The sequence below is a fragment of the Pimephales promelas genome, chromosome 17, assembly GCF_988280905.1.
Source record: "Pimephales promelas chromosome 17, fPimPro1.hap1.1, whole genome shotgun sequence".
NCBI lineage: Eukaryota > Metazoa > Chordata > Actinopteri > Cypriniformes > Leuciscidae > Pimephales > Pimephales promelas.
In genome coordinates this window covers 22,448,462-22,592,640 of record NC_142785.1, presented here as the reverse complement: position 1 = coordinate 22,592,640, position 144,179 = coordinate 22,448,462, and the positions used below count along the sequence as shown (strand labels likewise).

At 37.9% G+C, this 144,179-nt stretch overlaps 3 protein-coding genes across 6 annotated transcripts; 1 reads left to right on the top strand and 2 right to left on the bottom strand.

Annotated features, from left to right (window-relative positions):
• Nucleotides 1-36,139: 36,139 nt before the first annotated feature.
• On the bottom strand, nt 36,140-77,624 carry spata20 (spermatogenesis associated 20). Its single transcript, XM_039664877.2, has 16 exons — nt 77,131-77,624; nt 75,857-75,994; nt 75,611-75,675; nt 75,378-75,532; nt 75,146-75,289; nt 73,060-73,261; nt 72,749-72,879; nt 72,544-72,648; nt 72,200-72,274; nt 71,440-71,652; nt 70,755-70,947; nt 69,572-69,740; nt 61,264-61,472; nt 58,457-58,656; nt 56,402-56,482; nt 36,140-36,816 (listed from the first exon to the last, which is right to left on the bottom strand). Exons 1-16 carry the CDS (start codon nt 77,340-77,342, stop codon nt 36,646-36,648), a joined length of 2,463 nt encoding a protein of 820 aa, XP_039520811.2. The 5' UTR covers nt 77,343-77,624; the 3' UTR covers nt 36,140-36,645.
• A 119-nt stretch (nt 77,625-77,743) lies between these two features.
• Nucleotides 77,744-86,759, top strand: dhx8 (DEAH-box helicase 8). 2 transcript variants are annotated; one of them, XM_039664876.2, is made up of 23 exons: nt 77,744-77,902; nt 78,271-78,356; nt 78,457-78,523; nt 78,772-78,863; nt 79,064-79,170; nt 79,281-79,628; nt 79,777-79,921; nt 80,133-80,336; nt 80,441-80,528; nt 80,642-80,739; nt 80,823-80,970; nt 81,770-81,951; nt 82,531-82,725; nt 82,829-83,014; nt 83,130-83,340; nt 83,428-83,609; nt 83,714-83,854; nt 83,943-84,098; nt 84,846-84,983; nt 85,101-85,229; nt 85,372-85,568; nt 85,888-86,067; nt 86,165-86,759. In XM_039664876.2, the coding sequence occupies exons 1-23, from the start codon at nt 77,794-77,796 to the stop codon at nt 86,382-86,384; spliced, it is 3,609 nt and encodes a 1,202-aa protein (XP_039520810.2). In that variant the 5' UTR covers nt 77,744-77,793; the 3' UTR covers nt 86,385-86,759. The 2 variants fall into 2 exon arrangements, with proteins under 2 accessions (XP_039520810.2, XP_088978311.1); XM_089122185.1 differs by having other exon boundaries at nt 79,266-79,628.
• A 7,131-nt stretch (nt 86,760-93,890) lies between these two features.
• Nucleotides 93,891-121,160, bottom strand: etv4 (ETS variant transcription factor 4). 3 transcript variants are annotated; one of them, XM_089122183.1, is made up of 12 exons: nt 120,974-121,160; nt 120,314-120,404; nt 120,055-120,102; nt 114,529-114,582; nt 103,604-103,730; nt 102,504-102,713; nt 101,770-102,056; nt 98,743-98,811; nt 98,120-98,167; nt 96,241-96,413; nt 95,312-95,413; nt 93,891-94,453 (listed from the first exon to the last, which is right to left on the bottom strand). In XM_089122183.1, the coding sequence occupies exons 1-12, from the start codon at nt 121,028-121,030 to the stop codon at nt 94,226-94,228; spliced, it is 1,494 nt and encodes a 497-aa protein (XP_088978309.1). In that variant the 5' UTR covers nt 121,031-121,160; the 3' UTR covers nt 93,891-94,225. The 3 variants fall into 3 exon arrangements, with proteins under 3 accessions (XP_088978309.1, XP_039520807.2, XP_039520809.2); XM_039664873.2 differs by having other exon boundaries at nt 103,604-103,733; nt 120,974-121,159; XM_039664875.2 differs by lacking the exon at nt 120,974-121,160 and adding an exon at nt 120,772-120,927 and having other exon boundaries at nt 103,604-103,733.
• Nucleotides 121,161-144,179: the final 23,019 nt, after the last annotated feature.

The window sequence follows — 144,179 nt, the reverse complement described above, 5'->3', positions numbered from 1 at the left end:
TATTGTGCCTTTAAAAGTCAACTTGGACCAAAATTGACCCTATTTATCAAAACAAAAAACCTGCTCTTCCAATGAAACTATTTTTCTTTTCTAATGACATCACCAAGGCCATGTAGGCTATTGGACAAATAAAAAAAACAATCAGATATCTACTGTATCTAGGCATTGTTGGCTGTTTGATATGTAATGCCCACTATTCATAATCTAATCAAATCGAAATATATAAAAATCTAGTCCTTTCCTAACCCTTTTCCACATTGAAAAAACAACTGTATTCACTGGAATGTGTCACATATCAGTTTAAGTACAATGTGTTGCAAGCGGCAACTCTTACTGCTTTTAAAAAAAAGCCAGAATTGAAGACTCTTAAACCTTGACAGAATGTCCACCTCTAAACGTCCTCCTTCTTGAAAGAAACATTAGCGGCACTGAATAGAGTAAACAAACCTGACACTTAAAGAAACACTCTTTTACTGCCCTCAGCAAACTTGCACAGGGGTTTGACTCGTCCTACACAAGCAATCAAACTAAGTAAGTACAGAGATGAACCCAGGAAGAAGCATAAAGAAAGGAGGAGATGCTGTCCCACTTTCATAAGCCAATGATAAATGGCGTTGTCGCTTCACTTTTGCTGAATGCAGAAATTCCCAACATCTGCGGGTGACTGAGAATCGTAGGGTATAGCCAGGGCTCACCGGCTTGTACATCTTCCCTGATGATGGTGTATGTCAGAGCTCATGAAAGCAAAGTGTGAAGATCCCTAATCCCAGCAGCCTACTTAGAGAACCAAAGTGCTTCTCCATACATACTCCATTATGTCAGACAGAAATGGCTCGCCCAGGACAGCCAACATATGTCTTCATTATTTAAAAAATAATTACAGGTGACCAAAGGACCCTAGACAATAATGCACCAGGGAAAAGCACAATAATAAATGACATTAACTAAGATACACAGCTTCCCTAAGTATACAGAAATTCTTTATTTATACAGATGAATTATACAAGAAGGGGCACTGCTGGTGTAGAGAAGCTCTTTTGTAGCAAGATTGATATTGTACATTCAGCGAGATGGGAGGGTTTAAGAAACTTTAAATGAAACAGGCAGATGTTGTAAACATTCAGACCATTCGGAGCTTTCAGGGACACAAGATGGAGACGTGGTATAAAATCTAAACATAAAAGTCAAACACAATGTCAGTAGTCCCTTTGTGTTGCTGTCACTTGCACACACTAACATACACAGACGTTCCTCTGCTAGATAAGAGTTCTAGAGTTTTGGCCCCGAGCTAAAAAAAAACGCTAGCTTCTCCCCTCAATATGAAAAAGCTGAGATGGATTTTTTTACAGATGCCCCTTTCTATCAAAAAACATTATATCTCTTAACTGTGACTTTGCAATTGTTAGATATAAAGCAAAATTGTGAGAGATAAAGAGGGCGGCTCACATGACATTGCAGCAAAAGCAAACAACAACGATTCAACAATTCCCGATGAACAGTGAGGTCCCGCCCTACTTTTTTTTTTTTCGAGAAACCATTTCACTCAGATATACTTCATCATAGAGAATAAAAGACTATAGAAACTTCCATTTTATGCTGACTTTAAGGTGGATTGGCCATCAGCATCAGATTTCAGACAATATTCCCTGTGTAAACAGAATAACATGCCTTCACATTGTTTTAAGGTTATGACTTTCCGAACGCATTCCATTCATAACATTCAATAAATAGCTGGCGTCAAGTATCTGTTTATTAAATATTTTGATTACTTTGACTATCTTTTCAGCTACCAATAAGAATGCAGTTTTATTAGTTTCATTGAACACATTTTATGTCCATTCAACACATTTAACATTTTAAATTTAAGATACATTTTTTTTAAAATCACTAAAAAAAAAAAAAAAAGAAGAAGGGGGAAAGAGCACATCCAAGGCATGATCCCGCATAGATTACCAATCAGCAATGAGAAGTGCTTGTTGTTTTGAAACAATCTATTTTAAAGTCAATTATCCATACAAATTACTATAGGAAACTGCTGTGCATTTATTCATCCTTCTCTCTAAAACATGTATCTCCTCCCGAGTGCTTTAATCTGTTCTTCCTCAGAGTGAAATTTATGCTGAGGCATCTGCTGCCACAACCTTTATTGTCACTGCTCCCATTCAATAAATGGGAGCGAGAAACATGCAAAGCTTCACATCTTCCATTGCACTAGGGTTCTGGCACACTGAACTGTGTGCACACACTCATCGATGTGAACTAAAATCTCTCCATCATGGGCCTGCAAAAACATTACATAAAGTTGCAAGTTAATAAAGCATGAATAGAAGTGTGCCGCTTTGGTTTGTTTGTATTTTACCTGCAAAAATCTAATTAAGGCTCGCATGATTCTGGATAAACCGAGAATCAAATTTTTGTTCTTGTTTCAAACAGATCATGATTCAAAACAAAATAACATGTCATTTGCAAGAGGTTCTGACAAATGTTTAATATGAATCAATGAACGATTCAATTATGGTCAACTATGGTAACAATGTAATCGTTATTTGAAGCATCATTTTAAAAGGTGATTTAGTCTATTTTGACTGTTTTGAGTTTTTCTGTAATAATATGAGAACAGAAATAATAAAACTGTGGTGAACTGACTGTGTTTGTAAAGCTGTTTCATACCTATAAATGACAACTGCTCTCTCAGGTGTGTTTGAATCGAGATCGCAACCTTTTAACGAATAGTCATGCAGGTCTAGGCTCTCTCCATCAAAAACCCTAACTTCACGGAGAAGACACATGCACCTGACTTCCTGTCAGACTGGATAATAGTGTTTTGAGGTGTGTCTGTGAGGCATTGTCTTCACCTGTCATCATCTCACAGTCTCATAGGTCACATTAGCACCTGTCCGTGCTCTTCCTCGCAGAGTATCTGCCCTAATGTGTCACAAAAGCAAATGGAGCCAAAGACAAGTGTGCCATTCATTGGGAAAAGCCATTCTGCATAGATCTCAAAGTAGAGATACACATCATGAATTTCAGTCTATGACTTTTTTTTTTTTTTTTGTTGAAAATCAAGGTTTAAAAATGAATGAGAGCAAAGTAAAGGGGAGAGCTTCTGAAAAGAAGTCAACCTTTTCTATTTCAGTTTATTATGCACGGTCACTCTTGAGTGTTCAAGTGATAACAGGATTGTATGTAGCTGAAGACCCTCTGAGTGGTGTCAGAGTCACCCAATCATGAAACTCTGAAAGAAGAGTCATCTACATGCACTCAAAGTTCCAAAAGTTTTCAATTTCACTTTTGACGTAGACCTTTCAAAGCACAACAACAACAAAAAACGGCAAGTTATTTGCATGACAATTATCTTTGCAGTGGCAGTTCCAACTTTGCACCAAAGTTTTGTAATTTTCACATAATTTTTCCTATATGTATATACAGTATATATTATACATATGTATAAAGAACAGGTTAGGGTTAGCAAAACTGTAAGGCCGTGTATCCACCAAAGCGTTTTTCCATACGCCTGGCGAATGTTTTCAATTTTTGAACGCCATGAGTGTAACAAAGCGCTGAATGGTTTTTTTCACGCTGAAGCGCTGAGCGTTTTTACTGGTTTCTGAGAGTTAAAGAATGTTCAACAATATGCTGATTTCTAATATCTTATTAGTATTAATGCTGAAAACAGTTCAGCATTGAAATAGAGAGTAAATAGAACAGTCAAGAAAGTTCAAAAGAAAAGCATTTATTTAAAATAAATTAATTGTTTACTTTGATCAAATTTAATTGACATTGAATGGTATAGAAAATACATAAATAAGCATTCAATGAACTGTGTTAATTTATTTCACAGCTTACATGTGGATACAACCTTATAGTGAAAAAAAAAATGAACAAAGGAAAGGAAAAAATCCTTTTGGCTCACCAAAATCAAGCAACTAAAAACTGAAACAAAGAACAAGCAGAATACTGTTTAATGTAGGCTTTAAATGCAATAAAAGTCCTGAGAGTGAAACAATCCAGAACTATACGTGGACATTATTTGTACAGATTGCTCAAGCCAAAATTCTTTCCTGGTGTTTTGTCAAGCTGAGATTGTCAATAGAGATGTCAGGCTGATTGACAGCACAATGAAAACTAAAGGCATGGGCGGGCTTACACACCTCAACTACACTCTGTGAGGGAAACCATGGCAACCAACACACAGAGGAAAGAAATCATGAAAGGTAGAAAAAAAGCAAAGAGACAAGAGAGAGAGTAAAAAGAGGAAAGAGGGGGTAATAAAACCAGAGGTAAGAAGCGGCTTAAAAAATGGAAAATAGATCTCCATGACAACTCTTACTGTGGAACATAAGGGCATAGGTTTTAAAAACTCTGTAAAAACAAGAGAGAGGGAGGTAGAGGAAATTGAGCAAGAACTGATTGAGTATGATGTTTAGTTAATATACACACAGTTTCTATATTGGCTTCATTGTCACTGACCATCTAAGCAGTTTTTGAAGCCCAAAATCTTGTATCCATTGTACAGTAGTTGCAGTCTCAGAGTCTCAAATGGCACGCCCATAGAGCGCCCACGGATGGTTCACCGATTGCCTCATGCATATTGCACAAAACTGAAAAGCACTTGTGAAAATTGCAAGCTCCAATCAGACTGCCCTACTGCAACGCTACTTCAACGAATTGGGGTGCATAGGTTTCAATCAGGCTGCCAGGAAACAAAAATATATTGAGAAAGTTACTGTGCTGATATTGTGAGGGCTATAATTTTTGTCCACCATCAGATTTTTTTCAATTTTAAAAAAAAGGACGCAGTTTGGATGCAAATCATAACGACCAACATTACAAGATTTCTTATAGGCGCCCTTTACTGTATGCAGCCGGACCGATCAGAGTTGCTTAAATCATGAATATGGGTAGGGTAAGAGAAAGAAAAGAGAAAAAGAGGGAAGAGCGGGAATTCTAGGCAGCTGATGCATAGTAATTGGCTGTCGTTCAGGGGGACATTCTCTTCTGAAAGCTATAGGACCTTTTGTGAGCACTTATCATTACATAAATGACTTCCCATTAGGTCGAATGGCTTCACTGGCAGAGTGGGGGTAGATCTGGAGATCAGGAAAATAATCAAATAAAATAAAAAATAAAATAAAAACATTTAAAATTAAAGAATCAGTTCTCTCCTCCATATCTGCTTCATCCTGCTAAAAAAATGTAAACGCCATATCTCTAATACAATGTCTAAAGATGATGCCAATAGCACAATCTACTGCCATTGTGTGTCTAGACCTCCTAGAGGGAACTGGTTGTTAGCTAAATAATTCACAGACGTGCTTTGTGTAAGCAAGCATTTGCGAAAGAAGCTACTAAAGTGGAGACAGGTGATGGGATTATGGTTTACCATGATTTTGTCCATGATTATTAGGAGCAGTCCTCCAGTGAGCCATCATTATTCTGGAAAGCCCATGGCCCTCCCAACCACTAAACAAAATGAGCAGAGCGATTAAGCTGTGGTAATCAACACTAAAAAGAATATGATTTATTTAGCGAGTCATCTTAAACTCTAGACACTTGAAAAGCTGCTCAGCCATCCATTTGTCTTTGTGGGATTTATATGGTTGGAGAAGGAGTGTGTCACATGGGCTGAATCTGAATTGCAGATATCTGTTATGTGCATGGTGTAACCTTCTTGTACTGTGAGGCATGTGAGGTAGCTACGACTAATTAATCAAATTGATTCTCAATTCATCAAGTTGAGAAAATAATGGATAACTAATTTGATCAATAGCATCTGAAATAGCCAATCATTATTCCCTATACTCCATTAATTTAGTCCACCCAATGAGTGAATGAAAAATAGTGAACGAACTTTGACACAGAATTTAATTTAGTGAAACGTATAGTTGATAAAGTGTAATTCCTGCTAACGCTGCTGCGGTATGGATGGAAGGAGACAAGAGGCCATTTTTTTAATGGATGTCAAAGGAGGGGAGGCTTCAATACACTAAAGAACCCTCTTTTGTGAGGAAATTGCTTATCATTTAATGAATCGACAGCCTATCGGCTAATCTTCAACACGCTTTCTCTTAAACGCATCAAGGCACACATGATCCAAGTATCCGTTACACTTTTTACAATGGTGGAGTCACAGACCCTCTTATCTCCCAATAATAAAACTAGCTAGTAGCCTACACTCATGAGTACACTCGATGATGTCCACTATGGTTTTAGACATCAGAACAAATGGCTATCCCCTAAAATAGTGAACTATATCAGTGTATAGTTGGGCGATTTCAGACACAGCCCTATAGAGAAAGCTCTTTACCATCCCATCCTTTAGCATGAACTTCGATTGCACTGACAATTTTTTTTCTCTCTACAATTATCAATATAAATTAAATATAAATGTTATCACAATTTATATAAAAAAATCTACACATAATGTTATGGAAAAGACACATTATTTTCTTTGTTTTCAATCAGTTTTCAGGTAGTAACCCAACAGCTTAACCCATTAGCTTAGCATAGTGCTATTTGGTTATACTGTAAAAGTCACTTTTGGTTTGATAGAACAAGATTGTACTGGGGTGACTTGCCCTACAAGATTTGAGTTATGCGCACGAAGGGGGGCGTATGGTACGACCGTTTGACGCACTTACTGTCAAATGATTCTAGGTGGTCTTGGAAATGATTGGATGGAGTTTTTCAGAGTCCATCCAGTTTCACAGATGATTAAATTGCTTAATTTTGATTTCAGTGCTCAGCGGCTGTAAGTGGTCTAGGAATAGGATTTCAAGTAATTTTGAAAAATTGCATACCCCACCTTTAAATTTAGTAAAACTTTTATATCTTTATTTGGCAGAAATTGCAAGAGTATAAGGCTATTCATTATTCTGTTGTTTAAAAAGAAAAGGCAGAATATGTGGTTACTTTTGAATGACCGTCAATGACGGTCAAAACATGCCTTTTTCTAGAATCACAGTGTAGTTATGGAATGTGCCAGACAAATTGTGTGATTACCAAAGTTTGGCAAATATTATAAAATATCCCATATTAGGCTGCAACTGATTTTATAACCTTACTTCTTGCTCACTATGTATCATTACTGCCAGTGTCCCGGCTCTCTTCCAGGTCAGCATATCCACCATGCAGTGAGGACAACTCCGAGGCGGGAGCCCCCCTGGGGTGTTCCCCGGACACAGACCGCCCGAGTGACTGCGCAGCACTCCGATGATTACACTCCACAGGACAAGATAAATGATGTGGTGTGAGCGTGTCTGAGGCCAAGGCACTCATTTGCTTCCCATGAGACCGTGTGTGTACAACAATCCAAGACTGTGGCCTTTTTCCATCTCCTCTGACAGGCTGTTTGCTTGTTTCAAAGAGCACTCCCAATACATGCATGATTTAGCACGCAAAATATTGACGATGTCACTGTACATCTCAGTAGCTGTAACATCTAAAGGCCTTGATGTTATGGATGATTCACAAGGACAAGGATGCAAGAGGACACATATCAACTTAATATCATAAGGACAGGTTGGGTTTGATGGTAAAAGTAAAATATGTTACCCTCTGAAGGCTCTGTTGTACCTCACCCACCCACAACACAACTGACACAAATCAAGAGGAACTCATCAAAACACACAATCACATAAGCATTGACTTGTTCCACCCATTCACACTCACAACCAACGGACTTTTACTAATTCCTCGGTCAATAATTTAGGGAATACTTAGTCAATACTTATACTCCTACATTTTCAAACCCAGCCGTCTTCTGTTTGTCAATGCAGTGATTCTATGTGACAACTTGTAACTGTTGCAAAATTTTAGCGAAATGTGAAATTTACGAATTTTGTGAAATTCAAATTTAAATTTGCCCAGCAATGTGACCGCACTTTTACATATCTTTCATGTTATTTATCCTCTATACTTGGTGCACAGGGTTCACAAATACCACTAGGAATGCGATTATTAAATATTTTTCTGAGCCGTCAGATATTATTGATATGAACTGAAAAAAGGGGACAGTTGTGGTTGTGTATTTTCACCATGGTAAATACAGTACCGAACATTATTGAATAAAACTAAACTATTAAGTGTGTGTGTGTGAGAGAGCGAGAGAGAGAGAGAGACTAAAAAAACAAAATTACTATAAAGAAAATTAAAGAAAACATAAAAAATAAAAGCTAATTCAAAATATACTATAAATTTTATAGTATATAAATAATAAATGCATTAAATATTTTATTGTGATGGTATATAATATGGTCTTTGAACAAATAACTGCGCTGAAATGTAAATTAATAATAACATAATATAACTCTTCATTGACAATTGTCTTTTTTTTGAAAAATAATCAATTATAATAATTCAACTAAGGCAATTAAGGAATTATTTTAATCTGCAGGATGTTTTTAATTCTCATTTGTTTGTTTTTTTCAATACAGTATTCTATACTGTACAATATCTGCTTTTACATTAAAAGAGGACTTTAGGACCTGGAGGACTCCAGTGTATTGCTGTTTGCATTTAAATTAAAAGCAGATTTCTCTTTTTTCTTTTTTTTTCTCTTTTTGTCTTCTGAGAGAGGGAGGGAGCAAGTGGGAGATGTGGAGGGTGTCTGGAACTGTTTTTGTAGCCACATCTTGTAGGAAATCCTGAACAAAAAAATGTTAACAAGAGACAAGAAAACCACGAGGTCTGTGTCTCCCCCACTCCCCCTGACTCAGTGTGACAGCAACACGTACACACAAGACAGCTCTATCAGGAAAAGCACACACAGACAATATCTATCCACTGTATCTCCTGCTTAATGTAAAGACCTGAACATTAAAATGCACTCCCAGAGGTCCAAAACAACTCCAACTAACAAGAAGTGAGGAAAGGTGCGTCGAAAAATGTAACCATATAAAAAGTCAAACATTTTGTGGGGGAAGCCTGACTGCGATGCCTAATCTAGGCCAGATTACAGACGGCCTTGATCATTTTCTGCGTGCGAGGCCTTAAGAGAAAGATGATTGCTTAAGATTATCCTTAAACAAAACGCAACTGATCAAAACCAAAAGGTGGAAAAATACGAACCGAATAAACAATAGAACTTAATTACGAGTGAAAACAAGCTGTTCTGAAATCCCAACCAAAGACGTTGAACAGCAAGCAGTCTGGTTCTTTGTGACAGCCACATGGAGACAACAGGCCACCTCTGTTTGTGGCCAGTTTGTCTTGTCATAATTGCCAAATCTACAGGACTAACATCCTCCCGTTCGCAGCGGTAAAAGGTTAAAGTTCCACTTTTATAGTTCTCCCTCTGTCGCTTGCATTACTGCGCTGTTCTGTTCAGGTGATGGCATGACATTCTAACGTAACGTAGTAGCTCCCGAATTTGCTCGGCTTATTTGTTGCCGGTGTGGACAGCATCACCTACAGCTATTAGGCTATAATGGTTTGGAAGCTGTAAATGTCACTGTGGCTTTTCATCAACTACAGGAAGCAGCAGCAGCGGGAAATGCGAGACACTGAGAGTTCCCTCAGATAAGTCTTATTGTTAGCGACGGCTAGGGCAAGATGAATCCCAATAAAAGCCAATGAAGCTTTACACTGTAATTACTGTACAACGCTGGAATTCCGGGAAGGTTTCCCCAGGCTTCCGCCCCCTTCACTCACTTTTCAGGTGTTGGCAGCATTATGGCGAGAGAGGATTCTTCTTAACCAAGTCACATCAGCTTGACTGGACTTTTTGGGTCAAATGTGAATTAAACATATAAGCATTATGTTTTTAAATCTATCACAAGGAAGAACATCAAAATGTGGCCGTAACTTTATGCCAGCTTTATATAATAACTCTGTCTAATTTAAAGAGATATTAATAACCTAAGAGGTTTTATCTCCCGTAAAAAAATCTCTCTTTTCTTTGCACAGACACTGGGTTGAGCATCGTGACTGAGACTGTGATGACACGGGGTGGGTCGAGGGGCCTCTAAGTGTGGTCATGAGGAGAGGACGCTCCAGATAAGTGTGCAGGTCAGTCCTGGGGTCTATCAATGCCACCTGCGATACACCCCTCCAGCCAAGCATGTCCAAAAAAGGGAATTGTCAAGGCCAGTCAGACATCCCAGACGGGAACAACAAAAGCAACCAGGCATGCCTCCCCTCCTGACAAGTCGCATAAAGGGCAAATACCCTTAGACAAGTAAAACTGGACTGTGTTTATCAATTTTAATGAAAATCCCAATCAGAAACTACGGGTAGAAAAATTTGATTTATAATATCTTTACTGACATATTCATGGCCGTCATGGGATTACTTTTCATTTATAAGTATTTAAAATACTTGCGGTGTCAGTTTTTTCACCTTGGTAATCTATTTCCAAATTGCGGCCAGTAAAAATGCTGAGTGGCTAGTAACAGTAGTCAGAGAGGCTGGTGAGCAAAGAAATTAATGTCAAGGGGTGTTTACACTACCTGGACGGGGCAGAAAAAGGAAGCTACCAACGGCTGCAACCAAATCTCTGAAAAGGCAGGTTCAGAAAAACCCTTGAGTGACTGCAAAAGACTTGGTGGCAACAGGCTCTGAGGTTTCCGCTTGGTGCGTACTAAACGTATGCAGTTTCTATGCCACAACGCCAAGATTTATGCCACTAATGACCCAAAAGCACAAGAAAAGTCAGCTCCAATTTGCTCAAAATCATAAGCCACAGAAGTTTGGGGATGGTGTTCGGTGGAGCGATGTAACAAAACTGGAACTTTTCAACCCTATGGATCAGCGGTATGTCTGGAGGAAGAAGAATAAAGCATATGCTCGAGTTAAGCGTGGTGCTGGCTCGGTGATGCTCTGGGGCTGCTTTGAATCCTCACTGGAAATCTGCAGCGTATGGAAGACAAGATGGATTCTTTTTTTTTGTATGTCAGGAAATCCTACAAGAAAACATCATGCTGTCAGCGAGGAAGCTGAAGCTTGGATCCCAATGCATCGGATCCCAAGCATACCTCAAATTCCACCAAGGCTTATTTGCAGAAGTAGTCCTGGAAGATTCTACAGTGGCCATTACAGTCACCTGACTTGAACCCCATAGAAAATCTCTGGTGGGATTTGAAGGCGACGTCTGCAGCACGCAAACCCAACAATATTACTCAACTGGAGGCCATTGCCAATGAGTAATGGGCTAAAATTCCACAGAAACATTGCCAGAAGCTGGTGTTTGGTTATACATCTCAGTAGGTCATAACAGCAAAAGAGTGTTCTACTAAGTAAGTACTAATGATGGTTTCCATGTGTGGTTGTGTGTACACCTATAAATAATACATACTTTTATGTTAGATGTGATTAATCGATTTGACAGCACTAACATACGGTAACACATACCGTATCCAAACACAAAGCTATAGAAAACACTTAAAGCTAAAATCAATCATTTTAAAAGTGAATTTAGGCATTAACATTGTGATGTACAGTATGAAAAATTAATTGTTATGAAATTTGAAACAATGTTATTGAATTATTAGTGGTCTCGATTACCTTTGTTGTCATCTAATGCTCACTTACAGCTAATGTAAATGTGAACATGTGACATAAGCATGCAAATAAAAAATATACAAAAAAATCGACAAAAAATAAATATAATAATCAGCCAATAACTAATGGTACCACTATATTGTGCATCCCTAATTTAATTCAAAATACCCCCCAAAATAGGCATTTATACATGGGTTGTTTAATGTATAAATATGAATTTCCAGAAAAATAATTGCTCATACTGTAATACAAGATTTTGGACATACCACCCACCCCTACAAAACAAACATGTGACTACTCCACTCTATCAAACATGCCTCTCTAGTGAAAAAAAACCCCACTGAACTGAAGGAAAATGTTCGCCCCCTTGACCAAGAATATTTAAGCCCATGTTGAATAATATTGGTCTATAACCAAATGTCCCTCAAAAAAGATCACCATTTTTTATGACAAATGAAGCAACATAAATAAATATAATGTGCTAGGTTTAGCTGGCAGAGGATGGGGGATGTGTGAGAGGGAAAGGAAAGGCTAGATCTAACTGGTAATAAGACTAAAGGAAAGTAAACAAGTGGTAGAGGTAATGAGCTTCAGAGGCCGTATGGGAATTCGGTTAGGTGGGCCAACATACATCTTACCCCTACTTTCCCCAGTTTCCCTCTCTCTCTCTCTTTCTCCCTCCCCCACCTCTTCTGCCTCATGCCATTCCCCTCAACTTCTCCAGTCTCCTCCAATTCTCTAATGAGAAAAAGCTGGTAGGAAAATCCTGGACTGATTCCTATATAAACTTACAGACATCTCACGGAACAGCCCAGGGAGAAAGAGAGAGGTAGAGAGAGTGTTGAGAGGTTGAAGATTGGCAGAGGGCGGCCAAGCAAGAACAGTGACAAAATGTAATAGAAGAAAAATATACACACACACGCTCAAAGGAGAACACAAAAGACAGAGAGCTTTCCAAGAGTCTGACATTTCGATAATAATGGGTGTTTGTCAAACAACCAATTCAGCTTGATTCATTCGTTCTCTTGTCTTTTTTTCCTAGTGTGAATTCAGCTCAAATTTACGGACAATTATGATGAGTAAATATTCCAAATGAAGCCGTTGGGTATATTGATTGAGGAGGAAACTGCCCACTAAGAAACTCTCCAGGGTAAACAAGTCTATACACATGCATATTCTTTTTGGACACACTATGCAAAAATACACTATTTCACCATCTATCGTATCAAGTTACATCCATTTTTATATAGCAAAAAGTATTTACCAAATTCAAACTACCAGAAATTTATTATCAAGACTACCAGAGTAACACAAACACTTCTCAGGAATAAACCAGAAGGTCTTACACATGATTTAATGAATCAGAAATGACAATTTAGCTTATAAACGCATAAAATAACACACAAAAGGGCACTGATTTCTCGGAGACGCACAACCAAAACAAACCATCATTCTCCTTCACCACATACAGTAAAAAAGAGAAAATCGGTTTTATTTTCAATGGATCTGACTTTAAGGACATTTATGAGATCAAATATCTAACTTTATATTCATATGGAAAGCTAATTTTCAAGTATATTAAAAAAAATAAATAAATAGGCACCATTTGTTTGGGCAAACACAAGTGTTCCTATATTAGGCTATTAGATATACAGTAGCACAGCATACTGCACCAGCTGCTCTCAACTGATAGTTAGATATGTAATAGAGGACTAATTTAAAGGACAGACTGGTCTGGCTGTAATTATAACTTCGCTTTTTGTTCAAATATAGGGCTTATAGATGTCTGACTTTGACAGGACCCTGTAATGAGCCACTGTACATTAATTCAGACTTGGCATATATGGGATTCAGCCTGAAATGTGTTAGGGGGGAAGCAAGGCCTTGAAAAAAGAAAAGATGGAATTATGAAATATTGAGCACGAAGTAATGACCATTTTCTGCATGGCAAAATTGGCTTTATCCCTCCAGCTTAAGCTGCTTTTTATGTTTATGTTCAGTTTATGGTTGTCAAATGAAGGAATCGAGGGCTAAATTGTGATTAATTGACAATAGTTAGTGCAATGATTGCCTCCATGAGTCAAAAGCTGTCTTCATAAATCAACAGTATGAGCATTTGGCAACAAAAACACCAATTATAGCAGGAGTAACAATGCATAAGAAACAGAGTGCTGCCAAGCCAAGCACATTGGCAATTTTATAAAAGTACATAACAGACAGTAGCAGGACGTGCCAGTAACACAAACTGTTTTGAAAAAAAATGAGAGTAGCTCTCAGGATGGGATCATTTTCTAATGAACAGCTTTTTTGCATGCTCTCTTTCACAACCTAAATCATAAATACCTGATGTACAGTAAATCACATATTTGACAATATGCAGGAGTTGTTTGGTAACTAATGAGCAGTCTATTATTTGCTATAACAGGTGAAAAGGATGCACACAAGGCATGTTTTTCCACCCATGTTCCCAGGTCTGGGACTGCTCAGCGGTAGAGAATAGAGTTGCCGTGACACCGTGGAGAGGAAAATTACCATAGAGCTGACGACATTATTTAATTTCAAGATCAACAAAATCTCATATTTCAAAAGCTTTGGTTATATTACAAAAATACATTTTAATATCTCATATACGCTGGTCTGTAAAGCTTTCTCTCATTTTCTGCCTGGAATGTGCTGGGTGCCCAGAGTAACATTTTCTGCTGATTAAGAGCCCACCTCAGGTTCTATTCTTTGCATAACAAAACAAACATGCGGAAGTGCGGAAGGAAGTGCGGAAGGAAATGCGGAAGGAAGGAAGTGTGGAAGGAAGGAAGTGCGGAAGGAAGGAAGGAAGTGCGGAAGGAAGGAAAATTGCAATGAATTAAAATTAAAGCTGAATTAAACCAAAGCTGAACAAAAAATAAAGGTAATCGTGACTTTGATAAAAAGTCAGAATTGTGAGCCCATGTTAACCCAAACTCTAGTGCTAGTGATCTGACCGACAGCTACAAAACTGCAATCTCCCCCATGTCCTGAGAAGATGTCCGCTGTCTGCTCAAGCTGAAGGCTGTTAGTTGATTTTGACACGTCCCAAAGCACACACATTATCACACGCTTATCTACTGACCTTAGTTTTAAGGTCTGGAGATGGTCTGGAGGTGGAAATAGCTATTGTGGGGTGGGTTTTGCAGTTTCATCAAGATAGCAGAGCATGTTGGAGATGGTGTTTTGGCTACATGCAACAAACACTGTGATGTTTAAGTCCAAAAATGAGGTTGTTCAGTGGGTTTTGGAAGACATGCTATCTTAGATGACTTGAGGGCACATTATCTCGTAAGTGAGGGAGGTACTTCTCTTACGCTTTGACAACATGAATAATCTGCATTTTCTTCTGGAATTATTTGCATCAATTAATGCGTTATTTACATTCTTTAGTGCCCCAATGGTTACAGAGTACACCTGAATGCTAGAGGCTGTTAAATACATATCTTTGATGACAGCTCAGCTAGAACTTACTGATCCAAATAACAACTGTAACTGAAAAAGTGGAAATACATGCGGCCGGCAGCTCATCAGTGTATTTAAATAAACAAACTTTAGACTTACCGAAGACTTGGTTTTCCTCCCTAAAGCTGTATCAGTTATCTGAGAAACTCGCTGCACAGATTGCCATAGCACATCTTTCTGTCTATTTTAAACATTGGAATTGGCCATTTCAAAATTGTCTTTTTTTTTATTTAATTATTAGGAAATTAAATACTCATAATACATACAGCACTATTCAGAAGTACCCCAAAGTTTTCAATTTTCTGCAAATTGTGACTGCTTTTTTTCAAAGAAAGTACAAGGTAAAAGATATCTAAATACACTTAAGTTCAGGTATAATGTGAATGCAAAGAAATATTATTCTAATAGAAATTCTTATTTTGTCTTCTTTCTTTTTATGGCACACCATGCTGAACTTAATTGAGCTGATGTATGGTGTAATATTTCAATATAATAAACATTACTTCTGGTGCTTGTATTATAAATTAGTCACATTGTTCCTGCACTTAATTAGATTCAGATCTCTTTTTGCTCAATTCAATTTTGAAACATCTACATTTTACAACATTTTTTGATAGTGATTTAAAGTATAATTTCTGTTTGTTTGCATTTAATTTGTATAATTAATTGCAGTCAAAGAAACTTTTTGAAAACAATACAGTAATCCATAACCGTGAGTGCTCTGCGTTACAATGCTCATTATACACAGACTTTGAAGCATGCAGCACATGCAGACTATATAATGTTTATAATCACTTACAAATTCTATAATTAGATATTTATTATAATTAAATCAGTTTAATAACTGAACTTCACTACACTATTCAGATTTCACTGCAATCAACAGTACAGCCCAACTTTCAAAAGTGAAGTCACCCAAACTCTCTCACACATGCAAACACAGACATAATTAAGTACACGCATGCACACAAACTCTCCCAGAATGTCGACGCTACAGATAACATGATGGTGGTTCCAGAGAAAACCCCATGACGGAAGACAAGTCAAAGGTTCAATAAGCTAGAGTAACACTCAAGGGGAAAAAAAAAGATCTGATGAATGACAGGATACAAACACAGAATGATGAATCACAAAGACTGCGGAATCATTCTCTAATGACAAACAGACGCGCAAGGACGCACAAGAAGAAAACTCCTTCATTACTGGCAAATCAATAATACAAAGAGATTTGATGAACTGATTGAGCGATCAACTGATGCACAAGCCAAATTGCAAATGAGATTGTCAGATGTTGCAACAAGGACAATCAATCCTTTTTAAATTCAAAATAGTTTTACATCCCAAGTGGGAAAAAAAAGTATGAAAATGAGTTTGTCCAAAGACTCTCAAATAGGACAGACAATTTTACATGCCTCCAGTGGGAAGAACAGAAGATCGATCTGAGATACTCTACAAACTATTAAAAAACAGTGACCTTTTTTCTAATGGCCATAGGGATGCATTAAAGGTCATCTATGAACACTATACAGATAAATAATTCTTCCCGCTAATAATGAGTCCCAGAGATCCACGGCACAACAATGATCTAAGAACAGAAATTACCATACGAGGAATCATAACATGAGATTACATGAGCACCGTGAGAGATGACCTGTCTTGACACAAATGTCACATGGGCGCTTTGACTTGTTCAAATGTGGCTGCGTTATAATTACTGAACGTGACCACTGTTTCATAGCTAAATAAAATCAAAATAAACAGCCAGCCTGTACATTGATCTCGACTGGACGGTGAACAGATTGTATATGGGGGACTGAAGCAGGATGCAAGGAGAGGGAATTCCACATCTATTTCTTGACCACAGTTAATAGGATCCCTTCTGGCTCAGTCTTTTCCTAAGCGCATGAGAGCACAGGATCAACGGGAACTCGGTAGAGACAGTGGCATTTAAGAATATGGAAATGCGATGGCAAGAGCTGGCTTTATTTTCTCTGAGGAATACCAGACCATCAGGCCCGGAGAACCACAAGGCCCACTCACACTCAGTGGCACTGTGTTTCATAAGCCTAACTTGCTTTTTAGAGATGTGGGCTCATCTAATGGGGGAAGAGCGTGAGGAGTTTGAGAAACAAGAATGGGGGAAAGATGAGTGTGTTTGATTGGGCAGTCTTTCAGAGCCCACAAGGCTCATCATATTTCCTACCGAAGAAAAACAAAGCATTTGAACCCAGACATCACAATCACATCTAGCCAGCTCGTTCGATCCAAAAGAGCATTCTTTCCTTCGGCGAGGCTGCTGCGAGTCTGTCCAAAACCAAACAGATCACCTACACCCAGAATCAGTTATACTGCAAGTGAACACCTCTGACTCACACTTGCTAACCACATCCCTTGCGCACACACTCAAAATCAGGTCCGTTTTCTTTCCTCCTCTTTCTGCTAAATGACTGGCAGCTAAACAGGGAAGCCTCTTAAGACACTAAATGAAATCATCTCGCTGCTGAGGGAATGAGAGCTTTAACAACACCCTAAAAATTACAGTCATTTGGACTAGATAGATGTGACTAATCTAAACCTTCTTGTTAGGCGCTCTTACTGAAAGGCTAGCAAGGATTGATTGGATTCCCTTAAATACTGTAATTAATCACAAAGTTAAGAAATCAGGAATATGTTGCTATTGACTTCTCAAATTACTCCTAGAGGCTATCTGATCTTCTAGAAAGTAAAAAGCAATAGACGTATTGCCCTGAAGATACAGGCCAAATACAATGTGGGCTGAATTCTAGGCACTGTCAATACAATTTCATGGTAATTCATAACTATTTTACGGTTTGCCAAATTGGTGCCTATAATTGGTATGAATTCGTACAATCTGCTTGGGTCCCATTGGCGGTTAAATTTAGGGGTGGGCTCATAGGTGGACCTCCATGCTTATATTTTTGAACGAATCACACTGTACAAGTTCATACGAAATCAGCACCTCGCAAAATACTTTACGTTTTTCCTTGGCACTGCCATCTGATTAACCGATAGCAATTCTTTGACGTCTACGATTTTGCCTCAAAGAAAGATAGTTGTAAATTCAGATGATATGCAGCCAAAGGCACTTTGTGAGCATGATTCTTATCGCTCTAGAAATTCATGACACCAAGCAAATAACTTAACTCATCAGTGCTAACAAATGAGGTGATGTCAAATTGCCTCAGAGCCATTGTTGACCAGTTAATGGAATCAAATTTCTTTTCTGAGCTTGTAAGTCATACAATGTAAGTCATACATACGCAAACAAAGACAGTTATGAGACTGTTGAGGTAACATTCATGCTTGCCAAGTCTCATAAACTCTGATATTCTGCAGGATTGTGTTGTCTTCCACACCACAAGTTCTGTAATTTGTAGATATCAGGCTAACAGCACAAAGGGGACATCAAAACTTATTTAATATATATATATATATATATATATATATATATATATATATATATATATATATATATATATATATTCTCTTTGTTTGGGGGATGTTTATTCATCTATTTAACTCATTTTCAAAAAGGACAACATGATATAGCCAGAATTATTTATTAATATTGTGTCGAATATGTTGTTGTCAAACCTAAGACAGCGCCCAGCGGCGTTCACCGTAGCGCGTCCTACCTGAACAGGTGAATGCCATCCAGGTGAGGCAAAGTGCATTTGAGTTTGAAAGGATATGGATTGCAAACCATTTTCAGACACCAACTCCTTGGACGCGTGTTCTGCTTCAGATAGAAAAACACAACCGGTGCCAAAGACGGATAGGGCAAGGCTTCCTCGCCGCTAGCGGACACCTCCTCCACCGCTTCTCCGGCTGCGCTCTCCCGCCTTTCACCTCCATCAGCCTCAAGCTCGCTGCGCTCCCCGCCACCGGACAGGTCGTTAAGTCGTATAAAAGTCCTTGGAAGAGAGGAGCTACCCTCTGCTTGCCTCAGCTGATGGTCCTCGGAGATATTTTCTCCATCTTCAGCCATCATTCACCCCCTTGAGGAGAGACAATGCATGAATTAGCTGTACAATAGAAAAGGAATTCAAAATGAAATGCTAAGAAAAAAAATATAAAAATGGTTAAACATCATACACGTCCGTTTATTTTAACCAACATGATTATAAATTAACATTAATAATTAATAACTGTATTTTCTATGTATTATATATTAAGGTCGGTGCATTTAAACAATAGAAAATGGGCAATACTTTTGAGACTATTGGAATTTTACAGGCTGGTATTCAGTAATAATTTATGGAACTGTAGGGGAAGACAATAAGCCATGGTACCAATATGATGGTCCTTTGGTGTCCTCTCATTAAACAAATATAATCTTCTAAATAAAAAAACATAATTTTCATTTTAAATATACACTAATTATGACTTTAAAACTTGGCAGTACATTTTTGATGATTACACACCACATAATGAACAAGCAAATGAGCGTTAAGCTTTAACAATAATTCAGAAATCTATTTTAAATGTTGATTTCTTACCTGTAATTGCTTCTGAAAATATGCCCAAATCGAGCTTACTCATCGCATGATCATTTCTGTTGCAAAAGCAGTCCAAATGATGTTATTGAACAGGATCAGTTGGAGCTCGCAGGCTGAGTTTCCAGGTGGCAGTTACAGCGCAAGCAGGTTTATAGGCATCTCAGTGACTTGGTCATCATGCCTTACAATTTCAACATTGTATTTCGATGACCAACAACCAGATAAAAACAAGACAAGTCCTGCAAAACTGCTTCCCGATCCACAATTGTGCGCTCAGATCGCTTTCTCCGTGAGCGCGCACTTAAAAAGTAATGCAACAAAGGTTAGAATTCAATGTTTTTTCCCTATTAGATAACTGCAAGATATAATGCTCAAAAGTATTCACAAAAGTGACAATTATATATCCTTAGACGATTAGTAAAATCCTTCAGAAATCTTTCTCTAAAGATGCAGGCAGTGATTTTCTGTCTGCATATATGAAAAGGAAAACCTTAAGCTCGTGCTGAAAGGATGCGCAAGAGAGCCCTCTATGCTGAAGACTTGTCCATTATTGCGAAAACACACAATTCTCCTAAGATTCTCCCAGTCGGCAAAACGGTCTATAGCACGAATCCGCTCATGCGAACCAATTCACAGCTGGATTCGGATTCAACTTCCAATACCCGCCCCTTGAAGGCGCGTCCACCTATCAGAGGCGACAATAACTCAGCTTCTCTTTTGATTGCGTTAAAGAAGTGTCAATCTACACTGCACTAACATGTCTGGTGAAACAGCTGGAACCTTATTGTTTACACTGAACCAATAAACCTAGGAAAAGTTTGGGATTGGACCAAAGCTGCTATATGATTCGCCTATGTTTATGATCCAAGGACATTTTTTTTGTCAAGAAACAAAAAGGAAACGACCTTTTTGTGATGAGAACAACCAGTGCATCAGATTGACGCCAAGAACCCCTTCCTAAAATGTAGCTGTGCATGTACAAGACTCATTTATAGCTACAGTGTGTGAGAGGGGAAAAAGGCAGCATTTTTAGAAATGTTTCCCAAAAGTCAAAGCAAATTATTAAAACATTGTCGGGAATATGTTTACTTTGTTTAATGTTGAATTATTCTTCTCATTATGGAGTAGGCTACTGTTAGATGTAGCCTATAAACCACAATAAAAATATGTTAAGCTAATTGAATAGCCTAATCTCGTGATTTCTGTTCAGTCTTTAGGAAGGAATTTTAGACAACAAATTTGAAATTCAAAAATATTTTAGAAAACATATTTAATTAATATTGTGAGTTAACATGTTAACTTTGACAACCCTAAAATTAGCTTCTTTTTTTTTTAAGTTTCTCAAATTTTCAGCACACCCCCTTTGAGGACCCCATGGTGATAATTATTTCTAATTATATATATTACAATGTGAATTTATAACTTATGTTGTTTTTTTCAAAAAAATTTTTTTCTTGAAATTGAGACTTTGCAACTTCTAACACTTTGCACCATTCTCAACTATACAAATACAATAATTTAAATGTTCTCATGTTCTCAGATTTTTAATTTAAAGCATTTCTCGTTAGCTAAAAATAGCTTTTTTAATTGATTTTTCCTTTGAATACAACGGAATTATGACCTTAAATTAACCTTAAAAATCAGTTCAGTGCATTATCTATACTTTTTAAAAATATTTTTTTTATTAAGTTATTTGTACTTGCATAATTGTGTTTGATTCTTTTCTTCTTTTTTTTTTTTTTTTTTTTTCTCCAGAGGTACAAAGCTCAGTGCTTCACAATTATGGGCCATAGTTGTGAAGCACTGAGCTTTGTACCTTTGGAGAAAAAAAAAGTCTATGGTTGCATATTATGAAACACCTTGTAACACAGAGTTAGAATGTGTTTAATCATGTCTGTAAAATATGATCAGCTGTAAAAGACCCACTTTCTGCACAGCGCTGCTCTACTTTACACTTTAAAATGCAATAGCATGTAAGAGTAGATAAACCCCACATTTCTCTTCACTGCCACCTATGGTAAAACAATAAAAACACACACAGAGAGAGGCACACACACAAAAAAAGTAATTGACTACATTGATGCAATACAGTTTTGCCAGCTGCAATAGAAATAAGTTATGGGTTGTAAAACATGGTATAAATAGAAAAGAAACCAATATGTTTACAGCAAAAACATGACTCATGTGGCAGCAGCACTTTCAGAAAATAATTTACACAAATAAGGTCTGCTACCACAAAGGATGATATTAATCTCAAGGTGTCTACTGAAACTAAATTATATTAAAACGTTCATATTGTGTAAAAATATAATCTAAAATATATTTAAGAATAGTAGTCTGTGGGTTCTTTTTATTTTTTGTATCTTCAGGCTTCGCATAAACTGTGTGTTATGAGTTATAATTTTCATAATGTAGAATACAGCACAAAAAAAAAATCATTTAAACCAAGTTACAGAACATGATTAAAATTGACACAGAGAAAATGACAGTCAATAATCTGCTGAATTTAAAATTAAATTGATTAAACACTTTTTTTAGATTACACCATAATGACTATTCACTGGATCTTTTTATTGCACTCCATTCAGGAAAGGTAATTATTTTTATCAATAAATTACAGCATTCAATGTTGAATGTCGTATTTAACCTACATATCTGGAATAGGGTATGCAGTTAAGATGATATAATGTTCATGCTTTAGTGTAGCATTTGAATTTATAGTAGTGAAAGCTTATGAACTCAATTCAAATTCTAATCTTTTCACCTCTTTTTGATTTTTGCAACCTCTACCATGATAGTAAGTCCATGTGTTTTAAGTGTCACAGTTAGATTATGCTTAATGTTGGTTTCATTTTCTATCACTCTGTTTAATCACCAGTTTGTATGCGTTTATTTGTTCTCATTTTCCCGCCATAACCAGTTACCATGGATAGTAATTTAATCATCACATCAGTTCATTGTTTAGTTCATCAGGTGTATTTAAGATAGTCACCTTCTCTTATTCCTTGTCTGCTATTGTTTGTGCATGACACAGTTTTGAGTTGTTGGCTAATGTTCAAATAAAGACTGTCATTATACCTTCTTTCTTTATCTTTGGTCTTAAACTGTGACAAAATATTGGACCTAAAAAGGATTATGACTCAAGCAGAACAGTTTGTCCCTTACCTGTGCGGAGTTTACATTGTTTGAATTTTCACATTAGTCAGATATCTTTCCTGGACAAGAGCACATTTTTACTATCCTGTTCAAGTTCAAGTTCAAAACACTTTATTTGTCCCCAAGGGGCAGTTAGTGAAGCCACATAGAGTAATGTACAAAATATACATAAAAAAGATCCTACATCAAATAAATAACACAATATACACGAAATACACATTAATTGTAATCTACCCTAGTGACCTGCCTGACCTGGAGGAGGAAACATGGGGAGAAATAAAAAAACATTCTTAGCAATAAAAAAAAAAGAGCTTTTCGAAAATCTCTTTTCGAAAAAGCTTTTCGCTCTCCACAGTGGATACATTTGAAAATGTTGTAGAAACGTAGGCATTTAAAAACGATGACATAAGTTTAGTCATGCAACACATATCGGATTCATAGATATTCATGTTTATAACGGTATTGTGCCTGTTATGTGCTATTCACTTTCACACAGTAGCTAAAATGTTACTTTGTACACTCGTCATCACAGTCCTGCAAAGATTCTCTCTGCTGATGCAAAGATTTGCTGTGCTGCGGCAAAACATGTTGTATTTACCACTAACATATCTGACCACCGAGTTGTTTGGCCAATCAAAATTAACTATTTGAGATAGCACTGTAGCCTATAAGCATATTTATCATATCAACAGCCATTAAACGCATTTAATACCAGAGATTGGAATTTTAATATTTCCCATTTACATTACAATTTTGTTGCAATTTATGTTATTCACACTTTGCAGTCACGTGGATACGGGCAACGGACACTGACAAAATGGCGACAAACATTAGCCAGCCAGGTGAATTGCAGCCTTGTGAATTTCCAATACAATTAATAGAGAAAAGATATGTCATGTTCAAATTAAATATCAAGAAAAGATTAACATACTCAGAACGTGTGATCCATACAGCAGCACCCGCTAGATGTTTTTGCTTTGAAGCTGGCAAAGTCTCTACCAGACTTGGAGTTTGATATACATCTTATAGACTAGAATCTGTTAACTTACACCACACAAAAAAAAATAAAGCCTACAAAAGTAGGATAGCTATCTTTTTTTCAAGAGTGGATGGGTTAACAACGCTGTCCGTATAGGAGGTGAAAAACAGGAATAACTTCATAATCAAAGCTTCTTGTTCGTCCAACAAAAGTTGATGATGACCATGGCATGTTTGTCATTTTATTGGGTTTGATGAGTGCGCAGAGGGCTAAAGAGGCCAATCCGAACCCGGAATTTCCCTGTGGCACAGGACAGCCCATTCTCACTCCCAAGGCGTCACTTAACTGACGCCTTGGGAAGCATTTGGACATGCTTCAATATCTGACGCTTTAGGCGCCCTTTAGCGTCAGTTAGATGACGCCCTAGAATCGCATGTACCCTACCCCCACCCCACACCTAAACCTAACCGCGTCCTCTAACAGACGCTTTCCTTTAGCGTCAGTTAGATGACGCCGCAGGATCGCGTCATGTAAGTGACGCTAAAGGGCGCCTAAAACGTCAAATATTGAAGCATGGTCAAAGGTGACGCCTTGGGGTGAGAATGCGTTGCACAGGAAGGACGTCTCACAGAGGATTGTACCATCCTGAACTTTTCCACTCCATGCAGATCGGTCCTGCGCTAGGGATTCCCAGCCTTTCAAGTCGAGTCCAAAACTCTTCAAGGAAACTTTAAGAGTGTCCTTGTAGCACTTTTGGGGGCCACCTTGTTCTCGCTTGCCTTTTTTCAGCTCGCCAAAGAAGACTTGTTTTGGAAGTCTCACGTAAGACAGACATTCTAGTCACGTGACCAGTCCATCTAAGTGGTTCCTTCGAAAGCATGGTGTAGATGCTCTGGGGATATTTGCCTTGCTGAGGACTTTAGTGTCAGGATTTCTGTCTTGCCACTTGATCCTCAGCAGTTTCTTCAGACAGCTCAAGTGGATATGATTCAATTTTTTGGCATGGCACTGGTAGACTGTCCAAGCTTCACACCCATACAGAAGAGTTGGCAAAACAACAGCCCGGTAGACCTTGTCTCCTGCTTTATGCCAGTCCTTTCCCAAACAGAGTCGCGTAGACGTCCAAAGGCTGCACTGGCCTTGACAATCCTGATGTTAACTTCATCCTCTATGTGCACAGCACGAGACAGTGTACCAAGGTAAATAAACTTGTCAACGGCTGAAAGCTTTTGCCCATTCTCAAAGATGGTTGGGTTTCCCAGGAGCAGGTTGGTATAAGACTTTAGTATAATTCAGTCTTGAGCTTAACCTCAGTCACCATCGCGTGACTCCTTGTGCCCAAGCGTGGGGCAGCCTTTATGTAAATCACTGTATGATTTATCAAAGTGGAGCGATAGAAATCACCAGGCAGGAATGTAAATTGGAAGCAGATCAGAGAGGCAGATCAGGCAGGCTGAGCAGATGTTATAGATACAATATAATTTACATCACTCCTCAGCTCTAAGATACATATGTATGATTTGGTGTTATTACACATAACTAAAGCTTGAACAGGACATCTTTCAGGCCTCCCACCTAGTGTTTTTTAAGCTTTTTATTGGCCTGTAGAATCTGTGGGAATGTATGAGAATTATGTAATAGTGACATAATGACTGAGCATTTGAATAAATCTACAATGAAGCAAAGAGGTAATACCAAGTCAGATTTGGTGTTAATTATGTCCATTCCATGTGCATTTTATGGTCAAAACCAACCCTTACAAAGATTATATTACTTTTGATGTGGTTATTTGGGGTTGATGTTTGATAAAAAGATAACTTATTTTTAAGGTACAGAATGCGAACAGCGTATGAGGTGTAGGGAAAAGTGAATAGAAGCCAAAAAAAGTAGAAAAAAAAAGGGATTACTGCTATTTTATAGTCAACCTCATCATGTTGGAGAAAAGACTCACCAGCTGGTGCATTCATGGGGGATCTCTATAGGAGAAGGTAATTATTTCGGCAAGATTCAAAAAATAGGAGGAGTTTACATTTTAATTATAAATTAATGGGGTCCAGACTATCATCTCAGTAATTTTAGCTCCTTAATGATTTATTTTAGTTTTATTTGACTAATTACGCTGTAATCGTTCTTATTTTGATGAACAATTAACTAGTTATTATGATAAACCATTTATCTCTATTTACTGTAACTATTTATCTATTAACCTCTCTCAAAGATACAAATACAATGGTAGTTACACAACTGAAAAGTGACTCAGTTCAGTGAAGCAGCCAGATCTCAATAATGGTTCAGAACAGTGGTTGTGTCGAAAGCTTAGGCAGCTGACTTGTTGCCTCCCTTGCTGTCTTATCAGACAATGACTTTGCAGGCAGCGATTGTACATAAGGTATGTCACCAAACTGACTTCGGACAGACTTCAGTGGTAGCACAATGGTTTAATAATCTACAACAAAATAGAGAATGCTTTGGTGATAACTAGTGATTTTTTTTTTTTTGTTTTACTACAATAGTCATTTCCAATACATTCTCAACCCAAGGCGTCATCTAACTGACAATTTTGACCATGCTTCAACATCCAACACTTTAGGCACCCATTAGCGTCAGATGCAATGATGATACATACAGATACATGATGCAATCCTAGGGCTGACGCTTTACTTTTAGCGTCATCTAGGTTTAGGTCTGGGGTAAGGTTAGGGTTAGACATGAGGGCATTATCGCCCTAGCTTTAGTGTGCCTAAAGCGTTGGATATTGAAGCATGGTCAAAATGCTTCCCAAGGCGTCAGTAAAGTTGGTCAAACAAATTTACATTAACACACAAACTGTCAACCAACCCTAACTTTCAGATGCCATGTTTATTATTTAGCTCAACTATCAAAAAACAGAATGCACAGGATCATGGGATATAATACAGAAGGATACGTCTATGCTGCCTTCAAAAATTGGTCAGATGAATGTCGTAATAGAAAGGATGTGACACGGTCATTGGATTCAGAAGTGCCTTGTTGCCTTCCTACCTAGACATAATGTTTCAGCTTTCAGACTATGATAAAAAATGACATGCTGTCCGAGAGTAGGTAGCCTACTACTGCTACTATTTGAACGTAAGCGACAGAGCGGTCCAAAGTAGAAGGTCTATGCCCCACAGCTTTCCTACTATTCTGATACACACTCGGAAGTATGCCTTTCTTCCCAAAAACAGTAGGCTACATACTTTGAGCTTATAAGTAATAGTAAATGATAATAGTAAATGTAAAAGCTAAACTGTAGCCCTGCATTCAACCCCACACACGTTTTCTGCGAGTTTCCCCTAAAACATATGTATGCCGTCTTATCTACACAGATATGCGATAAAACCCCACTACCCTGCTATCAAACCCTCAGAAATAGGCTCCTTGCAAAAGATGGTAAATGTGTGTTAGGAAGGAAGGACGTATTAGGGAAACAGCTTGATCTATGACCTTATCCCTTACCTTATCACTGAAAGCATATTCATTGCATGTAGGTTGGTATAAAGACAGGGAAGCAGTGATTCGGTCAGAGGAGATATGGAGAGAGGAAGTGTTGTCTCCCAAGTCATTTCAACCATATCTTCAGATCTTCTCTCAAGGACAAACCAACACTCGGGAAGCTGAAATGTGCATGCATTCTGTCACACACTGAACAAGCCCCAATGAGTCATTTCATTTACCAATGACGATAAGAAAGCCTAGATAAAGTTCTCCAAAATAATTCCATCCATATTTGCTCAAAGGGCATCGGCTGGTTTTGATTGCCGCGATATAATGTCCAAGAAAGCACATAAGGAAAGAATGCTGGCCACTTTCATATAATGATTTCATTGAACTAGCATGAGATCATGAAAATGCCTCCAAAGAGTGCTTTGTATTTTTCTTTAAATACCATTTTAAAAATTAAACAGAAAATCATTCACTCTGAGTATGTAAGCCAATTTAGTAAAATACGTGAATTAATTGATATTTGATTCTAATTTAGATCTCACAATTGTGACATTATCCCTCTGTATTCTGTCTTTATATTGTGTATATAATGTATAAAATGACTTAATACACTACCTTTCAAAAACTTGAAACATAAACCCAGCCATGGACTCTCCAATAGCAGTAAACTAGACAAAAGACAATGCTCACATGAGGGCTATATGCACGCAAGGACTAATGACTAACAAGGAACACCAGTGAATATTCAAACAATGAACCAATAGCAAACAAGACCAGATAATCACATGACAAGACAAACCAATGAGAACATAATACATGAAGGAGGCACATGACAGGTTCACATGTGGGAATCACATGGCGAAACACGACCATGATTAAATTTAAAAATAAAAGTCTTTAAAACAAGAGGCTACATGTGTTTTATCTGTATTTTGAATTACCCATTGCATTTTGTTTCAGGAAATGTCTGTAAACTTGAAATACAGAAAATATACATACTTTTTTTTTACAGTGATTTATATACTTTATGTCTTATTTAAAATGTTTATCTCACAATTACTTTTTCAGCAGAAGATGCCTATTTGGAAAATTGTTTTAATTTAATTATATTTGGTGACACCAGCAGTGCAAAAACTGTACACTTTACCTTTAACTCTTGTTTTGAAGTGTGCAGTCACCCATCCTTGACAACAGTACAGCAGCTGTTCCTCATGCAGTTAACCTCCATGACCGTGCGGGTACAGATGGCACTGCCTGTTGACAGTTGCACATCAATATTCTCTCCTAGTTTTGATTAACTCCTCTTTCCTTCTGTCTACATGGGTCCAGAAATGTCAACAAATGTCAAGGAAATGTCAAGGGCTAGTTTTGCCAGGCCACACTTTTGGTTCGAGCACTGGCCTGCTCTCTTGATTCCCGATTTTTCAAAGTGTCCTGGGACCTTTGACAACCGCAAGGATGACAGTAACAGAATGAGCTCATTTGAGTAATCAGAATGTAATGAATAAAAGCATCTTAATTGCAAATAAAAGGCATTTGATTTTGAACCTCATCCTATCAATAAATAGTATAAAGAAAAACATTCTTTCTGGCACTTATGTAAATATTCACAGCAGAGATTTTAACACAAGAAAAAACACGTAAGACCTTTTTTGAAATAAGCTGGTTTAAGCAAGAAATAATTACCCATGAATAGTTCCGGAGCGTCGAGAGCGAGAGAATTCACTAAATATGACGTGAGTAAATAAAGGGGGTCATACTCCACAAGTGCCTTGTGGTCATTTGTTTAGGGAAGAATATGCAAGAGGAAGGCAGAGATACTGCATACGAAAGACTCAATTGATTTTCCTGCCATGTCTGCCTGCTTCACGTAACTAGGCTAACATGATGAACTAGTCCCTCCATTTTCCCACTAGCCCTTGTTGCTCTAGTTAACATGAATCCCACATGCAAAAAAATCTGGTTTAACCCAATAAATCTTACAAGTGTGAGAGATGAGAGATCCTGCCTGGTTATAACTGTGCAAATTTAATGGGGATGTTTTCTTACTGAAGTTCATTCTCTGTATATAAAGTATAATTAATATTATTAATAAATAATATATATTTCATAATCAGCACATAAAAGGGTCTAAAAGGAGCAACACAGAGTAAAATTTAAATAATCAGAGACATGTGGATCATAAATGTATAATCACTGTGTCCATTCCTGAATGATAAACCTGGATTAAACAGACCCAACAACAACATTGGGCCATGGGAATATCGCTGATACAGATACAATTATTTAAAATTTGTGCCAAATTGTGCAACCCTTTGGACGCTCTTTGCATATGTAAAGGATGACGGATATGTTAAAAATATTATCACAATAACATTTTCACTCATTTGTGAAATGTCATTGTTATAGTCAAGATTGGTACTTAAATAATTTAAGGTTGTTTTTCTTCATATCAATCTACATACCCCATAATGACAAAGCAAAACAGGATATGAGATGTAAATAGCGAAGTTTTGGCTGATCAGATATTTCTTTTAATTTTTTTATTAATTCATGTTTATGATGCTCAAAAATTAGTCAGCTATAGAGAAAGTGTTAGCCAAGCAACAGACAAGTGACCAATCGTGAGTGGCCATGTCACTACATCCATTCTACCAGTATGGTTAGCTAACCGTGCTGAGAATTCCGGATCGAGAATGGTTTTTAATTGTGCCGTGCCATACCAGACTCAAGTGGAAACATAATTGGAACAGTTCCTTAACGTTCTTAGAACCGTTTGGCCTGTAGGAGGAAAAGCAGCTTTAGTTAAATCCTGGGATTTTTAGTGATCATATAAAGTCAAGACCGTGGTTAAAAGTCTCATCCGAATTAATGGTTTATAGCACACCTTCAGCTTTTTACTCCTGGCGACTGCATTTAGGCTTAATAAAAGTTGTGCTCATCTGTGAAAATGATCTTGATGGACAAAATGTGAAATTATCACACTCTTTTGTTGATCACAGAGCTTGTTTTTTGCGATAATCCAAAATCCTAGAAAAATCCTATTGGGGTTTTTGTCAAAGGAACCAGTGTGATGCTTTGTTGGCCAATGCTGCCGATTGGCCTACAAAGGGACGTCATACCTGCACCACTTTATTGCTAAGGTTGTCCTTCTGTAAGTTCCGCCTATCTCCACACATGATCTCTGGAGCTCATCCAGAGTAACCATCCGGTTCCTTGTCTCCTCTTATCAAAACCCTTCTCCACTCAGTTTTAGATAGAAGCCTGGTTTTTCCAAACTACTTCCAATTTTAGATTATGGAGGCCACTGCGCTCTTGGCAATCTTCAGTGCCTCAGAAAGTTTTTGTAGCCTTCTCCAGATCTATGCCTTGACACAATCCTGTTTCTGATTTGACCTCATGACTTGATTGTTGCTTTGATACGCATTTTCAGATATTAGACCTTATGTGGGTCTCTTTCCAAATCATGTGCAATCAATGGAATTTGCCACAGATTTACTTTAATCAATATGCAAAAACATCTCAAAGATGATTCAGAGAAATGGGATGATGTACTTGAGCTAAATTTCAAATGTCAAAGCAAAGGGTCTGAATTCTTATCTTATTCTTATACTTATTCTGAATTCTGGGACAGCGTCACCTTGTAGGATTAAATCTTCCTGATCAAGAATACAGACATGTAGTAACCGAAACCAATCAGAAACCAAGCCAGGAACAGTGGAGAGAGTGGCTGCATTTGATTTATGTAATGGTTTGAAGCAGTGGACAGGAAACAGAGGCCACCTCTCCAAACACTGAAGGGATGCGGGATGAAAGTAGACATCTTTTGGCATGAGCTCACTGACCTCACTTGACCACATCAACTCCTTCATGTCTTCCTGTATATCATTATCCAATTGCGAATTTGCGACGCAACAAAAACGCCAGACCTCTCCTTCACCGCCTGCCCCTCTCTGTGTGTACACTACGAAATGTCACGTCTACTGCCACCCGCCATGGCGCGCTGGAGTGAATTTACTGCCTGAACACGGTCCCTTGTGTTTGTGTTCTTCCTCTCTTCCCTGACCTTCTTCGCTGATGAATATGTATGGCCAGGTCCGTTCCTCAACAACAGCTCGTGCGATGGGCACTGGGGCAACGGAGAATACTAAAATCAGATCAATCACTGGCAGTGTCAGTGCTGGACCACATCTACTCGGTCTAGCTGGAAACACTGGAAAGATGAGAAAGTACAGTACATGCCGAAGAATTACACTATCAACCAGGTGATGACACACGGAGCCACATTGTTGCCGCTACGGTAGCATTTTTTTCAATTGGATGGCACATGCTGTTGGTCAGGGAGTGAGAACTGTATGTGAGCATGTGGCAGAAGAATGGCTGATTGTCTCCTCTGGGAAGAGCAGACCAGGGCAGAAATGCTTGACTGTGAAGACAGGCCAGCTAGTTTCAATGCGCTTGCAAAAACGACCTAGAAAATAGAAAGAGAAAACAACCAATCAGCCCGCAAAGGGGAAAAAAATAGAAAATGGTTTTGGAAAAGGCAAATATATAAACTTTTCAAAAGCACTTTTCCTGCTCACTAAAAGTAACAATTTACAATACGGGTGCACTCATGTGCATTAATTCATCCTTAACTAATGCACAGATAATCATGAGTTAATGTATAACTAATGAAGAACTAAACCATTAATTGATGATTACTGCATCAGCAACTAATAAAGAGTCAATATGATTAATAGATTAAGTAATAGATGAATTGCTATTAATTCAATGTGTCATTGTGTATTCATTCCTTAACATATTTTCTTAACTTATAGTGTAAATTAATGTGTTAATTACCACAATTAGTCAAAGCTATGCACTCCAACTTCCAGTTGTCTGCTTTAATTAATCATTAGCTAATGATTTGCAAAGGTATCATTATGCTATGACTTTACTTGATGAGACACATCATTATTAACTAGTCATTTTGTAATTGTAGTAATTTGCACATGAATTTGCACTAACAATGAAGTAATTAATCATGTATTAATGCATATTAGTATACCTGTCATATTACCTGGAAGTTGAAATACAGGGCTTTGGCTCATTCTGGTAATTAACATATTAATTAACGCTATTAGTTAAAAAAATGAGTTATTATGGAATTAATCCACAATTACATATTTAATTAATAACAATTCATGTATGAACTAATACATTAACCTTACAGACTCTTCATTAGTTCCTAATGTGGTAATCATTAATGAATAGCTTAAATAATCATTAGTTACACATTAATTCAGTATTATCTGTGCATTAGTTAAGCATGAGTTAATGTATTGTAAAGTGTTACCAAAGCAATTGGAAAAAACAACTTATAAATAGGTTTCTTAATCACCCTTTCCATTGGTCAGATGATTATGTCCTGCCCACTTTGCCTGAATTAAAAATAAAAAACATAACTGTGATAAACTGAAACTAAAATACATTTTTATTTCTCTAAAAGAACAGAAGTCAAGTCAAGTCACCTTTATTTATATAGTGCTTTATGCTATACAGATTGTTTCAAAGCAGCTTAAAGGAGTAGTTCACTTTTGAAAAAACTTTTGCTGATAATTTACTCACCCCCATGTCATCCAAAATGTCCATGTCTTTCTTTCTTCAGTCGAAAAGAAATTAAGGTTTTTGATGAAAACATTTCCAGCATTTTTCTCCATATAATGCACTTCACTGGGAACCAAATGGTTCAAGGTCCAAAAGACAGTTTCAGTGCAAACTGCAAACTGTTCAAAGGGCTTTAAACGATGAATAAAGGTCTTATCAAGCGAAACGATCGCTCATTTAAAAAAAATAAAATAAAAATAAAGTTTAAGTGCTCTGTTCTGCGATGCACATTCGTGACTCTCCTGTTCGAACTCGTTCATCAAAATGAACAAATAACAACTTATAGTTATGACTAGTCTCCACATTAGCAAGTATAGGACATTTCAGCATAGACAAAAAGTTAACTTTGAAAACTGATGAAGCTGAATTGTCCTCTACAAAAAGTCACCACTAGTTTAAGACTGAAATTCTGAAATCTTATAGAAATGATAAGACATTAATGTTGAAAATGTGTTAATCACTATTGCTCATTTCACAATCATTTTGTGATGTTGTGGTCATACAATGCAAGTATTGAGGAATGGTTGTTTGTGTGAACGTGTAGTTGAAATCAGCAGCACTGAGGTCCATAATCAATCAACTGTGAGCGGCTGGTTCCCCTCTCTGGGGCAGGTATCCTACCAGCCATCAGCCAATAAACCAAGGACTCACACAGAGCAGAATCAATACACACACTCATACACTCAACCGCTGAAGAGCGATTCTGGTCTAGTCTAGGACTCAGAGCCAATGGAAGCTGCTTAAAAAGACCTGTTTTTAAAAGATGGGATTGCTGGAAACAGGAAGACAGGTTGATAAAGAGAGATCATTCACATGAAGTTATGGTTGTCAATAAAAGCATTTGAGATGATGAATTTGTTCTTCACAGACTGTTGTAAATATAACGCATACAGCGTGTCTCACACAAAAATGAAAATCAGGGTTTATATTTTTATGCTAAAATAAAAAAAGATATAAATATTAGATGAAAAAAATAGAAATGATGCCTTGTTGGCAATTAGCTGGAATAAATTACTAAAACTTATAAAATACATTAAACAATTTAAAAAAAAATTATTTAAGTTATATAAAGTAAAATACACTGAACAACTAATAAAATTGACAAAGGCTATAATATAATTCATACTTTGTCATTCTAGTAGGTTCTGTCTAACAGACGACTGGCTCATAGACTGATGGTACGGTGAGCCTCATGTGGTCTTATTACTCAGCTATCTTGTAAAGGTAAGGAAGGTTCAGAGACGCATCTTATGCAGTAATGATGTCCAAAGGGGCTATTCTTTTAAAGTCCCGGCCCTTAAGCTGTACAGCAGATATTCTTTTAAAACTGACTTAAAGTAGAGAGATCTGATTATGAAGGCTCCTCTAATGTGACAGGAACGAAGGTTCTTGCAACAGGGAGCCTGTCACCAAATAGCTGTAAACGAAATACTGATTGCTGGCGGGTCTGCGGACACAACAAACAATGTCCTACCATGATGTTACAAAACTGAGGTTCCATAGGTTTCTGAACAAGCAGACACTATTTCTCCAGTGATCTCTTTATCACCCTGAGCTGGGCAAAGGAATGACAAAAGATGATACGACAGACGAAGAAGGCATGGTTGTACAAACTCCTGACAGGACTCGACATAACTGGAGCAGAGCCCTCTCTTCACCTTTCTCCAGAGCAAAAAAATCTGCACTCGTCTGCAAACAAACACTGGGAAACGCGGCTCCAGGCAAATCTCCAAGAGAGGAATTGGCAGCTAAAATCAGCATGCATTAATGGCAAATATGTCTGCATTAGCTTGCTGTGTTGCTTAGCATGTGTAGGGCAGATTTTCTCCAATTCTTTCACACAAGGAGTTGGATTATGGTGCAGTTTTTGCCTTTATTTCTACTTCCCAGTAATGGTAATCGCAGTGTCACTGCTATACCACCATCTGTACAATGCAGTGCTCATACCGACAACAAAGGAAATATTCAGCACACTGAGACATGAGATTTTGTAAGCTCTGCTTATGGGTTAATTTTGTCTTTTGTCACCCACGGCTGGCAAAGTCGCGTGGGCGGAAGAGGAAGGAGCTGTCGCCGGGAAACAGACGCATCCCTCAACAGCTCAAGAAATCCTACCAAGTTAAATAGTGGTGTTCCCTCGCCACAGTTCTGAACGTCCTTATAATTAGACATATTTGCGTAGCGTGACTGCAATGGCACATTTTTTAAAAATTTTGTACTCCCTCGGTTTGCTTAGCATTGGATGCTTACACTGCACTGATCCCTGTAAGTCTTCCGGTGTCTTGTAAGAACCATTTAGCCCGCAGAGGCCTATCCTCATTGGACCCCTAAGCAATTCCTTTGGCTAAGAACATGTAACCCTTTATTGGGTGTCATTTTTTGTTTTTGTTTTTCACTATTTTTGCCAAATTAGAAATTATGGATTCACTTTGCTGTCTATTTCTTCTAAATCATGAAATATGTTTGTTAATAGCTTAAATTATACATTGCATAATATTACCTAAAAAGCTAAAAATTAAACATCCCTCTTTGTGTTTGCACATCAAACCTGTTGCAACTGCACAAATCGAAAGATTAGAAATGGAAATGTTTAATGCACACAAAAATAAAACTTGCACATAATGTATCTTACATTATTTACACTACCAATCAAAAGTAAACAATGGGGTCAATAAGCTTGAACAGAAATCAATACTTGCATTAAATAGATCAAAAGTTACCATAAAGACTTTTATGTTAAATTAATTATGTCAAATAAATACTGCTTTTTTGAACTTTCTATTCATCAAAGAATTTTGGAGGGGGGAAAGAATCATCAGTTTCCACAAAAATATTAAGCAACACAACGGTTTTCAATATTAATACTAAGAAATATTTCTTGAGCAACAAATCAGCATATTGATGATTTCTGAAGGATCATGTGACACTGAAGGCTGGAATGATGACAGCTATAAATTCAGCTTTGCCATCACAAGAATAAATAAAATTTTAAAATACATTAAAATAGAAAATAATTATTTTAGATTGTAATAATATTTCACAATATTACTGTTTATACTGTTTTTCTTTGTTTTATTTTATCCTTGGTGAGCATAAGAGACTTAAAAACTTACTGACCCCCACATTTCCAGCAGCAGTGTGTATGTACCTAAATAAGCGTTTTGGAAAGTTTTGTTTAGATCAAGTTAAATGAAAAACTATGTGTGAGAATTTTGAGCAGTCTCCAAATTCCCATCTGGACGACATCAGTGGACATCGAAAGATGGCAGAGGTGTGTGTACATTCAAACAATGGTTTCGAATTTTAGGATGCCTGTCACATCCAGTGTGAGACCTTCATAAGTTTGACCCGTAACTATGTTAAAGGAATGCACAGATAAACCAGATCACATAAGGGTTACTCAGTGAGTATTTATTATATTCCACTACTAGAGTCTGAGCTCTAGTATACATTCATTATATGTCTAATTCCACTCTAAATCTAGTGTGTTCAGCAGGATGTTGCTTATCGAGGGCTGATCAGCTGCACTGCATAGAACGGTTGTGAAGAAACATGCTTGATCTTTTAGAAAGAAGGTTTGTCAGAGATCAACTGAGCCCATGAGACAAACCTATGAAAGGTTTAGCCTCAGCGTTCCTCCTCACTTTACAATGTTATTGTATTCCCATCCCTCAAGACTACCGTCTTGCATTAAAGGTCTAGAATGAGGTGGAACATCACAACTCGGGCAACCCCTAAAGGTTTGCCATGCCACTGTATAATGTCTTACAGTGCATTTCATTTATGACAGTTTTTTGATGGCTGTAGCTTGCTACTGGCGTAATAATCTGAAATATATATCGGCCCGACTATGGAAAGGTCCCACAGTGATGTTTGAGTGTGTGACAGCTCTCACTCCAGCAGAAGTCTCCTCAGCTCCTGCGGGCAGGTGACCGGGAGTGCACAGGTGAAGTTCTTACACACATACGCGGTGGCTTTGCCGTCCAGCGAAACCAGGGTGGAGAGAATAGGCAGCTTCTGATTAAGGAAATTCTCTGTGTTACCATCTGCCAACATCAAGACCTGAAAATGTGAAAGGAGGATAAAAAGGGGGGAGGGAAGAAAAACAGAGAGAGAGAGAGAGAGAGAAAGTCATAACTGTCATTGTGATGTCAGTTAGATGGGATGGTGGGAGTGGGAGAGTCATACTTTTACTCTAATGTAAAATTTACTGGACTTAATATATGGACTTAAAGGGCTCCATATGCTTTCTTGGCTAGTAATAACCCCCAATAAAGTACAGGGCAGGGCGATTATAGTGACAGCCCCATAAATGGTTCATTTCTACAGTCTTTGTTTATTGGGGGTTCCAGCAACCCAGAGTCAGCAACTACTAGATGAGATAACCTTGACATGTCCATGGTTACATTCACACCTTCAACTCATCTGCATATAAAATATCTCATTTCATAACCCTTCAACTACTGACACAATTTTACACCCCAGCATGTTGCAGTCAGTGACCACTTAAAAAAAAACCTCAGGAACCCAGAGATGTTTGACAATGAAACAATGTTTGTAATTATCTGAAAATTCTGCAGAAATGCTTTATGAATGAAGTCATAATGTTACAAGAATAAAGCTGTAATGTTTTGAAAGTCATTATGTTTTGAGAAGTATGTTGTAATGTTACAAAAAAAGTGAATGAAGTCATAGAACTGGGAGATTGAAAGGGTGTGAATAAAGTATGAAGAAAGGGTGAAAACTATGTTTAGAATAAAGTGTGTTTCAAACAAAGTCAATGTTTTAAAAATACAGTCAGAATATTATAAGAATTATGGGATTAAAGGTGTTTGAATAAAGTAAAGAAATATTTTTGTAATGTTAGTATGTTCAGAAAATTTGTCAATTTTCTGAGATTGAAGTTGTAATGTTTTGAGAATACAGTCATAATGTTATAAGAATAAAGGACATTAAAGGCATGTGAATGGAGTATAAAAAAATATTTAGAGAAAATCAAATCAATGTTAAGAATAAAGTTTGCTAGTATTGTTTAGTATTAGAACTAATCGCAATATTCGCAATATATTGAGAAAAGTCATAATTATCACAACAGGAATAGGAACAGAACCTTCATCAAACTAATATAAGACATATAGGATTTAACTAACCAAATATCTTGAATCTAATGATGCAAAAAATGTATTTTTGTTAATTTGTACTGTAATCTCAAAGTATTAATACATTAATTTTGTAATGTTAAATCACGAGATTGTTAACTAAAAAGCTATGTGCAACAAAGCTTGTGCCTTAAAGGGACACTCCACCCATCCACCCACTCTCTCATTTTCCCCTGAGACGAGAGAAATCTGCTAATTACATTTTTCACTTCCTCCCACAATGACACAAAAATCGTAATTTTACGTCATTGTAGGAGAAAGTGTAAGACGGGGGGGATTTCTGTAAAGACTACAAGCACAAGTCTCCACCCTTTCAAACCCGCCCATAGGGGGTTGGACCTAATGCGTTAACAGACCTATCACAGATCAGTGCCAGTGCATCTGATTTCATCGGCAGAAATTTTTTGAAAATAAAGACGAAGGTACTGAATACGCAGACGGATGCATTATGGAGGATTGGGATTACACATAGTGTCAGCCATCTTTTTTGGAAGCTAAGCTAGCAGGCTCTTGTTCTGTGGAGAAAGCCGAGTAGTAACTTTAGCGGTTACCATTCTCTTTTTCCCGATCATGTCTGGCCGTCGATGTCCGGGATTCAGCTTTTGCTTTCTGCAGTCGCCATTCATTGTTTACATGCACAGCTTTTGTTTCAATCTAACTGAATTCATTCTGATTGGTGAATCTGAATGTAGTGTTTACATGAATGTTAAAAAAGTGATGTGAAGTGCTACCAGCGGTTGATGTGCGTTTTAACATTGCTAAGAATATTCCCGCTTGTCCATGAGAGATACGAGACCGGTAACTTGCGTCTCACAGGTGTCGCTCATTGGTAATCACGCCACCGGCCTTGCGCCGTTCTCCATACGGCCCTCGCTTGCCCTGCTCGCCACAGTAAACATAATGAATGGCGACTGTAGAACGCAAAAGCAGAATCCCGGACATTTTGGGTGACCTCGAAACACATTTTCGGGGAAACTCACTAGACTAGCCAAGACTTGTTGTTTAACTACTGCGCTGGTAGGCGTGGCCTCCTAGGGCAGCAAAGAAAGTGCATTCTGGGAGTTGTTGTCTTTCATCCACATAAGCCAAAAATAAATTCTCAGTCTAGAAAGCTCCAAGCCCCAAATTACCCATTTTAAATACTAATTCGTCTCTTCAGAGGTGAAATGACCCTTTAATAATGCACTTCCATTGATCCATGCAGACTGTAGCATCACACACCCTCCCGCTCCTTCACCTCTCTCAGAGACTGAAATAACTCAATCAAGGCCATGTCCAGTCAGGGGGGATGACTGGCACAGCAGCAGGGGAGGACACTGTGGCTACACTAGATTCTCTCTCCTTCAACCGTACAATACCACAGCAGGATGGGAGACGGCAAAGAGAGAGCTGCCCACTGGCCAAGAGTTACCAAAGGGGAAAAGATGAAAGAGTAAATCTACTTTTCCTCAGTGAGACGACTTTACTGCCAAGCCTAAAGCTCAGTGAGATCCAAGAGGAGGGAATGGGTGAATGTGACAGAGGTTAAATCTCAGGACAGCTCTCAAGGCTCAGTTTAGAACCAGCTTTTTGGAAGATATTCAGGTGTACCAAGAGCCAGATATTCTCTCTGATTTCTGGTCTTGACACACTCGGTGTGATTTTTGACAGGCATGGTTAACAACTCAACTCTGCGAAACCTGTCCCTGGACTTCTAAGCACGATATATTGTTACTGTCTGTTTGTGAGGATCTTGCCTTTATTGTATCTCAAGGGGCCGAGACAATTCCGCATCATTACTTTCCCGCTAGCAGGTTGGCAAGGCTTTCTGTCATATTTGTCGTGACCTCACGCGGGCTGTCTCCAGACTGACTCGAAGAACTGTGACAGTCCACTGAGGCAACATATAAAAAATGACAAGTAGACACAACATGGACTGAAAAGATGCATGGGGCCTGGGGTTAAGGAAAGGCTGGACTTTCTCGCAGTTCATTAGCGAAGTTTGTCGTAACCACCCGTAAAATTTCTCAGTGTAAAACCCCAACATTTTAGAGCCACATTAACATAAAGAAAAACTATTTAGAGAATAAAGTTGTACTGTGCTGAGAAAAATCTCATAATAGGCCTTTTACAAGAATAAAGTCTCAGAATATAAGGTTTTTAATCTCCTAATTTTACAACTCAACATCTTACATATCTTTATGAGATACTAAAAAAAGCTGTCATTGGTTCTCAATGCATCATAAAATTAAGCTAAGAGAGGACTAATAAATAACATTTTATAGAGTGCCATCGTCCTAAAGTCAATGGGGTTTTTTATGTTTTTTGGTTAAATGCTTGATTTGTGTGGATATTTTCAGGTTTTATAGTATGATATAAGTAAGCAATAAGATACGAGAGGCTGTGCTGTATCGTGAATAAGTAACGGCTCAAGGGCGTAGGCACGAGACGAAGCGGAGTGCCTGCAAACCCTTGAGCCGTTACTTATTCACGATACAGCACTTGCCTCGAGTACTTTATTGCTTTTATAAAACGGTTACCACACAATAAAAATATTAAAGTGAATAGTGCAACTTCAATTAAGTAAAAACACTAATAGTCCCTGACCATGAACAGCAACAATGTTCCATTGTGAAATATGTATGAAAGCTCAAATAAAAACAAGATGAAGAACTGCAGTGTTGAGCAGTGATATATAGAACCATTGGGTGAAGTGGTCATAGCCATGTTTTATCATGAATAAATCATAGCTATTGACCAATCAGAACCAAGGATTGGAACTATCCATTTTATAAAATACATCAGTAATACCCCTGTGATGTTTTAAAACTTTTACTTGTCTTGAAAGGCAGTTGCTAACAAGTGGCTAAATGGGACTACAGAGGTAATCGGGGACATAAAATGTCATCATGGGGAACAGGTAACAGGTAAAAAGAGTAGAAAGCTTAATGTTGGTGACATTGAAGTCATGTGACTGTGGTGTAGTTTGTTTATAGCCTACGTTTGGGTCCTTTTACTTCTGCCGATTATATATTTAGGCTTTAAAATCTATTAAAATTATGTTAATTTGTGAAGATTATCATAATGAACAATTGGTATAAGAATCATTAACTTTTATTGGTCACAGAGCAAATTTTCTGCAATAAATTAAAAGTCAATGGACAAATCATATTGGCTATTTGTCGAACCAGGGGGATTCTGGGTTAGGGTTACTTCTGGGTTAGGTTTTTGCCAAAAAAAAAAAAAAAAAAAAAAAAGCATCATCGCTGCAGCACTCTATACAGAGATTGCACTGTCAAAGATGTAGTGTTTCCAGAAAACTCAGAATAAGTCCACTACCTCTCTGAAAAAAATAACCATGAGAATGGTGCTTGAGGTTGGATTTCCAACTTAAAGGGATAGTTCACCCAAAAATGAAAATTCTGTCAGTAATTACTTACCCTCATGTTGTTCCAATCCCCCCGTAAGACAAATTAGGATATTTTTGATGAAATACGCAAGAACTGAGAAGCTGAAGATGCTCATTTGATGGGAAAGTGTGAACGGTAAGCCATTTACAGTGTTTTGCGGCATTAAGGTACTTTTACGTTTTCTCGTTGGTTTCTCACTATTCTGACATCCAGGGAATGCACATTTTAGAACCATTTTAAACACTACATCCAGACCCATCCACATTATCTTCTCGCGCATGCATCGTGGCGCTCTCGTGAACTCACTCTGAGGCCCACACGGAAGAAAATGAATAGTCTTTTTTTTTTTCATATTCTCGTCACTTGATAAACTTAAGGTTGAGCCACTCTAGTCACTTGGACTATTTTAACAATGTCTTTACTAACTTTTCTAGGCCGGCAGACGCAATTACCTAGCAGCCTATAGGGAGTGAGATAGCTCTCATATTTCATCCAAAATATCTTAATTTATGTTCCAAAGATGAACTTACGGGGTTGGAACAACATATGGGTGAGTAATTACTGCCAGAATTTTCCTTTTTGGATGAACTAACTGCATGAAATCAAAATTGCATTTGTCAATTAGTCACTATTGTGATTTATATCCATGTGAAACGGCTTCTCGGACAAGGAAAAATAAAGGACGGGATTTGATTTTGACCATCAATAATTTTTTGCATCTTTGTCTTAAAAGAGTTTAGTAAATTTAAAGGCTGGAATATAGTACTATTGTACACATTTTTCCCCCGATTTGCAGCCTGGAAAAGTCGACACAAGTTGGTGAAAGTCAGAGCTGATCTGAAGATTTTGGGCAGTAGAAGTTGACCGTTTTCACACAAAATTGCATATATGATGGGCAGAGTCAAATCTTGCTTCAGACTGTGATTACCTCCATGTTTGATATTTTAAGACAATTTAAAAGATCTACTCTTTTAGATGTATTGCACATACTCTGCTAGCAATTCTGAACAAAGTCATTTATCTTGTTTCCAAATCACTTGTCTGAGCCCATAGTCTCACAAATTAGTCTGGCAGTGTTTTTGTCTATCTCTAATTGTTGACTCTACTGGTGTTGTTTGCATTACATCTCAGCTTCTTATGCTTTTCCTACAAAACCTTCCGCACATGAATCTATCTCCCTCTCTGTTTTCTGATTCACAAATTCCCATGAGCTAAGTCATGATTCCATCCCAGCTACCATGCACTGACATCCTTCTTCCAGACTGTCAGCTCCTACCTACTCTCACCTAAACACACACAAAATCAGGCACAAACACTCGCGCACACACACAAACAGTTGATTAGTCTGGGGAATTTCATCAGCTTCTTCTCCTGGCAGGGATGGAGCCTCTCTGGAGAGCTTGAGGCTGTCAGCGCGCACAAGTGGAGCACATAGCCATTAGTCATTTAATTATCTGCCGTAAGTTTATTTCTTGGTTGGAGGAATGGAGCATCATGACCTCACTGATTCCCCTGTCTTCGTCTACACCCCTCAATGGTAAAGGGCACTGTACAGAATGAGTGTGTGTAGTGCAAGGTGTTGTCAGTGGTTCTGTGACGTATTATATGATAAATCATATAATGGGAGTTTTTCATATTTTGATTAAACAAATTGTCATTTAATGTTGGGACTGATCAGCTGAAATATAAAATGCATTAGATGAAAGTGCCTAGATCTAAATGCTTTGCTCAGGATAATTACAGCATATATGAATAGGAAATAATATTTTTGTCCAAACAAAGACACAATAAGAAATACAAATGTGTAAAAGAAAATGCTGGTGTGGACAGGATAAAATGAATGAAAAAAAAAAAAGATTTTAAAATTCTTAATCAGTTTTTATTTAGTACAACTATATAAAAATCTTACAATCATTACAAAAAAATTGCATATAATAATACTGGCATGGACAATATTACTGCACCAATTCTAAATTTCTCCACCGATACCGATATCTGATTATGCAGAATGATATCTGCTGATGATATTGATTTTCATAAGGGGAAGAAAAAAAATAAAATCACTCCCAAGTAATGGTGTAAACTATAAAGAAAAAAGGGGGGGAAATAGAGTACTATGTCGAAGTCAATGGGGTCCATCAACTGTTTGGTTACTGACATTCTTCCAAATATCATCTTTTGTGTTCATCAGAAGAATCCCTTTAACTTCGACAGAATTTCAAAATGAAAGATTTTGTTCACACATACAGTATGAGTTACAGTCTGACACATTTTTCGGCCCCTTTTTGATTGACAGGATATAATCGACCCTGATCATATGGTGTTTTTAAGTTATTCAACAGATCAAAAAGCAATGCAACAAGGATTTCCAGCATGAAAAAAGTGTGAAAAGGACAACCACCTAAGCAGAAAACATTTTCCTCTATTCAATTTCATCTGAGCATGACCTCTGCAGACGCTCCTTCTCTGGTCTGAGTGCTAATGACCCTATGAGGACTTAATGATGTTAAAGGTTGACTATTCCTGAGAGGCTGATGCATAGGTTGGGTCTACACACACATCAAGATCAACTCGCAAGATGGCCAAAGCATCTCTAACCCTGACCCTGTATAGATCCCAATTGGGCAATACGTAGGGCAAAATGAAAATGAAGAATGTTAGCTTGTCCAACTGAAGCCCATTTCTCATTAAGCACTCAGATCTCTCTTGGGTTACTCATTAAAGCTTGTCAGGGATTCATCCGGTGGCAAAGAAACTCTAAAGTGACAATTTCCCATGAGGTGGAGTACCTGCGGAAATACTCTCATAAGGAGGATGAAAGACTTGTCTGACTGTAGTGTTAAGCTAAAAGTCTCTCTCTCTCTCTCTAAGGTTTTTTGAGGGTGCTTTCAGGTAATCAAATCATTAAGTTCTCAACTAAGTTGAGGAAAGTAACAGGAAATTGAAGTATCAGGCATGGTGGGCAATAATACAATTCCCTTTAGAATGACTACATTTAGTTATTACCAAGCCTTTCACCAAGCACTTTCAGAAAAAAAAGATTTGATTTGGAAAACGATATCGAAAAAGTGATTTTCCTCTCTATACTGTTAGAGGAAGTATAAACTAATGCTACCAAATGAATTTGATTTCAATTATTTCTAAAAGAATTTTAATGACTTTTCTCTCCCATTACCTGCTTCAGAGCACCTCGAAACATTAGAAAATGAGAATTGTTTTTGGGTTTTTTTTTTTGTTTGTTTTACGCTGATTAACACAGACAAAGTGCAGTCGATTTAAATAGTATGGACAAAGACACAGCATGTCATCCATTCAGGGTCTATCTATCTCATGGTTGGCCACATCTAAGGCTATTTTAGGCTGATGTAGTGTGTGTTAAATTCAGAGTGTTAAATGCAGAGAGCTAGTGACATTTGACAGCTGCTGAAATGCTGAGCCACGTGGTCTTATATCAGGACAAAAAACAAAGTACTGAACACAGCCCCAAGTTGTGAGTTGAGTTATTTCCAAATAGCCTTAATATTCAATGAGATTTTGAAATCAATCTTGCATGGTTTCCTTTGCTTCAATTTAGAGTAAAAAAGATGTTATCTATGTTAATTTCATCAACAATATCCAATAATGCTTTAGTACAAGGGTTTTCAATCGCTTCATATCAAGAACTACAAAATATAATATAATTGTAACATTTATTCTAAAAATGTACATAAATTATATATTTTTATATAAGATCCAATAATGCTGTGCGCACTTTTGGCAAGCCTACGAGCTCCGCAGCAGACTTCTACCCGACAGTTAAAGCGGAATTACGTCACAAAAATGTGGCCTTGGAGGAAGATTGCAAGGGCTTAAGGTTTCATTTGGGACAGAGTCATTCTACTAATATCAAAAGAAACCGTTTCACAATTTGTATCACTCCACTTGTTTTCGCTGGATCTATACTGGCAGCGTTTCTCACAGAAAGCATCAATGGCGGACGAGCAAACCAACTATAATTTCACAAATAGTGCTGTTATGGTTTCACGGAATGTAATTTTAAGAATTAGTTGTTTAGACCTCAACTACGCAATTTATATATAAACATAGAAATTAGATAGTGGTTAAACATAAATTTGTTCTGGTTATAGTATATAAAACAGGCACTCTTTGGTCTTACTAATCTATTACTAGTTCCAGAGCAAATCAATTTGGCTAAAGGCAAACTAACTACTAACTAGAGCTGCTTTTGACTGAATTCTTTGCTTGTGTTTATTTCCGGTTGTAACGTCTTATACTTTCATGGCTATTGTTGTTTATTTATATACTATTGTTAAATAAATAATATAAAAGTATTTGGTATTGAAAAAGGGTCTGTTAGTGATTGTGAATTCGACTTCAGTAAAAGTTACGACAATAAATGGCGGCAAGAGTCAGTAGCAAAGACTTTTATATTGAAAGAGACTGAAACAAGGCTGAAACAAGGACATTATTTTTACATTAAACAGCTTATAGGATGCAACTGACAAATGCATTGACAAGCGCTGTCATGGGAAATTCCTTTAACAGTTAAAAGGAAAAAGACAAAGATATCGCTTTCCTCAGCGAATATTCAAATTGATTTTTGAAGAATGAACTGAAGAATAAATGCTATATCAGATACAGATAATAGGCTACACTTGCTTAGTCGATCTCTCTCATTATACTCTAATAGGGTCTCCAAACCCAATCAAACAAACCTGGACCAAGCTGTTCAGGGTTACTTGATAATTATAGGTATGTGTGTTGGAACAGGGTTGGAACTGAAGTCTGTAAGATAGTAGCTCTCAAGCTTCAATAAAGCAACTCTGCATTATTTAGTTCTAAAGTGATGTTTAAGCATTAGTAACGAAGGCTTGGGCTCATCTGTTAAACTGTCAACTTGAGATTTGAATCTGTGGCTGAAGGAAGTAGTTTCGCAGAAAAGAAGGTTTTTAAAGACACTTTGTTGTTGTTTCTTATGTTAAAAGCTGCCAAAGGAACAATATAACGATTAATCTCATGATTTCGGACCACTCTGTAGTAAGCAGAATGAAACAATAATCATACTTTTGTTGAAATCACTAAAACCTAACAAAAAATACAACTCTGAGATAATAAATCTTACTCAAATATGTAAGCATTTACATAAAAAACTATAAAATATATAAAAACTCTGTCTAGAGTCAGACTGGTGACCAATCCTCAAATTGACACCATTTTACATGGCACACTCTGAGCAGTAGTTTAATCAACCTTTTATATAAAAGAGATATTACAAGCTATACACCAAGAATTACTTTCAGGAACTGTTCCTAAACACAAAATCAGTGTGACAGATTACGGAGCATGCGTGGGTGTGTTTTAGCATCTCCCCTGAAGAAGAAGATGCACAGTTAGATTTTTCATTAGACATGAGTGATGATGATGATGTGTGACCTGACTTGTGGAATATGAGACAGGGGATTAGCTGACATTAATTATGATTATAAAGACAAGGCAAAGAGAAATCACAGACTCTGAAAATCAGAATTGTGAAGTTTCTCTCATTAATGCTTAGGAACAATGCTGCTTTTTGTGTAACTGCTTCTACAACACAAATCCCAGAGTTTTCTAAGATCTACTATAATCCTCCATTGCGTTGTTTTTGAGTTTCTAAGGCCTTTTTAAATCTTTGCTTTGTACTCTTTCGTTCTTGCTGGGTTGCCTTGGGACCTCTCTGGCTGTTGTCATGTCTCAGCGGCCTTGTTAGGGATTCAAGACCATTTGTCTCAGCAACCAGACGAAGTCGAGAACTCTTCTCGGTCTAAAGGGCCATGCTCTACTGTACTGCCGAAATCCCATCTCTGATGTACACTACAAATATTAGCGCTTAAAAGGTTCCAGTCTCATATGTACTTGTGATTGTATGAAATCCACTTCCCTGGATTATAGTTATAATTAAATGAACTTTTACACGAACAAACATTTTCTTTGTTGGGCAACGGTACACCTGGACAGTGTTAATATGGATGGACTAAATTGATCTCAGAACAGACTGAGCACAAGGAAATCATATGACTGGAGTGAGCAGCTGGTTGCCATCAAAGGATGTAGAGTGGCTGTTGCATTCTACTGTAACAAGCCCCACGAGGATTCACCACCTTTACAATAATCAACACTGGTTTTGGCGTAATTAAAGTATGGATAAATTTATTCCAACAATTTTAATCATGTCTACAGATCGCAACGGCTGGGATTAATTGATTTTCAAGAGTGTTGAATTCAAGAGTCCTCTAGCAAATTTGAATTAAATAAGTAAGAACAGATGAGACTGCAAAAGTAAGAAATTCTTATACAGTGCATTCCCCACAATTAAACCCTGTCCCCCAAAATGAAGGAACAGATGATCCAATAATTGGATTTAAATTAAAAAAGATTTTCTAGTCTGCTTGGCTAATGTTTCATGAAAAATGCATTTTTTGCTACAGTCCTTCCAACACACTCTTGAGCCTCTCTATGTCTGTGTTCATAAACCTTTAATATACTTGGCACCAAATGCTCAATGATGTTGAACATTCCATTATCACATTGAAGGCTCAGCGAGAGGCGATCAGAGGATACCTAATTCTTACGCTGGAACGGGAATAATTCATTTAGTCTAACTCAGTGAAGCGTGTTGTAAGGTCTCGGGTCACTAACAGAGAATTAGTTGTGTCTCTCAGATCACTGCAGGGCCGCACCTGTTCATAAGCCAAATCAGTTTACATAGACTAGCATCAGCCATTAAAAATATCAGAGTTGTGCACCAAGAACAAAAAAAAAAATATATGCCATTTAAATTTCAATCAAATTCTTGAACTTGCTACCTCAATTTAAATATAATTTCTGATGACAGAAAGGTGGTGGGAGAGGGGCAAACCAGTTGTGTAGTCTACGTGATACGCAGGTACAGTATATGCCGTATACCCACTAGAAAATGTCAAGGATTTCCGTATGCCCACTAGGAAATGTCAAAGAATGAAACAGTGCTGGTATATCACCGTATATTCACTACAAAAAAACTAGACTACACCTCTGGGGCAAACATAGAAAATGTAATTTTAAAAAAAAGTCCGTGGGGGAGTTGAAAGAGGGAGGAGCCAGGTGGGAACCAAGGTGGAGGCAGAGGGATGAGGGATCCTGGGGGATGACAGACCAAAGTGGAGTTGAAGGTGCATGGAGCCAAATTGGAACTGGTGGTTTGAAAGGCCGAGGTGAAATCCATGGCTTGCAGGCCTAAGGTGGAGCTATGGGATCAACACAACAAGGTGAGGCTGGAGACTTGGATGCGATGAAGGAGCTTGCCGACAAATAAGACTTGAAGCTGGCCAAAGAAAGAGATTTGGAGCTGGCCGCCAAATGAGACTTAGAGCTGGGTGAGACCAGCGACGGAGACAGGGCTTGAAAATGGGCTGGTGTCAGGGAATCCAGAAGTTCACATGAGAAGTAACAGACTTCAAGGCTCCATAATGGAGGATTTGCTCCATAATGTCCAACTCCACCAGCACTCCCTTAAAGGATGACCACAAATACCAGCTCACACACCGGATCAGACTTGGCAGGCTCTGGTTCTCTGTCCCTGAAGACAGAGAGTGCAGGTTCAGGCTCTGGGATAAACAATGGCTCCGGCTTGAGCTGCTGGACCTGCTCACACACCTGGTCAGACTGTGCTTGCTCTGGCTCTGCAGTGGGCTCAGGCTTTAGGTCCTTGGTTGGCATAGGCACTGGCTCTGGGTTTGTGGCAGGTGTTTGAAGGAGTGGTGAATGACTTGGGAGAAGTTTGGGGGGAGTCACTGGAACGAGGATAGGGCTGACAGGATGATTGATATGGGCTGGGAAGGCTGTGGGTGAGTGACCACTCTGCCAAAAGAGCATAGTCCATGTATTGTACCAGAGTGCAGGTGGTAGCTCCCACTGGCAGCAGTTGGAAAAGATAGTCATCCAGCCGACTTCAGAAACATGTTTTCAAGGTGCCATCACTAAAGGACACCAGGTGGCTGAGCCAACAAGAATGGACCAAGAACTACTACAACTGAGCGCTACAAATACACAGGGTAACTGAAGAATAAATCAAGTCACAGGTGGGAACTGACATGATACGTAATGATACATAACTTATTATATATACGACAGATAGAATGATATGACAGTTAGAACAATAAAACTATAGAATATGAACTGGATATGCACAGTTCAGGACAGAATAGAATGATAGTGTTCAAATAAACTAACCAAACATGTTGGCTAATGCAAAGGGTAATTACTAGTGCACACAAAACACAGCCTCTTTCTGCAGACAGGCAACCCAGACAGTGCAACTTTAAATGATAATAGTGTTTTGATAACCCTTGGTGAGTTCAGGTTAAATCTATCACAGCTATATCTACACAAACACACAAGATGAGCCAGTGTCACATGGACAGTCTTGGGTTAGAGTGGGAAGTGGAACGCAACGCCACTCTAAACGCTCTCGCAATGTAGGAACAGGAAATCTCATCAACTCCACAGTCTCCAGGCCTCAGATTCAATTTCACATTTTTCACACAGGAAAACAGATTGTGCCTTTAATATTTGAAAGTAATATGTATGGATGTGTGTGTGTGTGTGTGTATTTGAGGTACACTGATGCATGACCTTTCCATTGCCAGGATTTATATGACTATAATGAGTGTGAGCAAGCTCTGTTTTCCTTTTGTTTATAAAGAATCCTTAATGCCATGGAGGCAAAGAGCTGGTTCTGGCTGATTCAGTGACTTAAGATGATAGCTCTCATTACGTATAATTCATGTCGTGACTCTGCAGGTGAGAACCATTTATCCCTCTCTAATTGCATGTCTCTCTTGTTACAAATGAAAAAACAGATTAGAAAGAGAGAGATAAATGTAACTTAATTTTCCATATAACTGAAAGCAGACAGGTCAGCTCTCCAACCGCCCTTCAGTCACATGATCGTTCAGAAAGCATTCTAATATGCTGATTTGGTACTCAAGAAATGTCTTATTATTATGAATGTTGAAACTGTGCTGCTTAATATTTGTTTTGTGTACATCGTGATAGATTCTTAAATGATACAATGGTGCTTCTTACTTTTTTTGTAAAAACCATGAAACATTTTTTTCTCAGGATTCTTTGATGAATACAGAGTTCAAACAGCTATTATTTGAAATAGAAATCTTTTTGCAATACCACACAAATTAACTTTACATTTTAATTCACTTTTGATCAATTGAACGCATTGCTAAATAAAATTATGCCCAAAAATTGTGCCCAAATTTTGGAATGCTTCAATGCATGTATATTAATTAATTGGACTACAACTGGCCTTGGTGTTGCTCTAAAAGACAGAGGTGACGTGCAAATTATAATTACGTAAAATAAAGGTACATTTCCAATGTTGTCTAGCTGTTGAGGAGCTATATAGCCAGACAACTGACTACTATATTTGGTTTTGCATTTTAATATAATGCAAAAGGCTAATTCGTTAGTTCAATTACACAAAATCCAGTCAATTACAAATGCACATGCAAATGTACACTCTTAAAAATAAAGGTTATTTATTAATATCTACAGTTCCACGAAGAACCTTTAACATTCATGGAACCTTTCCATTGGAACCCAAAATGTTTCTTCGATGTCATTTTCTGCGAAAACCCTCTTTTTGTTCTGTATATAAAACCAGCACCAACTAGAATAAAGCATCTTGAACCATAGCCGGTCTCTTACCAGAATATGACACGGTAAATCATAGTTTATTCATTTGTCTAAGAATAGTGATACCTCAAGGGATTTACGGCAGGGCTGATGATTTGACTGCAGGTTCAACTCAATAGCGGCAGAGTCATCTATTTTTCAGTATGCCCTTCCAACTTTGCAATCAACGGCCTGATGCTGTCGATCTTTCGATCATGTCCAAGTCAATTAAACAAACATTCAGACCAGGGTATCTGAGGCTTATTCACAGTCAGACAATAAGTGTGTGTGCGTGTGTGAGTGTGAGATAGAGAGAAGGAGAGAAAGTAGTTCCTTTATCAGTCTCTGACGAGATGAAATTCTATGCAGTTTTTTTTTTTTTTTTTTTTAAACTGGCTTCACTTACACTAACTCATTACTTGCAGCCCCTTCTGGTTGTCGTCTTACTGTGCCTAAGAGACGGGGCCAAGTTCTTCTCTCCTTGTATCAATTCCAAGCAATATGTGAGCCCTGTTTAACATGTGAATTGAACACATGAGCACATACGATTGAATTTAAATTGAAAATGAAAACGGGACTGGGCTGCTGTGTTTCCAGAGACTTTACAACTTATGCTCTTTTTGCAGATCCTCTAGCACTAAAATGACAAGTGGGATTGTATTCAGGAACGATATCTGAAAACATGGAGAAAGACAGGGAGCTCTCAGTGATGTGCTTCTTTCCTAGTCTCATTATGATGGATTTGGTTGAGTTCAGATGTTCCTCGAACAATTACGAGTTAACTTAGTTGGCCAAGACAAATCACCCAGATGTTTACTTAAAGTCTTCCTGTGGTGAAAAATTCTATGTGGTGTTTTTAATATGCTTTAAGAAAAAATGTAAATTCATGTCAACACTCGCTTTCTCGAGTATTTTTTCCTTAAAACTGCAGTGAAAAAAATACTGTCTCATAAACGCAATTCGAAATCGCTGGTGTTTCTAACGTCACAAACTACCTTGTAACCAATCACGTCAGTGTGTGATCCTCAACGAGTGGATCTCTGAGCTAGTGTGAGTGAGTGGAGACGTGTAGAACCGCGTATACTAAATGAGGCAAGAATATTTAAGGTATGAAGAATTTTTTTGCGACTAAACTCTTAAATATGGCATTTTAGTGATCGAAGATGAGTTTTATGGGATAAAATGATTAACTACAGGGGGACTTTAAATTCGATGAGACTTTGTGTCACTGATTAATGCACAATAACACACAATGTAAACGCTATAAAATAGGGCAGTAAGCACAAAAATGAAAAACTCTAATTAAACCATAATTTTGCCCTTTCTTCAGTGGAACATACTGAATGAGGCAAAGAATATCATGGCAACTTTTGCAAAACAATAACAGTGAGAAAAAAAAAATCATACAATAGGGTTAGGGTTAGGTTAGGTTAGGGAAATGATCCTAAGTTTATTATCATTATATTGTACACAGTGCCACAATATTCTGTTACACATACACAGTTGGTATGGCCTGAAGGTTCATTTTTGGGTGGACTATGTTTTTAAACTCCCAAAAGTAACCAACAGCTTATGTACTTTATTATGACCAGAGTGGCAGTGACGGATTTTCACACATCACATCAGGAGACACACCCACACACTTCAGTATCTCCTAAATACAGAAAGAGAATAATACTATGACATATTGTGCAGATGGAAACAAGAGATCATAACTAAACTAGCCAAATATTACACCTGGCCATGAAAAAGATACATTATATTTCTTAAACCAAGTAGTCTACTAAGAATTAAACCAAAGGATCAATTTATAAAGTCTTCAGACATGAAACCACCTAGAACGATATACATAATGCAATTAACTTACGAAAATATGACATATTTACGAGAGAATATACGATGGGAAGCAATGTAGAACAGGACTTGATTTTATCGATCTGGACAAGACTTAAATGGTTTAATAATATGAGTATACTGCTAGTATTATCATCCCTGGCTACGCAGATTCCGTTACGTCAGCAGAAAGTTTGTTTCAGGAGCAAAGGATGTTATTAAATTCTAATGAAAGATTATGAAAACCACAAAACACGCACAATAAGAGGGATATTAAAGTGAATAAATCTTTAAATTAAGTCTTTAAATAAAATACAAACCTCTAAGTTATGAACCTAATGAATGAATGCAAAGTGACCTTATATTCCTCACTCACAGAGTCAGTATCATTAAGATTACATAAGTATAGGTATAATGAGAAAGAAGATGAATGTGCCAAGGTGTCTACCCCACCAGGGAGGAACAATGTTAATAAATGATGCACTGTGAGGAGATCAAACTCAGCCTTTGACACAAGATGTGACATGCAAGGTTCACTGATGGAGTGTAAGGTCACATGCTAACAGTGTCAGCTGTCCTCCCAACACCATCCTACAGAGCCACCTACTGTAACAATGGAAATAGAGAGAAACGGAAGGCCACAGTCTGTTTTCCATTCACAACCAACAAACTCATTATTCCAGCCTTAAAAGGTTAGTTCACCCAAAAATGTCAGTAATTACTCACTCTCATGTTGTTCCAATCCCATAAGACTTTCGTTCATCTTCAGGAACACAAATTAAGATATTTTTGATTAAATCTGAGACCTGTCTCAGTCCTTTATAGGCTTCTATAGTAATTTAAACTTGCCGATCTCACAAGTACTATTATTATTTATTTTTATTTTTTTAAAGTGGCGCACAAAAAGTATTCTTGTCATTTGATAAACTTAAGGTTGAGCCACTGTAGTCAATTGGACTATTTTAACTAAGTTTTTATTTACTTTCTGGGCCAGCAAGTTTCAATTACAATAGAAGCCTCTGGAGAAGTGAGACAGCTCTCAGATTAAATCAAAAATATCTTAATTTGTTTTCCGAATTTGAACGAAAGTCATACGGGGTTGGAACAACATGAGGGTGAGTAATTACTGACAGGATTTTAATTTTTGGGTGAACTAACAGGAGGGATTCCTCTCTAGGGGTTTTCACATTCAATAAGGATGTGTAATAAATGAGGTTAGACCCCAGTGTGTCTGCTGTTGTGCTTGCTATTGATACTTCACACTTAAAACCAGTAAGGCCAGGTGTGCTGAGCATGTGTGTGTTTGCTCTTTCTGTCGTCGTGCAAGAGAGCATTCGAGGAAGCACTGGGGAAAAGGGAAGAAAGAGTGCAAATGCTATCCTGAGTTATGACCTTTAGCGAAAGGAAAAAAATCCCCACAATGCCAAGCCTAAGGCTAACATAGAGAAAACTCCAACTATTTACTAATTATTCCAAAATTTAAAACGTAGTGTGGTGGGTATCCATTGTCCAAGCCCTTTGCCTGGAAGTGTGTGTGTGTGTGTGTGTGTGTGTGTGTGTGTGTGTGTGTGTGTGTGTGTGTGTGTGTGTGTGTGTGTCAACATGCATAGGTTAAGAATCTGACAACTTGACCTTTTCCTGGAGATTACTTTAGTGAACTCATTAGCATGACTGTGCTCCGACGCACGCGGCGTTCTGTGTAAACCAATGAACGGGTCATGTACGAGGAAAAATATCTACATACAGGGAAGGGCCACTACAATCTGAAAAAAGGTCAAATGTAAAATAAATCAGTTAGTGTTGCTTCAAATTAATCTAGTATAGATTATGTCTATTATGCAAGTTTAAAAAAGGCCTTTCCATTCACTTCTTCGGTCAAAAGATGTAGAATTACCATATATTTTACAGAGAAAAACAGTAAACAGAAATTGTAATAAGTCCCCGTGTGTGCCACAGTCATCATCTGCACCATCCTGTCTTCACTACACTTCCCAGAATCCCTCGTCTCCACACCTAAACTCACTCCCTCATTCCACACCTGTTCATTGCCTTCATCATCCATGTCACCTGTCCTCACCTCGTTTGTGTTCACTCTGTTCAGTTTGTCCTCTGTTGGTTCTACTTTGTTCATGACTGTGTTTGCGTTACCTCATGTTCTGTGTGCACACTCTACCTGTACCAGTTTGGTGTTATTTAGTAAATGTTGGAATTGGAGCCGTTTTGACTTTGAGTCTTCTTCAACCCACACCGTGACAGTGTAATTATATTTTATTTTGGTTAATTTCTTAGCATTTTTGCTATCAAAAATATACATTTAGAGTATTTGTGTTTGTCACTTAATGTTAAAGTTAAAGCTGCAGTCTGGCGTTTTTCCACTTTGTTGCCATCTCTGTTCAAAATCTGCAATTGCAGTCATTTGTGGAATTATCAACTTTACATGAGTTGTACTTCAACAACACCCTCGACACGGCACAGCGCGGATGAATACAAATTGATTAGTTTAAATATATCAAGTGCTGTGAGAAAAGGCTATAAATCTCCACCTTCAACATCCTCGCACGCAATATAGCTTATACTAGCTGAGACTCCTTCTTTATGCGTACAGATGAGACGTAATGACGCAAAGACATGCTCGAATCTCCCACGGAAATCCACCAGTACCACTGGAATTAAAAACATTGCAAGTTTACCGGTTTGAATCGAGCTACGGAAAGCAGATTGTTTTGAACGCTAGTTATTTATTTCTCATATGTACTTTAGATAATTTGTAACCCCAAAAAAGCTACGGACTGCAGCTTTAATGTTTATTGCATTATTATTGTGATGGATATCAGCATAGTTTGAGGTAAAAACAGAATTCTCATTATTATGAGAATTATTATTATCATATTATTATCATAATATACATCTTGATGACTTAATTTATATAACTTAAGAATTCTCATTATATATATGACTTAATGAGTCATGACAGTATTATTATGGTGAATTTCTGGCAAAAATGATTCATAAATGAGTTTGGAGTTACTTTCGAGTTACTTTACCCAGGCGAAAACACGAAAAGCAGGTTTGACATGAGACATATTGTTTTAAATTAAATGTCACTTGTGAGCATAAAAATAGTATAAATTTCCAATCAAGCTATATATATATATATATATATATAAATATAAATGTATCCCTGTATAATATTTCATAATATATTCACAGTATGATATGTATATACAATCCCCTTTCTCCTCATCTCTGCAACCCACTTGTGAAGGTAAGATTGAGCAATGTGTATTTTAAATGAGTATATTTACTAAAAGTGCATAGTTGAAGAAACACCCAAAAATACTTAATTGCTATTAAATATTTTATATAAGTATATAATATTTTATTTTGTTCAAAATTAAAATGTATATTAATCATTTTACTACGTTTAAAGGTTTATCAAATATATTCCAAAAATATTTATGTTGCTATTGCCTCAAGTCGAATGGACAGATTTAAACTCCCAATTAGTGTGACCTTAACGGTCCTAACAATGCTCTTCTTCAGAGAGTAAAGCACACTTACTTTATGGGGCAGAAATAGGGAGTTGACACAGGAAATCAAACTTGCAGTGTCCTCCGCATCAGGCTGGCCACAGACAACAATCTACGAGAGAGAGAAAAAAGGAGACTGTTATGAAGAACAAAACAACAAACTTGTGAGCAAAAAAGACGTATGAACCACCGAATGAACAAATGAGAAGAGAATGAAAGAGATGAAGAAAGGGTCAGAGCTGCTGGTATGGTGCTGTAATGAGGTGGGCAGGTGTGATGTGGAGCGGGCTGCCCTTAGCTGGACCTTTAGCTTGTTATTCCTCCTATTCTGAGGACTTATCTGCCGCTGGTGAGCTCTGATGGCCATGACACATGTTCACAGTTCTTACAACTGTCCAGGAACAGGAGGAAATTTGGAAAAAGGCCCTGACAGGTAAAACTTTTATCCAGCAGCATCAGTCTAGTTGACATGTGACAGATCTGTTCGCTAACGGTCCTCATAGTGAGGACTGCTGAACAAGCTATAGCAAGGGTCATATTGAGATCCATAAAAAAAGAAGCTTATTAGAGATCAGATACACCCTTCAAAAGTTTGGAAATGCTTTTATTCAGCAAAGATGTCACCAAAAGATTCAATTAAAAATAGAAGAATCCTAAAAATGTCTCGTGGTTTTTACAAAAAAAAATACGCGGCACAACCTTTGTCAATATTGAAGACAATAAGAAATGTTACTTGAGCACCAAATCAGCATTTAGAATGATTTCTGAAGGATCATTTGACACTGAAGACTGGAGTAATGATGCTGAAAATTCAGCTTTGTCATTACAGGAATAAATTACATTGTTAAATATAAAACGGTTATTTTATTGGGGGAAAAAAATACTGTTTTCACTGTATTTTTCATCAAATAAATTAACTTCTTTTAAAAAAACATCCTTTATCAAATAACAGTAATTTATATACAAACAATTTTATATCTAAGCTCTTATAAACATTTGTTAAACATTAAACATGGAAGAAAATATTAATGAATACAAAGAAAGCAACAAATGAAAGGGCTGTAATATCCAGTAATATAAAATGAGAGCATATGCCAAGGACTGAGAAAAATCCTCCAGCATGGCAAAGACACTTAATCTAGTTTATGGTGTTAGCCATAACATTAGCCTAGAGGCTGATGCATTCAGAAGTGACAGTCCCCACAGGAGAGAAGTTCACTTTCAGGTTTTCAAAGCATGAAATGAGAAGGATCTTCAGTGGAAGTGTATTACATTCATTACAACCATGGTTTGTCACCAGCATACTGTATGCTGTGTCTCGCATGCTAGTTTGCTGTTGTCCCAAACAGGTTTATTAAGCAGCAAGACTTTTGTGGTCCACCAGCTACACTGGCTGGTTTTGACACCTTCCTGATCAATAGGGCCCCTAAGCGAGTATCTTCCAGAAGGCTTGGCATGGCCCACACATGCCTAGGGAATTTCAGGATGGCTCCCCAGATGCTGTGATCATTAAACTTGAGTGCACAATTGAAAGCTTCCTGTCAGGCCGTATTACTGTCCGGTACAGTAGCAGCGAAACATTGGACCGCAAGGACATGTGGAGGGTGATGTGGTCAGCTGTATATAACACCGCGGGTGTATCGGTCTAACCTGCAGGACATCTACACCAGATGGAACAGGAAAATCATTGAGAGTACCTTGATCAATGATCTATTCTCAGAGTCATAATTCATTTTCTGGCAAAAAACATTATTCCATGACTGTTTGCTTACTATATTCCTGTAAATAATAATGTTGACAAAATAATAAATAAACATAAATAAGTGTGTGTGTGTGTGATGTATATGATGAGCATACAGTGGAAAACTACAAAAAAAGACTTGACTTTAGACCTGGCCTCGAGAGACTTGAGAATTGAGTCTGAATCTACCTTAGTGACTTGTGAACATGCCTTTTATTATTGTAGTATTATTATATTAACAGTCAAAGAGTTAAAACATTTAATTGCCCTTGCATCAGTTGGACATGATGTGACAAGTGAAACCAGACTTTTAAATTTAATTTTCAGTAGCTTTGGACCAGTTACCTGTTTAAGGGTGTAATGTTGGGCCATGACACTGCGGACCATTTCTGGAAGGGCAATTGGCACTTTAGTCAGTCTATCAGAAAAGGCAATCAGTAATTCCTGAGAGCGCTGTATCCAGTCCTGGCGGCCTGTGAGGTGGGAGAGCCGCAGCAAGTTCATGGCTGAGACCGAGTTTGCACTGGGTTCGGCACCATCCTGATCTAAAAAGAAAAAAAAGACACAATGGAATTCCAGTCAGATAATCAGTCTATCGTGCAAAAAGCCAATATTTTCCAGCACATTGATGTAAAGAATGTACAGTCTGGCTCCTGGAAAAAACGGCATCATAACATTGATGGTTACAATATCAATTTAAGCGGAGCCCATTTATCAGGTTAAGCAGAGCTAAAAGTGCCTGATATAAAGAGTGAAGTGGCTCTAGAGCTGTGAGTTGATTTACTTTATCTGCTCTTTGTTTGTGTGTGTGCTGAGGGAGTGCTGGGAGTGGGTTCCCGGGCCGCGTGTCACAATGTAATGAGTTGATTGCATCTGGGAGCTGAGAGGGACGGAAGCGATGACTGATGAAGAACAGCAATGCTGTCCCAAACAAACACATGCAGATGATATCAGCTAACTCACGCCTTAAAAGACACAAGCCCCACGAGTGGCCATTTACTGCGTGCAAGTCCTGTCAGAATAAACAACCATGAACTGCAACATAAATCTGGGTTTTCGAGTAATGAATTAACAAATTATGGTGAAAGAAAATAAGTATTGATCATAATAAATTGTAATTATGAATGTTGACAGTGTAATTGGTTTCTATGGCCTCTGTGTACTGTTAATGAAGTTTAGTGATAAAGTTTGCCACAAAATACCACTAATCTGTCTAGTTTATAAAGTGACAGGATACTGTGACCAAACTATATTATCTTTCTTGCAGCAAATGGACAGATAAAGCATTAATTGCATCTCTAATGTTGGATTTACTTTTTTCTCCCCAAAATACAATACATTTCAAATGTTTGGGGTCAGATATATATATATATATATCAGATATATATATATATCAGATATATATCTGTATATGTATTTTATCTGTAAATATATCAAATCAAATCAAATACATCAATAATCAAAATCACCAGTAAAGACACTTCTAATTTTACAAAGCATTTATATTTCAAATAAATGCTGTTCTTGTGAACTTTCTATTCATCAAATAATCCACAAGAATATTAAAAAGCATGACTTAAGCACCAAATCAGCATATTAGAATATTTTCTGAAGGATCATGTGACGCTGAAGACTGGCTGCTGAAAATTCAGCTTTATACAGCATATTAAAATAGAAAGTAGTTATTGTAATAACATTTCACAAACATTTACTGCGTTGTTGATAAAATAAATGCAGCCTTGGAGAGCATAAGAGACCTTGAGAATATAAAAAAAAATCTTACCGACCTAAAACTTTAACGGTAATGAAGCTTCTTAAAATGCCTCTGATGTGAAGAGAAAAGCTAAAGAAAATAAGACTATGATTATTATTATGTTCTAAGAACTTCCCAGGAGGACATAGCAAAAGCATTACATGCGGTCTATTTGGAAAACAGGTTTTCCATTAAATACTAAAAAGTTTCACAGCAACAAAAAACTGGGAACACAAAGGACTTGAGCCCAAAATAAAGTAACCAAATAGCTTTATTTAATAAAAAAAAAATAATATTAAAAAACTAGTGGCTACACCGCCTGTGATTCCTTTGAAACAGCGAAGCTGACCGGTTTTGGTTTTGTCTAGTTTGGCCGAGGCGTAAAATTTAGAGTGGCAGATGCTTTGGGAGGCAATCCGTCTTCCACCGACAGAGAGAGGTGAAGGGACTTGGATTTGACACGTGACGGCACCGCACAGCTCCTAATGGTGCCAACTCTGCACGCTTGGCTCACTATATAATGGCCCAGTCGCTCAGAAAAGATGAAAAATCTGCCTTATGTCCATTTTAATTTATCAGAACCAACAACAAAAACATAACAGTTAGCTTTCTCTGCCCTTATCCATATCTCATTGATGTCAGTGCCATTTTCACAGTGCCATCAGTCACAACCCAGGCGCGCTGGTGTGACTATTCGCTCACATCAGCTCATACTTCCAATTCCTGGGGAGAAAATATGGAGCCAAGCCATTCGGGACATTAAGCCCCGGCACTTATAGACTTTGAAAGTGTGTGTGTGGACCTTTTTCTTTATTTGGCTTGTCATAGGAGACAAAAAAAAGAATAAAAAATCACTCTCATACCCCTTCCATAGCAATGTCACGGCAAAGGTGATGAATGGTGCATAGCGTGAAATGAAAGGGATGTGTCTTCAAGGAAACATCAATTGCTTTCACAAAGCAGGCTTTGATGTACTGTATCAGTCTTCTATATAGGTTAAGTTCTACCCAGAAACATGGAGAAGGTTGGAGGATGAGAAGATGGAGTGGAAAACAAATGGAGAGAAAAAGACAGTGTGTTTGGGTGAGAAAAGAGAGACTTTAAAGCATAATGAAAAACAGTGATGGGGTTATGTAAGGAGAGAATCGGGCGGTTTCAGCAGGGTACGACGGACTGAAACAGAGTTACCCAGGCGAGGGTCCATAAGCCTGAAGTGTGGTGGTGCTATCAGCGGTGACAGCACAGCTCTGTGGTGGAGTGATTCAGAATGCAGACTGACAGCTACAGATCTTGATCATCCTTTCCATGACTCATAACTACCCACACATTCCCAGAGCAAAAACCCTAAGAGTCCATGGTCTCTATATGTACAGGGTCTCATCATGATGTCACGCCTCACCTTGTTTGAGAGCCAACAGCAGTGTCGGATCTGAGGGGTCGCTGCAGAAGTAACCGCTGCCCTGGGAGTCCCAGAACAGCTGGTCCTGCCTCAGCTGGAGTTCTTCGGCCCACTGCAGCCAGCGGACCCTTTGCGTGGCCTCAAACAGGTCCAGCAGCCCACAAACCACAAACGCGTAGTCATCCAGGAAGCCTGAAATGGGAGATGCACTGGAGAGAATATTATAGAGAACATTAGTAGGGAAGGTCAAGATCTTTTGTTCTTATACAAATACAAATTCAATTTTTTTGTCAATGTCGGGTTGACCTGCGTAATAATGTCAGGTTAACTTGCGCTGGGTTGATCGACATAACATAAGCTCTATTGACTGCTACTCTGGCATGCTGCCATTTTACCACAGAAATAGTTTAAACTCCAAAAGACTGGAAAACGCATTTACGGTGATGCTCGTACCAATGGGAGCCTCAGAGACACGAGATCATGAGAGTTTACAGCAGGAATTGGAAAATTGTAAACTCTACGGATACCGCATATTCACATTATTTGCTATTTCTTGTGAATGTGCGAGACTTCCGATTCATTAGCTGCTTGGGTTAATGACTAGGAGAATAACAAAGTGCAGACAATGGCGAAGCTACTTGCGCTACAAACCAGTGTGTTTATGATCATAATAAACTAAAGTAAAATTAAAATGCCCCATTACCCCACAAAACATCAGCTCATTAAAGCAGTATAGCAGACTGTTTTTGTACAGCTACAATAGCTGGAAGCAGATTTAACAGGAAGTCTTTCACATTCAACGGAAAAATGGCCACACTCACTCGCACGTAAAAAATAATGTGGATATTAGAAGTGTTATTTTTGCATGATTGAGGTCCTTTTAAATTGGTTTTTGTCCTAGTAATTTTGTAGAGTGTTTTTGTCATTTAAAATACTATTTTTTTTAAATTTGTATATAGTTTTTATTTTATTTTAGTTTTTATTTTTTAATTTTAGTGTAGTTGAACTAAATTCAAATGAGAAATGTTGCCTTAGCTGAAATAAAAGAAAGTTTTTATATTTTATAATTCAGTTAATGTTTATTTTTAAGTATTTTATTTTATGATTTTATGATGAAAGCAATAATATCATGCCATGCTAAGTTGCTAAAACAGTAGTGTTATGGTTATGCAAATGTGACTGTGTGTGTAATATACTTTGATATATTAGTGAAGTGTGTAATTTCTGTTCAACAAGCGACATCATGCGGAATAAAAAAAAAACTCCATGTAATGTAATGTAAAAAATTACATGTAATGTAAATAGCGACATATCTTTTTTTTTTCTGTATTGTGATTTACATTTAAGTGAAATGGATTATTGAAAACCAATTAGGGTGACTGGGAGAGACTCAGTTCTATCACTGGACTGTTGGACTGTTTTTAATGTTCTTCCTTTTCAAAGTGTTTTTTTTTCCCCTTAAACTTGTCTTAATAAAACAAAAAAGCAGAGGCAGTAAAGTATCTGTTTCCTGAAAGTTAATCTGTTTCCTCACTGAAGCGCCGGTGGGAAAAATAGCCATCACACACACTCACAGGTTAATGTTACTGCATGAATTGCATCCTATTTCAGACTATTACAATTGCTTGTGTCCAGATGGTACTCCTGTTCTTATTTCAGAGGGCTTCACATTGATTTGCTGCCAGAACGGGCAATTGCAATCCATGACATGAAATCGGAGGGAAATGATAGAAGCAGTCATTTAGCTGCTCCACTTCTATTATTAAAAGGACAGTTCACCCCCCAAAAATAAATTTTCTTACAATGCAAGTAAAAGTTACACTTGTATTGTATGGAAAAACAGAAGTTTGTTTAATAAACAGGTTTGGAATTACATGAAGGCGAGAAAATTATGTTTTAATTAAATTTTTTGTGTGATCTGTCTCTTTAATCATTGAGTGTGAGAGAAGAGGGTGAGATGCAGATGGTAAAACAGTCAGTAGGTATGACATGCCTTACCAAAATCACTCACTCATTTTTTCATAATTCCCAAAGAGAATCAAAGAGAAGCACAGAGTCCGCCATTTCTATATCCTCGCTGTACAGCTGGAGTTGTACAATGTCTGTGTCAAAGAAGAATTACAAGTGTTGTGTTTTGGGATGTACCAATGCACATAAGAGTCTCCATATACTCTCGCCATCAGTCACTGAGGACATAGTGGTTAAATTTCATTTTCAAAGGATATGTCCTGAATAGAAATTTCTTTTCAACGCAAGATGGGTCAATTCCAACGCTTCGTGCACAAACATCAGATCCAGACAAAGTAAGGATCACACATCACATTTGTGAGTCCTTCCAAATTGCTTTTCTGAAAGAGATTGTTGGCACTATGAACAGCTAATGTTACTAAAGCTACCATTGTATCTGCCTGTTTTCACTGATGCTGCCCTAACGTGCTATAAGAATTAGCGTAAATATGAGTTTCCTAGTAAAGAACTGCACATTTGAAGTGGTCCCCTTGAATGCGATGAGCTAGTAATCACTAATCACGCCTTCAGGTGTGAGAATTATGAAATTTCTGCTAGCAAGTGAATGCACCGGAAAAGTCATGTCATTATTTTTATCCTGTCATGCTCACCGTCTGCGTAATTCATAAACGTGCATTTTTTTTATGCATAGTACAGTCAGATGACTGGACATATAAGGCTAAACCCCACTACTTACAGTTTCTGACATTTTCAGCACGTGAGATTGTCCTGTTTTGTAGTTACCAGTATGCCAGAGAAAAAGAATTGAAGCACCGCCCTCTTCTTGAAAGGGGCTGGGAGCATCAGCTCATTTGCATTTAAAGGGACATTATTTGCATTATTTACTAACTCTCTCTCTCTCTCTCTCTGTACCGGGGCGACTTACAATAACCATGACTGGGTCACAAGCTTTGAGTATGCGCACAAAGGGGGCTCGGTGCAAGGGGAATTGGTGGAGGGGGGTACGGTATGACCGTTTGATTGACGCACTTACAGTCCAATGATTCTAGGTGGTCTTGGAAATGATTGGCTGGAGTTTTTTTTTTTTCGAGTCCTGCCCATTCCACAGATGATTAAATTGCTTAATTTTCCTTTTCAGTGCTTCTAACTCAGTGGCTGTAAGTGGGTTAGGAATAGGATTTAGAATTTTTGATTTTGAAAAAAAAATGGTGAAATCACAAATGCAAAAGCTCTGTGACATGCATAAAAGACATTTAGCAGGAACGTTGGGTTATAAAATCCATTCAAAATTCCTTTTGAGGTGGTGTCACCCGGAAAGATTGCAAAGGTCTTTGAAGTTTAAAATAAATTTGATTCAGATCACATCAACCCTGGTCCTTAGACACTTGAACAAAGGTGACACTGTAGCCAGCTGAGTGCAAGGAAACAGACAGTGACAGGTCTGAAGATATCATAGTGTCGGCAGCAGGATGGACGAGGTGGGTCTAACGCTGGAAACTTAACCTCCACGGTTCTTAGTTTAAACAACTGGCATTCCATGGGATGAAAAATGTCATGAGGTCCCAGTGAGAAGATCAACCTCAACATCTCACCCCTTCCATGTCATTGCCTCAAGCTGTCAGATCTAATGCACTATTCAAATGTCATGTACTATAAGTGCCAGGTGATTTTGGAGAAGAACCTGGTGACTAGGACTAGGTACTAAACAGATACACACACACTTTATGACTTTGACTTTGCAAGACTAAAAGGATCTGCTAGCTCCCAGCAGAGGCTAACTGGAACATGCTAACTAGCCCTTTATTGAACTATGAAGTATGTTTCTACCAAGGTATTCTCGACCCACAGCGGGGTTTATGGGCTCAGAGAAAAATATGACTCCTCTGTTTCAGTTTTTCTTTCTTCCCAGTGAGACAACAAAACAAATAAGCCTGCCAGTCAATTTTTAATGAACAGCTCTCCCTGGATTTTTCCATTCCCTTCTTGTTCATTCTCTGTACTCTCACCAGGTGATACAGTCTCTTCAAAGTGCAGCAAAGCCACATCATAACTTCCACACAAACCTGTCAGGAGACCGAAGTCATAAAAAAAGCCTAACCTCTATCTATCTCAGGAGCCAGAGGGCTTCTTGTTCCAAACTGATAGATCTACTCACAATGAAGTATGATTTTTATACAGCTGAACAAGATTTGGATCGTTTGCCACATTCTTTGGAATAACAGCACAGCCACAGGATGGTTCATGAATAATTCACCTGGCACTACATTTTTACCTGGCCCAAATACTATAGCATATTTCTTCTATTACAACAAAAGGTCCTTAATTCCATTTGAGAACTACAACAGTCAGGTAACCTGTCTCATTCTTATCAAATATTGAAGCCAGATTTTCTCTAAATGTTTTCACAGCATGGCACAGAGCTCTTTAAAGTATTGGTTCACCTTAAAATGAACATTCTGTCATCATTTACTCAGCTTCATGTTGTTCCAAATCCACATGAATTTCTTTCTTTTGCAGAAGACAAAAGGTGAGGCTGTTTTCCATGCTCTTTTCCAAGCAATTACAATGAACAGAGTATAAAGCTATCAAGGTTCAAAAAGCACAATAAAAGTATAAATAAAAGTCCATGTGAATCACACACTATATTCCAAGTCATATGATAGACCTTGTATGAGAAGCAGAGTGGATTTTGAGCCATTATTCATTGAAAATCTTTGACAAGGAGCATTAGGATGGATGTCATGAAATATGTCTGATTTGTGAATGAAACCTTCTTTTGAGTTGAATTGGTCTATTTGGTTCACAAAAGTGGTGTGAATGATTCATTCACAAAGTAAACTGATTTTTGTTGAAGGGTTTACTCACTGACTCAACAGCTCACTGGAGGGGAAGATTATCAGTGAATAATGTAAATTTCAGTCTGCTTCTCACACTGTTACGAATAGATGAATGTACGAATCCGAATGAATTCCAAAAGTATTTTAATACACCAGGAAAATATGCAGGATAAAATCAAAAAGGCAACTACACTTTAGCATAATCAACAAAGAAACACTGAACTGAGAAAAGCAAGGGCTTACAAACAAAAGAAGTAATCCAAGGAAAACAGAACAGGTGTGGATCTAATGAGTAACTATGGAAACTAATAAAGAGCAGAAACACAGGCAGGAAAAGGTAAAACAAAACACAATGATATTAAAGATGGGGTAAGCGATATTTGAAAAACGCTGTTTGAAAGTTAGTCGGCCCAACACAACCAGACACAACAACCAACGTGTAGCCAATCAGCATTAAGGGGGCGTATGACAGTGGAGGAGAGAGAACAAGCAAGAAAGAGATTTGAAGAAAGACTGTAGAAAGAGAGATGGCTGAAAGACATTACAAAAGAGAAAAGCTCAGAGGAATATCACTGGAAAATGAAGGGTTATGATCAAGAAAGAGCTTCAGGGCTCACGTTAATATTAGAAAAGCTTTCTAGTGCTGGTGCGAGCTAAGCGAGAAGGCCTGAAAACAGATGCGGTGGTTGCTATGATTCCGCTCCATACGCGAGTAAAGGCCCGTTCACACCTAAAGGCCTCTTTCTCGACAGAACCATAGCCTTGCATTTGATGGGTTTGAACGTGACCTTCCAAGTATCTGCCCACCTGCGAATATTCTTCAGATCTTTATTTAGGGATGCTGCCATATTGGGACCATTGAGTGTCGTTACTGGGGCATAAATGGTGGAATCATCCAGATATAGAAAAATACTATTGTTGCACTGTTCTACAACATCGTCAATGAAGATGGAGAATAATAGCGGGCCGAGATTAGATCCCTGGGGCACCGAGGCATTGAGTGGTTTAGGTGATGAGGACTGACCAGAGAGCATGACCTGGATGGACCTTCCTTCCATGTAATTCTGTAGCCAAGAATGTTATGGTCCATTTATGCTTTTAGCAGAACGCTTATCCAGAAGGCCGTTGTGCCAAACCTTGTCAAACGCTCCTTTAATGTCTAGTGCAACAACATACACCTCACCTCTGTCTAAGAATTGTAAGGAGGTCTGCTGTGCAGTGGTTCGGTTTAAATCCATACTGTTTATTAGAAATTAAATTATGACGGAAGAGGTAGCCCTGGAGCTGTTTATGAACTGAGGATTCCATCACTTTGCTAAGGACTGAAAGGAGGGATATGGGAAGATAATTTGTTGGATCTGATTTAGAGTCTCTTTTATGTATTGGAATCATTTTGGCGTTTTTCCATTGTTTGGGGAACACGCTATGAGAAAAGAGAATTTGGAAGAGACGACTGATGAGGCTGGCCAATTCCGCTGCACATTCTCTAAGGACTTTTGTTGGTATTTCATCAGGTCCCATTGCCTTTGCTGGATCAATGTTACAAAGAATGTTTCTAATGTCTTTGGGTTTGAAGTGCACATTGGCAAAAGAGGATGTTGGTCGCTGACACTGAGGCAACAAATGTGCAGATGTATTGGGCAAAATACACTTCTCAGCAAAAGTTTGGCAGAAAATGTTAGCCTTTGCACTGGCACTGATGTGGGTGGTACCCTGGTGTTCAATGACCAGGATGTTTGTGAAACTATTTCTGCCTGAAAGTGAATTTACTATGCCCCTCCATTTTTTTAGCTGTTTAGTTGTCTGCAAGTTCATTCCTTAATTTGGTGTAATAATCCCTTTTTGCCCTCTTTTCAGCTTGATTGAAAACTGCTCTTGCCTTGAGGAACTTCCATTTCATAGCCAGGTCTTCAGAGGTCTGTATGTTGTAATAAAGCTTTCTTTTTACCATGGCTAATCTTCTACACTTTGCGTTGAACCAGGGTTTATCCCCAGGCTTTTTGGTGATGGTCTTGTTGGGAACATATAATGTCATGGCGTCTCACAGTATGGATGACATGGGGGTGAGTAAATTATCAGCAAAAGTTTTTTTTTTTTTTAAGTGAAATAATCTTTTAAGCAGACTTAAAAATAACTCTGAAAAACACAAATCTATCATATAATTTCAGAACACTTGGAATATAGCAAATGAGTTGCATGGACCAGTTTAAAATACAGTTAGGGTAATGTTGTGTCTTTTTTTGAAGCTTTTGAAAGCTTTAGCCCCCATTCACTTTACCTCATGGAAAAGTGTGACCAGTAAAATTTTCAGAATTGATAATGGAATCTTGAATGGCATGAGGGTTAGTAAACAAGTGAAGAACAAAGCAAGAAAGAAGTTCCTCTTGAATATGAAAACTATATATCATCTGGCTGGGACACCTGATAAATTATTCTTGGTGCTGAGGGAAATCCTCCAAAGGTGATTAAAAACAAACCGATTTTTACATCTCACTTATACAAACAGATCTGAGCAGAGCTGCAAGAGAGGAAAGATCACATCATATGCTAACTTAAGAAAAGCTAATTAGGTGATTACAGAGGGAATGTTGCTGATTAAGGATTATGCAAAGTGCACAATGAAGCTATTTCTTCCATTATCCCATTGATGAACACTCAAACAAAAAGGTTCAAATGAAGGTGAAAATATAACCAGTTTAGATCAGTGATAAATGGTGTGTGGGTTGACTCATAAAAGTGATCTGCGTGGCTTGAGAAGCGCATTCAGCACTGTGGGATGATCAATGTGCTGACACAGACTGGTAATGAGAGGTACAAATGAGAGGTTACCCCAAGAATGAGGCCAGTGCATGTGTGTGTGTGTGTGTGTGTGTGTGTGTGTGTGTCTGTGGGTGATTTCATACATGAAAAGCTTTGTATTGTGCTGATTCTGGGTCATTCCTACATTTGCAGGATATGTGCCAAGGCAATTAAGACTAGGAAGCAAGACAGACTGTGTGTTAGTTTTCTTGGCCCACTGACTAAAGACACACATAAACTCATCAAAATCAGTGTTATAATTCTTTATAATAATACAAGAAAATGTATTATTTTGAATCAGCTTTTATTTAATATTTTTGTAATTTTGCTTTTGTATTTATTTTAATGTAATATTTTTATTTTAGTTTTAGGCCGTTTTAGAACTTTTTTAATTTTTGTTAGTTGCAAAGGCAACATTTTTAATTTTTAAGTTTACATTTCTAATGTTATATCTAATCTTCAGATTTTTTTAAATTTCACCTTCATTTCAATCCACAAAAACATTTTTTTTTAATAGTTTTAGTTAACAATAACAACCCTGATCATATTATGTAAAAATAAGAATCCTTTATATTTTCCAATGACAGGCCTGAATAAATATTATGTTTGTTTGTTTTTTTTAATAAACTTGTAATTAAAATATAGTATATGTAGTTTAGTAAACAAACAGTACACACAGACAGACAGACAGAAATGTTTCTTACACTTGCTCCACCTCCATGTTATTTCCACGGTAACAGGAATGGAGAATCCTCTGGTTCTCTTCGTCCCATAGGTGTTTTTGGAGAAAATGAGCTGCTCGCTCAGCCCTTTCTAGCAGAGCCTTGTCCCCGAGCACGGCTCCGACACGAGCAAACCCGGACAACATCAGTCCTGACCAAAGAAATGGGAATGGTCAGATTACAAGCTTTGGAAAACCTGACCATGTTACATTTTTTCCTTCAGCAAAAGCACTTTAGATAGGTGGATGGAAACATAGCTACTGTTATGAAGCATTTACATGTTTATTGACCACATGACAGTAGCTTCAAATCACTCCTCCAGCTTTCTTCCGAACAGTTGCAAAATTTTAGATTAGTATTCGGGAAGAGTTCTGCCCCACAGAAACTCTCCACCAACGAGAGCTAAAAACCTTTGATAAAGGTGCAAAAGGTGCCAACCAAGACTGAGGAACTTCGAAAGGAGACACTGAGTCTATGAGATCTAAAGTGCAATGTGTTCAGAGGGGCGAGGATCACTAACAATAGTCCTGTCAGAGCTCTGTGTGCCTGTAGCCCAGACATGTCTCACGGCTCTGCGAGTGGGCCTATCAAGTTTGATTAATGCCAAGGGTTACTCTGCAGGTAGCAATATCCAGTCTGTATGCATTAAGAATGTAATGGAGCGTAGCTCTGGAAGGAACACTTTCATTAAACAATGTCTCAGGCTTTCTTTAATTAAGATATCAGCTCATTAGTCACTATTCTTTGAGCACTTTTGTCAGCTAAAGTTCCAAAGGGGCCTTGGCACCCTGTGAAGGCTTTGATATCCTTTCATTAAAGACAAAGAGGGGAAAGACCACAACCCAGAGGTCCCCTCTGTTGGGCTTTTAAAGGCCTGGCACCACATCTAAGCGCTCCACTCTAACATTATAGTGTAGCTATTAAGGCAAACCCAGATGAAAAAAAAAAAAAAAACATTTACGGAGCTTGTTGAACACTGGACCTTGTTCGCAAAGTGAAATCAATAAAGTGGTACTCATAGCTTCGGGGGATGCAAGCATTGCAAATTTTCTTCATGCCTCAGCTTTTCGTTGATTCTTTTCCCCGTTTCGTGTTTTGGGATTTCAAGCGGTATATTAGTGGATGATACTTGTACATGCTTCCAATCAGAATGCAGGAAACTTACCGTTCCAGGAAGCTAGCATTTTGGTGTCCAGGTGAGGAGGTGGGCGGGCTCTCCGTACCTCAGCCAGCTTGGCCCTGGCAACGGACAGCAGCTCGGACAGTCTGTCCACGCTGATGCCAAAGTGAGCAGCGGTGAGCTCCACTGAGTAACGCACAATTAGCACATTTTGACCCTGGAGCTCTCCATGGGGGTCCTACAAAAACACCAAGAACACAAAGATTAGAAACAAAAAAAAAATCCCTGCTATTGAAAATTAATATATTCAACAGAAGGAAGGATTAGGCTAAGATGGAAGTGATAGGCTAGGACTATGTGAGTGTACTTATATTTACATTGTCTTGATGTCTGTGTCGTTTTCTATAAATATTCAGGTCTATAAGGGACCAAAAAAGCCATTTTAAAGTAGTTGTGTGAGTAAGTGTGCCTCCTCTATTTTAAAACACACCAGCCGCCACTGCAAAAAAAAAAAAAATTCTACACATTTATACAATACTTTAACAGTTGTGAAATAAATGTACAATTTCAAACGAAATTTAGTAGCAACCCACTAGACAGAATTGCGGTTTCGGACACAACTACAGTCTAACGAATCCTTAAACTTTTATTTGCTTCGGTGTGGTAGTCAAGAATCAGTTTAATGGTTAGAAAGGTTCTGTCTCTCATCAAAAACCTCAAATTCCCAAACCTGGGCAGAGTCCACGTTGCCTTGCTCTTTCACACCGTAATGATGCATGAAGATATCCGCCTGTGTTGCGCCTCCTGTGGCGCCTTCCACGATGTCAGGAAGCAGCTCTCTGATCTCTCCTGCTGTCCACACACAAAACGCTCCCTCTCTCTTCTCAGTGGATTCCGCAGTAGGAAAGGAATCTGCATCCTCAGCGCTATAGAAGCCGCCAGACTGCAGAGGGCAGCACAAATCTCAAATCTAATTTGTTTTTTGTTTTTTTGTTGACACTTTTAGGCTGTTTTCAAAGTTGCGTTGTGGTTTCTTGAGGGGATCATTATTTCTTGGCCACAAGTTCTCTAGTTAATACATTTCAAATATGTTATGTACATAATACAGCATACAGTCTACTAGTTGAAAGTATAAAAACAATGGGACAGAATCAAGTTTTTTTGAAATATATGAATATATTTTAAAAACGTGTATATTTTGGGTCAAAGGGAAACATTAACCTCTAATGTAACTCTGACAACCAAACAAAATTAGGTTCACGGTATGCTTTTGTTGGTACGCAATTACTCCATAAATCTTTGAAAAAGATTTGAGGGGGTTTTAATCGAGTGTGTCGTCAAACCATTCATCATCACAAGATGGCTGGCGCCCATTGCTAGAGAACAGAGGAGGGATGACCTCAAAAAGGGCATCGACCTGGGCGCTTTTTCATTGCTTTTCTGGTTCGGTGCTGATTCAGCATGACTGATGCCAAATGAAGAAGACTCACCTTGTCACTGAGGTCTCTGGAGACGTAAAGCAACACGTCAAGAGCCACATCTGCAAATAGGCGTTCCCCAGATACCTGTAGAGATTAACAGCAACAATAACACCACACCCAGCCAATGCCAGATATATCATTGGCTCCTTACTCAACTCTTAAAATCATCTTAACTTAGGCTTTTGATATAGAACAACAAAATAAGTCCTTATTGTGTCTACAGAAGTACAGAACAATGTTTTATTATGGCTTTCTGGACATAACAATTATCTGGAGAGATAAGGGACAGAAAATCTATTAAATATCCAGTATAATCCATAAAAACAGAGTACCCCACACAGACATATTCCCACCTGGTAAGCAGTGATATAGGCCACAGCAAGCTGGCCTTGATCATATAACATCTTTTCAAAGTGAGGAACATGCCAGGAGGAGTCTGTGGAGTATCTGTGAAAGCCCTGAAAGACAGAATTTAATTGCGTTCAGTAAAAGCGAAGAATTGATATTTAACATCATATGTTCCAGGCAGGTTCTGAATACACAATTTGAGCATGTCACCTGTGCCACATGGTCATTAATGCCCCCTAGTGCCATCATTCGGAGAGTGTGAAGGGCCATTCGCAGCGCTTCTGCTCCCACAGAGCTGGCACGATTTACTGCCCAAAATGACATCAGGAACATCAGGTTCACTGGAGAAAAGAAAAGCCCAAGGCCAGTTTTCATTATTAATGTTGATGCGTATTTGTCAGGTAATTAACTCATAAGACAGGTGGTCAACAGGAAGGATATTGTGTTTATTATTGAGAGACTGTAAATATTGTATGAGTTTTGGTGATCAATCCTTTCAATTCATCCCAGTATTTGTTTACCTGGTGAAGGGAACTTCGGTGCCTCTCGAAAACCTCCATATTCTTCCTCATAAGAGTGAGCCAGCTGCTGGTAACATCTGTTGGCAACATCTGGACTGAATGGAAGAGTTTCTCCAGGGCTAGCAGAGATTGCTGTCCCCTTCCTGAGGGCTTCCAGTACTTTCTTTCCACTGGACTCCAGGGTTTCTCTGTTACTCTGCCACTAAAACACATAGTATGAAGGTCCTCAGACATTAGAGCACCATTGTACAAGGGATGTCAAACTTAAACAATATCACTGACTAAGTGCACTCTGTGTAAATATAAATGTGAAAATTTTTAATTTAAACTGTTAAAAAATATTTGTTCATGTTTTTGAAAGAACTCTCTTATGCTCATTAAGTCTGCAATTATTAGATTAAAAATACAGTAAAAAAAAAAAACAAAAAAAAAACAGCAATATTGTGGAATACTATTTCAATGTAAAAAGAAATTTTACTGATCCCTTATTTTAGAAGTCATTACTCCAGTCTTCAGAGTCTTTCGGAAATCATTCTAATATGCTAAACTGGTGCTAAAGAATCATTTCTTATTTTCAATGTTGAAAACATTTTTACTGCTTAATTTTTTTGTAGAGAACGTGATACAATGTTTCCCAGATTATTTGATGAATTAATAAAAATCAATAAAACAGCATTTAAATAAGAATATATTTTTTTGTAACAACTTAAAAGTCTTTACTGTGACTTTTGATCAATTTAATGCACCCTTTCTTTTAGTATTAATGTATTTTAAAAAAAAACAGTATATTTATCTACAGTAAAAGATCAGTAGCATATTATCTGGAAAATGTTTACTTCCTATTAATTTAATCTGTTTAATGCTACTGTTAGACTTATAATCCTAAAGAAAAACAATAAAATAATATTAATAATACTTTTTCTACTATTACTATCATCATTATAATAATTATTATCAATAATATTAATTATCTATGAATTACAGGAGCATCTGTCTGTCCATCTGTGTGTCTGTCAGTTATTCGCATATCTCTTGAATCAGTAGTCCGATGAATTTCAAACTTGACAAGTGTCTTGCTACGGGCACGAGTAAGTCAAGTGCCAAGTTTGACGTTGTTTGGATTATAAATACAAAAGATATCGGTAAATATATCGGTACAAGAAGCACACATTGAAGATGTTTAGAAGGTTTAGATAATGTTTAGTATTAAAAATAAACATTCTGACATTAGAGGGTTGTGGTTTAAAACTAAACACTCTGACATAAACTCTTATCTGTCAACTAAACATTAAGTAAGCTACATTGTTTACTTTCTTAATATTATATTTTATTCACAAGCCTATTCACAAACTGTTTGCTCAAGAGTAGCATTTTTTTTGGAGTTCACTGTGTAGCCTGCTCCCTGAATCGTCATTCATTTGTGGGTGTTAACTGAACCTGTAAGTCAGCTACGCCATTTCCTTCTGAATATTATATTTTGTTCTGGTGTGCTTAACGTTATCGCTGTTTAATAGTAGCCTATGCTATTCACCAACTAAACATATCCAATTCAATGTAGTAGCCTATTCACAAACTGTTTGCTCAAGTATAGCCTGGTCTCAAGGCTAAGTTAATACTGTGTCATGCGCGCTAAAGTTAACCTAATAACTATGTGATGTTGAATATGCTATGTAATCTAATCTAAACTCCTGCTACCTGTACACAGCTACCCAAATACATGTCACCTAATATCACCATTATAAATTGTTAAGCAACCATGTAGTTCAATTTTCCATATTTAATGTAGGTTGTGTCAGTATCAATATTTGCTTTTCTACCATGCACAAATAAAAATGTCACTGTCTACTATTGCTGTGTAATTGTAACAATGAGCACTCAAACACACCAAACCAAGAATTACTAAGCACAGACATTTAGTTATTATTAAAAATAATACTCTGACCCCTTAGCACCCTCTTGTGGCTTCTAGACCAGATAAGATAAGATCAGATTTTAAAAAAAATGAAAATGAACATGAATACAACAATTAATACTGTACATAAACAAAGGAATTTTCAAACAAGGTAATGTCTGTCTCAGTTCTTACTTGTTCTATAATTCTTAAAAGCACAGTTTTCAGTCCAGGTCTTCTTCCGCTGTCTCTGGGTGGAAAGTAAGTGCCACCTAAGAATGGCCTGAGATCTGGTGTAAGCCACACGCTCATTGGCCAGCCACCGCCACCGCTTGTTGCCTGGGCAGAAAGCATTAATTGTATTTCAAACAGCATGACACTTTGTAAGTTACAACAATAATTTTTAAATAACTTTTAAAGTCCAAACCTGCACAAATGTCATGTAAACTTTGTCTACGTCAGGCCTCTCTTCTCTGTCCACCTTTATACACACAAAGTTCTCACTGAGGACTTTTCCAATCTCCTCGTCTTCAAACGATTCCCTCTCCATCACGTGACACCAGTGACAGGTGGAATAACCCACTGTAAACAGTAATAAGAGAGTTTAATAAAACATGGACCAACCAACCAATTTTTTTTTCAAGTATACCATTTTGTTACCTGAAAGAAAAATGGGCTTGTCTTCATTCTTCGCTTTATCAAAGGCTTCTTGTCCCCATGGATACCTATATGAATGAAGAAAGGAGAAAAAATACATAACAGGAAGTTATATTAGGAATACTACAGCTTATATGTATGTTCTTAGGATGCTTCTTCACAGGGTGCCTTTTGTTGATTTCTCCAACAAATAAAAATAATCTAAACTGTGTGTTTTACTGCAAGGCTAAAGATATCACAGGCACTCACCAGTCCACAGGGTTGTGTGCATGTTGTAATAGATAGGAGGACTTCTCTTTACTAAGGCGATTAGTGTATTTTGGGGTGTTTAACCTGTCGAATCCATCACTCCCTGATGCCATGCTGAAGAAAACCACTCCAGAAGACCTAAAACAATGAGAGAATGTAACTGTGGTAAATGAAACTGCCCTGAGTGCCACCACTGACTATATGGCCTTAGTAAACAGAGAGTCAGGAAATAATAAAAAATACAATAAATAAAGGACAGATGAAATCCATACTGCATAAAGCCAGCATTAAAACAGAAGTTGTGATAGTCTTTTATTCCCATTAGTAACATACGGCTACTCGAAAGAAAAATGTAGGGCGGGACTTGATTTTGTCCATTGGAAATTGATAGGTTTGCTATTTCTAAGATCTCATGTGAGTGACAGGTTGTGCCACATGAGAAGAGATGCCACTGCATTAGTGAGGGGAAGTTATTAGGGCATACAAATCTTTAAAAATATATAATAATAATGTGTGCACTGATAAATAATTTCTAATACTGTAATATCCAATCAAACATAGCAATTGTTGGTAGCACTTTATTTACAGGCATGTTCCCCATGCACATACTAGGCTACTTGTTATAGTATTTAACCCTAAACCAAAACTTAACCCCTAAACCTAAACTTAACCCGTGTAGTTATCTTATTTTACTTAGTACTTTCTTAGGCAAGTACACTACTGTAAAATAGTGCAATTGTCCATTTTGATTTCAGTATAAAATGAAATAGCACACATCTGATGAAACAAAGCAAGCTTAAACCAACCTTGCTGTATAATTAATTTCAAATTGAACATTTCTACCCATTTGTTTCCATAAGTGTCATGTCCCAGTCTGGTTTAAGAAAGGTTTTGAGCACTTTTTCCAGGTGGCTGTAACTACTGCAGCTAAAAGCAGATCAAACTAGCAATCCAGAATTAAACAGGGAATGCCAGCTTTTTATTTGTAAACACACTTAGGGAACAGTTACAGTCCAATAGCATACGACTAACACCATGTAAACAAGTGCTGTGTCTCAAATATTAGTAAGCTGCCTATCTAGACAGCATTTTCTACGCACTGAACGTCGGAAAGCTACTATTTTGGGATCAGTGTTTAGAAACGTAGGCATTTAAAGTCTTTGGGCAAGGTCTCTGTGTTAGCAGCAGTGCTAACGACAACGATTAAGCGATTGTGCAAGCACGCATGAAGCACTCAGTCTGGGTTAATGACCGTGTCAGAGGTCAGTGCCTACCTGAAGTTGTCCCAGGACACTCTAGTAACGTTACTGGCAAGAACTGACGTTTGGCTAAACTGGAGAGCTTGTTGTAGTCCAGAACACTGGCTCTTATATAAAGTATGATTATCTTTTCGTTGAAAGGATCCGGTGAAGAGCCTAGCCTGTGCGATGTGTTTGATGGCGGTTGATGATGTAGAAGACCATGCGAAGCCCAATCTCAGCATCATAGATCCGCACCAACCTGACAGCGGTGCGGACTCACTCAGGGAACTGTCAGTGAAATGACCCGAATCTCCTGAAATGCGCCACTAGATGCCGCACTAGGTCTGTTAAAAATACAGTTACACAAGTTTAAGGCTTTCAGATGCTAAGGTCCCCCAAATTTGATCATCATCGTGTGAGGGACCCCACCCTAAAATGTATACATTATTTATTCATTTATATAATAAAAAATACATTTTAATCTTGTTTATTATTGTTATCATTATTATTTATTTTATTTGTTTATATTATTGCGGACCCCTGGATAAAAAAATGCTCCCCACTCACGCCCACTCACAACAATTCCTCATTTGACCGTTAGAGGGCGCCTGTAATGTAACCCGGAATTACAAGTTACTAGACAAGGGGAAGCGTCGCCACTCTCTTCCGGTTATCGAAAAAACAACATTGCTGAAGATGGCAGAGATCGGAGATGATGAGCTTAAAAAACTCGAATATTTGTCTTTGGTGTCTAAAGTTTGTACCGAACTTGACAACCATTTAGGAATCAGCGATAAGGACCTCGGTGAGTTGATAAATTAGACGACACGAGACTGTGTTACGTTTTAGCCAACTTAACTTGTAATGTTAACAAGCTGGTTAGTCTCTTTCTACATCTATAGTCAGTGCTTGTGCGTCATTTAACTGGAATAAACCGTTATAGTTATGTTATTAAATTATATTCAGTTCCCCAGTTATGTTGCACGTTTAGTGTATCTAGAATCGGACCATTAATAATTAAAAGAAAGGCTGGTTACTGTCAGCAACGTGGTCCTATTTATTATGTAGTAGGGCCTGATGTGTATTTGGAAATATAACCGTCTTCCTTACTATGGAGTTATTTGATGTTAAAAGGTAACAATTTTTTTTGTGTGTGTGTGTGTGTGTTTTCAGCTGAGTTTGTAATCAGTCTTGCTGAGAAAAATCCCACCTTTGATGGTTTTAAATCAGTGCTGGTTAAAAATGGAGCCGATTTCACAGTAAGCTTTTTTTGTAATCTCTATCTTTGTTCCTTCTATTTTGTGTCTTGTGGTTTTATTGTTTATGAATACCTAACCCACTCTGTCATCTGTCTTTTAGGATTCACTTGTCAGCAATTTGCTGCGTCTCATTCAAACCATGCGTCCTCCTCCAAAACAATCTAAAGGTACGAATATTCAGGATCTTTTAGTCAATACATAAAACAGAGCTGCTTTTCTCAAACGCATTGTGAGATAAATAATGGTCATAGAGCCAGTGGTTCTACTTTGGCTTGCAATGCTTTTGAGAAATGCAGCCCAGTTCATTTTCAGCCCATTTTCAACTTCATCACATAGTGCCATATTTTCATCTCTCCTCCTGATAATACTTTAATAATGTGTTGTTGTTGGGTTTTTTTTATTTATCATTGTACAGCTTCTTATCCTGAGGCTAAGCCAAAGGGTGAAAAGGACAAGCTGAAAGAGCTCTTTCCAGCTCTTTGCAGACCTGACAATCCTATTCCCAGGGTAATTATTTAAATATATTTAATTTGAAGGAAGCCTTTTATGCTCACCAATGCTGCATTTATTTGATCAGAAATACAGTAAAATGTTATTACAATTTAAAATACCGGTAGCTGCACAAGTCTTCAATGTCAAAATAATGCAAAGTTATAAATAGTAGCCACTTATGTGTCATATCACAAACTATATTTTCTTCTTACTAGTCTATGCTGGATGATGATGACGTGAAAGTTGCTGCTGATGCCATGAAAGAGTTAGAGATGTTTATGCCCAGTGTTAGTGGAACAGAACCTAGCAGCAGTAAACACAGGTGAGGACCTGCTTTAACATAAAATAGATACCACTAAAGTTGATGCTGCAATGATTTCCTCACTTGCATCATATTATCTCGTTTTAACATGTAAGTGTAATCCGTCTTAGATCTGAAACCAGCAGCAAGAAGAAGCGGAGGAGCAGGAGCAGAAGCTGGAGCAGGGATAGAGACAGAGAGAGAGATCGAGACAGGGACAGACGGAGACGACATCGCTCTCGTTCTAGATCTCGCTCTAATGAGAGGGACAGAAGGAAGCGTAGGAGCCGCTGGCACTCTCGCAGCAAGTCCAGGAGTCCCACACGGGGAGACAGAGACAAAGACAAAGGCTCAGACCGATGGAAGGACAAACATGTGGACCGGCCCCCACCGGAGGAACCGTCTGTGGGGGATATCTACAATGGCAAAGTCACCAGTATCATGCAGTTTGGCTGCTTTGTGCAGTTGGAAGGTCTTCGGTATGTTGGAGATCCAATACATTTATTATTAAGGCTACTGAATTTGATGTGGGCATTACAATGTATTCTGTTGTAGGATTAGTTTGTAAATGTAATATTTAGAATTAGCTTTTAAACAATTTTTTTCTCTCATCCTCCTTTCGTAAAGGAAACGTTGGGAAGGCTTGGTCCATATTTCTGAGCTCAGGAGAGAAGGTCGGGTGGCAAATGTGGCAGATGTTGTCAGCAAAGGCCAAAGGGTCAAAATTAAGGTGTTGTCCTTCACTGGATCCAAAACAAGTCTCAGTATGAAGGTGAGTGAGTGTCTTTATGGGCGTCATGAGAGAACAGATCTGTATGGTTTGACGTTCAAAAGTCACCAATTAAACAACCAATAGATCACAACCGGTTAAAATTAAGATTTTTAAAAAGTAAATTTGTGTGTATATATATATATATATATATATATATATATCGTTGTACTTATGTGAACTGATTTTTGTTTGGTTGTCTTGCTTTTGCAAGGATGTTGACCAGGACACTGGTGAAGACCTGAACCCTAACAGGAGGAGAAATATGGGTGGAGACGGTCAGGAAGAGACATCCATGAGAAATCCTGACAGACCCACTAACCTCAACCTGGGCCATGCTCCAGAAGTAGAGGATGACACGTTGGAACGCAAAAGACTGACCAAGATCTCAGATCCGGAGAAATGGGAAATCAAACAGGTGCATGGCCGTCTTTAATGTGAAATTGAATTGATCCACTGTTTTAACATTTGTTTTTCTTTATGATCATATTTTAATCTCCATCTTGATCTGTTTGTTCTTAGATGATTGCTGCCAATGTGTTGTCTAAGGAGGAGTTCCCAGACTTTGATGAAGAGACAGGAATTCTGCCTAAAGTAGATGATGAAGAGGGTATGAGTTGCATTCACCCATCATTTGCCGAGAAATAAAAAAAAAATCCTTTTGGAGCCTATCACAATGAACAGTCACCTTAAACTTTGTCTGTGTTGGGGTTTGTTTGTCAGATGAGGATTTGGAGATTGAGCTGGTAGAAGAGGAGCCTCCATTCCTGCGGGGACACACCAAACAGAGCATGGATATGAGTCCGGTTAAGATTGTCAAGGTAGTTTAAAGCTCATGTACTCTCACTTTGAGTGGATTCACTGAAGTAGATATAACCTGTGACTTTAAATTTGTGTTCGTCAGAACCCGGATGGATCTCTCTCTCAAGCAGCTATGATGCAGAGTGCTCTGGCCAAAGAGCGACGGGAGGTGAAACAGGCCCAGCGGGAGGCTGAAATGGACTCAATCCCTATGGGTCTTAATAAACACTGGGTTGACCCACTGCCCGACGGTAAGACATTCAGACTTATTCCAAGCATCTGAAATAAGAAATGCACTTATGAAAACTGCAATATGCCACTTCAAGCCACGCTTGCAACTTGGATGCAGGCGTACGATGTCCTGCAAATAATTTTTAATGATAAATACTACTTTTAATTAACCTTTTATTGGATTTGTCCATATAGAATATATCAAGTGCACACATATTTAATATTCACAAGTAAAAAATCTGCAGTTCTATTAAAAAACAATGACACAATAAAACTGTAAAATAAAATACAGTTTACATAATTAAATAGAATTAGCACAAATATTCAAAGACTTCATTGTTCACAATCAAACACCTGCAACTCCATGTGTAGCTTTGCAATTTAGTCTTTTATTCATCATATTCTAGATGAATTTTGATTAGAACACACACTACAACTCCCAAACTGCATGGAATTGTAGTAGCAATTGAAGACTAGGCAAGAAAATAATCTGATTACTTGTACAGTGAAGTAGGATTGTATGAGTAAATAAAAGGATGTTTTGTGTTCCATGTCCTCCAGTAGTAAAATAAAAAAAAGAAAACAAAGTTAAAGACACTGATCACTCCAGATAAACGTCCTTCCTATTTGTCCATACTGTGAGTTTGTAGATGGCCATCTGATTTCCTGATGTCTGCTATCAAAGCAGGCTTGCACATAAAAAGCCTATCTCTGCTGCTCATATGTCCTCTGGCCTTATATGAGCTCAAGTCTATTATCATCTTTGTGCATCTATAACAAATGCTTTTTCCTGTCTTCACACGCTCACCATCCATACAGTTGACGGCAGGCAGATAGCTGCCAACATGAGGGGCATAGGTATGATGCCCAACGATATCCCTGAATGGAAAAAACATGCTTTTGGCGGCAACAAGGCCTCTTATGGAAAAAAAACTCAACTTTCTATCCTGGAGCAAAGAGAGAGTCTTCCCATCTACAAGCTGAAAGAGCAGCTCATTCAGGTGTGACTTCATTTAATATGTATATGATCTGATCCGAGTCATTCAATATTCCAGATTTCAGTACTTGTATTTTCCCAGTGCCTGGTACACACTTCAAGTACATTAAAGTTAATGAAATCAGTCCAATGTATACATGGATGTGGAGAGAGTTTCTCATGGCCGGGGGCTCAAATGCAAAAAACCACTACGGAGATACAGATACACTGAGCGGAGCGGATAACCAGTTTAAGATGGTGGCCCCACGGTTTGTCCGTGCCAATAGGCCGTAGTGGTCGATAGGGCATCTAACTATATGATGTCTATGCTTCACACACTCACAATTGAACAACTTCTTTTCCTTTTAATGGCAAAACCAATTAAAGGTGCATACCACCTCCTACTGCACAACACCTGCATGACAGCTGACGTTAACAAAAGGATGTTAGGATAGTGTTTTTTTGGTTTTTTTTAAGGATAGCAAAAAAGCATTTAAAGCTTAATCGCCCCAATACCCATCCGTGAGATCTGCTCTGGGCATTCCTAATGTATATTCATTCTGATATGTATATTTCAGTCTAATAGTGTTCATAAATTTTACAGGCTGTCCATGACAACCAGATTCTGATTGTAATTGGGGAGACGGGCTCAGGAAAGACCACTCAGATCACTCAGTACCTGGCTGAGGCAGGATACACCACACGGGGGAAGATCGGGTGCACACAACCCAGAAGAGTGGCAGCCATGTCTGTGGCTAAAAGAGTGTCGGAGGAGTACGGTTGCTGTTTAGGTCAAGAGGTAGATGCTTTCTTACATTAATTTTCATGATATAGACGACAATGATCTAACATTTCACCATAGCTTTTAAAACGAGACCTAATCTCTTTCTGTGTCTGTGCAGGTTGGCTACACAATCCGTTTTGAGGACTGCACAAGTCCCGAGACTGTGATTAAGTACATGACGGACGGTATGCTGTTAAGAGAGTGTCTGATTGACCCTAATCTGGGCCAGTATGCCATCATTATGCTGGATGAGGCCCATGAGAGAACCATTCACACAGACGTGCTCTTTGGCCTGCTCAAGAAGGTACAGTTCACAAATTGAGGTTTTGTGAAAAGTGATAAACTTGAGGTGCTATTCACTGTTTTACCATCTCTTTATGGTGCATATAGTAATAGTGTCTTGTTCTTGTGTTATTTAGACTGTACAGAAACGAACGGACATGAAGCTCATTGTGACGTCTGCCACGCTGGATGCTGTGAAATTCTCACAGTACTTTTATGAAGCACCTATTTTCACTATCCCTGGTCGTACATATCCAGTGGAGGTTTTGTACACTAAAGAACCTGAGACTGACTATCTGGATGCCAGCCTGATCACAGTCATGCAGATCCACCTCACTGAGCCTCCAGGTAACATTTTGCACTCAGTTGTTCACAGAAAAACCTTTAAATGCATGTGAAATGAGCTTACGATAATGAAAATTATTTACTGTACAGGTGACATCTTGGTGTTCCTGACGGGTCAGGAGGAGATCGACACTGCTTGTGAGATCCTGTACGAACGAATGAAATCTCTCGGTCCTGATGTCCCAGAGCTGATCATCCTCCCAGTCTACTCTGCCCTGCCCAGTGAAATGCAGACCAGGATATTTGACCCAGCACCACCTGGAAGTAGAAAGGTACCATTCAGCCATTTCTCGTCTCTCTGGTCAACTCTCACATGTTAAATCAAATTTACCTGAACATTTTGATCACTGTATACACCTTAACTATTTGTTTTCAGGTGGTCATTGCTACTAACATTGCAGAGACTTCTTTGACAATTGATGGAATCTACTATGTGGTGGATCCAGGTTTTGTCAAGCAGAAGGTTTATAACTCCAAAACTGGCATTGATCAGCTAGTTGTTACTCCCATCTCACAGGTAACATCCATTTCTAATGACCTTGACTACACACAGCATGCATTGTAAGTACACTTTGACTCCTAAACCTCATGCGTGTGGTCCGTAGGCCCAGGCTAAGCAGCGAGCGGGCAGAGCAGGTAGAACAGGCCCTGGCAAGTGCTACAGACTCTACACAGAACGTGCCTACAGAGATGAGATGCTCACCACCAACGTCCCTGAGATTCAGAGAACTAACTTGGCCAGCACTGTACTGTCTCTTAAGGTACAATCTTGTTTTATTTTATTTTTTTAATGTCACATTGTTTTATTTTTAGGAATCCACTAAATATTAAATTCATGACATATTCATATAAAAATCTGGCAGATAAAGATAATTGTATAGCCAATTGTTCTTCTTTTTTTTATTTTTTTTTTATTTAAACAAGAATTGAGAAAAAATATTTTAAATGCTACAATTTAGGCATCATAGAATTATAATGTACAGTATGAAAAAAATGGATTGGGAATTGGAATGGATAATCATTAAGATCATTAAATATTAGTGGGGTTTATTAAGATACCATAGATAAAAGAAAATAACTTTAAGTGAGTGGTAGATGACACAAAAATTATCTAAATGTAAAAAAATTAGCATGCACAGTTAAATAAACGTAAATTGTTTTGGATAAATGCGTCTGGTAAACTTAGTGGATCATAATGTATCCAATATTTACCAATAAATCTCAATTCACACTGCGTCAACTGCCAGATCAACGTCAACAGTCACTAGATTACAGCATGTCACTTCTCAGACATTTTAGCGCCAATGTTCAATATGCATAAAACAAGGTCCGACAGATGGCAACACACTCTGACAAGGGTAACTCACTGATCCGACAAAGTGTCTGTCGCTGTCGGTGCGTTGTGATTTTAACTTAATGCAGGAAAATAATACTTAATACATTATCGGTGCATCTATAATATTTAATTTTAACCATTTTAACATCAAATTTTATTTTTCTTCAATCAGGCAATGGGCATCAATGACCTATTGTCATTTGATTTCATGGATGCTCCACCTATGGAGACACTCATCACAGCCATGGAGCAGCTATACACTCTGGGAGCGTTGGATGATGAAGGTCTCCTCACACGACTCGGTCGTAGAGTAAGTGTGTAAATGTCATCTGTTTAAATTTGGGAATGTGCTCAAAGTTTCGGATGTAGCAGCTCAATTTACATATGCAGAATAAAGTATTGAGTTTCTTGTCACTGTTCCTATCAGATGGCTGAGTTTCCTCTGGAGCCCATGCTTTGTAAGATGTTAATCATGTCCGTCCATCTTGGCTGCAGCGAAGAGATGCTTACCATTGTGTCAATGCTCTCAGTACAGAATGTCTTCTACAGACCAAAGGTACTTCTTTAGCCCACACATGCTACCAGATCTATGATCAAGGTCAAGGAGTGGCCAAGAACAGGCCGTTACATCATTAATTTAAGGTTTAAGTATCCAAGCAAACTGAAGATAATAATCATGATTTTACTCTAAATGTCAGGACAAACAAGCTCTGGCAGACCAGAAGAAGGCTAAGTTTCACCAGCCTGAGGGGGACCACCTGACTCTGTTGGCTGTCTACAACTCCTGGAAGAACAACAAGTTTTCCAACCCCTGGTGCTACGAAAACTTCATCCAGGCGCGCTCTCTCCGCCGTGCACAGGACATCCGCAAACAGATGCTGGGCATCATGGACAGGTGAGGGCCAGAGAATATCTAACGTTATGCAGGCTTACTTGCATTATGCAACACACTGTAAATCACACTATAAAGATACCTATTTGTATTCACCAATATCAACCTATGACCAGCTTTAAAAATAGACTAACATAAACTAAATTGACTAGTCATAGCAGTTATAGCGTTATTGTCATAGTTGTGTTGTGGACTTCCCTATTCACATAGAATTAGATGTTATAGCTGTAGATATAGTTATAGTCCTTGGTATTAATAGGGTTTTACAATCCATAATTATACATATTGTTAATAATTAAACAATATTGCATGTTGTCTTCAGGCACAAGCTGGATGTGGTATCTTGTGGGAAGGCCACAGTGCGTGTACAGAAGGCCATATGCAGTGGTTTCTTCCGAAATGCAGCCAAAAAGGACCCTCAAGAGGGTTATAGGACCTTAATAGACCAGCAGGTGGTCTACATTCACCCCTCCAGCGCATTATTCAATCGCCAACCAGAATGGTATGTACCAAAACAAGACTGTGTTATTGTATTAACCACCAAACTAATATCAATGTTGCTTGGACTAAAGCTGGTTTCACACTCTTCTTCTCCTCAGGGTGGTGTACCATGAGCTTGTGCTAACTACTAAGGAGTACATGAGGGAGGTCACCACCATTGACCCGAGGTGGCTTGTGGAGTTCGCTCCAGCTTTCTTCAAAGTTTCTGATCCCACACGCCTCAGCAAACAGAAGAAACAGCAGCGGCTGGAGCCTCTCTACAACCGCTATGAGGAACCAAATGCCTGGAGAATCTCCAGAGCCTTCAGGCGACGCTAGAAGTTTCTCACAAGGTTCTCATAAACTGCGAGTGCTGCTGAGCAAAACATCATTTTTTTTTTGTTGTTGGCAGAGTGGAGGATTACATGGATTAAAGCTAAAAATGTTCTTAAAGAACATGAGGTGCCCTATTTTCAAAGATAAGTTAATTTCCACTGCTTTCAAACCACATGTTTGATTGTAACGGAGACATTCCTTCAAAAATGAAAGCTGATCTGATTTTTCTGCTGAAGCATTTAGTTTAGATTTCTTCTGTATGTTTCTCATATGGTTTGGTGGTTATAATTGTCTCTACTCTGAGTCTTGGGGTTCTTTGTATTTTAAAAATGAAAGAAAAAGGAGCAAAATATTAAATAAAAAGTGAAGTCCAGCCAATTTTACAACGCTATCTCTCCTCAACAAAACAGATAAATATTTAATAATGGTTAATATTTGCATTTTCATTGTGCATCTCCTTTTCATCCAGACTCTCGGCACAACCCATTTGTGTGGCAGAATGTGTGGATGGCACAGCCGTCTGGTCAGTTGATGTTAACTAAAGTGCCGCAAGGGGAAGGGTTTTCATTAATTCAGTTCCTCTGCAGAGGTCTGGTCATGTACAAGAGAACAGGATGTTAAGACCACTTTATCACACACCAATCTCATCCTTTTTTGGGACCTCTCTTCTGTTTTAATGTTTAAATTACCAACTCCGCACAGGATCAGTGTATCGGATCACAGTGGAGATTTTGTATTATAGCTCTTTTATTAGAGGAAACGATGGAGGGTGGAAATGTCCTGCAGATTTTGATATGGTTACAGCTTATGTTATGTAATATCTTGGAGTCGTTTTGATGTCAAATTAAAACGGTCCTTTCAAAAGGTCGCGAGTTGTTTTTGGTGAGTTTCTAAATGTTGGTTTCTATTACATGTAGACACTCAACGGTCACTTTTATTTTAGGTACACCTTGCTAGTAGCGACTCGAGTTGGACCCACTTTTGCCTCACTGTGATTTTTTTTTTACCCCCATGTAGCGGTGAAAAGGTATATGACCATCCAGTGAATAAATATTAGTTTCTGTTCCTCTCAATTCCGATTTCGTTTTAACTCCTACGGTGGCCAATGTAGTCTAAGATTAACATGGCTTCCAGTTCGACCTCGTCCATGAGTGTTAACTCAAACGTAAACGCGAAAGGCGAAGCTTGAATTAACGGATATGTCCCTCTTTGGCTAATATACTTTCAAGATGGAGGGGCAACATGGCGACCGACTTTAGAACCCCTTACCTGTATGTATTTTCAATGGCATATTATACACTCACAAGAATACTTTATTACTTGAACGGAGTAAATATACATTAATGAACACATATATTTTTGAAAGAACTAAGTGTTTTTAGCTAAGAATAAACTAAGAGTTAACCGCTAAGCTTAAAACAGCTGTTTTCAGGTTATGCAGAGGGTTGAAGTAGGCTATAGTTGACACGCTTACTGTGATCGCTTTGGCTTGATTGAGTAACGATACAACAAAGCTTGGAGTTGTTTTCTTCTCTGCCGTGAGAGATAGCCTATTTATTGGATTTACACAAGGATTTCCTTTTCCATAACGGAACAATATTCCATCTTTCCATCAAAAACAAACCTTCAAGAATCACACTTGCTACTCTCCAGAATTCCAAACAACAGAAGCTCTTGGTCTAGAAGCTCCAAACTTCCACCACTACTTTCTCGCAAATCAGTAACTATATCTCATCAAATGGACACAAAACCAAAACTCCCTTCCGTGGTTAGCATTAGAACAAAATTTAACACTCCCCATCTCAATTGCAGATTTACCATTTTTACCTCAAACAGTCAAAAAAAAGGACTTTTTCAAATCCATCACTATAAGCACCACTCTGACAGCCTGGTGGAAAATTAATAGAATCGCTAAATCTATAATACTTTGTAGACGTATGTATATGGCATAATCCAGATTTTCTACTATGTAAGACACCGATTCACTTCCCCAAATGGGAATCTAAAGGCATCACCCACCTCCACCACTTATCTTTCCACACAATTGTCCAGAAATGTGGGGTTGAAAGGGACCAGTTCCTACATTACCAACAATTGAAAGCAATAATTAAAACCAAAATTAATAAAAATAGCACACTGGAACCTATAGACATATTTTTGAACAGCTATTAAGAATTGCAGACAATCCACAAAAAAGAATTTCTAAGCTCTACAAATTGATCGCCTCGACTAACTCCTTCATAACACTCCCAAAAGCTAAATGGGAAAATGACCTGGGGCCTATACCATGAAGCCGGTTTAGGTGGCTAGCCTGATATGTTTCAGTTTAGTTTGTGCCAACCCTGGGTTTTAAGTACCATGAAAGTGGTTTGTCTTTTAGCAGTGTTCATTGCCATAGTAACTTACACTCCACGGCTAACCTGGTCCGGGGCAGGTTATGTTCCAGGTAAGAGGTTGCAAACCGAACTTGGACCAATCAGCTGTGAGCAAAGTGACACATGTATGACACGATAAAGTCACTCCACAGCAAATAATTTTAAATGACAAAATCATGGCTTTTAGTAAATAAATTTGTATGATTTAGAAATTATTTCTGTAATTATTATATCCTAAAACAATCTAATTTAAGTTCATCAATTATTACTACGCAGATTTTAAATGAATACGTATATAAAGGAAATATAAATACGCTTTAGAATCAATAAATGAAGCTATAAAATGACTACATGCGAGCTTGAATGTTCAATTCTCTCTATACCTTTATCAACATAAACTAACTTCACAACTTTTTCTTGCACTGATATACAGTAGCGAGACTTTCTTTTAGTTGTCCTCTTTCGTAGACAGCTATTTTCTTATTCTATCTTGTTAATACTTTTATTTAATACGTGAATTGCGCTGCTTCTCTCGCGAGAAATTAATTTAAATGAGTTTTGAATGAGTTTCACTCTTTCTCAGCATGTGATTGGCTGTTCGCTACTGATGTCACACCTAAACTCCTAAACTCAGGATCAAAGCCTGAGTTGACAGAGAAAGTTGATGATCAGCATGGTACCAACAAAGCCTGGTTGGATTGGTTTGGTTTTGTCAACTCGAAACTAGTCCTGCAACCCTGAGTTTGTTCAACTACCATCATGGTACAGGCCCCTGGCCATCCCTCCAACCCCAGATTTCTGGACAAATATTTGTAAGAATATATTCTCTATGACCTCAAACACCAATTTACAACTTAAACAATACAAAACCATTCACAGGATTCACTACACCCAAAGCAAACTATTCAGAATGGGAATAGCCGACACAGACATCTGCCCTCACTGCACTTTGGGGAGTCCCGATATTTACATGCCACTTGATCCTGTCAACATGTCAATTTCCTATGGACATCACAGACACTTTCTACCATTTTGGACTGTAGAGTCACTTGTTCTGACGGAACACCATACCCATCAGAATGGGATACCTTTGGTTAATGCGCATGCCCAGCAGTGAAATTTGTGTCACAGCGCATGCGTTAGATTTAAACCATCATTTCAGCATACCAGATTACAAGCGGTAAGTGTTGGTCTTTTATAGACCATTTCACAAGATGTAAACAACACGGGTCCAGAAGCACTTCCTGTTTCAGTTTTTTAACACTACATAAAAGCTGGGATAAAATACAACCAACAGAACATTCAAAACTGAATCAAAAAGTTAAACAAACATCTTTAAGATGTTTTCTTTACATGTGAATTAAAATAAAAGTTACAAACTGAAACGGGAAGTGCTTCTGGACCAGTGTTGTTTACATCTTGTGAAATGGCCTGTATCGCATAAATTATATACGCATTACCTTTGCATGCCTTGTATAATCACAAGAAATGTTAAGAGACGTTTTCAACATATTATTTTTTGGCAAGTGGAGTCGTTAAAGTCTCGTAACATCGTGTTAAAACGTTACATCTGGTGTTAACGAGCTTCTAGCGTTTGGCGCCATTTCATTTCACTAAAGCAGGCAAAACAGGCATCCTTGAAAAAGTAATATTACAATAGTCTTAACTGGTTATTTAACTGCTAGTGCAGCTGAAAAGTTCCTAATGATTCTTCAATGCTTCTGAAGTTTTTTTTTTTTTTTTTTTTTTTTTGTCTTTAAAGGTGCAGTATGACATATGCTCAAGATGGACGCACAAGCAGTGTACCCCTGCAACCCTTGCCTCTGAGCATTTCAAGTGTAAAAAGTGTGTGCTAAATGAATAATGTTTGCCTCAAACTGTTGCAAAGTTCTATGTACGTATTGTTCAATGTGTACCAAATTTGAAATTTGTATTAAAATAATTTTCAACCTGTCTATAAACAATGAATGTTTTTATAATGTATTTTCTTTTAGTAAGATACACAGAAATAGGTTATGAAGGGGAATGCTGGTAAGTGTGAAAACTAACCAAAAAAAGGATACCCCAACACTTGCTTGGGGTATCCTTATATGCTGTCAAAACAGCATACCCCTTTATAAACTGTATTTTTATTAAACCAGGGCCTATCGAAACAGCATACACCTTTATAATTTGTATTTTTTTAAACCAGGGCCTATCAAAACAGCATACCCCTTTATAAACTATTTTTATTAAACCAGGGCCTATCGAAACAGCATACCCCTTTATAAACTGTATTTTTATTAAACCATGGCCTATCAAGACAGCATACCCCTTTATAAACTGTATTTTTTTATTAAACCAGGGCCTATCAAAACAGCATCCCTTTATATATTTTAAACAGGGCCTATCGAAACAGCATACCCCTTTATAAACTGTATTTTTATTAAACCAGGGCCAATCGAAACAGCATACCCCTTTATAAACTGTATTTTTATTAAACCAAGGCCTATCGAAACAGCATACCCCTTTATAAACTGTATTTTTATTAAATCAGGGCCTATAGAAACAGCATACCCCTATATTTTTTTAAACAGGGCCTATCGAAACAGCATACCCCTTTATAAACTGTATTTTTATTAAACCAAGGCCTATCGAAACAGCATATCCCTTATAAACTGTATTTTTATTAAATCAGGGCCTATCGAAACAGCATACCCCTTTATAAACTGTATTTTTATTAAACCAGGGCCAATCGAAACAGCATAACCCTTTATAAACTGTATTTTTATTAAACCAAGGCCTATCGAAACAGCATACCCCTTTATAAACTGTATTTTTATTAAATCAGGGCCTATCGAAACAGCATACCCCTTTATAAACTATGTTTCTTAAACCAGGGCCTATCGAAACAGCATACCCTTCACAAACACTGGTATGCTGTTTTGACAAAGTAGGCTAAATTGACAGACACCGCTGTAAAACTCAACTTCCGGTATGCTATTCTGACAAAGTATGCTACATTGACAGAACATCCCTCTCTCCCCCACACTTTGTGTTCTGGGAGACACCACTTCTATACCCATTCCACAGAAATTTAAAAATCCATTACTTGTCTCCCTAACCATCGATAAGAAAATAGTCTGTAATAAAAAAAATAAATAATAATAATAATAAATGTTACAACACGTTTTTCTTTCTCTTTAAACACACCCTCCCATCTACCGTTACATTCAGCTGATTGCGCAACCGCCTCAGCAGCTGACGCGTCTTTTTCAAGTAGAACTCAAAAGTGCACTTCAACGTCACAACAATAATAATCAGTAGCTAATTGTTTTCCACCACAAAGTTACTATTCAGTTCTTTCTTCACCAATGCATTGGATTTTTCATGCCAGGGTAATTAAGATAGTGTGCACACAACTTATGACCATTCAATTACTTTGTAGCGCTACAACATACCGTGGGGCGCCTTGTAGATGAAGAACCGTCTCTCACGATGTCCTCACATTGGTGAATGATGAAAGAAGTTTATCGTTGTCCTCAAACAGTTAAGTAGGCTAGATTGGTTCCGGGCTGGCTGAGCACCGCCGCGTCATATCACCGATGCTGGGCTAAGCGGGTGATCTCCCCGCTGACTCCGTTTCAGCCTGTCCTCCTTCACGCTTTCCGTGACCGCTTTGGCTTGATTGAGTAATGATACAACATAGCTTAGAGTTCTGTTTTCTTCTCTGTTGTGAGAGATATTTAGGCCTATTGGATTTACACAAGGATTTCCTTTTCCATAACGGAACAATATTCCATATTCACCAACACTATCACATAACAATCATTCAACCACAGCCTCGGTGGCGGTCAAAAACTATTTGCCCTTTTCCCTCTGGCAACACCTGTCCTTGATTACAGCTCCCTCCTAAGTAAATGAGCCTCAATTGCTATGTCATAACCCTAGTGCCACCTAATGGTCAAACCTGGACAGAAACATTGAAATGGCTACACACAGTGTCGCTTTAATTATCCATGGCATAGATTCAACAAGGTGCAGATTTTGGTCCATACTGACATGAAAGAATCACGCAGTTGCTTGCAGTTTCCGGCTGAGCATCCATGATGCAAATCTCCCATCCCACTTCATCCCAAAAGTGCTCTTTTGGACTGAGATCTGGTGATGGAGGCCATTTGAGTATAGTGAATGTTCGAGAAACCAGTTGATTTGAGCTTTGTGGCAGTGCATTATCCTGCTGGAAGTAGCCATCAGTAGATGGGTACACTGTGGTCATAAAGGGATGGACATGGTCGGCAACAAAACTCAACTAGGCTGTAGTGTTTAAATAACAATTAGTTGCTAATAAGGGCTGAAATCAAGACTCATCAGACCACACAAAGCTTCTCCAGTCTTCTATTCAATGTCCAATTTTTAGTGAGGCTGTGCGAACTCAGTTCTCAGCTGTAGAGCCTCAGTTTTCCTGTTCTTAGCTGACAGAACAAGATACCAGATACCTCTGGTATCAACAAGACATTTTCACTGTATATTTTCTTTTTTTCTTTTTTTTTCTTTTTTTTGGCTCATTCTTTGTAAACCTTAGAGATGGTTGTGTAAAAACCCTAGCAGTTTCTATACTCAGACCAGAACCATGCCATGTTCAAAGTCTCTTCAATCAATGTTTGGTTTGAACTTTTTGCAGATCTCCTGTGTCAGCATGCTTAAAGTTCCTGCTATAGTGATTGGCTGATTAGATGTTTGCATCAACGTGCAGTTGAAAGTAAAATAAATGATAAAATCAAGATTGCATTAGGTAATGGGGAAAAAGGTGAATAACATTCTATTTAATTAGAGAAGCCTTGACTTTCATTTACACTTTTTGATCAACAGTACATAAAATACAATTGCATCATTGCAAGGCATAAAAAACTCTTCACCTGAAAATAAAATCATTTTTTATTCATGAACAAATTAAACATGGCTACTTGTCTATTTAAAGCTTCTGTATTTCAATTATACTGTTGGCAAACTTTTATGACATTGTCAAGCATCAGTGGCTCAGTGGTTCATGTAGTTTGTCTACAAACCGGAAGGTTGATGTTTCAATCTTTAGTTCCACCTGATCAAGTGTCGAGGTGTTCATGAGTTTCACATGCTCAAGAACACAGCCAGATGAAAACAACCTACTATTTATTCATGAATTGGTTTCTCTCTCTAGTGAAGTCACATATTAACATTTCATTTATTGCAAACATAAGAAATTGAGACTGTTCTCATGGTATAGTAGTAATATTGGAGTTTTATTAAGCAATCTCTTGAACCACAGTAAAGTGTTTAGATTAGATAGGCCTCAGAAGTGAGAGGAATGCAGAGTCCCTAATGAGATTAATTTAATCAAAAACAAACAAAAAAAAACATAACCTTATATACAAGTGGATGGGGTGGGCATGTGCAATAGGTGCAGCGGGTAGTAAACTGGGATGGGGAACTTGGGAGAATATCGTGGCATTAGTACATGTAGCCTTTGGAGTAGGACTGAGGGCCCATGTTGGTGGCAGCTGGTTCGGGAGGGTAAGACGCTCCCTCGTCGAGGTGAGACAGTGGCACCGTGTCCTCCTCATTGACGTAGCGCTCGAATTCTGCCTTCAGACTTGGCCGCTGATTGTCAGGAAAAGCCAAGGATATCAGTGCTTCCGGCTCACACACAAATTTGTAAACATAACGCTCACCTGCCACCTGGAGGGAAAGAATAATTAAATAACACTACTAACAACAATAATTAAATATTTCAACATTTAATATTAATAATGAATTAGGACCCTTTTAACATCTCAATAACAACACTGAAGTTTCAGGTTGATAAATCATGGATATAACTGAGATCTTCCAAGATTTTTTTTCTGTTTGGGGTCTATAGTTTATAAATGAATGAAATTAATTTTTACATGATGCACATACTTACGCAAGTACACACCTGTATTTAATTTAATTTTGTGATATTGTACAGTGTGTTTCCACAGGTGTCAAAAAAGAAACAACATTATTTAATGAAATTTACATTTCAGAAAGTGTAGGAACATTTGAGTCCTTAAAGGGATACTCCACTTTTTTTGGAAATAGGCTCATTTTAACACTCCCCCAGTGTTAAACAGTCGAGTTTTACCGTTTTCGAATCCATTCGGCCAATTTTCTGATATTTAAAAGAATATCAGTAACCAAACAGACAGTTTCTGGTCTCATTGACATCCATAGTAAGAAAAAATAGATACTATGGAAGTCAATGAGACCAAAAACTCTCTGGTTACTGATATTCCTCTAAATATCAGAAAATCGGTTGAATGGATTCGAAAATGATAAAAACCAACTGTTTAACTAAGTTGTAAAATGAGCCTATTTCCGAAAAAGTGGAGTATCCCTTTAAAGACTAATTTTGAAATGCGTTTTTTATTATTATTTGTTTTACGCAAATCATTCTAGACTCAGATTCTGAGTCTCTGGGACCCAAAATATGAAGTCAGTCTCAACTCAATTTTGCAGGTTGAAGTGGAGGGAAAACGGCATAGGAAACCATCAAATATGATGCAACAACAATACCTTTTGCATAATTCCCTTCTCATAATAGTAGCGCAAAGAGCGACTCAGTTTGTCGTAATTCATTGCTGGACGGTTCTTCTGCATCCCCCAGAGTCTCGCCACCTAGAGTATCAAAATAAGACAATACAAACCATAAGAGCAGGAAAGGACTGTACTGCAGTGCCTTAATCTGAGCACAAGAGGTCCTTGGTGACTGTACAACAGCTGAGCTATGAAAAGGAAGGGCGAGTCCCTACAAAATAATGCAGTTCCCCTTTACATAAGTTACCACAAAACCCCACATGCCACTTAGCACAAACTGCAAGTGTTCAAACCTAGAGGAAATGCTTCTTTATCCTAAACTTCAAGGTTCAACTTGAGGGCCCTTAAGAAAAACCGTTGCTCCATCCTCTTGGGCCAGTAAACTTGTGGGTCTGCTGACATTTGAAGAACTGATTGTTTGACTGTACGCTTTAATTACGATAGTAAAACTTTGGTTGTAATGAATGATTCATGCGTATAGTTGAGCAGAACTGATGGATGCATCTCTGCATGATAGTTTGCTGAGTCATGCCATTTAGCTGTCTACTGACCACAGACAATAGGAGGTTAACGCTCCTGTCTCGACCACAGCGGTGTGCTTAGACTCCGGCAAAATGGAAGGTTGTAATATTTGGTAATGGAGCCATTCTCCATTTTATTTCACTATGCTGTTAAGTGGGGTAAATAATGTATGGCAGCTAATGGAAAACTGGCATTGTGTGGATATGTTCTTAGACCCTGGGGAAGTGTGAGCTGATCGCAAGCAAATCTCTGAAACCCATTGTTTATTCTCTCTACAGTTTGCATCGAATTGATCTGAACCACCCAATATCTTTGTACGATCAATTGCTTTTCTGGATAAAAATCATATTTTGCCTCCTGATAACTCTTAAAAGCCTTATGTTTACCTCCTCTGGCTCAATGAGTTTAAATTCCATGCCACGGCCGGTCCATGCGATGAAGTGCGCATTGCCGGGGTCGTCGAGGAGGGCTACCAAAAACTGCCAGAGCTGCAGTGAGCCACGGCGCTGATATGGGGCACCCTCACGAAACACACCGCCGCCTTCCTGCTTCACCTCACCTGAACACAGGCAAAGAGATTGTCTATTAATTCACTTAATGACAACAATTAGATCTAAAAACTGTTTAATCTAACATAAGACACATGGTGATAAGGATTTGAAATTGCAAACATTTATACAGTGTGGTCCAAACGTTGGAGAGCACATTGAAAATCTAATTTCAACCCAATAAACAAAGTTTTAGAATGTTGAAGAAATGTTATGAGATAAAATGGATAGGAAACATTTAGGAATCTGCACTATTTCAAAAAAAAAAAAAATAAAATAAAATATATATATATATACACTCACCGGCCACTTTATTAGGTACCCCATGCTAGTAACGGGTTGGACCCCCTTTTGCCTTCAGAACTGCCTCAATTCTTCGTGGCATAGATTCAACAAGGTGCTGGAAGCATTCCTCAGGGAGTTTGGTCCACATTGACATGATGGCATCACACAGTTGCCGCAGATTTGTCGGCTGCACATCCATGATGCGAATCTCCCGTTCCACCACATCCCAAAGATGATCTATTGGATTGAGATCTGGTGACTGTGGAGGCCATTTGAGTACAGCGAACTCATTGTCATGTTCAAGAAACCAGTCTGAGATGATTCCAGCTTTATGACATGGCGCATTATCCTGCTGAAAGTAGCCATCAGAAGTTGGGTACATTGTGGTCATAAAGGGATGGACATGGTCAGCAACAATACTCAGGTAGGCTGTGGCGTTGCAACGATGCTCAATTGGTACCAAGGGGCCCAAAGAGTGCCAAGAAAATATTCCCCACACCATGACACCACCACCACCAGCCTGAACCGTTGATACAAGGCAGGATGGATCCATGCTTTCATGTTGTAGACGCCAAATCCTGACCCTACCATCCGAATGTCGCAGCAGAAATCGAGACTCATCAGACCAGGCAACGTTTTTCCAATCTTCTATTGTCCAATTTCGATGAGCTTGTGCAAATTGTAGCCTCAGTTTCCTGTTCTTAGCTGAAAGGAGTGGCACCCGGTGTGGTCTTCTGCTGCTGTAGCCCATCTGCCTCAAAGTTCGACGTACTGTGCGTTCAGAGATGCTCTTCAGCCCACCTTGGTTGTAACGGGTGGTTATTTGAGTCACTGTTGCCCTTCTATCAGCTCGAACCAGTCTGGCCATTCTCCTCTGACCTCTGGCATCAACAAGGCATTTCCGCCCACAGAACTGCCGCTCACTGGATGTTTTTTCTTTTTCGGACCATTCTCTGTAAACCCTAGAGATGGTTGTGCGTGAAAATCGCAGTAGATTAGCAGTTTCTGAAATTCTCAGACCAGCCCTTCTGGCACCAACAATCATGCCACGTTCAAAGTCACTCAAATCACCTTTCTTCCCCATACTGATGCTCGGTTTGAACTGCAGGAGATTGTCTTGACCATGTCTACATGCCTAAATGCACTGAGTTGCCGCCATGTGATTGGCTGCTTAGAAATTAAGTGTTAACGAGCAGTTGGACAGGTGTACCTAATAAAGTGGCCGGTGAGTGTATATATATATATAAATGCATTTCAGTTAAATAAATAAATAAATGAATTTTCGGTAGACTTTTGGACCCCATGTATACAGTTAATTTTCAATTTTTGTTTTAATTATATCACTTAATTTCCTTGATTGACATTTGAAGAGACTATTTGTATTTGAAATTAATAGTGTTAAGACAATAACATCTGGACAAGTGAGACTCACTTTCAAATTTCTCAGGAACAACCCGGGAATCATTTTCAAACATGTAGCCTGGGGAAAGGACAAGAGAATAATTAGACCACTGGTTTAAAAAACGATCCACATACGTTATACTCTGCTAATGTATTAATGGCAGACATTAATAATAACAAGCATTCTCCTGTTTGACTTGACTGTTTGGCAAATTGAGATCTATGAATGCAATAACTGTTTTTCAATTGATATTTATGAATTCTTATAATGGGAAACATGGACTCTTGATTATTATTATTATTATTCAGCTATGTACAATTATGAAGCAAGGAACAAAATTTCCTGTATCTAATGGCTCGTTACAGAGATCAGCTCACAACTGAAAATACCCAAAATGGTGCTGCAAATGCAGCGAGCGGAGAGAAGGATTATTTTTCTTCACTCCAGGAAAAATACTCGTCTTTTCCAGTAGTAATATTTACCCTTGAATTCTTTAAGCAAGGGAGAAACAAATGTCCATGCCAACAGAAACACGGCCCCTCTGGCCTGGTTAGCCAGTGACCGCACAGTACCGGCCAATCCTGACGTGTTGTGAGTGTGTGAAATGTAACTTCTAGAACCATAGAGCAGCATGTTGTAGTAGATGTCCTTACCTTCACTGTTGTGCTGTGGGTTGGGGTAGCCCTCATTGTGATGGTACATGGATGGGCAACCAGGCACATCTGTAGGGCAAACACAAACTTGTGACCCTCAGTGATGGATGCATGCAAATGATTTCAAAACCTATATGCATATAAGGCCTTTTAAAATAACACAGTCTCATCCCAAAAAGTCATATAACTGACGTTTTGGGACGTATTTTGACCATACGTCAATATCCGCCTTTTTAGGGCCCCCTTAAACGTCGGTAGATGGCGATCCCGGGCCGTCATACAACTGACGCTTTACCTTTAACGTCAGTTAGGTGACGGGTTAGGTTTAGGGTTAAGTTTAGGTATGGGGTAGAGTTAGGATCCCATAACCTCATCTACCGACGTTTAAGGGGGCCCTAAAAAGGCGAATATTGACGTATGGTCAAAAGACGTCCCAAAACGTCAGTTATATGACGATTTGGGATGAGACCGGGTTGTTTAAAACCAGCTTTAGCCAAATTCTAAGGCAGCATCAGATATTCTTCACAGACTACACAGAATGCATATAGACAAGTGAAAAAAGATGAGATAACACTCTAGGCTAGATACATGTAGATTTAAAATAAACATGTTTCATTTCATACTGAAAAGAAGGCAATTTCAGAATTGTGACTGGTGAAAAAATATTTCCAAGATGGTGGACAAGAACCTGAAATTTTGAACCTGAAAGGTACAGATAAAAAATATTCAGTGTAATTCAAAATGAATTATTTTACCCAGTGTTTGTATGCTCTGAATTTTTATGTTAGCGCCAAGGTTCCCAAACTTTTTTGTCAGCCATATGTAAAATATTTACTTAGATAGTTAATAATTCCATAATTATATAACTATAACTAATTTTAAAGACTGACAATTGTACTGTTAAATATATTTTTAACACTACAAGTTAAAATAAACAGCAGTATAAATTCTTTACTTTCAAACATTCAAACCCTCAAGCATCACCATTATCACTACTGAAGTCAACTTCAAGTTGCTCTACTGTATAAAGCACTATTTGTGATTCGTGGTCTACTAGAGAACGCTAAAACAGTCGCTCATGAGGTTATGTTGTGGTTGATATGCTGCCTTAGGAGGAAGTTGCCTATATAGGCAGTGAGCAGCAAGGCAGCTTACTATGTCTGTTTGAGAACCCAGCTAATCATTGCTAGTCCTCTTTAGGCACTATTTCTGTAGGGTGTGAGGCTGGTGGTGCATCTGCAGATTTGATAACCTCTGCCACTGAGTGCTGCAAGGACAAAAGGTCCATTTGTCATAAAGTCGTTTGTCATAATATCACCTGTCGGCAGCTTTATTTTTAGGCAGTAAAAAGCAGTGGATGTTGCACAGTACTGCGGGAAGCCAGAATCAGCTTTATAACTGTCGTATCCACCCCTCTCCTTCTAGGCTATATGTACTGGATAAATAAGAAACGGTTAGTTTGTGAGGTGGAGCCATGATTCATGGCTGGAGAATGCAGTGGCAGAGGCCATGATAAGATGTCAGGGGAGAAAGAGCTCTGAGGGACTAGAGCACTTTTCTTATATATGAGAGCTCAAATTAATGTCACTGTTGACAGAGCTGTCGGGCTGTAATTATTCCATTTACACTGGACCCCTTCTGAAACAAACTGGGTTGCGTTTCCCAAAAGCATTGTGAGCGTTCTCTACAATCAACTTAGCTTAAGCTTTTGGGAAACGTAGCCTAGTATGGAACAGCTGCACGATTTGGGGAAAAATCTAAATGAAATAATATTACTATAACAATATAAATTATTTAAAATTATAATATTTACTTAAGAAGCACTTAAAAGCATCTCTTATTCATGGTTTTGGTTTCATATTGATGTTGGCATATGTCTGTGGCAGAGCAGCGGCCTGGGCAGGGATGAATCTACTGATAAGTTAACATGCTGTACTCCACCTCAGATAGGGCGGTCTATCCTCACACAAACATCCTTTTGTTCCAGACTTATCACATCCAAAGTTGCCACATATCAGCATGTACTGTATGAATCCGAGCAGTATCAGCCTTTCTCAGTAGTATTAGTACCAAACAGTGTTATTTTAGTATTATTATTTACAAACTGCTTTAACTTTAATTTGTTTTTACTTCAGGTTTAGTCATTTTAGTACTGAAGTACTGTACTTTTAGTACAGCTTATTTTCATATTGTCGGATTTCAGCTTTCTTTCAATTACAGAAAACTATTTTAAATTGTTTTTGTTAACCATAACACAGGCAACTTGTAGGCCTACCTCAAAACTAGGAGGGAACAAAAGAACCCAGAAAAGGTCATGCTTGTATTTTTTTTTTCCATTTAAAAGAATCAGTTAAACTGGTAACTTTGTTATTTATGCTCATCTACAGTATATGCAATGTTTGTTAGATCACCGTTGTTTGTAGTCTTTCACAGAGCACTGATAAGTTAGGGTGTTGTGTTTCAACCCTGTGTCAGTCGCTAAGTCGAGAGGGAGGAGGTGAGCTCGCCTGTGTTGTGAGTCTATGGCCTGAGCCCCCGGCTACAACACACACACACACACACACACACACACACACACCTCCCGCTCGCTCGACCAAGCCAGCGCACGGGCTCGGGTTACTGAGGCTACGCTCATTTTTCCATTATGAGTTCATCTGCCTGCAGAAAAAGAAAGCCGCTGCTGCAACCCTACACCCGCGAGCGCTCCGCTGGGGATTCTAGTCTTTCCAGTGCCCTCCATTTTCTCAATGAAATTCCTATGCCTCCCTCCCTCTCAAAGAACACAGGCAAAAGAGGAGGGGTGAAGGAGCAAGAGCGGGGAAAGTACAGAAACACTGTTAAGACCTTTGCAAAGTGTCAGTGGATGTGGAAGCAGAGAAGAACAAACAAAATCTCTTTGAAAAAAAGAGACTTTTCAGTTTGTCAACCAATTTACTGTTTACATTAGTGACCTAATGTGGTTTAATTATTCAGGAAAAAGCACATTAATGGCCTTTGTTTCATCAGAAGGTTTTTTGACTCACGCACCAGGTTCGTAAGTGTAGTCAGTGGGTTCCTGTTTGACCATCATGTGGGCAGGAGGAAACCTCTGTGGATGTGTCCCGGCCATGTGGGCCATTCGGTCGTACAGAGGGTCCAGGTACTCCTGCTTGAAGTTCTGCTGAGGAGGATAAGGCAAGCAGGGGTCAGAGTGTTGCCTGTGGTAACTGCCACCTCCGCCCCCGCTGGTGTGGGCTGGATGCATGCGCTGTAGGGCCTGGCCTTGGGAAGAGAATGGTGGGCACATCTCCGCAGAGCCGGAAGGGAACCTGGAACTGGGAGGGAAAATTAAGCTTTGATTATCACACAGGTTCTTCAATGCAATTGCTTTCTGTTCTCTTTTGATTTTTAGTATAAAATTTTAAGCACTACTAATCAAAAACGTGCACTCAATACTAATGATCACTTAAAATATTATTAGCACAAGAAATATTATAAGCACTAAAAACTAAAGTCAATCACTTTAAATGCTATAAACTGAATTTGGTGTCACAACATTATAATGTATCAATATTGGATATTGATTTTGAGAGACATTTAGCAGTGCTATTAAAATAAATGTAAACACAGAAGAAATGAGCATTCACAATGTAATATCTAAATGGATTCACATGTAGTATTCAAAATCACTGATTTTAGTTTATCAACCCATAACTGATATATCACGCAGTCAAATCCCTCAAAAGTAGACACACCTACACATTCTTTATCATTAGTGTTACCTGGGGTTCATGGGGTAACTGTGGCTGTGGCAGGCGTGGGATTGGCTGGCTGAGGGTGGATTCATGTACCCTGACTCCGGCCGAGTTCCCACTGTTGGTTTAGGGGAGTAATGCTGCATGGGGGACATGGGTGTCCCTGAACAAGAGCTCTTAGATCCTCCTGCTGATGCTGTTGTTGCTGCCACGGCAGCTCTCTTCTGCTCATAGGCACTGCAGGGCACACAGACACTTTTTAAAATCAACAATGCATTTCTTTAGCTTTAGATCATGTATTGATGTATCTTTCATTATTAAAATATGAAAATGCGAAATAAAATATTGATTATTTAAATTAATTAATTAAAAAAATAATTAATTAAATTAATTTTTTAATTATCTTAATGAGTGGAACAATCGTAAACTATTTTAATATTTATGTACCCGATTCCTATCTCCAATTATGCGTAAAAAAAAAAAAAAAAAAGATTTACTTGTATTTAATTAAATAAAATGTGACATTGGCCATAGCCGTCGGTGTATGAATGAGTGAGTGAATGGGTGAATGTGAGGCAAAATGTAAAGCGCTTCGGTGGCCATTGGGTCTGTGAAAGCGCTATATAAATGCAGTCCATTTACAGCAAGACATGTCGGCCATTTTATTAATAAAAATGTTTAAAACGTTTCCACCACAGAATATTATTAAACGCATTGCATCATTTGGGATGCAGAAGTGTTCATGACACTTTCTGAAAGTTCATGACTTTCAGAGGTTGTGTGTTACTGTTAATACAATCAATATATATTGATATATAGAGACATGTATAGCAGGGTTCCTCAAATCCGGCCCTGGAGGGCCACTCTTCAGAGTTTAGCTCAAATCCTGATCAAACTTACCGACCTGTAATTAACTGTAAAGACCTTGATAAGCTTGCTCAGTTGTCTTTGATTAGGGTTGGAGTTAAATTTTATCGGATATGAGGAACTCTGCATAGTGTGTAATGTGTGTTTTAAGAATCTATTTTCTGTGCTTATTGTCCATAAGGCCTTAAGATCCCATAGATGAAGAAAAATTATGAATTTGTGTGAGACGCATCTAGCAACAGCATTGGATTTTGACTGACCTGGTGTAAAGGCACTGCTCTCCATTGGGGTAGCTGAAGCTCTGCTTGTGACTGCAAGACTGGCTGGGGTCTGAACCTGGACTTTGTGGCTCTTTCTTAATCGTCACAGGCGGGCTGTGGAATGCCACTGCTGAGATACAGAGAAACAGGTTCATTAATGAACCACATTCCAGTCAATTCCTGTCTAGAGAAATGGCGCACTGTTCTAAAAATACAACAAGAGTATACAGTCTAGAGTAAATTTACACATTTTTGTATTCCAATTTCTTTAAAGGGCTTAGTTCGTCCTTAGCCATTTAAGGGCAGTAGATCATGCCTACGTTATCGCTTAACTCCCAGTTGACACATAAAACGTATTCCCCCCCAGTTTCCCAGACAATGCTTAAGCCTAGTCCCAAACTAAACTGCATGTTTGAGATTATCAAAGCTACTTAAATGTCCAAATTAAACTAAGGCCTAATCCTGACTCTGTGAAACCAGACCATTGTCCCCAAGACTTGACTTTAAAGTAAATTATAAACATCCACAAGCATTAAAAAGTTACTTTAAAATCACTTCCATTAATCAATACGGAAAAGTGGACATAATCATTTTAGTTGAATTATTAAATGTGCATTAGATTTATAATTATTTACGCTTTCATAAGAACAGAACATTCCTTGGCAATGCAGCTGCTCATTTACATAAGAATTGTTTCTGTTTCTTCAGTCTAGCTTTTAGAGATTTTGGCATTTGGTTGAGGAGTAGCAGAGGAGCCGCCCATGCAGCATGCGTGGGGTCTGGGTCTAAACCGCAGTGCTGTTTATTATTGGAGGGGAGCAGCCGGGCTCAAAGACGGCACGGTACAGGATGTTTTTCTGGGCCGCTCAGGGTAAACAGCAGCAGCTGTGCTCTTCCAGCTGAGCAGCAGCTCTGTGTTTATGGCTGTTTATGTGTTGATTTGTCGTGGGCGCAGACCTGACAGAACAGGCACTGCTGAAACCCAAACCCAGGTAATTGCATATTTCATTCACAAAAACAAGACCAAAAATGGGGGAAAGGCCTTCCAATACTGTAACACAGCAGCACAGCGTCCTGCCCTCTCAAGCCAAAACTTCTGAACAGAATGAGTAATGAGTCGGCATACAGACTCCAATGCTAACTGTGTGATTTGTATATATACATTTCTGAAATACATTACTTAATAATATAACAGATCACTATAAATTGTGATGTAAAGGTACTTTAAAACGATATGTGTTGTGAAAAGCGCTATAAAAGTAAATGTCAATTGAAAGTAAAATATTTATAGATTTGACAGATTGAAAAATAATCTTATATCAATTCTATGCTTTTATAATGGACTGCTCATTTGATCAATAAGGCTGCAAGTTCTTCATTCATTACGAACATAAAATCACTATAGACACTAAAACCACTCTATTAATGTAATGAATCATTCCTCTCTAAATGGGATGGAGCACCAAACAAGGATTTCACAAGGGGACATCTCGGGGACGTGTAACATTGTCAAGACATATCCGTCTGTCGTTAAATCTCCCTGAATTTATAGTCTGATGGACATCGAGTAAACAGAGATCTGACAATGAAGGAAGCTTTTGTTCTTTATTTCGTGCATGTAATTTGCCCAAAGCTCTTAGTTTCTGCTTTCTCTCCTGGCAATTCATGTGAAGGTTACATCAGTGTTCCCTAAAACCACTCAAATTTCTTAAGTTTAGTTTCAAGAGAAAGTGAAATGAAGTTGTGAATGTATATGTGTTCTGGTCTTATAAATCAGATCAGTATATGATATATGATCATTAAGGAGTGAAAAGAAAATATATATATTTCTTCATTGAGTCTTCACCAACTCAGTCTTCATTGACTTCATATTTGACTTCATATGATGAATTCATATTTACTTCACATTGACATTTTACTGTAATGATTTCAATGATCAAAAATATTGTTGGACTAATTGGACTGGAATAAAAACAAGCTATTTAGTGTTTTTTTTCCCAATTTTTAGATTTGCATGGCTTTTTGTACTAAAGAAATTCTGCTTAGTTTTAGTTCATGTTTTTTATTTTATTATTATTATTAAATGCCTCTAATTTACCAATTTTGCATATAGGCGCTATATTAATGTAGCCCTAATATAGGCCCTATATTAAAGTCTCTGATTAGGGAAATTCATAAATTACATGTCCTCCCTTCTGTTTTATCCCAAATTATTAAAATACAATGTTTAATCTGTAATAATTATTATCCTCTATAAAAGCATGAATTGCACTTTTTTTTCATACATTAAAGTTTTGACAAAAAAAAAAAAAGAAGAATAATTCCGGCCCTTGACCTAAAATGAGTTTGACGCCTCTGGTGAATGTAATCTGCCACATAAGCCTATATTTATCTGGTGACATTTAGATTTAAATAATAGGCTACTCTACTTGCAAACAACGAGTGCATTTAACATTCACACCTCCCTTCAAGATACATCTAAGTGTGAAAAACCAGTAGCATTGTACCTAAATGACAAGAGTGTCTCCATTCAGGATGAGCCTTTAGAGACAGGCTGGGATAGAGGTGAGAGCTGAACTTTACATATGTAAATAGCACGATTCAGTGCAGAGGATAAGGGGTGAAAGGTGATGGTCATGGTTGAGTGCTTTAGGAAGTAGGGGATCATTATGGAGGGGCATTCAGTCAACTCCCACCACAAACAAATCTCAGGACCCCGATACCCCCCCTGCCCCAAACAACAAAAAAAAGATCCAACAGCTGTGACAGATGGAGGTTTGGTGGTGGCGGCTTTAGCCGAGAGCTCTTGGGGATCGTCCTCAGAGACTGTTAAAGTACAAGTAATCACTATAAATGTATTTAGAATAAATTGTTGAAATCAGGAGTGTTTGAGCAGTTCTTTGGACGAAGAAAATCCGTTTTCAGGGCAGGACAGCTTTGTTTCTGAGTTAAACCATAACTCATGATCATCTGGACAGTATTGTATATTAATGTCAGGCTCACATCCTGGAAATGTTAAGTTTATGACAGCTACAGTTGACGCCAACCATATCAACTCAACAGGTACAATGAGCTAAAGTTTGAGCAATAATATCTCAAGACTCTAAACCTTTCATATCGTACCAGAGGAATGCTGTGGCCTGTCGTCAGATAAAACACAAATCCTGAGCAGAAAGAGTCTTTATGCAAAGACTGTTTGATAAAGAACACAGAACAAAGGATTATCATATTGCTTTAGCCTGGTGTGATGTGAACAAATCTTTCATGCGCATTTGATATATGAGCTGATATGATAAAATCGGATTTTAGATAACAGTCTGTCTGACGGTCAGTGAAGAGATGCCACCTGGCGTCCCACTGTCCATTTGAGACCAACAGTGACAAATCAATAAGAACAACAAGGATCCCAATTATGTCTGAATGGCTTAAAGGTTGAAACAGCAGTATTGATTTTGGGCAGCCCACTTAACAAGGCTCTCAAAACTTGCTTGTTTCCTTTTAAATACAGCCTGTCATGAAGTACATCAAGTGTTTAATTGAAATAAAAGTGACAGCATCGCAAAACTGAATGTCACTCTTATAATAAAATAATTTAAGAATTGAGCAAAACAGAATTCTACACTCTAAACAATGCTGGGTTGTTTTAACCCAAATTTGGGTAAAATATGGACAAAACCAAATGTTGGGTTAAAAATGTCATTTCAAATTTTAACTTTAAATTTATTTTTTATTGCGTTTTTAACCCAACATTTGACCCAAATTTGGGTTGAAACAACCCAGTATTTTTTAGAGTGTACACTCTAAAAAATGCTGGGTTGTTTTAACCCAACTTTGGGTCAAATATGGACTAACCCAGCCGTTGGGCTAAATTTTTACATTACATTTTTAACCCAACATTTCGGGTTTGTCCATATTTGACCCAAAATTGGGTTAAAACAACCCAGCATTTTTTAGAGTGTAGTCAAACACCGACCCCTAATCGTAGAAATTGCAGTGCTTAAGATATTTTTATGGCCAATAATACTATTCTATACTATTTTGTCAAAGGGTCCATTTACATTACACCGTACATTACAACTAAAAACTGAAAACTGTTTGTTTTGTCTGTTCATTTACACGAAAACAGCATTTTAGGGGTCTGAAAACATAAACTTTTGAAAACAGGATTCAAAGTGCAGGCTGAAAACTATACCATTATCGTCTCCATGTACACTACAAAAACACGAATTTGTGAAAATTGGTTGTCACGCGCATTTTTTTATTGCCAAGCGCTTGTTTTTTCTTTACAAAGTGACATCGCCAACTACTGGCCTTATGTGCATAATACAGCCTTTTCAGTTGTTTTCTCTGTACGCGACAAAACTAAAGAAAAACCTTTATCATTGTCGTGTAAACATACCCAAACAATCATATAGATTTTAATTTTTTTTTTTTTCGAAAAAAAGTCTCAAGTTCACCAAGGCTGCATTTAATTGATAAAAAACAGTAAAAGAGTAATAGTGTTAAATGTTGCAATTTAAAATAACAACTTTCTATTTTAATACATTTTAAAATGGAATTTATTCCTGTGATGACGAAGCTGAATTTTCAGCAGCCATTACTCCAGCCTTCAGTGTCACATGATCCTTCAGAAATCATTCTAATATGCTCAAGTAACATTTTAAATTAACAGTTGTGCTATTTAATATTTTTTTAAGTGGAAACTGTGAATTACCAGGATTATTTGATAAACAAAGCTTAAAAGAACAGCATTTATTTGAAATAGAAATAGCTTGTAACATTATAAATGTATTTTTACTGACCCATGATTCATTTAATATGTCCCTTCTGAATAAATTTAAAAAAATCGCTCTAACCCTTTTTTTGGTAGTGTGTATAATGGCTTGGTGAACAATACAAAGATACTATTGAGTTGTTTTTGGTTTTAAAAGTTTTTTTTTTTTTTTTCATTTGAGGAGGTTTATATATCCACCATTATTAAAATGAGCATTGGAAAGTCCAGGGAGGTACAAGAATGATAGAAAAGACTGTTTTTCCAACTAGAGATTTTGCAGAAACAATGCTGTCATCTCAGCACTGCACAGCAACACATGGCGGACATGTGGTGTCCATGTCAACACGATCAAAATGAAAGAGAGTGCAAGCAAGAGAACGCAACAAAAAAGGAAGTTCTGGCTTTTCTCAGATGGTGATTGGCCAGGGGTTTTCCATTTAAAAAAAAAAATGCTTTCTTGAGTTTTACTGTCACTTCAGAGTGTCAGCAACTTCCATTTTTGGGTATCAGACGGCTATTGGTAGCTAAAAATTGTTGACAAACTTGAACGACAGGATAATTTGAGTCTCGTGTGAAGCAAAAATTGTGTGCTCTCAATGTCCTTTGTTTGAAAACACAGCTTTCGGGTGGTGTTTTAATGTTTTTGAGTAGTAAATGTCACATCAGGATTGGGTGTGGATGAGACTGTCTGAAGACATCCGAATGGCATCAACACATTTCTGTTAACCACACGGTATCACTTCCCTTTATGATTGGATTCTTTTTTTTTTCTGTTGAAACCCTCTGGCACCCTTTGCCAATAAAAGAAACGCACCGTCCGCCTTTAAAAATGAATCATTAAGCTATATTTTAACATTACCAAAAGATTAATTTAGGAAAAACAAAGATGAAAGTGAAAATGTGAAAGGTGGATGACCATAATCTGTAAACGCAATAGAATGATGTCATCCATGGCAACATGATAGTGTTTTATGCATGTGGAAAGAGTAATCAAACTCTCAACCTCACATTCATCAGCCATCACTATATTGCAGTCCGCTCTTAATGTTTAATGCATATATTGATTTTCTGCTCATTGCAGAAATTATATAATGAACTCTGTAGAGAATGGAGATGTGTAGAGAGAGACATTTTTATCTCCGAAGGGAGATAACACCTGCTCATTGAATTTCTGTCAAGCCGGTGAGAAATACATTTCTACCGAGACTTGTCTCTCTGAGTCCCATCTGGGCTGATATCATAATTACACAGGGAGAGATAAAGAAACACTCAAGCTTTTTTCTTAAGGTGCCCGATCTACTCCTGAGATCACCCTGGATCAATAGATCCATCATTGCTTTTTCAATAAGAAACGTGGCGCGTTGTATTTCAGCAGAACTGCCCTATTATGCTGAAACAATGAACTTAGCGATGACTTGCACTACTTAGCTTGAAAAGACTTAGTGTCTCCAAACACTGTCTATCGCAGTGTGCTGGAAATCCTGATGTGTGCGCACGTGCATATGTTATGTTACATATGTTTTATGTTATCATTAGCCGCCCCACCTCCATTTCATTTCTATCAGCAGGAGAAGGGAGGAAAAGAGCCCCTCTTTGTGAGCAGAGAGAAAAGATCATTTCCTGGGTTGGTTTAGAGTGTTGGCCCTGTTGCTTCTGTCCACACAATTCAGTAAAATACACACTACTGTCCATTCAATGCCTTGGCGGCCAGACCTCACCCTGAGAAATCGATGTTCTAACTTGTTCCAACAGCAGACCGGGCTCACGCTTCTAAATTCATGTTTTACATAGGCTGCTGTTCACTGACACTTATAGTACACACTTACAAAAACATCTTGAAAACGTCATTTAAAGAACTTTGATACTACAAACAACACACAATACTTTTACGAAATTTAGTCATCTTGGTTAATCATGTTTTTAAGTCTCTTGCATGCCAGTGCTGCATTTAACTGTTTGTATTTTAATTTATTTTAAAATGTAATTTATTCCCGCAATTGCAAAGATGACTTTTCAGCAGCCATTACATTTGTGTTCAGTGTCACGTGATCCTTCAGAAACCGTTCCTAAATGCTGATTTGGTGATTCTTATGATCAACTCTGAAAACTGCGCTGCTCAATATTTTTGTGGAAACTGCGATACTCTCGGGAGTATCTCCATAGTAATGTAAAATCTAACATTGTTCTTACTAAGAATTTTTTCGTTAACTTTACTTATGTCCAATAATTTGTTGAACTGACTTAAAATTTCGTAGTAATCTGTACTGTTTGCATGCTATGTCTTCGTTACTCAGAAAAACGTTGTATATTACTTGAATGGTTTGAGTACCATCCAAAAAAAACAGACGGGGCAAATGGATTATGAGACGGGGCAATACTTAATAGACTTTTCACTAATTTCTTGCACTTCTGCAGTCATTATTCTTCTTATTTGCATTTGCTCATTTTCCAGTCATCTTGAATATTATTGTCAATACACCTACAACTTTTGGAAGAGCATCAAAATTCTTTAGTTGACTTGTTGATTTCCCTTTTCTCACCATTATTGTGATTAATGTTCCCTTTGGTTGTTCACTTGGAACTTAATTTATATTTTTGTAATTCTCTTCCAATTGATTGCAGTGATGCAACATGAAATCACAATTATTTGAGTTCAAAGGAAGTGAGGCAACAAATATTATATATATATATATATATATATATATTACTTTTTATATATAATTTAATTAATTTGCCATTACAATTTGACTTGCTGTCTCTTGTAAGTATAACCCCAATAACGAGTAAATAAAATTGTAATGGTAAAATAAAGCCAAAAATAGTATACAAAGCAATTTATGCCGCAATGCACTCTGGGAGTACACTTCCTCAGATCACAGACAGAATTAAGTTGACAAAACTTAAATGGATTAAGTAATAACTTGATGCAATTAAGTTATGCTTAGTTAATGAAATTAAGGCAACACGTTTGCATAATAAAATTAAGTAAACTGAACTAATTGGTTTTTACAAAAGAATAGCATTGATTTACAATACAAGTCTTTTGTAACATTATAAATATTTTTACCAACTGACACTTTTGATCAATTTAATGCTTCTTTGCTGGCTACATAAATATCTTTTCTTTTAAAAAAACGATTTTTTTCTTTTATAAACACACGACTGTTCTAAAGATTGTGGTCGGTGAGATTTTTTTTTTAATGAACGTGAAATAAGATTGATAAATGTTGTAAAAAAAAATATCAGCACATATAAATTGTACTGTGACGCCTTAGAAAAACGGAGCAAGCAAAGAGCAAACTGTAAACGAGAGCAAAAAAAGGAAAGAAAAAGAGTGAAAAAAAGAGAGCAGAAAAGTGAAAGAGCAAGCGACATAGAAGAAAAAAAGTGAGTGAAAGAGAGCGAGAGAAAGAGGGTGAAGAAAGAAGAGGTAGAGGAAAAACATCTCTGTAACGGCTGTGTTAAGCGCAGCTCTCAGTCTGTCCAAATCATGAATGGAGATTCCGTTTTCTCTTAATGTGCTGCCTCAGCCAGTCCCTCACAGCCAGCCCATTCATAAAAAACGTGGGGCTTAAATGTGCGCGTGTGTCGGTGTGTGTGTACGCGTGTGGCTTGTTTCTCTGCAAAAAGTTAGTGAAAGAGGAAAGCCTGGCCCCCTCTATGGGGTAGAATGACTGGTCTCTGTACATTTCTGGCACTCTTGAGGATGTTTTTTGCAGACTTTGTTGCATAGCAGCTGTATTTTGGAAAGCTGTAGAGCTGCATATTTTGTTTGAGAAGGGGCGGGAGGGGCGAGCACGACACCACGATCCAGTGATATATCAGACACGTCGAGAGAGTTAACGGAAGGGCAAAGCAATACAAACAAGCTTGGGACCGTAAATTTAGAAATCCCTTTGCACATCTCCCTTGCTCTTTTTACTGTAGAGTTCTCTTTTCTGGAACTGGATTTATAGCCACAACTTCCTATATAATTACTACAAGGCACAAAACCAAACAATGGCTCTCACAACACAGCATTTTCAGGATTAACTCACATCTTGGAACACTCAATGTTGAGACAGAGAGAACGGGAGAGAAAAGGCAGCCTAAATTATCACATTTCAGTACAGTTGGAGGGGAAACAGGATGGGGGTGGGGTTAAACCTCCATTCAGAAAAAGGAACCATGAGGGTGGAGTCAGTTCTGTTCTTGGGCATTTTCATGAATGAGAGAAAGGAGAGAAAGAATCCTGTTCGTTCAGTGCCATTAGCCTACAAACAGGAGAAAAACTCCTTGTACTAATCTATAGATTTTGAAAGTCGATAAGTCAAATAATAAATAAAAAATATAAATGAACTTGTTTTATTTCCACCAGTAAAACTGAAATAATGAAAACGTTCACATTTCTTAGTTGACAAACAATAAAAGACAAAATGTACGATTTTATTTCATTACAATTTATAAGAAGTTTGGTGTTTGCTTTGTGATCTGTTGTTGCCTGCGGTCACTCCACACTGTCTAGTTTAACGTCTTGAGGAGTCATTTTAAAGCGTTTAACATGCTAATGATCCCTAACTAGTCATGTTCACATTTATAGCCCAAGTTTATGAACCAAGTAGAAGCATTCAGTTCCATCTCTAATAATGACAAACCAGAGGTCACAGTTACGCCAAATGGAGACTCTCAATATGGAAAAACGAGAGGGATGGGGATAGATTTTCCAGATGTGCAGGTGTTGCACAACAACATGTCCAGCACCTCCCCCACTTCTTTAATCTGGCATTCCGTTCTGTCCCGTAGTCTCAGACTTGTGGTCGTGCCCAGACTGGAAACGACTTGACTGGCAAAACAACAAACTCTTGGCTTTATGTATCTTGTTTTCCCTTATGTGTTTACAGACAAAAGGCCAAGAGACAGTTATGAAACGTAACATGCTGGCACAGTTTAACAAAACATCTGACTCACCAGAGTGTCATGGTAATCTCTGGCTGAGCGATAGGGAGAAGGTTGCGTTTGGATCTTAGCTGGTGGCATAAACTGACCCACACCATACGTGGGAGAATATGTTTATGTTTATCGCTGCCTTCTCAACTCAAGTATTTTTTTCACCGAGCGACCTCAAACGGCGACCAATTCGTGAGTTATTACTCCATTACGTCTAAATGAAAGGGCGGGTGCTGCTGTCAGTCAAAGCTTTGCTCCACTTAACTAATATGTCAGGCCTGTCAGCCTGAACTCCCATCTCCTCTGTGAGTATTAGGAAAGGCTGTCAATGGCAAAGAGCAGTGGTGATTGGTTATGTCCTGATGGGGTTAAGTAGACATGACCCTTTCCTGCCCCAGAGTTCATCTCCACTTCCTCCCCCTCATTGTTGCACAACAGACAAGAACAATATGTTATGGGGAGCATCTGTCAATTGAGGTCAGATCTAGAATGGGGTACTACAGCACTGTTTGCACACATGAGTTTTGGGATTGCGATTGGTCTGCGTCTTTTAGGAAGCCACGGACCAGTTCATGTTACTGAAAAAAACAAGATCTATGACTCATACCATAAACATTGCAACCTTTGAAAGAAATGTCACCATTAACTGAGTGGTAAAAACCCAACCCAATATGTTGTGAATGGCTCTAACAAAAGGTTCAAGGGGAAGTGTTTACAGAGCGCGCACCACAAAGCCCGGCACGCCATTGACAGGAGACACAACAAAATGAGGAAAGCAGTTGAAAAGGCGGCCTTTGCGTTGTGCGGTACAGGAATTTGCTTTCCCATTTACACCTCTGACGGACACAAAAAGGGAATCTTTGTGCTTGACCCATGAATGATCGTTTACCGGCTTCCTCGGCTGCTCAATTGAGTCTTTCAGGCACATGCAAATTGAAGGTGCTCTTTAGTATGAACATCTAAATGCGTCAGTGTGAGAGTAGCAGGTTATGTATCGAGTGTTTCTGTTACAGAGAGCATGAGAACGGGACTCTTCTCCTGAACAACTCCACGCCTCAGCCTTCAGCAGTTTGTCAATCAGTCACTTTTTGGACAAATAATTGGAGGACAAACCTACTTCCTTTTCTTTATCTTTTTTGTTTTTGTCATTTCTCTCAAGCTCTCAGGTTTCAAGTTCAGAAATGTTCGTGCTTAAGATGTAAATCAAAAGGCATGCTGTACTTACAATTCTCTGAGTGGAAGTCAGGAACGAACTGCTCATCGTTGTCAGGAACTTGAGCTGCAGAGAACACCAAAAGGTTAAAATAAGCATTATTATTATATAATGACAATTTCAAATAGTTTATGAAGTTCCTCTGAAACCCAGTATATTACTGAAGTTTTACCACAAATTAAAGATGCACTTTTTTTACTGAATATAACTAGTATTGATTCTAGAAGCACTGTTGCTGTTTGGGGGAAATTTGTGGAAAATAAAAATGAATGAAAAAGTCAAATCATTTAAACGTACAAATAACTACAATTTAGTATAATTAAACCATAATTTAGTATCAACCACATACTTTAATGGTAAATGTGCTTTTTGACCAATTTGGGGTTTCTCTCTCTCTGACCAGAAACCCACCATAAGGGTTCATAAGGTTATTGATTGCTTCCTGTGTTTCGTAATGTTTGCATCATTGACTAAGAGATCAGACTCAAAATATGTCTTCAAACCAAGTCATTTTTCTTGAGCACACATATAGCCTAAATGGACATTGTGATTTGATGAAGGGATGGGCTGTCCATTAGCCTAGCCTATGTATCCCTTCATCATCCCTGCATGTGAAACCTGAGTTACTGCCTCTGGACAGCCCGTGACCTTCACCTCCACTGTTCCATGTGCCAGCACTTTTCCACAGGCAGCAGATCAATATCACCACTGAGTCTGTGTGTGCAGATATCTTGATTACTGCTGAATTCCATCAGATGAACAGTAGATGGGCTATTATTACTCTTTGATAACAAATTTGCTCTCTGCTTCTTTTTGTATTTATTTTTTGCTTCCTTTTTTATTTGTATTTTTGACTGCTTCAGCTTTACCTATAAAAAAAATGTATTGAATCTTTTTTTTTTTTTTTTTTTTGAAGTAGCACCAGTGCTTTTTCTGTCTTTTTATGCATTTTGGCCATTCATGGTGGCATGAAAATGGGTTTTTGAAAATGATACAGTTATTGTCTCAATGTAGCTAAACTACAAAAACGTGAATTTTTTTTAAACGATAATGCACATGCCTATTGTGTCCAGCCTTTATTAGGCGCATAGTGTTTCTTTACAAACTGATATCGTCAACTACTGGTTTGGTATGCATAATACAGCGGTTTTGACATTTTCAGTGTCATTTTCAGAGTCCATGTGAACAGGGATTATTTTGACATTGTTTGTAGCCTACGTGAAAAACGCAAAAGAAAAACTTTTGTTTTAATAATGGTGCGTTCTATTATTTATCCGTCTCGGAGATACGAATACAGACGTTGCCTACCAACACGTCCCCTTTCCTCGGATTTCTCTCAGACGTCGGACAACCGTGAGGACCCCGGGCAAGAATTGCGTTTCGGAATTCAAGATGGCTGCGCCCTGTGTGACTTGTATGAATTGTTTTCATTGTTTTTGAACCGCTTTGGTATTTGAAATGATTATAATCACTCGTATTACTGCGTCCCCATGGGAATCGGTTGTTGCGAGTGCAATTACTAACTTTGCTAGCGTTGCTAACAGAAGATTAACGTGAAAAACATGAAATAAAGTGAACATTTTCAAGTTCAAATGGCTGCGTTTTGATAAGGTGTAGTCATAATATATTTTTTTTAATGTAAGTGCCTGGTACTCGGCCAGTGATGGGCCAGTGCTACCATTACAACAGCTTTCCTGGTGGCGTCCGTCTCGGACACGTGGACGTGACATCATGAGGTCCGAGTCGGTATGTCATGTAAACGTGCCCTTAGTTCTTAAGTGACAGGACAAAAGCATTAAAAAATGTATATAAATGTTAAATTGTTAATTAAGTGATGCAGTTCTGTTTTAATTCTCAAGGTTAACATCAACCGAAAATAACAGGCAGATTTGTAAAGGCAACACAAATCTTGAGTTTAAAGCGTCATGTGGAAGGACTGACTTGATTGGAGTGACTACATTTAGATGTAAAAGAGTGAGTTCTGTCACATCATTATGCTAAACCTGCAGCCTAATTATCTAAGATAAAAAATTACCTAAGATAAAAAATGCTGTTTTGAAAATTCAAAACTTGCATATCCAGCAGTCCACAAATCTGTATCATACAGGCCTTGGTCAAACTAAATAAAATGGTGATCAAAATGTCAGACCACAAGATGTGATGTCCTCCCCCTACTCATCACCAACACTCTAACCCGACCCTGCTGATGGATTTACAGACTTTCAAGCTGATGTAGCCAATTACCTCGCTTCTCCATCCTAAGCATGTTTTAACAGAATAAGAAACGATTCAGAAGAGAGCAGATCTAGCAGTGTAGCGTTAATTCTAAATGTCTCTTCCTGCGCACAGAGAAAAAAAACTGAAGGACATTCTCGGACAATGTTGATGAGCTCTGCTTGGTGAAGTGTTCTGGAATTCATCACCTGCTTTGAAGTCTTTGATCGCTGGCTTTTAAGGTCATGCAATAAGAGTTTGTGGAGAGAGAGGGAGCAAGAAAAAGAATAAGGGAAAGTATAGAAGAAGAGTGCAGTTCCTAAAGTTTAATGAGCCTCAGACAAGGAAAAGACTGCTTTGAACTGATTTTATTCACGTTGAAGTTTTGGATTGCATACGATATGAAGATTAATGTGCCTGGAACTGAGTACATGAGTACAGTCCTTTCTTAGGCGTTTATAGACGAATTAAATGTGAATAGATTCTGTTGAGCTTTAAATGGCTGTGTGTTTCTTTAAAGCATTGTGCTGGGTGAAATCTCCAGACACAAACGAAAGTAATGGATATGTCTTGCATGCCGATTACACAATAATGTACAGTAACAATCAATAATGTCCCATAAAGGGCATTAATATAATGTGGTTTTGCTGACTCTACTTTTTGTGGATTTGTGAATTTGCAAACTGGTTCAATAATGAAATATAATTCCAAGGATTGCAAGAATTACAGTTGGACAGAAAGGCACGGCAAGTCACTGTTATTATGCTTATAATAAAGTAGACACACTGAGTTGCCTTTAAATAAAGCAGCTTGAATTTCCTGTCATAGTCATACTGCTCTTCTTCTTTTTCCTAGTTGCGGTGTAGAGTCTTCTGCTCTTTTATAGAACAATTTTTAGAACTATATTTTTATCGTTATCATCCTTGGTGTGAATTTCAAACCAACTTCCCTATACCACCACAAAATATTTGGCCTTAAATTGGCATTTAATAATGATAATAAATAATAATGATAAAAAATAGATAAATGTAGCAGCAAATGTAATTATTGTAAAGATTTTCAATGTTTTAGGCTCAGTAAAGACACGAGCAAAAGAAACTTCTTCCTCTTTTGTCCACTGCAATAGCTCTAGTCATGTGGACTAGTGTATGACAAAGACGCTTGAAACTTCAACATACTCCTTTTTTTCTTGGAAGCATTCCCTCTCCCCTTTCAGCCAGCCGACCATAAACACAGAAACCAGAACGATGGGAGATTTAAATCCATCTCTTTAACATTAATCTGGCACTTCCTGTGTGACGGAAACAGTACTGATGCGCCTTTGAGCATGCTCAAAGAAATTACATTAATTTCATAGATGCTGCTCTTATCCTGTTGCTATACTGTAATTATATTAGAGCCATTTAAGTTTTCTTCTTTTCTGCCTCGAGGAAGATTAGTAAGGCTGTTTTTATGAGACAAAGCTGAAGCCACTATTTGGCCCACCAGATCATGCAATAAATCATTTAGACATGTTTCAACTTTTTTTTTTTTTTTTTTTTTGAAAAAGAACACACACAATTTTAAGACAGATAAAAAAAAAATTAGTTTAATGTGAGTCCCTCAAGCTCTTTAATTGAAACCAACCCAATTTCTCTGAGTATTTAGTCTGTGTGTGTGTAAGCGAAAGCATACAGTACGTGATCGCATCAGACCGTGTGTGTGTAAGTGGGCTTCCAGGAATATGTTGTCAAGGGCTTTGAAATGCAAGTCAGCACAAGACTAAAGTTTGTCTGTGCATGCATAGAGACATGTTTCCTTTTTCTTTGAGGGAACCTGAATGATTTTTTGTTTTTTTGGTTCGACAGATCCTGGGAGGAGCCAGCCGGTCCGTCTTAAAATGTAAAGAATACTCACATGACTGGACAAGCTTTTCTATTAACGTTTGGCTTCCTTCGATGTTTTATCTTTCCCTTTAAAGTGCAAAATCCCTGCAGCGATGGTTGTTTTAACAATATGATGAATTACTCATATAGTCACCTGATTATAAACCTTTCCCTCCAACTTGATGAAAGGGAGAGAAAAGTTCATGGCCAGCAAAAAATGTAACTGCTTTTAAAAAGCAAGTGTGTGTGACCAATAAAGTTGTTCTTACTCTGCACTCTCAAAAAAATCATTTTGTTATTGTAAAGTGTTATTCCTTTTCTACTCGTCTATTCATTCAGCAGACCTTGAATGACTTTCAACTGAGTAATACAACAAGCGATTGTGCTTCACCCTGTTAAATTTCTTGTACTGTACTTGTGGAGTCAAGGAGGATTCCCTATTGTTTCTAGTTTATGGTCATTGCCTCCTCTGAAGTTCACAGTTTGACCCTGCATAATAATAGCAGATAGCTCTGTTGATAACAGTATATTGAGAACTCTGGTTTGACCATGGACATGATGTACTTTTTGAGGTATTCCAGACTAAATGTAAATGTCCTAATATTGTCCTATTGTGTTATCTCCCTTGAATTCCATATTTGCCATATGCCATCTCATCTTAACTGTATGCAATTGCAACCAGGCTGTTTTAATTTCGAATATGAGAATAAGATAAAATGATGCATTAACAGTCTCTCTAAGGCTAAACATTCTCATAAGCTCAAGCACACAATCATTTTTAAAAATGCATTCATTTCACCTCTTAATTGTAATCCTAAAATACATACGAGGGTTTGCTGCTATGGGACAGATGTATAATTCATTCAAAACAGCAGGGTTCCAGCCACCCGCTCTCATTGAGAGCAGCCTTTGTGTTCTCCACACTCTGACATGTACACAGTAAATTGTTTCTGGCAGGGTTCATTTCAACTATTTGCCTCCTGACTGTCTAGCTTTGATGCTGTTTGTTTGCTTTGCCTGGGTGTACTGGCTCTAAGAGCCTTTGTCAGGATGTTTCAATCAAATGTAACGCAGCTTTGTGCACTCAATGCATTTTTGTACACTTAATACAAGCAACATTTGCTACTATAATTGTTGACACGACGATTGTCCTGCATGATGTTCATCAAAATGAATCGTAAAATCCAGGCCTTAAAGTCTGTATCACGCCTTTTAAAATGATTATAGTTTCTAAACTTCTAAATTGAAAACATTAATTATCTGTAACTGCTGTTCTGCCTTATTTGGGCAAATAAGCCATCCCAGTCTGAATAGTCTTATCTATTGTTTTGTGTAAATCTCACTGAGCAGTGTGCACTTGCTATAGCATGTCCTCATGTGACATTTCCAAGCCCATTGCCACTAGAGGGACATATTTATTACAATATAGACACAATAAATGCTTAGAATAGGCACATACCTTCGGTGAGCCATGTCTCCTGAAGTTGGCTTAAATCCTGAAAGAGATCTAAAAACAAAACAAAACAGTTATTATCATGCTGATCTATTCTTTTATGAACTACAAATATTTATTTCATATGTTTTATGTATTTTTTTTTAATAAACTTAACATATATTAACTCATTCACTTGTAAAATCTTTTTACTGATACTGTCCGGGCTAGTGTAGGTAGCTACAAAACAAAATATCAAATCTATTAAAGTTGTTTGCTACTTTACCTTCAGATTCCTGAGGGGGTAATTCGGTGTCCATGTATTTCCTTTTCGTCGCCATCAACAGTCTATTTAGGGGCCCATTTCCTTGCGACCTCTACAAAACAGAAACAACATTATATGTGAAAAAAACACACTGAATAAGAGTGTAACTTCCTAATGAAAGGGTGGATATTTAATTTAGAACCAACTAAGAGAAATTACAAAAAAAAATAGTAAAAGTGATTATTGTTACTATGCACTATGACAAGGTATAAAAACACAGGATAGCCTGCTGTTAAGACTTTTTTTTTTTGTCATAGGTTAGGTCAGGATGATGCCCATTCAACATCAAAACTTAATTTAGTGCACTACATTAGCAAATACTGACAATTCAAGCATCCTAAAAAGGGAAGTTGTGATTTCCTTTCAAGTAAGAATTCAAATTTGAGAAAAGCTTTTGCTGAAAGGATTAAAAACTTTACCTTTTGAGCACAACGCACAACATGTGGAGAAATAAAACATTTAGTAATTACAGTTTTACTTTGTTTCCAGCCCAAACAGAAAGCAGTTTTCAAACCAACAGCGCTTGCTTAAAACAAATCACATGCAACGACGACAGAGAAACAGCACAACATCCCCCCGTGAAGCGCAACGAAGCTTTGAAGTGAATAAAGCCATACTCACATTAGCTAAAGTATAAGGCACTTGCTGGTCCAGATATCCATCCATCTTATAATCCATGCCTTAACCGTTTGTGGTCATTTAGGCTGTGTTTTAATGAGATCCACGCAGACTGAGAGGGGACGGAAGACGGACAGAGGCAGCAGCAGCAGCAGCAGTTTGTGAATGGAGCGCGAGAAGGCTGCATACGTAATGAGCTCCATTCACAAAAAACCACCAGCGTGCGTATAAACACACACTGGTCTCTGTTAAATCACAGATTGGACAGCTCGAATTCTCATTTGAGGCAAGACGCTATATTGTCTAAAGAGTTTACAATGGATTTTGTGGGGTGAAAACATTTTACACGGATAAGTGATAAGTTTCATGCCACGTTTATGCTGGTATCGACTTATTCTTCTCCATTGGCCTCAAAGGATCTGAACTTTACATTGTTTTATATAATCCATATAGATTTAAGTGATGTTATACACTGTAAAACATATTTGTTTGAATTAATTTAGCTTTCCATTATAATTTCTGTTATTTCTAACACCGTTTTCTCTGCAGGATCACTGTAATTAAATTTTCAGGGGGTAATAAAACTCTTTTAATACTCTTTTAATAATATATATATATACGGGTTTTTTTTAGTGTGGGATATACTGTGTATGTGTGTGCACGGTGCATTGATTACCTAAAGAAAATAAAATATTTTTCCTAAATCATACTGCTGACTTTAACTTGCTTTTCTTGCTGTTGGGTGATCGCTTAGTCTGAAGGATTTTGATTGGTGGATTTTCTCTTTCAAGAGCTCAAATTTCTTCTCTTTGTCCTTCCTTATGAATGAAACCTCTCTGCAAATTCAAACCAATCAGTTTCAACGTTTAACAACAGAGGGCTGAGCTTGCATTCTTTTAGCCAATCGGCGCTTGAGAATCCCAAGGGTTTTCCCTAGTACGTTTCCAGTTGTTTTTCATTCACAAAAAAAGGGGAAAGTCGAGGAAGAAAAAAATGCCATTCATAAAAACTTGCCCCAGCAGGAATGTTTTTATGGTTGTTTTCAGCGTTTGCTCTATTAACAACAGAAGATACAGCTTGCAAAAACATCACGTGGTAGCTCCTGGGCTCTAAACAGCATGTGGATGGTTGCAATCTCAGAAGTATAAATGAGTGTAGCTTACAGTCTGCCAGCGAAATGCGCAAACATCGACACATACTTTCCATTATAAATCAAAATTAGGCATACCTGTGCAAAACAACGTTCTCTAGTACATTAAACTTCTCGTAAACAGCGTTTTACAGTAGTTTGGCCATTGTGCACTGTGTGCAGACATTTTGGAACATCTGCAGTTTGTGTGTGTCAATTTCTGGCGAACTAGGATAATTACAACAGTGTTAGTAAAAAACGGTGGCCAACAAAAACTAGGCTACTTAAAAGCACATATGTAAAACTTTGTGTGTGTGTGTGTTTTATATTTTATGTACGTTTGTAAAGGAATAGCAATACTAGGCTATAAGAAGGGGTTCTCATAAACTGTGGTTTATATCCCTTACTGCTGCCTTTGTCTTTTTCTGGTTGTGTATAAGGATGTTCCCTGAACCTGAACTGCTGGTCACAGAACCAGTCCTATACTGTGTGTGTTTTCAGTTAGTGCCAGTCATCCGTGCATGTGAGAGATGAATGAGAAATATAAGGAGCCAAGGACGGTTGTTCCTTAGCACACACATAAACACTCCACCCTATCGTAACAAGCCCTCCATTATTTCTCAACTTCGTGTCAGAGCAATGTTTACTCATATAAGTATGCATTTGATTAAAAAAAAGATTCCCTGAAGGTAGCTTGTAACTTAAGTCTAGTAGTCAAAACACTGCTTTGTGAGGATATTCTCCCAACTAAATATATAGCATGCACATCAAAAAAGAATAGCCTAGACTTGCTGGGATCTTCATGCTATTTCAAGGGACTGTTACTGTGTTTATTGAAAAGCAAATTCATGTTCGCCACAAAATATAAAACCCATTAAAGTCGACTAAACGGAAGTTGGGAAAGTCTGTGACATAGGCCTATGAAACCTAAGAAAAAATGTAAGGCGGAACTTGATTTTGTCCATAGGGAATTGATTTGATCTATGTGGTATTGCTGTGATTTAAGGTGAGTGAAAGATTCCAGCCGAAAACGTGTCATCAGAGAAAAGAGCATGTCATTGTTGAGAGGAGGGGAATTTATTTTAATTACGAGGGCACATGAATGAAAAAAAATAAAATGAATATAAAAAAATATTCCATCAAATCAAGAATTGTCCATTTCGACTCTGTGGTGACTTTCAGTGTTCTAAATAATTAAATTAATTTTATATTATTATTATAAATATTTTTGCTTAAATATATTTTAAACAATTTTATAAAGCATAGACAGAAGTTTGTTAAAAAATGTTAAAAATAACACTAAGCATTAAAACATCAAAATGACTTTAAATAATGTAAAGCCTTGGCTTAAAATCTACTTTGACCCCCTGTTGGGATTTCCATTATCTCCTTTGCCAGGGCAGAGCCATGTGTTCAAGCCATGAAACGTATGCTCACATTTTTCCTGCCAAATATTTAGCTTTTCTCTTGACCACTGTCTGTCTTTTATAGAATAATATATCATATTACTGTTTCATACAGTATACATTATATATAAAGAAACCAAAAGTGGGGTACAAAATCCCATTTTCCACACCATAGACAATATGGCAAGGCCAGTGGGGCTTGTAGCATTTAGAGTAAACAGGAAGTGAAGTGTGTGCATAGGCAGGCGCTTGGTAAGGTGCTGACCCTGGGATGTTTACAGTGCACTGAGGGTGTGAGGAAGGGCAGCTCACCGGGCTGGGCCATGTCAACTGGAAGGAGATTCCCAGTGCAAACAGTGCCGTGTGAAACTCGGGAACAGTGCATGGGGGCAAATTTTTTCTTCAATCCTCTATTAAACTCTATGACTAAAAATAAGCCCCACAGACTGGCTGGCCGCTGACTTATCTGACATCCTTTTTATGCCACGTTGCCAAATTTGGAGACAGGCTGCCCTGTATCCTGTACGGCAGAAACCATGGCGCCTGTATGCACGTCCTCTGATTTCCTTCAGTTTGAGCTGATTTTAAACTATGCATTGCTGTGTTCACCTTAGATTAGTAGATGCTTGAAATATTCATTTATTTACCATATTGAAGCATCTCATCCATGATAGTAGCAGATACAAATGCTATAGAGGAGAAAAGGAGCGGTTTGGCCTGTCTGTTGCTCTGCGGTCTGTTGTAAATCATAGTGTGGTGTGATGGTAGACGCTGTGCCAGATTTACACTTTCTGGCACCGGGTCATTGTCACACTGTTTTTGCCTGCTGCTCGGCACTAGCTCACATTAAATGATTTCTTTCTAGCCCCCGTGGAATACTCAACTCTGTGGGATTGTATAAAATGTGACGCAGCCAGAGATCATGCCTATATTTGTAGCGTTTTTTTTTTTTTTTTTGTATATCTGAAAGTTTGAGTATCATCGTGTCAAAAAAAGTTTCCAAAATGGGGGTTTTCCCAGCAATATCATAGAAGAAAGCTTTTTTAAACTATTCAGTTCAACAGTTCTTAAAATAACAATTTTTTCTTATAGTTTGAAGAACATTAATAACCTAAAGAAGGTTCCAAAAGGTGGTTTTCGCAGTGATGAACCATTTTGGGTTCCCCAAAGAACCATTCATGAACAGTTCTTAAAATAAGCATTTATCTTAGTTTTAAGAAAATTTTAGAACATTTTCTCTATAAAGAACCTTTTGTGCAATGGAAAGGTTCCGTTCTTCATGGAACTGTCAATGCCCATAAAGAACCTTTATTTTTTTAAATTGTACAGCTGAATCACTGTGGATGTTTTTAAGTGTGCCTCTGTCTAAGTTTTGTAAGTCTGATGGGCATTTATGTGGCCTCGATACAGGTCCTCGCCTTTTATTCATTCCTGCTTGGTGTTTGGCCGTTGCCAGGATGCCTGCCTATGTCAGACTAGGCAGGAAATGCCTCCGCTGGCATCTGAGCAGGCATACGCATCTCAATCCAAGCATGGCCCAAGCACCTGCAGTCTCAGTCTCCTGCTTCAGACAGAGGCCTGCTTGTTTGTCAACAGGCCCTGTCCCTGTTAAAGTCAGGGTCTCTCCGTAAGCTCAGTGCCATAGAGGATCAATCAGACTGGCACAATAGGCCTGTCCTCCAGTGAGATCTTTCTGATGCCCGCACAGCTGCACCAGCCCAGCTGAATGTATACATCAGACACAATGGCCTTTCCCTCTTATTCCCTCTGACAGCTTTTCTCTGGCTGCCAGCAGCACATCAGGAGTCCATGGAGAAGACCGTTTTTTGTGTGTGTGTCTTCTAAGTCTGGTGGGATCAGGGCAGCGTGAAGACACAGAGGAGTGTTGTTAGCATCTTTGACAATGCGGCTTTTGTTTACATGCTCAATTGTTGGTTCAGCCAACTAGCTGACATTTCCATTTATAGCCCATTTTCCAGGCCATTTCCATGCTAATTTAAGGACAAAACAAAATCACATGTACACCAGCTATAGTAATCCACTTGTGTCTGGGCCACAGAAGGAGTCATGGGGAAGAGCGATATGAAAGACTTGAAAACGGCAATGCTGAAGCGCAGCTCAACATGCAAAGAATCCACTATTTAATATTATCAGTATGTCTGTTATATTCAAAGTCTCTTTAAGGTAGTCGTTCTCAGTCTTTTTGACAACCTGTTTTGTCTATTCAAAGGCCCTATGACTTTTCAAGTTATTTGTGATTTACTTAGAAATATATTTAGATCAAATGCATTAATATTATGAACAGCAGCTAGACGATAGTCCCAAGGTAAATATTGTTCGTCAGCTCCAGTTTGTATCCAGCCTCTCACGGAAACTTCAGATACCTCAACACCTGCGATGAGATGACTAAACGCCTGTGAAGAGACGTATGTTATGCACTAAATTAACTGTCTATGTATATTTCTGAAATGCACTTTCTGTAAAGCTGCTTTGAAGCATGTATTGTGAAAAATGCTATACAAATACATTTGAATTGAATTGAATTTTGAGGTCTCCTTTGAGTTGCTGGGGCTCCCTGGTCGTGAACCAATACTTTAAAGCATCCCATATCAACTGCCATTTTGGTAACACCTCCAAAAAGCAATTTTCAGTCATATAGTACAGCTGGCATATGATAGAAAAATATATTGAAATCTCCAAAACTTGGTTCAATATGTTCAAAGAACATATTTCAAACCAAGCATAAAAGTCATCGAATATGCTTATTTAGCTCAAATAGCTAAATGCAAAAAAAGAGGTAATCTAATGCTCATGCTATGCGAGGAAAAAGCAAACAGGTAATTGGCACTTTTATCTGTACATTGGTATTACAATTTCTTTTAATCTGGCATTTGCAGTCACCAAATGAAATGTGTAAGTGTGTTTATAAATATATAAAGGGATAAATGATGCTCTGCTATTTGGTCTGTGAATATAAGCTGTTAAGTGTGCATAAAACAGTGGGACGTAGGAGTTTTGGCTCTGAATAGCAATTCCCATCCAGTTTCTTTTTTCCATGAGTTTTCTGAAGGGATTACTGTAAAGTCAGTTCGATTTTGAGTTGTAATTAGTCTGCCTTCGTACAAACAGAGCAATATAAACAATGTCTCCAGATTTTCCTCTAAATGAACACAAGCCCATTTGGGAGTGCAAACAAAAAGGTTTGAGTGTTTAGTTTGGCTTATCCGGTTTTGTGTTGCCTGATAACATTCAGCTTGACCACAGATGTATAACTTGACACCCTCTTACAGCTGAGAAAATAACTGTAAGTTTCAATGGGTTTCATTGATTCTGTTTTATAATTAATATCTCATAGCATGTTGCATGTATGTTCAGATATGTAAAGTTATACCAACCCTATCAACTTTTTCAGCATTGCTTTTGATGAGTCCTAAAGATACTTCAAATGTTTACTTGTTTTTAAGGCATAGTTAACCTAAAAATGTTGACATCATTTACTCACCCCCACGTTGCTCCAAACCCAGTATGAGTTTCTTTCCTCTGTTGAACACAAAACATATTTTGAAAAATGTTGGTAACCAGAGACCCATTTACGTTCATAGTTTTTCCTCCAATGGAAGTCAATGGGTGCCGTCAACTGTCTGATTACCAAATATTCTTTCAAATAACTTCTTTTGTGTTTAACAGAAGAAAGAAACTCATACCGGTTTGGAACAACTTGAGGGTGAGTAAGTAAAGACAAAAGTCTCATTTTGGGGGTGAACTATCATTTGAGGAGCAGGCATTAACTTTCTCCAAACCTTGTCAATCACAACAAAGGACATGGATGTGAGGAATGGTGTGAACATTTTCCTATGTTAAATGCAGGATTGCTTTGAGCTCTGATCATGAAAGGCAGCCGGGATCTGCATGTCTGGCATGTGGGACCTGAGCTCTAGTACAGTGGCATTTGTTTATGGGAAGCATTCAAGGCTGAAAATGCCTCCATATTTCATGCAGCCCCCTGTAATGAAATGTGTCCACGTGGAGTGATGACTCACATACACTGCAGAAACAGTTGACCAGTAATTTTTTGACAGAAAAGAGTGCTACATTTTAGATTTAATCAATTAAGATATGAACTTAGAATTAACTCAACCAGCTTGTTAATTTTATCAAGAATTTGATCATTACTGTTCAAAGTTCATTGACCAAAAAGGAAAAGGCTCTTTTGATTCATTTTCTCCAAAAATCCAAAAACACTAAACCACAACAAAACATCACAGTATTTTTCTAAATATGTTTATGATTATGAAATTTTCCAGAAGCATGAGGTCATCGAATGCAAAAACAAAAGGGACGCATGGCATAATTACATGAATCAGGGATGGGTAATGTCGATTTCAGAGTCTTTCTGTCCCACAGTGTTTAACACATCTGAACAAGCTAATCAATCTCTTAGGATTACTAAGGTTACGTCTGAAAACTGCTGCCTTCAGAGGATGCATTCTAAGGAAGGCATCAAGGCACATCCAAATCCAAAGTTAGCTTCACTTCCTGACTCCTGAGATACCTTCATCTGATGGATTTTTGAAGGTAGGTCAGAAGGGGACCTAATTATAATATTACTGCTCCTCAAAAGCGCATTTCCACTCATGGTGCTGCCATTTGGGCAACAGTAGGCAGGCCAGTTAGCAATGGCAAAAGTTCGAGCAAAGCATGCAAACTGTTCTGCCGTTGGCTGCACAAACGAGCACTATTTTGACCAAAAAAAAAAAAAAATTCCCAGCTGTCTTTTAAAGACCTCAGGGAACTGTGTAAACTTGTGTAAGTTAAACATGATGGTACATGTGGAGTTGAAATGAATCAACTCCACAACAACTAACATATAAATGTATCACTAACCATTCAGAAACGTCCAGGTACAGTCTAAAAGTTGCAACCTCTTGCTGAGTCTCTCAAGGCTGCACTCTGCTACTGTTATATCTGAGATAAATTGCATGTTTTGTTATTGCAGGAAGCCCATGTCTCCATGCATCTGAACGGTCTTCTGAACAGAGGCGAGGCAGGGTATTTGCATTTAAAGGGACACACACACAAACTGAGCATTTTTGTTTACAAATTTGACAAGCTTTAATAAATGATCTGGGGGGGGGGGGGGGTTATATGAAATTCTCCAGACACATTCTGGAGACACAATAGATATTTATTACATCTTGTTACATCTACATTTTAAAGAAGACTCATTGCAGATTATTGTTTAAATTAAAAAAGATTAAAAAGGGAATAAAAAAAAGTTATACAGATAAAATGATTTATTTATGATTTATATTATTCATGTAATAGTATGTTTTATGAAACATGTTGAACTTTAAAACTGCTAGAAAATCAAAGCTATACATCTAAATAAGTTGTTTTCCAAAATTGAAGTTGATATCTAAAAAAAAAAAAAAAAGCTAACAGTAAGATTTTTTTTTCTTGTAGATCCCAGCAAAGCTCCACTGGTGCACAGTGGTTGGATGAGTAGAGTTTCTCTCTCTCAAATATCCCCCAGCATATTCCATGCACACACAATTGTTTATTACACATGCAAACTACAATCTGACATTCATACCAACACACCCACACAATTGTAGCTGCATAATTTATGCAATCGGCTCTATAATATGCAGAAACAGAAAACAGGAAATAAGCGAATATGCTTTATAGGGAAATCTGATTAAATGGCAGAATCTGGTCAAAAAAAAAAAAAAGTGCCATTTGAAGCCTTGCCAACAGAATGAAGGCATATTAACAAAGATTACATCGTTTTCTATGGCCTTGGGATTCAAAATTGCAGTTTTAATGGGTTGGGGACATTTTTGCCCTTATTAAGTCCTGAGTGTAACTATTGTGTGTAGGTCTAAAACAGATTCATTAAAGGAAATGATTGTGAATGCCAATAAAATACACATGTGTGCCAAAATGTAACAGGCGTTAAAAAAAAAAATGGACGAGTCTTGTTGTTAATGAAAGCAAAATGGGTGTATTGCATCGGTTGTGTATGTGTAGTGCTCTATTAAATAAACATCGCCCTCAGTTCCAGGAGTGTATAGCAGGTAGCCTGTGACTGATCTCAGACCTCTGTCTAATGTCAGTAAAATGAAGTCAGTGGTATTTGAAGGCATGAGCTCATTTTTCCATTCATGTAGCACAGAAGTTCAGTGTAAAAGACACCTCCACTCAGAGTGAGTGAGAGAACCTCATCTACTTCAATTTAGATCATTAGATAAGTGCACACCATCATGTTTTCTCACCTTCCCGAAACCTCACTCTACAGACATCACCCCCCGCACAGAATGACGGACGCGCACACTAACACACGCCCATATTTTATCTTCATACACAAGTGCACCCACTTCCCCGTGCAATTTCACAATAATCTGATTGTAATTGAGGGTTGCAGATCGAATGGGGCTGTATACAAAATCAAAACGTTCTCCATCAACCTCCCTCAAAACCTCCATCTTATCCATCACGCCATGACATCAGCCCTTGTCTCGGTTACACATCCTCCCCAGTGTCCTGATGGCTGAGATAACGCAGGAAAGTCACTGATTAGCTGGGAATCTCATTACATGGAGTAAAAGGGAGAGACTAGTTTTCTCTGTGTACATTTTCAAAGAACGGTATCGGATGTCATACCTTCCTGTGACCCCTGTAGCCTACAGTTAGGAACCAAATTAATCTCGGGTTAAATGAGGAACAAAGTATACGCCATCCAACTTTGATCTCTCTGATGTTCAGAAGGTGATGATTCAGTTGAGTTATAGCAGCGGGCATTTTCTGTCGGCTGTATTTAGCCATTGAATATCACCCACAGCATCTGCTACATTCACCTGCTCTGTCCTATCTGAGTAGCAAATGATTACTGATGGGCTTACAGCAAACCTCAAACCCAGAATACAATACACTTTGTTAATGGTGACTCCACACTCTAAAAAATGCTGGGTTGTTCCCAAAATTGCGTCAAATATGGATAATGTTGGGTTAACAATGTACAGTAATTTAAAATTTTAACCCAACTTCAACTTTCACTTTCAACTGTAATTTTTAAAATCACATTTTAACCCAGCATTTGGGTTCGTCCATATTTGACCCAAATTTGGGTTGAAACAACCCAGCATTTTTTAGAGTGCATTTAAAATAAACAAATATTAAAAATAATTTAAAAAATCTAGTTCAAAATGCATGCACTTGTATTCTTGGTATTCATGCATTGTAAAAAAACAATATTGTTGGTTTGACTTAAAAAAAAATAAGTAACTCTAAAGTTGCTCTAAAGTTTTAAGTTCATTGAAATGGAAAAACTGAGTTGATACAATTAACTAGATTGATTTAATCATCAGAAACTCAAAATTTTATATTATCTGAACCACATAAATTAAGGTTGATTTGACAAGAGAAAAATGTTGTAAAAATGTTGATTACAAAACATGAACATATTTTTTTGTTTGTTTAGAGCGCTGGTTTTACATAGCTAGCTTTGAAAAATGTTTATACTGTTTTTAAGTAAAAAAATGTAATACATTTTTCAAGGTAAAAAGTTTTAAAGTAATGTTAATATTAACATTTAATTAAACAGTTAATTGAAAAAGGAAAAAAACGTTATTGACCTTTCTGCAGGAGTCTTATGCTTAATTTTTTATAAATTTTTAATCATTGTTTCATTTTTTTTTCTGAATGTTTCTCTATGTTGATTGCACCACATTGATTTGGTGGATATTATTGATAAGCAGTGAACTGGGGTTTTATTTACAAGCCTTTCATTATTTTATTGGGGCTTTGTTCTATATTATGATTGACTTTATACCCCAAAAAATATGTATAAAAAATGTATTTTTTTAAATTAGGTCTAGACAACAATAAAATGAGTGACTCGTCTGCCAAATATGCTTTAGTGTGAATGGGTGGGTCTGACCTGCTGCGTTTATTTTTAGCTATTCAATTACACTTGCTATTGCATAATCACCGGAGATTAAAAACAAGTCGCCGCTTGTTATTTAAACCCTTTTGAGAACCTGTTTGTGTAGAGATCACAGTCCGTGGGAGAATATCTGTGGTAGGATTCATTTCACCTTTGCAACTGTAACTGGTGGCTCTGTTTCTTGGGACACTCAGATATCACATTCTTTTTTTTTATCTTCACAAATACACTTGGAAAATCTTTCAGTCATGTGATTTTTTATATTACAGTTTACTTCAACTCATGGGACAAAGCACCAAGGTTAATGTCAGCTATGTTACCCCTGCATGCACTGAACAGAATACCTGAGCACATCATCTTTCATTGAGACTATCATGTCTCATTCAGCCCTGGGCAATCTGGGAGTTGGGAGCATCTCCGGTTACCCATAACTGAGCATCCTGCCACTGCCATGGTGAAAGTCAATACAGCCTCTGTAATGCTCGAAGGTGGCAAAATAGGCTTAGGTCATTGAGCAAACAGTTATGTACCCACGTCGTCATTGTTCCAGGCCCGAGCGTTCTCACTCTTACATTCATATTTCAGTGGATGTCAGTAGGAACAGATGGGGTCATTCAGCAAAGTGCTCGATAAGGTTTATGGCTCTATCGCACAGCAACAGAATCCAATGAAATAAATCCAGAGGCCTGTTTGTCAGAGGTAAACATAAGGTAAGCTCTGTGGGTTTCAGTAAAGCACATGGCTTCCGCTATACAGTTGAGCGGCATATAACGTTAGTTATTTACCCGAGAGAAACACGTCAGTTTCTTTGCATTCGAGATGTGGAAGAAGCTTAGTTTAGGTTCCCACATTAATGCTGAAAGTGCTTGTTTTAATTACCTCATATCAATGCATTGATATTAATCTACAAAAGCAATACGATACCTTTTAGACAGTAATGTGGCAGCGCTGACCTTTGGGTTTCCAACCACCATAGTTGTGGTGTGTGGTTGGCGCCATCGTGTGGTCATTGTGAGAACAGTTTGTTCATGTTTTGCTTGTTTATATTAGGCCAAACAACTGAATTAGGCCAAAATTCTTGAAGGGAGTATTTGAAGGGAAAATGGAAACCTTATTTTTCAGTGTCTACAGGATTACTTATTGTATTCTACTCCACTGGTAGGCGTCAGAAATTGCTGCTATGTTTAGCATATTACTGTCAAATTGATTAATTAAAAATATCTATTGCATGCATTAATGTAAATGTATAATAAAGGCAATACATATACATAATAATAACTTTTTTCTTTAATCCAGTTAAGTAGGCCACAATAAGCTTTAGCAATTTTTGCTATACATTCTCCAGTAGATGGCAGGACAAGCAAACATTTCATTAAAAGAATATTCTTGTTGTAATTTAAGTAGTTCTATATAAATATTTAAATATGGTATACTAAATATCTTCTGGCCAAAGCTCATAAACTTTATTAAACATAACCTGTTTATTTACACAATGTAACATTAACCAGATGTAAGAACAGTTAAGAAATGTGTTTATTTATTAGTGTTGCTGTCATTTTCCCACCAAAATGACTCATTTTCTAGAGGATGACATCATTAGGGTTCTGGCCTTTGTTTGTTAAAGTGATATTAAAGTCTAACAGGATTAAAAGTTATACTGATTATGTAAGGAAAATACAATATCACCAAGTAAAAAAGCAAAGCAACAATAAAGATACCATTTGGATTTTTTAAAAAAGAAGAGAAACACCTGACATATTTATTAACAAAATGGCAGTTTTATTTTTTAAGTTAATTACTAATTTGAAATATTTGAATAAAATAAAATGTATATGATTTCTGATCATTTAACCAATATGTTGCAAAAAGACACTTATAATGAAGACATGAACATGTACTGCAAAGCACACAGTGCATGAAATAGCCTATATATGATCATAGTTATCATCAAGTTGTGCATGAACATAAATATCCAAAGTCTGTATAGTGAAATAATACAACCCTGTATCTCGACAAGACGTGAAATAATCACGTTGGTCCACTTTGGAAAACGTGTAGATGTCACGGCTTAACCCCATCAAACGTGAAACTTACACGTTTGCGTTAACACGTTCCAGTGGAGAGATACCCGGATTCTACACGCAATCGCCTCTGCCATAACGACCCATTGGTTTTCATTAAACCGAGAAAAATGGAATATTGTTTTATTGACGATCACTGAGAAATGTTCTATTATTTAAAAGGCAAAAAACATTTAGGCTATTATTTTCAAGGTGAAAAGTATTAATTTGCCTTGATCCACGCCGAAAAAAACGTCTAAATGTCACGTTTTTAATGAAGTAGGCCTAGCCTAATGAGTAAAACCAATAGGTCGATAGAGGCGATTGCGTGTAGGTCAACATCCGGGTATCTCTCTACTGGAACGTGTTAACGCAAACGTGTAAGTTTCACGTTTGAGGGGGTTAAACCGTGACATCTGAAGGTTTTTAAAGTTGACCAACGTGATTATTTCACGTCTTGTCATGATACCGGGTTGCAACTTGCATAATAAGAAAGTAGGCCTATGTGAGAAACAAGAATTTGCATTAATCTCCTTTCATCACATAATTCAACAAATACCTGTGAATAAGAGAAATCTATAGAAAAGTGTCTTGCTCTTTCCAGATCTTTTCAATTAGACTTTAACCCTCTGAATGTACACAGACACACATCCACATACCTTATCTGACCTAAACAGAGAAATTCAAAATCTTTGACACTTCACCAGGTTGTCTGTCGGCCCTGTATCAGTCATTAGACCCCACGAATATTTCATTTAGGCCTATGTGCTCCGTTCCTCCCAACATGCACATATACACTTCTCATCTCCTCCTCTTGCTTTCATTATTCTCCCTCTCCATCTCTTTCATGCCCTCTGTTCTTTCCCGCCTTCCTCGCCACCTCTCCCCCCATGAAATATGAACAGGAAGATGAGTGAAAGCCAGCCTGTAGTGAACCTCATGGGCCGCGCGAGAAGCACAAGGTCGACAGGTAATAATGACAGGCTTTTTTTGGAACGGACCAGGATTTCAGCAGCATTTTATTTTCTGTTGATGAAAAGAAGAGAAGACAGGAGAACATCTGGAAGTGCAGAATAACACCCGTTTGGCTGGGCGGCTGCAGTAGCTGACAGATTCTGTATTTTCCCTCTGCCTATATGCATCTGTGGAATATTCCTGTATTCAAATAAGACTTTTTATGAAGTCATTGTGCAAACTTCCAAACATTTTGAAGAAAGAATACAATCCAACAAAAATCACTGAAATGAATGAAACAAGCAAGCAAAACTTCTCATTCTTGAAATTTGTCGGATAAATTAGCCTTTCCCATATTCATCATTCATATTCTGTCAGCGCTTGTGTTTTTCTGTCTTGTTTGTTGTCACAGGTGCAGATGTCTGTTAGCTTTTGTTTACCTCAGATCTAAATGTTTCTCTACCATCCACATGAACTTTAAGTTTATTTAAGATATTTAAACTAAAAAAGGATTTTATAAATAAATTAGGTGACAACTGGTATAAAAGAAACGTTTAATAAATGTAACATAAATGATAACTGTGATAACTATGATAAAATGATTATCATGATTAAAATGATAACTCTCCGTAGTCTTTTCAGTTTTGTATATGCTGTTCACACAGATATTTACACAAAAAGTGAGAAAGAGTAAAGGAAAATATAGGCTATACATCATTATATTATGTATGTTATGCAAATTTCGGAAAATTTTCTGGTCATTTTTCTGACTTATTTTGAATGCAATGTTGTTTGTATCAACAACTTCTTCTAGGCAATTACTTCTCCAAAAAAATCAAATCTAAACACTGAAATTAATATTGCATTAAAAACCGTTTCAGAATAAATAAGAAAACCAACTATAGTTACAAAATGCAGACTAATCAAAGGAAAAAAGTGTAATAATATACAAAAACTTCAATAAATATATGTAAATTGATGTGTAATAGTGTGACATATGTAGGCTTACACTGATTTTTAGTAATGATGCTGACAATTAAGCTTTGTATCACAGGAATACATTACATTTTTTAAACATTCAAAGTATAAAACCGTTGTTTAAAATTGTAATGATATTTCACAATATTACTGTTTTAATGTATTTTGAACCTTGTTGTACATAAAAGACTTCTTTCAGAAAAAATAGAAATAGAACCAACCCCAAACTTTTGAACAGGAGTGTACACTTTTAATTTGTAGACTAATATATATAATTTTTTTAATGTCTTAAATAGCTCATAAGACATATTTTCAGGTCTCACAAAGCTGTCCTGAACAACTCTCAGCAAGTGTTCAGACGTTCCCCCCTGTGGTGAGGACAGACCCCCACTCTCCCCTGCTCGAGCTAACCTGGAGCGTCAGCACCCCCACTGGGTCCTGGCTGTTTGTCTCTTCCGAAGCGCCCGTGATTAATGAGGCCCTGAACACATCCTCTTTCCCCTAAACCAGCTGAATAAACAGGCCACGTTATTCCAGCCCAGCCTTGCCTGGGAGCTCAGCTACAGGTTGCCAAAATCCCCTGGTTGTCCCGCACAACTCCCCAAGACCCCCCGGCTCTCTCCTGGGATGGTCCCGTCACGCACAGGGGGACGGCAGAGGGCGATGAGGGGAAGAGTATAGGAGGAAAGTACAGAAACTTCGTTGGAGCTGAAATCACAAATCACAATTTTTACAATTTTTTTTTTTTAAATGGATAGTTTACAAACAACATTTCATTATTTAATCATCCTAGTCTTTGATTTTAACCTCACTGACTTTCATTGTATGGACAAAATACATGAAAGTCAGTCAATAACTGTATAGGCTATATTGTTCTCCCAAAGAAGACAGTGAGTCTAACAGGTTTGGAAAGACATAAGAGGGAATAAAATGCTGAGATAATTAAAATTTTCTTGTGAATCATCACTTTAAAATGAGCCGTTTCATTTTACTGGTCTTTTTTTTTTTTTTAAATAAGTCACTTGGTGAAGCACCGTGACTGAATGCTGATGCTTGACTATTCAAGATTGTACCCATTTCATTTGGCACTGAGCTGGAAGACTGATTGATTACTAAATTTCTGTGTCTCGACACACTAGTGAAGTAGATCGATATCAGAGAACAAAAACCACTGCCTTACTTGATCCAACCACAGACGGCATTCCAGCTGGAACTGGGACTTTGTTTTTTACCCTATTATTTTTTTATTAGAATGGACTTTGTTTAGAGAGAGTGAGAGATTTTTTATATACTTTACCATTTCTTTTTTTCTTTATTATCATCTTAATTTTCCGGATGATACAGAGAATCCTGTCCACTTGTTCAGTTGTTGAGTACATGAGGCTTTAGTTTATTTGTTTAGGAAGGAGAGGGGTGCTAGAAGTTTGTTTCCTATACGCTGCTCTGGTGTCAAAAGTTGTTCTCTCCACTCATCAGGGGGCTTTCCGTAGTGACAGTACGAGCCTTATGAAGGCTGTTCCCTCTCTGTGTTTTACCAGGGTTTTATGTGTTTCTCGCTCACTTCACTTTTAGGCCATTTGTCCATAAGCATTTCCTCCTCTGTCTGTTTATGTTTTGGCCCATAGTATCTTAACTCACACCTCCCAGACTGGAGCTGATCATTGAGTTTGACTAATGGCCGGACCTTTACAAGCCTCCTTCACCCAAATGTGAAGGGTATAGCCATGGTAAAACCATTACACATGACCAATTACACTATTAAGAGCAATCTGGGCTCAAAACAAATAAAGGTTTGACCCACAAAGCTGCTTTCTCTAGAATGAACAAATTTTGTCACCTTAACACTTGTGTGGTGTTGTTACATTTTTTGGCGGATATTGTCTATAGTAATGATTTCTGACAGTTACAGGGAGTACTTGAAAAGAGTTTGATTCTGAAAATGTGCATTATCTATTAGCAACTGTTTAAACAGTTAATTTTCTTTCTTTTTTTAAAGTTTTAATTTAGCATTATTTGCATTAATCTTTTCTCCGAGTCAATTTTCCTTCATTTCGTTTCGTTAAATGAACCAAATGACTCGGAAAAAGATTCGTTCATTTTGATGAACGAGTTCGAACAGGAGAGTCTCAAACATGCGTCACGGAACAGAGTAAGGCAACCATTTGAGCTTATAAAACTTAAACTTCGTTATTTATTTATTAAATGAGCGATCGTTTCACTTGATAGGACCCTTATTCATCGTCTGTAATCGTTTAAAGCCCTTTGAACACTTTGCAGTTTGTACTGAAACTGTCTTTTGGACCTTGAACCATTTGGTTCCCACTGAAGTGCATTATATGGAGAAAAATCCTGGAATGTTTTCATCAAAAACCTTAATTTCTTTTCGACTGAAGAAAGAATGACATGGACATCTTGGAATGCATGACATGGGGGTGAGTAAATTATAAGCAAAAGTTTTCTCAAAAGTGAACTACTCCTTTAAAGGCCTTTTGAAGCAAAACGATGAGTTTGTGTAAGAAAAATATTCATATTTAAAACTTCATATAGTAAAATAGCTTCCGGACAAAACGAACATACGGATATGACTTAAGTGTAAAGCGCAACTTGTGCAAGTAATGCGACGTACAGCTGATATTCACGCTACACCACGATGCACTGCACTACATCCGATATCATAAGTTACACTTACACTTAAATCGGATCTGTATGCTCGTTTAGAGTTATTAAAGCTGCTCTAAGCGATGTCACACGTTTTTTAGGCCCAAACATTTTTTGTCATATACAGCAAACATCTCCTCACTATCCGCTAGCTGCCTGTCCCCTAAAAAACGCGGCCTATGCAGACAACCCAGGCTCCACAAATGGCAACAAAAACAAACTGTGGCAACCCGCTCCACGAAACATAACAAACTGTTCCAGCCAATAGGGCCCTGGGGGTGGGGTTTGGGGGGTTAGTGCGTGGATGAGGAGGATTTGTTTCAAAATACTTTAAACATCAACAAGAAGTCATCACCCGACATCACTTAGAGCACCTTTAACTAGTTATTTTACTTCAGAAAGTTTTAAATATGAACATTGCGCTTTACAGTTAAATTGGATCTGTGTTTTCGTTTGGCCGGAAGCTAGTTATTTTACTTCACAAACACAAACTTAAACACAAACTCAACATTTTGCGACAGAAGGCCTTTATTATCCACTGCGGAAGCGTCAGGGTGTTTATTAATATAACTCCGATCTGAAAGTAGAAAGTCATATACACCTGGCTTGAATTACTCCTTTAAAAAGATTTTTTTTAAGACATATACCCACTGATGGGGCTGTGGAGGTACCCAATGCAAAAAAAAAAAAAAAAAAAAGTGAGAATATGATAGTCTGCGTTGATTTGCTTTTCAACAGCCAGTTTCAATCCAAACACAGAGACTGTTAAAAATTAGAATGGAAATTGTTCCAGAAAATCAATGGTCTTGGATAGAACACTTCAGCCTGGGCCTGTGTGGCGAGACAGAGGGGGGATGTGTGGAGGTGTGAGCTGAGCGATAGGGAGCAGGGGTGATTACTGATGACAGGGGCTGCAGACATCATCTCAGTGATACAAGCTTCCCTTTCCTCATAAGCAGCTCCTCCAGAGAAACATCTGGAGCATGGTGATGTGCACGTTGCAGGGAGTGAGATTTTTTACGGTGAGTTTTTAATGTCTAGGGACAATTGTTGAGTTGAATTGAAAGAAGAAATGGAAGCAATATGATACACATTGAAGTCAGGGCATTATTAATATATCAAATGTAGACTTACATTGGCAAAACTACTGTTTTAGCCCACAAACTCAAGTAACCATGTTTGAGGTCATGTATGGAAACATAACTGTGGTCGAACTCAAAAAGAGAGAACCACTATAGATATTTTGGGGATTTTTTGGAGCTTGAATGTGTATTTGATTAAATAAATATTGGAGTAAAATGATTTCGATTTTTCTCAAGTTTTTTTTTAACTAATTTGTTTTGCATCCCATCACGGAATTTGAGTTCAAAGGTCAAGTTCACATTCCCTGAAGACAATGGAGAAATAGGTTAAAGCATCATGTTTTTTGGACCTGAGATGACGCTTGTATTGTTTTCAATTAGAGCTTGTGATTATGAGTCTAAGCACAGCATCTGACCTGTCCAGCAGTGTGTGTGTGTGTGTGTAAAAGGGGTGGAGGTCTATAGGCCGTGGCCTGCAAGTCGCCGGTAGGTATTCTCCTGAGGCTCCACACTCATATGTGGAAAAGCGCTTGACGCTCTTCCTCGCTAGAAGCGGAGCAGAGAGGTGGCCGAAGTGGAGCCAACCCAGAAGAACACAAACAGAGGTGCTGCGTGAGCCACAAATCCCTGCTTCCTCTGAAACTTCCAGCCTGCTATTTTCCTGTCCAAATTCCACAGCCATTAAACTTTTCCTGGCAGCCGTTCAGAAAACAACAGAGCAAACCTCACCCAGAGCCCCCTTTCCCTCTCCTCAGCCCATGCACCAGCACTAGGGATATCGGAGATCAGCAGTCGAGCTCCTTAAATAAAAGTCTGACTTCATAGTTGTTTTTGCCATGTATCAGATTTCCTCCAAAGTGTCTACCGGTCTTCAAAAGGGACAAAATGAGGTGTTGCTGAGAGTGTGGCTCCTGTTCCGTCTATTTGGTCTCCACGCTGTCTGACTGTGTCCCATAAGTGTACAGAAATGGTGTAAAACATGGTAATATAATATAATATAATATAATATAATATAATATAATATAATATAATATAATATAATATAATATAATATAATATAATATAATATAATATAATATAATTAATGTACTATAATTAATATAATATAATAAACATATTTTTTTATGATGAAAGACATTAATTATTTTATTCAGAAAAGAACGCACTGAATTGGGGATCAAAAGTGACAGTAAAGACAAAAGATTTCTATTTCAGATAAAGGTTGTTCTGATGCCTGCTGAAAATTCAGCTTTGTCATCACGGACAAAAAGTACATTTTAAAATTGATTAAAAAAACAGTTATTTTAAATTGTAATATTTCACAATATAATTTGTTTACTGTATTTTTGATTAAATAAATGCAGCCTTGGTGAGTTTATTAGACTTCTTTCAAAAAAAAAAAAATCTAACCAACAACAAAACCCCAAGCTTGTATAATATAATATAATATAATATAATATAATATAATATAATATAATATAATATAATATAATATAATATACACTCTATGTGTATTTTGGAGGAATTCACTCTTCAGGATAAAATGAATACATAATTTCATACTTCTTGTCTCTCAAACTCACTCTCTGTAAGCTGTAATCAATGACTCAGTCTCTTCCTTCCTTCATCTCTTCGTCTCTTACCTTGCCTCTTCTTTTAACCTCTCCAGAGGAATCCCATGAGGATACCAAGGCCAGGCAGCTGCTGTGAGTTGTAAAAGGCAGAGAAAACGAATAAGAGGAGAGTGAGCAGTCCGTGCGGGTCAAGGGTCAGATCTTGAATGCTAAATGAAAACAATCTGGAGCTGCTTGTGAACTGTGAGTCAAACCAAAATACTAGCCTATACTAAGGACCAAGTTTAGATATAATAAAGAGACTGTGATTTGGTAGAACGGAAGAGACAGCATCATCATTTTTAAAACAAACAACAACAGAAAAATTGTGATTCTCAAATGATCCTCTAACTCTTAAACTCTTAAAACGCTTCAAAGAGATGAGTGGTCTTCAACTGAGAAGGACTACGTTATAATAACTCCAGAGCCTGCTCTGAAAACCGATCGCCTGGCAGGAGCTGGTTAGACTGCTGCAGACTTCCCCTTCAGACTTGTACAAATTTCACTGTAATCACAGCAAGGGTAGATTTCCTGTCTTTCATTCGTATGGTCAGGGGGAAATGAAAGCAGGTGACATGAGGAACGCAGTTACGGTGGTGCGGTGGATGGAGACAAGTGGAAAAGGGGCTGCAGACAGCATGTTGGATCTTGTTCCAGTCTACAATTAATTTACTGCAGTGTTATGGAAATCAAAGGCTAGTTTGCAGTTCATCAAAAAGGCTGTTCCTTGTCGCAGGATTAAGACTGCAATCCGTCACTATGTCCAGCTGTCATGTGCCTACTTTACTGCCAGATCAGTAAGCAGATATCTATAATAATAACAAAGAATCTTGTTTGTGCTGTAAAGAATTATGATGACTTAAATTTAAAAATTAAATTTCAACTTGTTTTTATTGTTATATTGGTATACGACAAATGTTTTTACGATGGATGAATGGCACAGTAATCACCCTACCATGTCTGCTGACTTGTTAAAACATACACAAAATGGCCTATATTTATTTTGCTTCCTCGTTGTTTAGTTGTAATGGCAAATACAGTCTAAAGTCTAAATACCTCTGATTATACAAAAATCCGGTGACTAAATGGCATACATTCTAACTGTTTGAAAAATGTCAGAATACTGTTGATAAGTACTGAGGACAAAAAAAAAAAAAAGTCTCCAAGATTTTGTCCAAAGATAAAATTCATTAAAATAGATTGTGAATAGAGTGGTGAATAGAGTAGGTATGACGCCAGAACCTGGAAGGGTTCAATGTGAGTAAAATAAAGCCTGTGGTAAATATAACTTAATGATACTTTGACGTTTTGTTCTACACTGCACACACTCACACTCACACTCCAAACGTTCTTATCTAGTTAAATGTTTTCAACATTTAACATAACTGCTTCAAAATTATGTTTTCGCTATCTGTGTGTGTTATTTATGTTGTAGAATAAAATGTCAAAGTACTGTCAAGTTATGTTTACCAGAGGCTTTATTTTTCTCATAAATTTAAAAACCCCAATATAAAACCCCATAGGAAAATCTTGAAGGAACCAGTGGTGAGACTGTAAGTTCTGACATCACCTACACCACTCGACTTTAGTTTCAAGGCCTGTTCAAACAACTATAACGAAATCTGCTTGGGGAAATCATTCACCCTTGCTTGAAATTCACGATTGCATGGATTCGAATGAAATGACTGCATTTTGCCCTCAAAATTTTGCCAAACATTGTTAAAAGTGACAAACCTATATATCGTTATTGTCTTTGGTGTAAATAGCCTTTTATTGTAGGGTCGAGATTTTCACTTGTCCATAAAAATAGCTACATTTAAAGTGTGTATGAAACGGAAGTTGCGATATATTGTGATGTATATCTGAGTGAAACGGCTTCTCGTACAAGAAAAAAAGTAGGGCGTGACTTGAATTGGATTGTTGTGGTTTGCTTTCATGTTGACTTTAAGAACTACAAAGTCAATGGAAAGTCCCAGTTTAGATGTGAGGTAAACGTGTGTACGTATGTACACGTCCTCCATGCAGTATGCAGTGTGTATATTCTCAGAGCCCCAGTGGGTTTGCCTCGCTTTCCTCCTGCACACAATCCTCAGTGCGACTCATTCAATCCTTGAACTCTGCTCTGACCTCTGCCTGTTGTTTTCTCAAAAGTTCTCAAAGTTCTCAGATATCCCATTTCATACCAGAGGAGGCACTGACCAGTGAACGAGAGTATCTGACTGATGCCAGAGAAAGCAGCCAACATAGTGTGCTCATGGGACGGGACCAAGGACTAATTAGATTTGTTCAGACGAGTTTAGAATTGTTTTTCTCAAAGAGGAGAAATCTGAGGACAGTCCCAACTATGTTGTCTTAAGTGAAACAGATGTTGTTTGTTGATCTTTTTACAACATATAGGCTACTTGTGTTGTCAGGCTTCTGTCGTTATCATCACTAATGAGATTCCATGTTGACATTGTGTGTTTGAATGAGGGCACAGCTATCACATTTAAGACATGTCACACGAGTGCTGTTGTAATGAATGTCAGAATGGTTTTATTGATTTTACCCAGCAGTTCTATAAACTAGAAGTTAATTTTGATAAACGCATCAAATTTGGCTGAATTAAAAAACAAAAAACTAACTAACAGCATGTGTCCACTGGCACAGAGTGAAAGGAGCTGAGCGACACTCACGCAGGGGCTTGTGGGATCGAAATCCACTGTTGATCGGTGGCTGCTATGAGACACGTTTCGCATTCTGCATTAATCTAGATCGATATTAACATATCATATCAATAAAAACTGGAATACTTGTTCCTAAATGGCACGCAATTGATTTTAAAATGTGGAGAAAATGATGTATTCTCCACTCCCGTCTCCTTTCTCACTCTACTAGAGATTTTGCCGTCTTAAGCAGTTGAATCTGCAGAACTTACAGCATTTACAGCAAACAATTAACCAGACTGTTTAAATGTTGAGCAAGCAATCTCATTGGCTGCGGGATCAGCAGAAGCCAATCAGGTTGAGCCATGGTAATGATGTTATTACTTGTAGATTTCATGTAAAGGACCTATTAGCATGCACCCTCTAGAGTTTCATGACTGAAATACACTCACCAAAAGGATTATTAGGGACACCTGTTCAATTTCTCATTATTACAATTATCTAATCAACCAATCACATGGCAGTTGCTTCAATGCATTTAGGGCTGTGGTCCTGGTCAAGACAATCTGAACTCCAAACTGAATGTCTCCTGAACTCCAAACTGAATGTCAGAATGGGAAAGAAAGGTGATTTAAGCAATTTTGAGCATAGCATGGTTGTTGCTGCCAGACGGGCCGGTCTGAGTATTTCACAATCTGCTCAGTTACTGGGATTTTCACGCAAAACCAGTTCTAGGGTT

Coding starts and splice junctions, on each gene's coding strand:
- spata20 (XM_039664877.2), bottom strand. CDS start 77,342: ATGATGCTGAGATTGGGCTTCGCATGGTCTTCTACATCATCAACCGCC. Junction 75,676..75,856: donor GCACACAACCCTGTGGACTG/GTGAGTGCCTGT, acceptor TCATTCATATAG/GTATCCATGGGGACAAGAAG. Junction 70,948..71,439: donor GCAACGTGGACTCTGCCCAG/GTTTGGGAATTT, acceptor GTGTTTTTGTAG/GACCCCCATGGAGAGCTCCA.
- dhx8 (XM_089122185.1), top strand. CDS start 77,794: ATGGCAGAGATCGGAGATGATGAGCTTAAAAAACTCGAATATTTGTCT. Junction 79,922..80,132: donor AAACAAGTCTCAGTATGAAG/GTGAGTGAGTGT, acceptor TGCTTTTGCAAG/GATGTTGACCAGGACACTGG. Junction 84,984..85,100: donor TCACACGACTCGGTCGTAGA/GTAAGTGTGTAA, acceptor TGTTCCTATCAG/ATGGCTGAGTTTCCTCTGGA.
- etv4 (XM_039664873.2), bottom strand. CDS start 121,030: ATGGATTATAAGATGGATGGATATCTGGACCAGCAAGTGCCTTATACT. Junction 120,405..120,973: donor TGCCTTATACTTTAGCTAAT/GTGAGTATGGCT, acceptor TCTGTTTTGTAG/AGGTCGCAAGGAAATGGGCC. Junction 95,414..96,240: donor AACTCATTGAGCCAGAGGAG/GTAAACATAAGG, acceptor TTGATACTCTAG/GTGGCGAGACTCTGGGGGAT.